A 144,179-nucleotide genomic window follows, 5' to 3' on the forward strand; every position below is an offset into this window, starting at 1 on the left:
ATAATGCTGGTTAGGATCTCTCTCTCTTTTTTAAAAAAGAAAAGAGACAATCCCTTCCAAAGTGAATTAAACCGCAAACTATGCCAATTTTGATTTCTAGCCTCGCCAGCCACCCTGCGCATTCATTTGGCTCCTGCTTGAAGGCCCTTCATTCTGATGTTTTGAGCCTCTTTTTATAGTCCCCAGCTTCCTTTTCACCTTCCTCCTCACAGTTTAACACAGATGTCTCGGCCCAGCTTATTGTTCCAATTGTCAGTAGTTTAAAAAGGCTCTGCAGTATTTTACTCTTTCCATTGTATCTCTGCTTCCCTGAGTGCTCTGCTCAACAGCGTATTACTTGTCTTGGCTGCGTTTTCTAAACCCATTTATCCCTCTCTCTCCTCTTTCTCTCTCTCTCTCCCCCTCCCCTTCTCCAGACACTTGTTCATCAGGGAGCTTAAATTGACTTCTCTCCCATTTTGTTTCCTTAACTAAAAATGCACCATTAAGGCTGATTGAAGTCTTTTGAAAACACTTCATGAAAAATGAAAGGGCCCGAAGAAATGAGGCTAGCCGTGTTTGCAAATACCTGTTTTTCAGACAAATTGGTGGGAAGAAATCTGAAAGAATCGGGAACTGAACAACGCCATTGATAGGTGTTTGTGCGCTCTCCTTATTCTCGCACAAATTGGAAAACCGGGTGTGAAAACATCATTTTCGGAAATGTGAAAAATTGGGGGGCACTCAGCAAGTTTCTTTAAATAAAAACAGATCAGCTTGGGGAGGAGGTGGAGGACAGCCCGAACAAATACTTATATTGTTTCTTTAAAACACACACACACACACACACACACACACACACACAACCCTGTGGCATTTAATAAAAACATGTATTCAGCATTTAAATATTACCCTTGTCTTATCATCAAGGTAAGTTTTGAAACAAGAGCAACACACAATTATCAGGTATTTGAATTTTCGCTAATATTTTCTCTTAAAAGCAAAATATTTCCATCTGGAGGAAATTGTGTAATGGGAAGTAATTTAGCACATACTGAATATATTAGTGGACTGTGGTTTTGGCTTACATTTGTTACAGTAAGAATTGTTACTTTGCTGTATGGACTGTGGCTGATATGTTATTATAGAAGTCACAAAGTTATAAGGAAATGTCTGAAATTGTTTATTTTGGATATTTTACCCCACCAGCACTATGGAACATGCCCTTTCCTGTGGAAAAGAGAACGATATTGCTTTTGCCTTTTTCGCAAGGGTGTGTTTTTCTCATTGTTCAGCTCTCCACATTCCACATTTGTAAAAATTAATCGGCATTTCAGTGCAAATTTCTCTTAATATAGACATTTGTGTGCAATTTCCCATTTTTTGTACATTTGTCAATCATGCATTGTTATGCATATTTTACTCTAGTACATACATCACTTGGATAGAGAAATTTGCAAAATTTGGAGAAGTGCAAGTTTCGAAGTATGACTGAGACTCAGTTTGCTTATTGTATTGTAAAGTAAAAAATGAGGCTGGTTTTGCCTTTCAATATGAACTGAATCGAATTTATCCTTTATCTGTACTTTTTGGTAGGGTTGACTTATATACTCAGGTTCTCTGATAAGACTGCATTTTTGTACCATTTAAAATGGTAGCTTGTTTGGCAGTTGGTTTTGGTTAAGAAGTGGGATATAAACATAGCATATAAATCCTCACATTTGGGGGATTTCTTGGCGAGCGCTTTAGATATTTTTACTGGCAAGTGCTAGCACTTTCTCTTTTCCTCTTGCCCTTAAAAAAATGCATCCTCGGCATCAGATATTAAACGTCAGCCTGTACCATAAATTGAAACAAATACATGTGATTGTAATCGTCTTGTAGATTTCTTAATTTGTGTGGGCTGTTGCATGCTTAAAACTAGTTTTCCTCCATCGAGTTTAAATGCAGTAATGTTCTTTAAAAATATAAAACGATTAAAAATAAAAATATTAGAATGCCTGAGAAACTGTGGTGTGAATCAAGCCTTATGAGGAGCGGTTGAAGGAGCTGGGTGTGCTTAGCCTGGAAAAGAGGAGGCTGAGAGGAGATATGAGAGCCATCGTCAAATATCTCAAGGGCTGTCACAGGGAGGAGGGAGCATGCTTGTTTTCTCCTGCTCTGGAGGGTAGGACTCGAACCCATGGCCTCAAGTTACAAGAAAGGAGATTCCGACTAAACATTTGGAAAAACATTCTGACAGTAAGAGCTGTTTGACAGTGGGACGGTCTCCCTTGGAAGGTGGTGGACTCTCCTTCCTTGGAGGTTTCCAAGCAGAGGTTGGGTGGCCATCTGTCATGGATGCTTTAGCTGAGATTCCTGCATTGCAGGGGGTTGGACTAGATGACCCTCAGGGTCCCTTCCAACTCTACAATTCTATGATTCTATGAATCAAGCTCCTTTAGAAATGCACACTTGGCTTTTGCCAGGGATGGAGGAAACAGCAATGTCAGTTTCTCGTTTTTCCAGTCATAAGTTTGCTTCTTCACATTTTCACATCAATGCACAATTTACCGTATTTTTTGCTCTATAAGACTCACTTTTTCCCTCCTAAAAAGTAAGGGGAAATGTGTGTGCGTCTTATGGCGCAAATGCAGGCTGCGCAGCTATCCCAGAAGCCAGAACAGCAAGAGGGATTGCTGCTTTCACTGCGCAGCGATCCCTCTTACTGTTCTGGCTTCTGAGATTCAGAATATTTTTTTTCTTGTTTTCCTCCTCCAAAAGCTAGGTGCGTCCTGTGGTCTGGTGCGTCTTATAGAGCGAAAAATACGGTATTTGTTTTTTTAAAAAGTTCTCTTGACAATTCATCAGCACTCCAGTGAGAATTTCGCCTAATACAGTGGTACCTCTGGATGCGAACGGGATCCGTTCTGGAGCCCTGTTTGCATCCTGAAGGGAACGCAACCCGCATCTGCACGTCTGCGCGGATCGCAATTCGCCGCGTCTGCTCATGCGCGTGGCGTCATTTTGAGCATCTGCGCATGCACGAGCGGCAAAACCCGGAAGCAACACATTCCATTACTTCTGGGTCGCCGTGGAGCGTAACCTGAAAATGCTCAACTTGAAGCACATTTAACCCAAGGTATGACTATAGCTATTTTTGCACACAATTTCTCCCAACACACACATTTTTGCAGATAATTTCCTCCAAATACAAGGCATTTTGGTATGTTATTTTCAATGATCTGTGGGTTTTTGTACACATTACCTGGCTGGAGAACAGCATTGCAAAATTCAGAGAATTGTGCCTATCAAAATGTGGCAGTTTCACATATTGCTTTGGAAAGTGTGAATCGGGGAGATTCACCTTTAAATGCAAACTGAATTGAATTTCTCCTGCATTTTCAAATGGGTCCTCAAGAGAAATGGGCAATAAATAATTATGCATTTGTGAAGCTAGGAAACAGAAAACCCTGACGGTGTCTTTCCTCCTTAATGCTCAAGGCAACCCATGCTTTTTGGTGCTCCAGATATGGGATCGCTGAAGAAGAGGAAAATCCATTTGTCAACCATCTGACACAAGAGAGAAGGAGGCTAATTCTGGTCAGCGGAGAGATTTGTAATGGAAATCTCTACCCGGCATATGGAAAAATGCCTCTTGCTGCAAAAGGAGGAAAATATCAGGAGGGATTATGCAGAGCTTAAAAGCATGCAAGTGCTTCCAACGGATGAATGATTAAATTGAAAATGGCAGCCAGTTCATGAAGAAGACTGACCTGGCTCTGTCTGCAAAACAAGGGACTGCATCAGAGGCTAGGCAAGGTTAGGTGGGCAGCTGGGTGGGCCTTTTTGGTGTTGGCCCCCTTTCCCTGTTCTTCTACAGGGAGGTGGCAACACTTCTCTCAGACAGAAAATGCAAGGCCTTCAGTGTAGTGTCAGTGGTCATAGCATTGGGTTTGGCTCAGGGAAACCTGGCTTCAAATCCCCAACTCCGCCTTGAAGCTCAGTAGCCTGACCTGGAAATAATCCAACAGGCCTTGGCATGTGCCTGTGGTCTGTTAAGATTAGAGAGTGCTCCCCTTACTAAAAAAGCAAATCACACTTACTCTATAGTAGAAGTTGCAGAGCGTGGAAGTTGACGTTTCAGCTGGGCCTTAAATGATAATTTTAGATTATATTTTAGTGACTATGTTTTAATTTATATATTTTTAAACTGTTGCTATATCTGTAGTGTCCCTGTTATACCTAATTGCAAATTCAAATGTATCCCTATCGTGTTTTATGACTTCCTTGATATTGTATGTGGGCTGGAACTGGTCTGTGACTGAAATAATAAATTCACATTTGTTGCGTCTTGCCAGAAGGAATGATTCCCTCCATCCCTCCACTTCCTGATCTGGGGTTTCTCCCGACCCCTGACCCCCAAGAGCCATTTGCACTGGGAGGCGATGGAGGAGAGCCCCCATTGCACAAGCAGAGGTCCTTGTGCAGAGATTCTGGGATGGCAATCCCGTCCAGTGCTATTTTCTAGAAAAAGAGGTGCCGGAACTCACCATGAACAGCTCCCCCATTCTCTTAGAATGGCAATGGCGTCCACCTGAGATGTGCCGGAACTGAGTTCCCCCGAGTTCCTGTTAGAAAAAAGCCCTGGTCCTGTCCATGAGGCAGACTGAAGCCATCACTTCGGGCAACGGAATCCAAGGGTCACCTCCCTTGGGCACCTCCACCTTCCTAAAAGCGATGAAAAGTTGCGGCAGCTTCTGGCGAGATCTTGCGAGAACCCTCATGCGACCTTCCCAGCACCCTGATAAGCAAAGCACTCTTCCTCACAAACCGGGGTCTCAGGAAAGGTTGTGCGAGAGCTCTGGAGGCCTGCATGTGAATTCTCAGGGCTCAAGACTGTACCTATGTGCAGAAAATGGGTTTGTACTGAGATTGTACTGACACACTGCCCAGTGGTGTTCACGGAAAGGGAGAGGATGTTAGATTTCTGTTATGCCACTGTGCAGTTTTTGGAGTCACAAGACTCTGTTGACATTCCAGACTGTTGGAAGTCTCACGGGAGACGGGAGACGGATGTGGAAGTTACTGGTTTCCTGTTTCTTTGTTCCTGTTGTTTCCTGTCTCTCACAGAGAGCAGACGCATATTCTTTTCTGTCCTGCGTCGTTAGAAATAAAAGTAACAATGTAGCACATATTTCTGGCTCTTCTGCTGCTGTTTGGGTACTCTGCGTAATGGGGAGCGTGCCTGAAGTCTCATTAAAGGCTTAGGTCGTTAATTACCGTCGGAGGAGAGCCTAGATGGATTCCGAAGATACGACGCGGAGGAGAGCCATTACAGCTCGGTCGTATGGAAGCTCCGACAGGCTCTTGCACAATCTCACCAGAAGCTGAGCAACCCCGGTAAGCAAGGCTTAGGTGTGCCAAGGGGACTCGTGTAGGGCAGCACTCTCCTGTTTCACCGCAGGTGGTGAAATGGAACTGGCCACCCTTGGATTCTGGGAAATGTCCATTCTTTCAGGGGTGGGACTAGAGCTCAGATGGTAGAGGCAGGCCACAGCAGAAGACCTGGCTTCCATTGACAGCATCTCCATAGCAAGTGATGGCAAAACTCCTTCTCTGCCCGAGACCCTCGAAAGCTTCTGCCAGCCAGAATACTGGGGCTAGGTGGACAGCTTGGTCTGACCTGGTATAAGCCAGGCTCCCATGTCTCTGACTCCATCCAATTCGCTGAAGACTGTGCAAATAACAACAGGCTCATTACTGGCGTGTCTTCTGCTGTAGGGTTTGCATAGCTGCCATGGCAGCAATGGTGACAAGTTGGCGCAAATGTCATTGCTGGCCTTTAAATCCCTAAATGGCCTCAGTCCAGTATATCTGAAGGAGCATCTCCACCCCCATATTTCTATCCGGACCCTGGGGTCCAGTGCTGAGGGCCCTCTGGAGGTTCCCTCACTGTGAAAAGCCAAGTTACAGGGAACCAGGCAGAGGGCCTTCTCGGTAGTGGTGCCCGCCCTGTGGAACGCCCTCCCACCAGATGTCAAAGAGAACAACTACCAGACTTTTAGAAGACATCTGAAGGCAGCCCTGTTTAGGGAAGCTTTTAACGTTTGATGCATTACGGTATTTTAATATTTTGTTTGAAGCCGCCCAGAGTGGCTGGGGAAGCCCAGCCAGATGGGCGGGGTATATATAAATTATTATTATTATTATTATTATTATTATTATTATTATTATTATTACAGCTGTGCATCAGCACAGTGTGCTTGCATTATTACCAACAGGGATGCAGGTGGTGCTGTGGTCTAAACCACTGAGCCTCTTGGGCTTGCCGATCGGAAGATTGGCAGTTCAAATCCCTATGACAGAGTGAGCTCCTGTTAGTTCTGTCCTAGCTCCTGCCAACCTAGCAAGTTGAAAGCACACTGGTGTGAGTAGATAAGTAGGTACCGCAGTGGCAGGAAGGTACACTGCATTTCCATGCACTGTGGTTTCCGTCATGGTGCTCCGTTGTGCCAGAAGCGGTTTAGTCATGCCGGCCACATGACCCGGAAAGTTCTCTGTGTGGACAATTGCTGGCTTCCTCAGGCTGAAGCGAGATGAGCACCGCACCCCATAGTTGCCTTTGAATGGACTTAGCCTTCTAGGGGTCCTTTACCTTCTACCTATTACGAACACAAACAAGCCATTGGCAATGCATGTAAGGTTGTTTCTGTAGGGTTGAGGCTTAACAAGACAGAGGTTTGCATAACAGACTCCTGGGTGAACCAGCGTCTCCCCAGATATCCATGTTGTGCAAATGACTCTAAACTGCATTTTACATGGGGCTGCCCTTGTAGACTGCTTGGAAATCAATGGCACAATTATTAGTTTCCAAAATATTTTTTGTTGCTGGTGGTGCACCAGGCCAGCATAGCTACCTCTCTGAAAGTTCTGGGTTCTGTCTACCCAAGTTCTACTCAAAGTAGAACCACTGAAATGACTGAACCTAACTTATTCATGTCCATCAATTTCACTGGTTCTACTCAAGAGTATGACTAATGTTTTCATCAATTTGTGGTTTTATTTTTCATAGACACACCGTGAAGTCTCTTGGATTGAAGAGTAGGCTACTAAGCAACAGAATAAATGAAAATAGGCTAGGAACTAAAATGGCAAAGGGAACTTTGGGGTTAAGGGATTCAAAGCGGCCATTAGCCACCTTGCCTGCTACTCTAGGGCTTATTGATTGCAAACATTAATTTTCCAAATTACAATTTCTGACTAGGGGTGGGGATCTGTTTCCCTTCCACCACCCCTCCCAGCTTTTGCAGAGAAACATGTACCTTCTTTCAATATTTACAGAAATGCTTAAAATAAAACAAATAGCCAGCTCAGCTTTTGTAGCTGGAGTCAGTCCGGACCCTGCCCTCCCAGGCCAGGTGGAAAAAGGTGTGCAAGGCTGGGAGCAGGTCTTCCAGGACTCACAACCAAGATGGTCTCCTGAACTCACCATTCAATAGTGAGTCCCATTGGGTTCACTGTGGCTTGCTCTTGGGTAAACGATAAAGGACTGCATGTTCAATTGAATGACAGATTTAGGTATGTGGCTAAAATCATCTCAATATTTTTTTACTGTTTGTAGTTTAAGGGAAACAAAAACAAAGATACAGAATTTTTCTTCTGGAAGGTTTTTAGCACAAAACAGCAGGTCATCCTCAACGCACTTGCTCAGCTGTGACAAAGTTGACTGAAACAGAATTTCTAGGGCTTTATTAGAATGACGCTTTACGGAAAAAGATTTGCTTTTCACGGCTGCATCTGGGAAAAAATCGGTCTGACCAGGAAGAACATTGCAAAGCTGAAATAACTAAAATCCATGAGTTGGCTTTTGTAAACTGGATATTAGGACAACTTTCTTTCAGCAAAGGGGGAGAGGAGAAGGGAACTTCCAAGCAACCAAAACAAATTAATTAAGCATTTAAGACCCTGGATTTTACAAATTGAAGCATTCCAACTCCCCTGTGAAAGCTCTTCTGTAATATTTTCTTTTTCTTTTTTAAATAGAATGCATGAAATATCTTCCAAGCCAAAACTGTCTTTATTATTTGAGGGAATGCAGAAAAGTGGGGCATTTGCCTTTAAGAGTTTCTCCCATTAATGGAAGGGAAAAGAGCAGTGAGATCAACAAGCAAAGTAGCTAAGTACACTGAGGTCATTTGAAAGCTATGAGTTCTATAGCAGCGGTACAAGACAAACCCGTCAGCTTCCATCCCATTAAACAAGCTATGAGCCATGTGTTAGGCACGGCGTGATTATGGGCAAATCTCGACCGAGCTACACCCAAGTGTCTGCTTCTCTATAAATTATTCAATTCCTTTTATGCAAATAATGTTTCAAGGAAGCAACGGGGATCTGAAAGGGCTGGGAGAGAAACATCAATTTAGAAGAATTAAAGACTGGGCGAAAGGTACAGCCTTTTTATAGGCCAAGGCTTCTGAAAACTCTGCAAAATCGGTACATTCTGAAAGGTTTGGAGCAGGACACAGGCGTGTACATGAAGTTACAGGTTTTGCTGTCCTTCTCTCCCTTTATCCAAGAGGAAACAAAGGATTGATGCCAGCAGACATCATCCTACTGGTTTTTGAAGACTGGGAGGAAGAGGTTTGTGTGTGTGTGTGTTTCTCACACACAAATGCACTGCTCTGTATCCAGAAAGTTCAGATAGATGGGCTTTCATTTGTGCCGGTGTGAAAAACAAACCGTACCCTTTTCTGAAAAAGTACATACACCATTCGAATTTCTGAAGAGGGAGGCATTGCAACAGCCACACACATATGGGAAAAAATGATAAATAGGACTTAAAACGAGAAAACAGACCCCAAACAGCAAGAGGATTTGAAACAAGAGCTCAAAGCAAGAGAGCCAGAACCGGACCAGGCAAACAGAGCTTCGCACACAAAATAATCACATCATCTGGGCTTGATCAGGAACTCACAGAGGAAGTATTCCCCCCCTGTATGTTCTTCCCTGTCACATCGTATCTGCAGATATTGCTTCGTTCTAAGTCCATACTTTCTGGAAATGGGAAAAACAACAATGAAGCAATGCGCAAGTGTGAATGCAGAGGTAGGGACTCGCGGGGAAGAATTGTGCCAGCGGCGTAGGTGCTTAACCCCTCCTGCAGCCGTCAGTTCTTTTCCAGCAGATGCACCCACCCTCCTCTACTCGACTTCTGATTTCAGAGTCCAGAAGAGAATGAGTCAACATGTAATATCCTCCACTTCCCTGCCAATTCCCTCCTGCAGTTATCCGGTATCTCTGATCCAAGGTTGGGGACCACATTTTCTCCTTGTGCTCAGCATCATGTTCCACTCTGAAGGCACTTTGGTATGACTTGTTTATTGAACGTTCATCCTGAATGGTTAGCAGGGAGGGTAGACAATACGGGCTACTTGATGAGGATTCATTCTGATTTCTGTGCGGGGAGGTTAGATGATGCTGCAGAGTGGTGCATGCTCTAGTTATCTCCCGCTTGGACTACTGCAATGCGCTCTATATGGGGCTACCTTTGAAGGTGATTTGGAAACTGCAGTTAATCCAGAATGTGGCAGCAAGACTGGTGACTGGGAGTAGCCGCCGAGACCATATAACACCGGTCCTGAAAGATCTTCATTGGCTCCCAGTATGTTTCCGAGCACAGTTCAAAGTGTTGGTGCTGACCTTTAAAGCCCTAAATGGCCTCGGTCCAGTATACCTGAAGGAGCGTCTCCACCCCCATCGTTCAGCTCGGACACTGAGATCCAGCGCTGAGGGCTTTCTGGCGGTTCCCTCACTGCGAGGAGTGAGGTTACAGGGAACCAGGCAGAGGGCCTTCTTGGTAGTGCTGCCTGCCCTGTGGAATGCCCTCCCAGCCAATGTCAAGGCAATAAGCAAATATTTTACTTTTAAAAGACAACTGAAGGTGGCCCTGTTTAGGGAAGTTTTTAATGTCTGACGCTGTATTGTTTTTAATATTTGGTTGGAAGCCGCCCAGAGTGGCTGGGGAAACCCAGCCAGATGGACGGGGTATAAATTATTATTATTATTATTATTATTATTATTATTATTACCCTGTACTATTTTTTTCTGGAAAAAGAGGTGCCAGAACTCACCATGAACACCTCCCTCATTCTCTCATAAGGGCGCCCACCTGAGAGGTACCGGAACTGAGTTCTGGCTGGGGGGGAAAGCCCTGGTTATCCTACACTTTTTCTGTGCATTTTCTCATTGAAATATATTTTCTCATTGAAATATAGAGTAGAGCCATCAGTTTCATGGCGTTTATTTCAGTTGTAATAAAAACAGCCAGTCATCAGGTGTGTCTCTGTGTGGGTGTGTCCCCCCCCCCCACAGGCCCAGGCTATATATCCTGTATCCATACCCTAAGTCACACCTGATAGGCTAGTTCAAACATCCCTTCTGTAGCCAGATTGGAAGACTCTTAACAGCCAATCATATTACTACATTCTAAAATCCTAGGATTTAAAGCTCCAGACATAAGAGTTTTTCTTGCTGGGAGAAGTCTGACCTTTTGGGACAGGAAGTTTGTTGTGCGAGAACTATAATCATGGGACCAGAGGGTACTGCATGCGTGGCATAAACGGTTGGGTGTTTTTGCACACAAAAACACATTTTTGTTTTCCCCTGGCTAGTAGGCTTCCTTGAAAAACAGTCTACCAAAAGGTCTTATTTAAGCATTATCTCTCCAAGTCAGAAGGGCTTTCCCCCCTCTATTGAATTTGGGTATAATAATTTCTCCCTTATTTTAGGCAAAGAAGATCAAACCTATAGATGGCATTCAGGGCTCTAGTAGAAAATAACCTCTGCAAGGAAGGTAAAGGTAAAGGGACCCCTGACCATTAGGTCCAGTCGTGACCGACTCTGGGGTTGCAGCGCTCATCTCGCTTTATAGGCCAAGGGAGCCGGCGTACTGCTTCCGGGTCATGTGGCCAGCATGACTAAGCCGCTTCTTGTGGCCAGCATGACCAGAGCAGCGTACGGAAACGCCGTTTACCTTCCAGCCAGAGCGATACCTATTGATCTACTTGCACTTTGATGTGCTTTCAAACTGCTTGGTTGGCAGGAGCAGGGACCGAGCAACGGGAGCTCACCCCGTCGTGGGGATTCAAACCGCCAACCTTCTGATTGGCAAGTCCTAGGCTCTGTGGTTTAACCCACAGTGCCGGCCGCGTCCCTTAAGGCTGACATACAGACATCTTTAATAAAATTATGACAAAAATGATTATGGCAGAATCATTCTGCCTTCTGCGTCCTGTTAAGCCTAAAATGAAGGCACTTCTGCACTGCAGTTTATTGCTGTCTCTGTGCTGACCACAATTGCTTTATTTTTTTTGCAGCATTCATGTGACATTATCCTCATCAAAATGCCATCTCATATTCCCACCCTACCCCATGTTTTAATCTGGATTTACTGTTTTTGTGAGGGTGGGTTGATTTTTTTCCCTTGTTGTTGTACAAAATGGATTTCCCACCAAAACTGTGAATTCCGATTAAATACGGAAATAATATGGGATGACATTTTGAGGAGGGCGCCTTCATTTGGGCAGTGCAATAAAATTCTCATGCACAGGAAAATGTCTGTGATAAAACTGCTGTGTGGAGCACCCCTAAAGATCAAAATTGTGAGCACCCCCCAACTTTAATAAGTAAGTGCCAAATGTCAGCAGCTTTTTGATGCCTTCTAATCTTGGAAAAGACAAAATAAGCCTACCGTAATAATTTCTAATTTGGAAAGAATATGTATCAAATCATACATTTTTTTAAAAAAATTGTTGCACCATTCAAATGGAGAATGCTGTTAGTAGTCTTTTAAAAGTGTGAAGGTTTGCACACTTTAATACGAAGGGAAGCGGGTGGCGCAGTGGGTTAAACCACAGAGCCTAGGGCTTGCCGATCAGAAGGTTGGCAGTTTGAATCCCTGCGACGGGGTGAGCTCCCGTTGCTCGGTCCCTGCTCCTGCCCACCTAGCAGTTCGAAAGCACATCAAAGTGCAAGTAGATAAATAGGCACCGCTCCGGTGGGAAGGTAAACGGCGTTCCTGTGCGCTGCTCTGGTTCGCCAGAAGTGGCTTAGTCATGCTGGCCACTTGACCCGGAAGCTGAACGCCGGCTCCCTCGGCCAGTAAAGCGAGATGAGCGCCGCAACCCCAGAGTCATCCGCGACTGGACCCAACGGTCAGGGGTCCCTTTACCTTGCTATTAAATAAGAAACATTTCAGCCACAGTGAGGAGAGGGCCGGTAAATGCCAGCCCCAGGGATCCCTGGCTGGATCGCAAACACTCCAGCAGTGGTCTTGGGTATGGCTGCACACAGCTTGAACATTTCCTGACGCACCAAGTCAGCTTGGCTGGTTGGTTTGCTCCCTCAAGGATGCTCTACCGACGTTTCCTTTTAAAAGAGCACCTCAACACTCAGCACCCATAGCCTCATGGGGGCCAGCAGCTCCAAAGAACCCAACGCAACCTCTAGCCCATCAGCAGTTGGGTAGTGCAGGGAAAGGCAACCATTGCTCTCTTCTCTTGATATTGCTGGACTAAAATTCCCATCATCCCTGACCACTGGGCCATGCTGGCTGGGGCTGATGTGAGATGGAGTCTATAATCTGGAGGGCTGCAGGTTCCCTGACCCAAAGACAGAGGGCCAGCTGGTTAATGGCCACAAAACGGGGCTCTTCAACCTGCCCCTCCCCCTATTTCAGATGGCCATTCACATTCCATACACTCTCCTACTACGTGCCAGTGCCATTTCCAATGTGGCAACCCCAAAATTTGCCAGCTTCTATGGTTCCACTGTGTTGCCATGCTGTGCCCCCCTTGTGAGGACTACCACACCTGATCCCCCCCCCCAAAAAATACATATATGCAAGGAACACCTTTCTTCAGTTCCACAGAAAGAGCACTTCTTGTTTTTCTTTTGCAGAATGCCAGAGGGTTTAAAGAGTTTGGGGGAAGTTATGCTTGGAGCTCAGTTGGCAGAGCATGACACTCTTAATCTCAGAGTTGTGGGTTTGAGCCCCACGTTGGGCAAAACATTCCTGCATTGCTTGGGGTTGGACTTAGAAGGCAGTCCTGTTTAGGGAAGCTTTTAATGTCTGATGTTTTATCGCTTTTTTATTATTATTTTCATTAATTCTGTTGGGAGCCACTCAGAGTGTCTGGGGAAACCCAGCCAAATGGGTAGGATATAAACAAATTATTTAGAAGAAGAGGAGGAGTTTGGATTTGATATCCCGCTTTATCACTACCCGAAGGAGTCTCAAAGCGGCTAACATTCTCCTTTCCCTTCCTCCCACACAACAAACACTCTGTGAGGTGAGTGGGGCTGAGAGACTTCAAAGAAGTGTGACTGGCCCAAGGTCACCCAGCAGCTGCATGTGGAGGAGCGGGGAATCGAACCCGGTTCCCCAGATTACGAGACTACCACTCTTAACCACTACACCACACTGGCTAATTTATTATTATTATTATTATTATTAGACCCTTGGGGTCCCTTCCAACTCTATTATCACCAACTCACATTTTCTGCTCTCCGATTATATTATTTTCATTCATCACTTGTTACAAGAACAGTCTCCCATATGAATTCCATATCCTGAGCCGACGTATTTTAGGAATGGATGTCAACTTCAATTTATTCCTTGCTGTTATCTTTTCTCCAAAGCTGCCCCTGCCAACAATGCTTCCATCAGAAAACCCTTATGCGACCATAACAGTTACATTTTGTACTCAACCCCAAGTCTAATTAAAATGGAACAACACCATAAGGTCAGGTTAACGGGACGAATGCTAGTACGGTTATCCATCCACAATCCGTCAACAGTTATGTATTAAATCTGGAATAAACATGAGCTCCCATGGAGCCTCATCTTTTCCACTGATAGCTAAGGCACACCCCTGATTTGCAGTACAACAGTGCTGAGGCTAAAACTACACGTTGTGTGGTTGTTTTCATAAAGGTATAAATTCCAAATCAGCCTGGGCAGAGGAGTGAAAGTGTCAGAGGAGCTGTTAAGTCTGTTTTCCTTCCTGTTGTTTGCCCGTCTCCTCAATATGCTTTTCCGGGGAGCGAAAATTTAGGGGAGAAAACATAGTTTCCAGTAGGGGGAAGCGTGGTGCAGAGGTAGCGCTCACCTGACCTCCTGACCACAGAGTCACTGCTGCTTATTGGGACGGAGAAGGGTCAAGCACCAGGGAGGTTGGCTCAGTGCAAACACACCAGCAGGAGCACAGGATTAGCTCTGCTGCTCTATCTGCACCACACTGACGTTCCTGCGACTTCTCTGTCTCTGGGTAAGCAGCAGCAATGCAGCTGTCGGGAGGTCAGGTGAGCATCACCACTCCCACCCAGCCACCGTCTGCTGCTGGTTATTTTCTGACACAGGTGGAAGAGGGAGAGGGAGGCGCTTTTGAGCAGACAATGAAAGAAAGGGAGAGGGTTAAGCAGCCCCTCTCCCTGCCATTCTTCCAGCTCTTAATGGCCTCCCCGAAGGCTGCTTTGCATTCTGGTTGTTGTTGGTTTTTTATGGACAGGACTGATTGCACTACCAATAGTCACATGTTAACTGGAGCCTAAGAGTCCCATTTGGTCCAGAGTATCCTACTCAGTCCTGGATCTGGGAAAAAAAAATCAGGCATGCTTCATCAACCTTAAGAAACTTAAATCAGTTCATTCATTTCAGTCTCTGATCGAAGATATAAAATGTGAAATTATGGAACAAATTCTCCTGGGGTGTAACTCAAATTGGGAATGCAAACATCTGGATACAAATGTAAATCAGTGTCAAAACTAGCGTTCGTTCCTCTTGCAGCTATTTACAATTTGTTCGATCCGAAAGTACAACTGCGCCGTTTCTGAAAGGAAAAGAAAGGAAGTCAAATGAGAAGGGTTATGTTAATTCAAAACAGGGATGCTACAGGAGTTTCTGTGACACAGGTGATGAACAGGTGATTTTATTTATTTATTTGGTACATACTATTTGGTACATCTTGTGTAACTGAAGGCAGTGTGTACAAGGCTCTCACCAGACCCACCTAAACCTCTTTAGCTTATGGAAGATGGTTATATTATGTGCCCTCCAATAAAAATAGGCAAATGTGTCTTTTTTTGGATTCTCTGTGTTTCTCATTTTCCTAACCTTAAACTCTGTTTTTCACATTTCCATAACAATCAGTGATTTAAAATGAAATCCTCATGAAAATTCACCAGCATTTTAGTGCAAACTTCTAATAATCACATTTTGGTATGCAGTTTTGTCTAATCTGCACATATAATATACAGAGCAATTACCCCTCATATATTTTTTACACACTGGTTGCTTGGAGAACTCCCATCACAAAATCTGGAGAAATGCAAATTTCAAGGGATAGTTGTTTGAGTTCACATATTGATTTGAGATAAATTAGATAATTTATCATTAAAACTCAAACAAAACTACATTTCTTCCCCATCACGAATCACAGACTATGTCCCAAGTTTCCAGAACTTATTGCTTACAAGATCATTCTTGCCATCTACCCATTCAATTTTTATTCTCCCATCTAAGCGACACAGCTTAACAACAACAGCAAAAATCAACGATGCCAAGGGCCGAATTAACTAAGAATTAACTTCATTCCTATCCCATTTCAGACAAGAACTGTTTTCTAATACACCATGCATGGAGGGGAAAAGGTGGAACCCAGAGCCACTTTTAGCATCTTGTATCAATGATCCGAGTGCAAAAATATGGAATTGACACAGTGCCAGATCAATTTGGTGGTTAGAGTGCCAGGCCGATCCAGTTTCAAATCGGCACTTAGCCATGGAGTTCATTGGGGCAACCTTTGGCTAGGTGGTAAACCTCACAGGGTTGTTGTGAGCCTAAAAGAGGAGGAAAAGAACCACACATATGACACTAAGCCCTTAGAGTAGGGCTTGACTGCAGCCCCCATCACCCCGGCCATTGACCAGGCCGACTGGGGTTGATGGGAGTGAGGTCCATTTAGCCCCCCACCCCATAAAATATTTGAGGCAGCTGCCCCCCCTCAAAGTTGATGGGCATTGCCATTCAGATGGTGTGCATGTGATTGTGGTCCTGTGATTATGTGGACTGTGGGATATCTGTCGTCCCCCATATTTTATTCAAGTTGGCACCCCTGGCCACACGTTAGGCAACCTTAACTTAGGAGGACAGACGGGATAAAACCACTAAAACCCAGGCAAAAAATGGAGAGCGATCGTTGGCTCTTTAGAAGTCTTCTTCCCCTGCTGCTACGTGTATTCTGTGTTTGGTCCTTTTTTTTCAGCCAGAGGAGTGACATAAGGGAGTCTGCAAAACGTAGCTTACACCAAGAGAAGGAGAAAGAGAAAGAGAGTGTGCTGAGTCATATACCTGCACTCTCCTTGCTGGTGTGGCAGGTTTACGTGGTTCGAGAGGGGCCGCTCTGTGGTGCCCCGTGGGCTGCAAGGTTGGCCGAGGCAGCTCTGACTTGCCTGATGGCGACCTCCGCATGGATGCTCCGAGGGTTACACACGCCCTGTGTGGCGTTCTTGGATTTCTTACCTGAAAGCGGAACTGAAAAATTTGCAATTTTCAAACTAGGGTTGCCATTGTTTTACACCAGAGGTCAGCAACCTAAGGCCCATGGGCTGGAAGCAGCCCATGAGGGTCGTTTAAGTGGCCCATGAGCTGCCCCTGAACCAAGCCGCCAGCTTGGCGAGTCCGTGCGCGCTGTGCTAAACCGGTGTGGCATGGCAGGGTGAAGGACTCGCTTCCACAGCTCCAGAAATCGCTTCTGCGCATGCCCAGATGCCAGAAATCGCATCTGCGTATGTCTGCGGTGCTGGAAATCACTTCTGCGCATGCCCAGACGCCAGAAATTGCATCTGCACATGTCCGCGGTGCTGGAAATCACTTCTGTGCATGGCCAGACGCCAGAAATCGCATCTGCACATGTCCGCGGTGCTGGAAATCACTTCTGCGCATGCCCAGATGCCAGAAATCGCATCTGCACATGTCCGCGGTGCTGGAAATCACTTCTGTGCATGGCCAGACGCCAGAAATAGCATCTGCACATGTCCGCGGTGCTGGAAATCACTTCTGCGCATGCCCAGATGCCAGAAATCGCATCTGCACATGTCCGCGGTGCTGGAAATCACTTCTGTGCATGGCCAGACGCCAGAAATAGCATCTGCACATGTCCGCGGTGCTGGAAATCACTTCTGCGCATGCCCAGACGCCAGAAATTGCATTTGCACATGTCCGCAGTGCCGGAAACCACTTCTGTTGGCGTCTGGGCATGCACAGAAGTGATTTCTGGTGCCGCGGACATGTGGAGATGCGATTTCCAGCATCGCACTGCACTGGCCCGGCCTACGGAGGATCTCTGCAGGAGTGATCCAGCCTGTGCCTGGTAATCCTTGCCGACCCCTGTTTTACACCAAGCGAGAGGAGTCAAGTTTATGAAAGGGAAAACAAGGCTGCAGGCAGCTAACTGAACCCGGCTGCTTCTTTGGGTGATTCTGCCTTTAGATAATGTTTGGCTCGGGACAGGTCCCTGGCGCTGGACCTCAACTTGACCTCGACATTGCAACGCATCGTTAAAACTGCAGAACTCCCTCCCACAGGAGGCTGGGATGGCCCCCAACTGGGATGGCTTTAAAAGGGGATTAGACAAATTTATGGTAAGGTAAATGTAAATGACCCCTGGACGGTTAGTCAAAGGCGGCTATGGGGTTGCGGCGCTCATCTCGCTTTCAGGCCGAGGGAGCCAGCGTTTGTCCACAGACAGCTTTCCGGGTCATGTGGCCAGCAGGACTAGACCGCTACAGGTGCAACAGAACACCGTGATGGAAACCAGAGCACACAGAAACACCATTTACCTTCCCACTGGAGTGGTACCTATTTATCTACTTGCACTGACATGCTTTCAAACTGCTAGGTTGGCAGGAGCTGGGACAGAGCAATGGGAGCTCACCCCGTCGTGGGGATTCGAACCGCCGACTTCCAATCAGCAAGCCCAAGAGGCTCAGTGGTTTAGACCACAGCGCCACCCGCGCCCCTACAAATTCATGGAGGAGAGGGCTATCGCTGGCCCTGATGGCTTTGCTCTGCCTCCACAGTTGGAGGCAGCAATGCTTCTGAATGCCAATTGCTGGAAACCGCAGGGAGAATTTTTCTTGTGTTCTAACCCTGCTTGAAGGATTCTGGTTATCTAGTGTGAAAACAGGATGCTGGACCTGATCCAGTCCATGGGCCTGATCCAGCAGGCTCTTTTCATGTTCTTAAGTTCACCTAGACTCCCCTTGACATTTCTGGGGGTGCTTATGTATTGGACTAGAGAACCTTTAGGGGACCCTGTTGTGCCATCTTCAACCAACCAAGTGGAAGACCTGAGACTTAACCCAGAGAAAAACAAAGAGCATCATGGCCCATTTACGCTCACCTTTGACGGACTCGCTCCCAACCAGCTCATCCACAGAATGAGGGACGATGAAGTCGCCCCCATATAAATAGTTGATACCCGCGTTCAGGTTCACGTTGGCTATCTTCAGGGGACAAGGCTTGGGGAAAGTAGTCTGCAGCACAGGGAATCCACAGTCTAGTGGAGAGTTGGCAAGAGGAAAAACCTACATGGTGAGACATCAGGGGTATTAGTAAGTCTCGTCTCTCAGGCTTGGAAATGCCGCAAAGATACAGGGAGGGAAAGTTACTTACCCCAACTACTATGGTCATGTGGCCCCCCCCCCCAAGTTAATCGGTCTACCCGGACACTGAGGTCCAGCGCTGAGGGCCTTTTGGTGGTTCCCTCGCTGCGAGAAGCCAAGTTACAGGGAACCAGGCAGAGGGCCTTCTCGGTAGTGGCACCCGCCCTGTGGAACGCCCTCCCAGCAGATGTCAAAGAGAAGACATCTGAGGGCAGCTCTGTTTAGGGAAGCTTTTAATGTTTGATGTATTACTGTATTTTAATATTTTGTTGGAAGCTGCGCAGAGTGGCTGCGGAAGCCCAGCCAGATGGGCAGAGTATAAATTATCATCATCATCATCATCCTCCCCTGGGCTAAAAAGGGTTCCTCAGTCCTGCTCTTATTTCAAAGCAGGACACATTTCCATTTGCCTTAGAAAAATATTCTACTATGTGCAAGACTGCCTTACAATTCAGAAGTTTCCTCCCAGTGTCCAGTCTGAGGCTGTGGCAATTTTATTTCTGCTGGTTAGCGCACTCGCCCATTTCCCCCAAGCTCTCAGTCCCAAGAGAATCTGCCTTGACTCCGTTTCCCTCCCTTTCACAATTCAATACAGTACAGTCTGCAAAACTACAATCCCCATCAGGCTTTGCTCCTTCCACCGCCAAGGGTCAAGGGCTACGCATTTGCCTCAGTGCCCTCTGTAAAAAAAATTTTTAAAATGCACTTCCCAGCATGTTTCTGCCTTTCCCTGTTCGATTTTCCTGCAAAGTTCAGTGGATTATGTTGGCTTTGCTTTAGCACAAGCTGAAGCCTAACTTAGTCATGCTCATTAATGTTAGTGGGCCTACTCTTGAGTAAAACAAGGTTGCATTGCCACTCCCCAAGTTTCTACCATGCTCTGCCTTTTTGTGAAAGATCACAGCGTGGAATTAAATGTCACACTACGACGAACATCCCACTTGCGCAAGCATTTTGGCTTGTCAGACGGAACAATTCCCCCTCTTCCCGCACTATGTGCTGTTTTGCAGGCTCCCCCAGTGTTAACAGAGAAATCTGAGGGCTCCCTTGGACAAAAAACAAGGACACCATCCAGGAATACCAGAGCAAAACAGCAGCCAGTAGGCTTGGCCTTTATTGAAGACTGTAGCGACAGGACTCCCACTTGCCACCAGGTGAAACAAGTTGGAAGTCCTGAACAAAAGGAGACCCCAACTTTTATTAGCTACTAATCCCCCAAGCTACACCCCTAGAACTACATCACAACTACATCATGACTACATCATTAACACATCACAAAAAGGAGGGGTTGAGGGAGGAGTTGTGGTGGTAACCTGAGTGTCTTGTCACCTGGCCGGTTCCACCTTTGCCCCCTCCCCATGAGTACTTTCCAGAGGACAAAGGGGAGTTTGCAGTTTCCTGCCCCCAGAGGGAAGAGCTGATCATTGTCCTTTGTCTCAGTCCGTGCTGAATCCACTCCCATATGCAAGTTCTTTGTGACCTTGATGGTCTTCTGTCTGGGACCATCACGGTTGGCATGCCAACTGGGTAGGGCTCCTGAGTACATCTTGGTACGCTTAAGGGATTATGGCTGCCCTGTATCAGACCTTCCCCCTTTGATAATCCTTCCTTCATGGAGCAAAATAAAAGTGGAACGGTGTAGATCCGATGTACGGTTGATTTTCTATGAATTTATAACAGAAACATTGCGTATGTCGTGTGTGAGTGTGTGTGTGTGTAGAGTTTGTACAAACTAAATGTTTTGGGGGGGTTTCTTTGGTGGGGAGGAAGGAGGACGAGGCCCCATTGTGCAAATGGAAGTTCTTATGCTGGGCTTTTGCTGATGGGCCTCTTAAATTGAATCCCACCTTTAGACTGTGACCAAAAGACCAATGAATTTTAAAATACCGTATTTTTTGCTCTATAAGACACACCAGACCACAAGACGCACCTAGTTTCAGGAGGAGGAAAACAAGAAAAGAAATATTCTGAATCTCAGAAGCCAGAACAGCAAGAGGGATCGCTGCGCAGTGAAAGCAGAAATCCCTCTTGCTGTTCTGGCTTCTGGGATAGCTGTGCAGCCTGCATTCGATCCATAAGACGCACACACATTTCCCCTTACTTTTTAGGAGGGAAAAAGTGAGTCTTATAGAGCAAAAAATACGGTAGTTAAACCTAGTTGAAATACAAACCCTAAAAAACGGGCAGGAGATTTGAGAACTGGTGCATCCCCCTCCCCCAGGTGAGCTCCCCCCAGGATTGCATAAAATTGGTTTGCAAATGAGCTGAGCTATATTTCCCCCCAAAGGAGGAAGTAGATTGGCTCATTTCTAAACGTCCTCCGCTAATATTTTCTGGGTGCAGCCTCTGCAAGTGGCAAAGCAAAGAGATGAATGAGATCCTTCTGAGCAGGAGGGGCCCTGTTGCATGCAGATGGGTGCTCCCTCCCCAGTCCTCTGCAGCTGTTTCCCTGCTAAGGGAAGCAACGGTGAGCCACAATTTTTTTCATGCTCCCCCTTTCCACTGAGCCAAGCATGACTGGGCACCTACATCTTGCTTCTGGCCCTGAGCCCAAGAAACTACAGATGCATCCCTTTCTGAAACTGCCGCCAGTTTACGTCGAATGTGTTTAACACCAGTGCTTCCTTCTCCGCCTTCAGCTGCAGGGTTTAAAATTCGTTTCCACTCTTGCCGATACCGTTTTTATGTGCTTCTTAATATTCCTAATCGGCCTCGGTCCAGTATATCTGAAGGAGCGTCTCCACCCCCATCTGTTCAGCCTGGACACTGAGGTCCAGCTCTGAGGGCCTTCTGGAGGTTCCCTCACTGCAAGAAGCTAAGTTACAGGGAACCAGGCAGAGGGCCTTCTCGGTAGTGGCGCCCTCCCTGTGGAATGCCCTCCCACCAGATGTCAAAGAGAACAACAACTACCAGACTTTTAGAAAACATCTGAAGGTAGCCCTGTTTAGGGAAGCTTTTAATGTTTGATGTATTACAGTATTTTTATATTTTTTTTGGAAGCCGCCCAGAGTGGCTGGGGAAGCCCAGCCAGATGGGCGGGGTATAATAATAATAATAATAATAATTATTATTATTATTATTATTATTATTATTATTATTATTATTATTATTTTATTATTATTCCACACAGAAGCACGGCCTGCCCATGACTCATAGAGGTAGGGCTGAAGGAATGAGGAAAGTACAACAGGCCCCACAGAATGAGGAGTGGGGGGGACGACCCGCCGTCTACAGAACCTTGGTTCCAGGAGCAGTTGTTGGGACTGGAATACAGTCACACCTTGGTTCGCTAACGGCTTAGTTGTCGAACAAATCGGCTCCCGGACGCCGCAAACCCAGAAGTGCTTCGGTTTGCGAACGTTTTTCGGAAGCCAAACGTCTGTTTCAGCTGTCAGCATTGTTTCTGGGGCCAATCAGAAGCCGTTGGATTTTGAATGGGCTTCGTTCTGGACTTCCAGAACGGATTGAGTTCGGGAACCAAGGTCCCACTATACCTGCTAGGACTTCAACCCAAAGCTTGAATTGGATATGCACTTGGCAGTATCCTGCAGGCAAGCAAAGCTTGCAGGAGGTGGAGCAAAAGACCGATATTCTTCCGCGTGACGTCACCACGTCCCGCCCGTTTTACCAGCCCATCTTTGCTTCTCCAAGGGATGCCATAAACTAGGGGTGTCTCCAACTTATAAAGGAGTCGGGCAGGCCTAGGAAATGCATTCGTCAGGGAAAGATGGCAATCAAGGCCTGCCGTACCATTGGATGGGCGGGGTATAAATAATAAATTATTATTATTATTATTATTATTATTATTGATTCAGTGGATTTTGGGAACAATCTATGCGTTATTTGGCTCATCATTATAGCGTTTTTACCCTCATGTAGGGGTTGGGATGGGGGCTAATGTTTTGGTTTTCCACTTCCATTCCCAAAATGTTTCCGAAGCACCTTGGGAGAAAACAAGGCACTAATTAAGATGCTTTCTCCCGTGCGAAATTCCCTGTGACATTTAACACCAAAAACGTACTTTTCAAAGAGAAACGACAGAAGATCTTGCTTCTCAACTTTCTAACAAGCACTTAGGAAAGAGCAGCTTTGATGTCGCGAAGGAAACCGAGAAATCGTTTGTTGTTCCACTTCGGTGGCCTAATGAGATAATGCCTCAGTTCTGTTCTAGCTAACGAGGCAGAGCATCTTCACTGAAGCTTTCTGAAAAACCCAGAAATCCCTCTCTCCTAAGAGAGGCGAGGCCTTAGCACTCTTTCGGCAGCTGCACTAATACGGCCATGTTTTTTATTTTTAAGTGATGTCCAACGTATGAAAAGCATAGGTCAGTTTGGAAATAAAGGCATTTACAACGTGCTGCAATCCGCTTCACAGCACTTAGAAGCCTTGTATACAAAGCACCACATCTTCAAGCAGCAAAACACACACACATGCACCAGTGTTCATTTTTGCAAGGCAACCCGCTGAGCTCTTGGCTCTACAAAGAGGCAGGCGCTGCTTCTGATACTGTAAACATGGCAAAGATGTCGCCTAATGTGTTTGTCAGACTGGGGCTTGGGGCATCATAAACGGAGCGAGCTTTCATGCAGACTAGAGCAGACTTCACCAACAGGGTGCCCTCCAGATGTTCTGGACTACAACTCCCATCAGCTCCAGCCAGATTTGGGAGTCGTGGTTGAAAACATTGAGGGAACCAGGTTGACGAAAGCTGGGCTAGAGACTGTGGGTGGACACCCCTAAATTACACCCCTAAAAGGCTACCAATAGCGTTGTAGTCAAAGGTAAAGGTAAAGGTACCCCTGCCCGTACGGGCCAGACTTGCCAGACTCTAGGGTTGTGCGCTCATCTCACTCTAGAGGCCGGGAGCCAGCGCTGTCCGCAGACACTTCCGGGTCACGTGGCCAGCGTGACAAGCTGCATCTGACGAGCCAGCGCAGCACACGGAACGCCGTTTACCTTCCCGCCAGTAAGCAGTCCCTATTTATCTACTTGCACCCGGGGGTGCTTTCGAACTGCTAGGTTGGCAGGCGCTGGGACCGAGCGACGGGAGCGCACCCCGCCGCGGGATTCGAACTGCAGACCTTTCGATCGGCAAGTCCTAGGCGCTGAGGCTTTTACCCACAGCGCCACCCGCGTCCCTTTGTAGTCAAATTACATATGGACAAACATGTATCACGGAATGGTACTCCTCCTACAAAGGAATTGCTAGAATCACAGAATTGTGGAGTTGGAAAGGACCCCAAAGCTTATCTAGTCCAATCCTGTGCAATGAAGGAAGAGGGGTGTAAGGCCATTAAGCACAGAGTCTAAAATAAGGGTGGGAGCCTGTGGTCTTGCAGGAGTCAATGGGCTCCAATTCCTACCAACCTCCAGCCAGCACAGTCAATGCACGGGGCTAACATGATGTGGGGTGTAGCTCAGACCATCACTGGTCTGAAATTAACTGCTTGCATATATACAGCTTCTTGTGTACACACACATGCACACCCATAGAAGCTCTGGAAGCACGTTGCAGCGTACTCAGGGACCGGCAGTGTAATTATATTGCATGCACTTCCTGACGCACGTATTGGAATCACAACAGCTTAAAAATCTGGTGTGGTCTTGTTTACATTACACAAGCATACAAACCTCCCGCAGGCAAGTGTGAGAATTTGACCTTACACTGAAAGCGGCAAGGAGAAGCTTGTACCGCAAATCGTTCAGTCTTACCTCTCAAAGCCTCACTCGATCGATCGCATAAACCAGTCCGCCATTCTCCTTCATCCCTCCTCTGCCATCCTCCTTCTTCCGAACCCCATCCTTTGCCCAGCCACTTTCAATCCATCCTCCCAAAATCTCTGCCAGAAGTCACTTCTTGGCTGTACCCATCTATATGTCAAGTAAGGTTGATGCATGGAAGTGAGAGCTGGACCATAAAGAAGGCTGATCGCCGAAGAACTGATGCTTTTGAATTATGGTGCTGGAGGAGACTCTTGAGAGTCCCATGGAGTGCAAGAAGATCAAACGCATCCATTCTTAAGGAAACCAGCCCTGAGTGCTCACTGGAAGGACAGATCGTGAAGCTGAGGCTCCAGTACTTTGGCCACCTCATGAGAAGAGAAGACTCCCTGGAAAAGACCCTGATGTTGGGAAAGATGGAGGGCACAAGGAGAAGAGGACGACAGAGGACGAGATGGTTAGACGGTGTTCTCGAAGCTACAAACATGAATCTGACCAAACTGCGGGTGGCAGTGGAAGACAGAAGTGCCTGGCGTGCTCTGGTCCATGGGGTCCGAAGAGTCGGACACGACTAAACGACAACAACAAGGTTGGTGGGGACTAATTTGACTGTCCCCCGATAATGAGGGCGGCAGCAGGGATGGTTCACCCAAAATAAAAAGTGAATCGCAAACGTACGTTCAATGTCGTTTGGTGCTGCAGGAAGGTGGTTTTTTAAAAAAAGAAATAAAGAGAGGAATGATCTGACTTTGCAAACCCCGTCAGAAAGTGTTATTTTGGTACTTTGGGTGCACAGGGATTATCGTTCCGGACAGGTAACAGGACCCGGGGGTGGGGTGGTATGTGCCACTTTGGGACTTGACAGTAGCTCAAGGTAGCTGTGCCACTGTGTGGATCTAAAGAGCCCTCGTTACTGAAGTGTCACGGATACCAGCACCCAAACATGGCTGCCCCTGAATGCGACTCAAAAACAGGCTGGATTTTTAAAGAGGAAAAGAAGACACCAAAGGCAATTTCTGAGCTGACAGAATCACACCTGCCTCGGTCCTCCCCAAAACGGTAAGAGGCCTAAGCAGATCTTAATTATAATAATTGTGCTTTACTTGCTGTTCTAGCAAATGGACTTCAGCCCTTGCCCTCTCTTCTGGAGTGACTGTTACTCCATCCAGCACCTGAAGGTTAGGTAAGTGGAATACCAGGAGCGGGCGGTGGCAAATCTTGCGGGACACCTGGGATGCGGAGAGAAAGGAGACAGGGGTGAAACCCAGGGGTTTAATCAAGCGCATCTTGCTCACATCCCTTCCAGAGTTTCAGGTTCAGGTTTAGGCCCTACAGTTAGCTAACAGATGTAACACAACACAGTGAAGACAGATGTAACACAACACACTGAAGACAGATGTAGCACAGTGAAGACAGATGTAACACAACACAGTGAAGACAGATGTAACAAACACAGTGAAGGCGGATGTAACACAACACAGTGAAGACAGATGTAACACAACACAGTGAAGACAGATGTAACACAACACACTGAAGACAGATGTAGCACAGTGAAGACAGATGTAACACAACACAGTGAAGGCAGATGTAACACAACACAGTGAAGGCGGATGTAACACAACACAGTGAAGGCAGATGTAACACAACACAGTGAAGACAGATCTAACACAACACAGTGAAGGCAGACGTAACACAACACAGTGAAGGCAGACGTAACACAACACAGTGAAGGCAGACGTAACACAGCACAGTGAAGACAGATGCAACAACACAGTGAAGGCAGATGTAACATACTTAACGGTAAGCACCCAAGGAGGGAAATCTTGCTTCTAATCTTGCCATATGCGCATGCATATGTCCAAGACAAACTCTGGATCTGCTTTCAGTCTTGTCCCACCGTCCCACCCATTGTGCTTTCTAAAAGGCATCATTTTAGAAGAGGCACATATACAATTGAATGACTACTGTCTTGCACTCAAAACATTTCCAGGCTTTCTCATGGATATATTTACTGTCAAATGGTATATATGACCTGTTTGGGGATACCAAAACGCACACAAAAAACACTGTACTTAACATCATGAAAATGAGTTCCGAATATTCCAGAATGAGATCATAGAATCACAGAACTGTAGAGTTGGAAGGGACCCCAAGGGTCATCTAGTCCAACCCCCTGCAATGCAGGTATCACAACTAAAACATGTCCGGCCTCGTTGCGAGCACTTCAGCCTTAAGGCAGCATCCTGCGAAGCACTTACTAAATAGATTGTGCATAGTTAATGAGATGAAGGTAAACCTCAGCTTTACTCACCGGATTTCCATATATCGAGAGCTCTCTAATGCATGGAAGACAATCGAGCTTTTCAAGTTCTGACAACTCCTGTCCCAAGATTAAAAGAGGTTGTATTCAAGAGCCATTGAAAGCTTTCCTGCGGAATGCAAGCACTGACAGTCTTATGCAGGAATCTTCATACAGCTTTGCTACGGACAGTGGCGTAGCGTGGGTTGTCAGCACCCGGGGCAAGGCAAGTAATTTGCGCCCCTTAACCCGGGGCAAAGCAAGTAATTTGCGCCCCCCCCGCTGCACTGTCCCTCCCCCAGATAGTCCCTCGCTCTCTCTCCGCACTGCACCGCACGCCTGGCACCCTCCCCTCCACAGTGGGCGGCGACCCGGCGGCTTGGATCGGATTCGCACAGCCAGCACTGCAGTGAGAGAGAGTGAGTGAGCCAGGTAGGGGCAGAGAGCTGTGAGTGCGAGCGCGCCCCCCCCCAGATGTTGCGCCCGGTGCGGCCGGCCCTCCCTGCACCCCCACGCTACGCCACTGGCTACGGAGCCCTTCAGGGATCACTTTGGGCAGGAATGGGGAGCCTGTGCCCCTCCAACTACTGAAGGACTGCAACTGCCATCAGCCCTAGCCAGCCTGGGGAATGGCCAGGGATGATGGGAGGAGTGGTCCAAAATCCAGAGGGCTGCAGATTTCCCAGTCGTATTCCAGTCTATTCAAATCACGACCCCTAATTCCCAGTTGACCATTTGTTGGCTCAATTGTTTCTTGACTGATCTCCCGCTTGGACTCCTGCAACGCGCTCTACGTAGGGCTACCTTTGAAGGTGACCCGGAAACTACAACTAATCCAGAATGCGGCAGCCAGACTGGTGACTGGGAGCAGCCACCAAGACCATATAACTGTCAGCATCGCCCTAGAGCCAGTGTTACCAACTGGACTCGTCCACCTTTGTCTTGACTGGGCTAGGCGTGCTGGATGGCACTTCCAGAGACCACCTTCCTCTGTAGAACAGGTCCAAGTGCCGTGGACTCACAACTCAGAGCTGTGAGCACCGCAAATCACTTCACCAAGATAACAGTCGTTGTGCAGCAGAAGTACAGCGGAGCATAAATACTCAGACGACAGTGCTGAAGAATATCTTCTTTATTCTCTAACAGCTACTGTTCTATACACTATATACAAATGGAGATTCTCAGTCTTTTCTACACACAGACTTGCTGACTCACTCACTTACTGGCTGACTCTCTCTCTCAGAGTCTCTATCTCACACACAGTGAGTCTCACTATCTCAGACTATCTCACACTGAGTGCTGGATTGGAACATGCAGATATAAGAACACGCCTCCTCCTCTCTGCAGAGTCAGGAGACTGATGAGGTGATTCTTGAGTATGGGAGGGGTGAAATCTCCTCATCCTCCCCCATTTCATCCGACCATTCCAAGAATCTTTAACATAACTGCAATTTACACATACACTCCAAAAGTTGTACTCTGCTTACAACCTTGGTTAACATATCTGCAGGTACCTCTCTCCCCCTTTTCTAAGACACTTTAACAATACCATTAAACAATCACTGTAACCACTCTGTGTCCATTAGGAAGGAGTTAAAACATAAACCTCAATCTGCAGTTTACACAAAATACACATTGTGAACACTCAAATGAATAAGCAGCTTCTAGAAAAATCTTCATACACATTTCTCTTTCTCACATGCAAATTGACATTGCTTATTTAGGCAGATTTGAACAAACCACTTTTTGTACTCAAACACATTCTCCTTCAATCCTGATCCTTTAAACATATTACACATAAACCACTTTAGGTCAGGTAAGGAAATAAACAAAGTGTTTTGTGCTATTACTCTCAGCACACTTTCTGCCTGGTTTAAAAACCACACCAGAGTTGCTCGTGACCGCAGTCTTGGCGAACTCTTTAGAAAACCTTTTCGGTGCTACACCCTTGGTTGTTCTCTCAGATCTGCGCAAAACTCTCTGATCCTCTTGTTCTGGTGCTTCCTCCTCTTTGGGAGAATGGGGAGCTAAAGTATATGAAGCTGCTAAGTCTGCATCTGCGTCAGACTCTTCTGAGGCTTTTGGGCTCTGATAATCTGTGCCACCATCCGAAACTACATTGGCACCAGAATTATCAATCACATCAGAACTTGCCTCTCTCTTAACTGTCTTTGCCCCTTTTGCACCATCATCACAAATGGGATGGCACTGAAAAACGCCAACTCTGTCCCATTGTGGATTGTCCTCAATACTCCTGGTCAGCCTGATGGTTTTCGTGTCTGTGATCAGGACACGATAAGACCCTTTCTCATATCCTAGGAAAACACCATGTTCTCCACGCTTGCTCAGTTTGTCACCCTGCGAGGTGTGCACCCAAACCTCGGATCCAAAAATTTTAAAATGCTTTACACATGGCTTCCTTCCGTGAAGCATCTCATATGGGGTGCAATTCACCGCGGATTGGTACCTCCTGTTGTACACGTGACAGAAAAACGAAAGAGCTTCGGCCCAATAGGGATTGGGCAGCCCCGAATCATGTAACAGTGTTCTAATTCCTTGCTGCAGGGTCTGGTTTACTCTCTCACATAAACCATTCTGCCAGGGTGATCTGGGCGTGGCCGTCCTATGCTCAATGCCCTGTTCAGAGAGAAAACTCTCAAACTCCTCTGAACAAAACTCACCTCCCCTGTCACTGAAAAGACAACGTACGTTCTCATTATGTACATTTCTGAGCCATTTACAAAATTGGCGAAACTTGGTAAAGGCTTCAGACTTTTTCTGCAGCATATAGACCCATACATATCTGGAATAGGAGTCTATCAAAACCATGAAAAATCTTGAATTGCCTCTAGAAGGCGCTAGAGGCCCCACTAAGTCTGCATGAATGACTTCGTATGGTTTCTTGGCCTCTCTCCCAGACTCTGTACCTTTGGGAGCTTGCCTTGCCTTACTCTCCGCACAAGAAACACATTTCATGTGGTAGGGACATTCTTTCAATTTCATACCCTGAACCATATCAGGCATTTTTGCCACAGCCTGGAAATTTAAATGAGCATAAACACGGTGGTAATAATGAATACATTGGTCATGCAACTTCTCATTCTTATCAACAGATAAATTGCAACACTCTTTCTTAGTTGCTTCTGCAGTACCTGTACCTGAAACAAAAGGCAATTGGTACAAACCATTAACACATTTTGCATACAGAATGAGCTTGCCATCTCGACGAATTTCACAGCGAGATTTAGCAAACACCACCTTAAACCCTTGACTCTCAAGCTGGGAAACACTTAACAAATTGTCCTCAATATCAGGCGCATACAGGACATTCTTAATTGTTGCATTCAGGCTCTTTAAGAACACAGTTCCCTTAGCCACACTCGTGAGAACAGTCCCATCTGCTTGATTGATTTCTTGCTCTTGCTTCTCAAGCTGAACAAAGAGATCCTTATCTTTGGCTACGTGGTTGGTACAGCCAGAGTCGACCACGAAGAAACTCCGCCCACGTTGATTGCAGCAGCGAGAGATCAAAGCCTTTGAAGTAGCAGGTGCTTGGGGGTTTCGTCCTCCTCCCCCTCTGCCTCTGAAGTTTCCCTTCTTCTTTGAAGTTTTCTTGCTGCACTGAAAACTCAAATGGCCTTGTGCTCCACACGAAAAGCACCGCTTCAACTTTAGTGCTTTAACAGCAGCAGTTTCACTTTCACTTTCCCCTGCTGGAGACTTAGGCACATTTTCAAGCACATTTTTAACAGCACCATTTCCCCGGCTTTCTCTAACAGCCTCTCTGCGATCCCACTCATTCAAGAGCACGCTAGACACATAATCTTCCGTTAGCCGGTCAGAAGGCATGGTAGAAATCTGGGCAGCTACTCCATCATAAGAATCATCTAGGCTATTTATCATGAGCATTGCAAACACAGCCTCTGAAATAGCCAGGTCTCGCTGAACAAGGTCCTGTCTGAGACGCTTTAACTCAGATAGATGGCTAGGCAAATCACCACCTTTTTCCAACTCAAGCCTGCACAGTTTCTTGAAGAAAATCACGCTGGAACCAGCATTCTGCCTCAAATGCATATCTCTCAGCTTATCCCAAACAGCTCGTGCAGTTTCTTGCCCCTCTAAATTAACCAGCAAGTGATCTGAAACACTCAATACAATTGTCCCTCGGGCTCTCATGTCTGCAGCATGCCACTCAGGCCATTCATCATCATCCTTATCGGGAGGGTCATCTTCTATCGTGTGAAATAGCTTTTCCCTCTGTAAAAGCGCTTTCATCTTCACTTGCCACACTGCATAAGTTTCAGGCGTCAGGAGAGGAAAAGACAGAGCCATCTGGCCAGAATGTGCACAGGCCATGTCTGCTATTACTTAGAGCAAGACACTTCCCTCGTGCAACACAGATAAAGCCTTGACTCCTTCAGCCACTCTCTCTCCCACTCAGAGCGCAATTAACAGGCAAACAGGGATGCTATCTTCTTTCTTTGGCAGTCAGCAACATACCTCCATAAATCAAGCAGCAGCAACAGCAACAGCGGCAGCTTGAACACTCTGCTTCAAAACAGCTCTGCTTCTGGGCACCACAAATCAGTCCAGCATGCAGCCTCCGTTCCGCCGTCCGGCAATCAGCAACAGAAACCTCTGGCAACTGGGACGACTGGGATGACTGGTACCACTGGAACAACACCTGGTCAGACGACTGGAACAACGACTGGGCCCATAACCGATGTCAGCATCGCCCTAGAGCCAGTGTTACCAACTGGACTCGTCCACCTTTGTCTTGACTGGGCTAGGCGAGCTGGATGGCACTTCCAGAGACCACCTTCCTCTGTAGAACAGGTCCAAGTGCCGTGGACTCACAACTCAGAGCTGTGAGCACCGCAAATCACTTCACCAAGATAACAGTCGTTGTGCAGCAGAAGTACAGCGGAGCATAAATACTCAGACGACAGTGCTGAAGAATATCTTCTTTATTCTCTAACAGCTACTGTTCTATACACTATATACAAATGGAGATTCTCAGTCTTTTCTACACACAGACTTGCTGACTCACTCACTTACTGGCTGACTCTCTCTCTCAGAGTCTCTATCTCACACACAGTGAGTCTCACTATCTCAGACTATCTCACACTGAGTGCTGGATTGGAACATGCAGATATAAGAACACGCCTCCTCCTCTCTGCAGAGTCAGGAGACTGATGAGGTGATTCTTGAGTATGGGAGGGGTGAAATCTCCTCAATAACACCGGTCTTGAAAGACCTACACTGGCTCCCAGTACGTTTCCGAGCACAATTCAAAGTGTTGGTGCTGACCTTTAAAGCCCTAAACGGCCTCCGTCTAGTATACCTGAAGGAGCGTCTCTACCCCCATCGTTCTGCCCGGACACTGAGGTCCAGCTCCGAGGACCTTCTGGCGGTTCCCTCGCTGCGAGAAGCCAAGTTACAGGGAACCAGGCAGAGGGCCTTCTCGGTAGTGGCACCCTCCCTGTGGAACGCCCTCCCACCAGATGTCAAAGAGAACAACAACTACCAGACTTTTAGAAGACATCTGAAGACAGCCCTGTTTAGGGAAGCTTTTAATGTTTGGTGTATTACTGTATTTTAATATTTTTTTTGGAAGCCGCCCAGAGTGGCGGGGGAAGCCCAGCCAGATGGGCGGAGTATAAATAATAAATTATTATTATTATTATTATTATTATTATTATTATTATTATCCTAAGAGATAGCAGCACAAGATCCATTGCAATTAGGGATGGGGCAGAAATGTATTCCAGTCCCCCTTCAAAGGCAAGCCTACCTAAATCGCCCTTCCCAAAACAGTGAGTCAATCGAAACACAACCATCCTTTCAAATCTGCACTTCTCCAGATTTTTGCAGTTCTCCAGCCAAGCTTACCAAATAAAATGCATATACCAAGGTAAAGTATGCAATCAAATGCTCACATAATGCATTGCATTAGGGAGAATTCATTTGCAAAAAAGCTGTGTTCTAGCCAAAGCTGCATACAAATATGTGATCATTAGGAGGAATTTGCTGATGAATCTTCAAGAGGGTTTTTTAAAACAAGAAGTTGCAAACTGGTGCGGAAATTGAAAAACCGCACTTTGGAAAAACGGGAAATGGAGAGAAACCAAAATGGATAGATTTTCTCTTTCCTAACAGCAAAAGACAAGCTGAGTGCAGAATTCAGCACTGGAACCTTCTGCATCCAGCCCTTCCCCAAGTTGGTGCCCCCCAGCTGTTTTAGACTGCAGCTCCTACACATCTGGAGGGCACCAGATTGGGGGAGGCTTGCTCCGCTCTCTCCCACCAGATCCACTGTACCTGAATTCTATTGAGGCCAAGGAAAAGCTTCTGCAGCTTCACCAAGCAATGCAAATTGTTCAGTTCCCTCAGGCGGTTCTCCTCCAGGTGGAGCGCCACCAGGGAGCTCTGCTTAGCAAACGAATTCTCATGGATTGCTTTGAGTCGGTTATGATCCAGCACCAATTCCTGTAGAAGCTGCAGGCCGTCAAGCCCCTCGATCTGGCTGATCTCGTTGCCTGCAGTGGCAAGAGCAAAGGATGTGGGGTGTAACAAAAGCAGTCAAGTACAACACTTCCTGTTTGCCCAGAGCGGACACACAGGGGGATGTTACTCCAGCCAGGAGGACTTCCTGTCACACCTGGTCTCCCCCTGCTTGTGACCAGGTAGATGGGCGTGACCCTGTGAGACCCTGTAAAAAGGGACAGTCACGCAGCCATCCTCCTCTTGCTCTGTTGACTTCTTCAACTCTTGATGCTGTTGATGTATTTTGCTGTCTGCTGGCTCTCAGCCAGCAGCACATGGGCTCATATCCCTACATGGGATGAACCCACTCTCTTTCCTGTAACTACAAGCTAAAACCTGCCTTCAGGGAACCTACTGTGAACTGAATGTAAGTAAACTTCTTGTTATACTTTTAAAGAAGACTGTTGTGTCTTTGTTCTTTTGAAGAGGGAACAAAGGGGATTTACCAGGATCAAACCCAATCTGGACAAGCCAGATTGGATTGCTTAAGTTAAAATTTACCTACGAAAGAGGACTTTGTATTTGTATTTAGTTTGTTTTTTATTGTAATGTATTATGAAAAGTCTTAATAAAACCTTATAAAATACAACAGACACAGAAACACACCTATGCACAGTGCTATTTTTCTAGAAAAAGAGGTGCCGGAACTCACTACGGACCCTTGTTCTCTTATATTGGCAATGGCGCCTACCTGAGAGGTGCTGGAACTGAGTTCTGGTGAGTTGTGGCTGGAAAAAAGCCCTGTATATATACACACACAGGCACACACAAAACCCCACAGATCAACTGGTCTACCTCTGGCCTTGTCTAGAAGTCTGCAGTGGCTTCTGGGAAGCGAATGGGTAACATTTAGTTGGGGATTATATATACTACAAGCTGAGTCTGCAATCAAATGTTGCTGTGCTCCAACTCAGGGTTCCAGCCCACCCCCCAGATGTCCTTACAGACCTCTCTTCCATCTCCCCTCCCCCCCAAAACGGTATCATATGAACACGTGATAATGACTGTTTATACTACTGTTGTTACTTACCCTGTAGGAACAGAAACTTCAGGTTTTTTAGCCTGCTAATCTGCAGCGAGGCCAAACTGGCAATCCCATTGTAGCCCAGATGGAGAACTTCTAAGCTTTCCATGATCGGGGGCAAGCTTTCATTGGCTCCCACGTCCCTGAAACAACAAGGGGACCATGTCAGGGGACAGAGCTCAGCCGCTAACTGCCAAGAAAGAAATTTACATACAGCTTCCCCCCACCCCAACGCACAGAGTTTTGCTAAAGCTTTGAAGCAGGGCTGGGCGAGGACACCATGCTGCTGTTAAAACAGCAGCGCTGGAACCCCCACTATGGACTTCGGGCATTAACATGGAAATCCACTCTTCCCCCAGCAAAATGCCTGACACGAGGAAAAGTGGAACAGCTGGAAACCGCTGTTTGCTTCTATTTAGTAAAAGTTTCATGACGACCCCTTGGCAACAGCCCTTTGCTGCCAGGGCAAAGTGGAGCAAGACATCAGAATGCAATACTTCTGCCGCTCTGCATAGGAAAAGTCAGGGATCGGCCAAATGGAGGTTACTTCTGAGGTTTTGGCGCACTTCCTTTTTATGGGTCTGGCATGCCAGGTTATCCTGCCAACCTAGCACTTCGAAAGCACATCAAAGTGCAAGTAGATAAATAGGTACCACTCCGGCGGGAAGGTAAACGGCGTTTCCGTGCGCCGCTCTGGTTTGCCAGAAGCGGCTTAGTCATGCTGGCCACAGGACCCGGAAGCTGTACGTCGGCTCCCTTGGCCAATATAGCAAGATAAGCGCCGCAACCCCAGAGTCAGCCACAACTGGACCTAATGGTCAGGACTCCCTTTACCGTTACCTATGCCAGGTTAAGTTAACTGAGGTCTAGCGCCGAGGGCCTTCTGGCGGTTCCCTCGCTGCGAGAAGCCAAGTTACAGGGAACCAGGCAGAGAGCCTTCTCGGTAGTGGCGTCTGCCCTGTGGAACGCCCTCCCACCAGATGTCAAAGAGAACAACAACTACCAGACTTTTAGAAGACATCTGAAGGCAGCCCTGTTTAGGGAAGCTTTTAATGTTTAATAGGTTATTGTATTTTAGTGTTTTGTTGGAAGCCGCCCAGAGTGGCTGGGGAAACCCAGCCATATGGGCGGAGTATAAATAATAAATTATTAATTATTATTATTATTATTATTATTACACAGCAGCGCACCCAGGGGGGTGTTCCTGGGTGCATTATCAGCAGGAAGCTACTTGCTCTCTGCCAAGTTGTGGCAAGAGACTATGAGGTTCCAGGAACTCACCCAGGGTTTTTGTTCCTTTGGGGAACTGAAGATGTAGCAGGGACTATCATAGCTTTAAGAAATACGGGTTATTCACCCATTTACACCTTCAGTCTGAATGGAAGGAGTCCAAATCACGCCCCTTAAGAGGTGCCACCCGAGGCGGCTGCCTCATCCTGCCTCGTGGGCGGACTGTCTGTGCTCTAAAGCACAAAGAGCAAACACTTCCGATGGCCATTGCTATGAGAATACTCATACACAGAAGAGGCCTGAGATGATTACTGAAAGCAGGCTGAAAGGGAGGACTTAATTGCCTTAAGAAGGAAAGGTTGTACTGATACCCCGCGAATCAGACAGTGGAATTAAGCAGTTTTTAATTAACTAAAGGGTTCAAGGACTTAATACCCCGACTGATAAGCCTGATTAAGGTCTTTCGGAGATATCAGACCTGCAAAACCCACGCATATCTTTTGCCAGATGTTTCTGAGAAAAGCACAAAAGCCTCACTGTACACCTGGACCAAACTGACCGAGGAGGAGGCTGGACAAAGCAGTCTGATTTTCATAGATTAAGCAGATATAAGGGGCTCACGCGTCTGGAACAAAAGGCCGAGATGCAAGGGAGATACCATTTGTTTTCTCTTCGTGCCTCCGCCAGGAACTTGTCCACAGTATCTCAAGGCCTTCGTTTACCAGTCTGGGTCGTTCACACACCAGTTCCACTCCTCTGCACCCCCATCAGAATGTGCCCCAGAAAAGCCTCCAAATGGAGCTGTTGACTAGGGGGACCCAGGGTGTCTGACTTAGGAAGCAGGAGCCCCCACTGCAAATGCATAGAAATGGTTCTCCCTCCAGACACCAACCTCCCAAAGCGGAAGCATCATCCCTCTGGGTTTCACAAAGCAACGGTGCTTCTAGATCGGCATCAGAACACCCATCCATCTTCAGCAGCTCCTGCTGGACTTATCTACGCCATACCTGTTTCCTTTAGAAGACCCTTGCTGTCCGTAGCCGCTGGATGTCACTTTCTGGTACAGCAGCTGCCTGTTGGTTAAGTGATTTGAAACCTTCTGCCTGGGAAGGATCGACTCGATGTGATTGTAGTTGAGGCAGAGGACCTGCATAAAAAAATTGAGTCGGAGGATATCAGGTGAATTCAGTTTGGCCATGTAAAAAGGACCCATAATTGACCCTCTGCATTGGGTTGGATGACCCCTGGCATCTCTTTCAACTCTATAATTTTCTATGATTCTATGACCTAGGATGGGGCAAGTAGCGCAAACAGGGAATAAAGACAGATCCACAGTTCTGACCTGCTTAGTCCTAGGATGCTGTGGACTGGTTAGATGCAGAAGAATGGTGAGAGTGACCAGCTTGGGAACTCCCAAGGGAAGAAGGCTCAGAACAAGGGGAGTGGTGGTGGGGCAACGATGAGGGGGCAGAGGGAGAAGGTCTCGCAGAACCAGAAGAGGCAGGAAAAGGGCGGAGAAGAGACATGCAGGCACAGTCTCCAATTGCTTGGGGGAAATCATGGAGTGGAGGGGACTTGGTAAAGGTAAAGGACTCCTGGACGGTTAAGTCCAGTTGAATTTGACTATAGGGTGTGGCCCTCATCTCCACTTTCAGGCTGAGGGAGCTGGCATTTGTCCACAGACAGAAGCCAGAGCACACAGAAATGCCGTTTATCTTTCTGCCGCAGTGGTACCTATTTATCTATTCACGCTGGTATGCTCTTGAACTGCTAGATTGGCAGGAGCTGGGACAAAGCAACGGGAGCTCACTCTGTTGCATGGATTCGAAGTGCTGACCTTCCGATCAGCAAGCTCAAGAGGCTCAGTGTTTTAGACCACAGTGCCACCCGCATCCCTACAGAGGGGACTTAGGCAGCTGTGAGGAGGTGGGAACCTTCCGTCTCAAGAGCTGCTTCATTAAGCCTGACACATTTTGGCTAATAAAGAGTTAACTTGCACAGTGTGATTTACTGCTGCCTCACTCCTGACAGCAGCCTTTTGAGCCGGGATGGGAAACCTGTGGCCCTCTGTATCCAGCTCCCATCATCACTGACCACTGGTCCAGGCTGGCTGGAGCTGACGGGACTTGGGAATCCAAGAACATTTGCAGGGCTGCAGGTTTCCCATCCCTTCTCTAGAACTTCTGAGGCTACTACCCCTGGCTGCTACTATCCTTGACATTGCAAAGCAATGTATGGACTTCACAGCATTCACCCTTATAATAATCTGTGGAGGAGGAGAGAAAGAAGACTGAGACGGAGGCCTGAAAACTGGGGCATAGTTGTAGTAAATGGTAATATTTTATTTTTTTTAAAGTAAGTCTGAAATAGCCCTCGCACACCCACACCAGGGCCATCTATATCTGCACTCTATTCCCTGCGAACGAGAGGGGAAGAATAGGAAGCTTAAATGACTCACCTTGATGTTAGGGAGGTAGACCAGACCACTGAAAGAGGTGAGGTTGTTGTTCTGCAGATTCACGCTGGTGATGTTCTTAAACTGGTCTGCTGGCGCAAGATCCACCATTCTGAGTCAGACAAAGGAAAGAAAGAAAGAAGACATTTAGAGAGGGGCAGATGGTAAATAAAACTTGATGCTGTTTCCCGCCCTGAGGCATGCTCTAAGGAAACATCTACAGAGCTTTTCTTTCCCTTTTCAAAGCAAATGGAAAACATTTTGGGAATTATAGGGACAGAACTACTTAAATCGTATAGAAATTTATTTATGTGTGCTACTACAACAGCAAGAATGTTACTCGTCCCAAAATGGAAAGAAGCAGAAGTCCCAACAAAGGAAAAATGGATACAAAAACTTATGGAATATGCAGAAATGGTGAAACCAAAGAATAAGAAATCAAGATAACAAACTTTTTATAAAAGAATGGAAATGGTTTATTTAATATTTACAGATAAACTGCAAACAGATAAAAACATTAGCAGGATTATTGTAATAACCTGCAGTTTTAGCAAGGAGTATAATATTTAAAGTAGATAAACAAGTGAGCAAATTAAATGAGTTTGGATATGCCGAAGATATAAAAAACAATAATAACTTTAAGGAACCGCAGAAAGAGGGGGAAGGAAGTCAGGTTTTGAAATGTTAAAATGACTGTAAAATTAAGGAACCTGAAAAGCATAAATAAAAATTAAAAGAGAGAGACAGAGAAAGAAAACAATGATCTAGGAACATAGGAAGCCTCCTTACTCCAGGTCAGACCAATTGGTCCAGCTAGCTCCATATTGTCTTCTCTGACCGCCAGCAGCAGCAGCCACCGCTCTCCAGAATCTCAGACAGAGGCTTTCCATATCTTCTACTCATTATCTATTTAACTGGAGATGGTGGCGATGGAACCTGGTACCTTCTGTGTGCCAAGGCTGTGCTCTGTCGTTGAGCTACCCTCCCTCTCCAGGCATGCAAGCAGTGGTGTAGCAAGGTCAGGTGGTACCCGGTACGAAAAATTTCTTGTCACCCTCCCCCACATTGAATTTTTAAATATATTTTTTTGCCTGCAAAAAATGGTTTGACTTTTTTTCATTTTTGGGGGGGGGGGGGAGACAGAGTTGTTGAGCTTTTTTTTTTGCAGAGATCGCATGCATGCCTTGCGACGAGGAATCTACCTGCCGCCCTACAGGGCAGAGTCTACCTGACACCCAGGGCAGACCACACCCACCTTGCTCCGCCTCTGCATACAAGTCCAGCTTAGACCAGTCCCAACCACCGCATGTTTCATACACACACAAATAAAGGCACCAGCCCTTTCATTAAAAGCAGCCAGTCCCCAAAATCCTGCTGGAATAAGGAGGTCTTCTTCACATACCAGTGGAAGGACAGCAAGGAGGGAGCCGGGCTGGCTTCTCTAGGGAGCTTCCCATCCCTAGCCAGGCATGGTGGGAGCTGTACTTTTTAAAGGGATTCAGGGACAATTAGGGGTAAGCGCCGATGTGCGGTTTTAGGAACTCTGCTGACAAACAGAGCTGGGCAGCTGCCCGCAGTCCTTGTCACTCGTGTTAAAAATATTACTGACCTGATCATGGAGGCCGTCCAATTTAATTCTTGCATTTTGCTGAAGTTGGAATGGCCCAGTCTTTCCGCAACCATATCCGCATTAAGTTTGCCCCCAAATAAATCTTTAGCGTTTTCAGTTTCAGATGCTTCCTGCATTGAGGACATTAATTTATTTATTTTTAACTGAGAGCCGAAATGAAGGTTAGAAGATTGAAGCTGGATGTTGGAAGATTCAGGACATAGGTAAGAATAAAGTCGTTATTTGCAGAGCGTACACAGCACATCTGTGTTCCGCTCTTCCTCCTGGGCCGTGTTCAGAAAGTGGTGTTGGGGGGTGAGTGTTCAGACCCCTGGCTCTCACTTGTGGGGTGCCTCAGGGTTCTGTCCTCTCCCCCATGCTATTCAACATCTACATGAAGCCGCGGGAGAGATCATCAGGGGGTTTGCGCTGGGTGTCCATCAATATGCGGATTATACCCAGCTCTACCTCTCAAATCAGAACCAGTGAAGGCGGTGAAGGTCCTGTGTGAGTGTCTGGAGGCGGTTGGAGGATGGATGGTGGCTAACAGATTGAGGTTGAATCCTGACAAGACAGAAGTACTGTTTTTGGGGGACAGGAGGCGGGCAGATGTGGAGGACTCCCTGGTTCTGAATGGGATAACTGCCCCTGAAGGACCAGGTGCGCAGCCTGGGAGTCATTTTGGACTCACAGCTGTCCATGGAGGCGCAGGTCAATTCTGTGTCCAAGGCAGCTGTCTACCAGCTCCACATGGTACACAGAATGAGACCCTACCTGCCCGCGGACTGTCTCGCCAGTGGTGCATGCTCTAGTTATCTCTTGCTTGGACTACTGCAATGCACTCTACACATTTGAAGGTGACCCGGAAACTACAACTAATCCAGAATGTGGCAGCTAGACTGGTGACTGAGAGTGGCCGCCGAAACCACATAACAGCGGTCTTGAAAGACCTACATTGGCTCCCAGTACGTTTCTGAGCACAATTCAAAGTGTTGGTGCTGATCTTGAAAGCCCTAAACGGCCTCGGTCAGTATATCTGAAGGAGCGTCTCCACCCCCATCGCTCAGCCCGGCCACTGAGGTCCAGTGCCAAGGGCCTTCTGGCGGTTCCCTCACTGCGAGAAGCTCAACAATTTTGGGGGTGTCCTGGTTTTTCCTTTTTGAAATATGGCAACCCTACATTCACCCCAAGGTCCCAATATTCAAGACAATATTCAACAAAGCACAATATTCGACACTGACTCTGTATTCTCTGCTTGGGGCTGGCTGCCTTCCTTGCTTATAAGACATAAAAGTTTTATACATATCCTTTATGTAGAAAAGGAGCTCACCACTGCAGTGCCGTCCAAGGCTTTCAGAGATGGGATATGGAAAATTACAAAGAGGCGGTAGTTATCCTGCTTCCAGACGATCAGGTTTCCATACATGTCCAGGATGACCAGATTGTTTAGACCCTGGAAAAGGAGGCTGGTGTTATCAAGCATCTGGTTCTCCCACTTTCCACCTTTCCACTGTGTGAACACTACTAGTAAGGAGTTGGATGCTCCAAGCTTAGACCACATGGCTTAAGAAAGCCATCTTTGTGTTTCTATACAATTTAGAAACTAAGTCTTACTGCCTGTGTTTTCTTACTGCCGTATGGAAAAGCACATGAATCTGACCTTTGAAGAGTCTGTAAGTAAACCACTTTTAACCTACCAAACGTGTGATTTCTTTCTACGTTAAGGGAAGTAAGGGGAACTTTGGAAGCAACTTAGAAGGGGATATCTTTATTGTTGTAACAGCTTATATTTCCAAGCATTACTTTGCTGTATACTTTGTGATTTTAAATCTCTACTGGGGCTCTCTCACCAAAGAGCACTGGCCCCAAACCTGGATCTACCCATCCAGAGAATTCTATTTTTATAGCACTACCATATTTTATATTTAACCAAATACCAAAAACAAGAATTTCAAAGAATAGCTGTGTTTCCATTTGAGGGGTAACAGACTCAGTGGTTCACAATCCCTTCTCTTTGGCATGACGCTACACACTCACAAGAGTTTCATTTAGGTAGGTAGCCGTGTTGGTCTGACGGAGTCGAAATATATTAAAAAATTGTCCAGTAGCACCTTAGAGACCAACTCAGTTTGTTATTGGTATAAGCTTTCACGTGCATGCACACTTTTTGAGATACAGTGGTGCCTCGCAAGACGAAAAGAATCTGTTCCGCGAGTCTCTTCGTCTAGCGGTTTTTTCGTCTTGCGAAGCAACCCTATTAGCGGATTAGCAGATTAGCGCTATTAGCGGTTTAGCGGCTATTAGCGGCTATTAAAGGCTTAAGGGATTAGCGGATTAGCTGCTAAAAGGCAATTAGCAGCTTAGTGCCTTAGAAAAAGGGGGTGGGAGCAGAAAAAAAATCGCAGGAACTCGCAAGACATTTTCGTCTTGCGAAGCAAGCCCATAGGAAATTTGTTTTGCGAAGCACCTCCAAAACGGAAAACCCTTTCGTGTAGCGGGTTTTCCGTCTTGCGAGGCATTCGTCTTGCGGGGCACCACTGTACACTGAAACAGAAGTCACCAGACCATTATACAGTGGTACCTCGGGTTACGTACGCTTCAGGTTACATATGCTTCAGGTTACAGACTCCGCTAACCCAGAAATAGTGCTTCAGGTTAAGAACTTTGCTTCAGGATGTGAGCAGAAATTGTGCTCCGGCGGTGTGGCAGCAGCAGGAGGCCCCATTAGCTAAAGTGGTGCTTCAGGTTAAGAACAATTTCAGGTTAAGTACGGACTTCCAGAACAAATTAAGTACTTAACCTGAGGTACCACTGTATATAGTGGGAGGGTGGGGTGGGGTTTTTCTCAGGAGGGTAGTAGGAGATGGGTGATTGACTTTCATTCACGCTTTTAAAGTGGCAGTGTCCCCCCCTTTACCTTCAGCTGATATATTTCTTGGTTGGAGGAAACGTAGTTGTTGCTTATGTAGAGTTCAATGAGCGCATAGGCTTTTTGCAAGCCCGCCAACGAAGTGATCCGGTTGTTCTCCAGAGAGAGATAATGGAGGTGAGACAAGTTATCAAAAACATTCCTCTCCAGGCTGGTGAGGTGATTATTGTTGGCGCTCAACCTCATGAGTTTGCAGAGCTTTGAAATGCCTGGGGAAGGGGAAGAAAGAACGTTTCTGGCGAGAGCTGTGACACAAGGGAACGAGCTTTCTCCGTGGCTGCTTCCATATTGTGGAACTCCCTCCCTTAACAACAACAACAACAACAACAACAACAACAACAACAACAACAACAGTGATGAAGGCCAAGTCCTTCCTGTTCAGACAGGTCTTTGAAAACTGAAGTGCTGATCACCGGGCTACCGTCAAGGCGAACTATCTTAACTGCTGGTTCTAAATGAAAGGGTAAAGGGGACCCCTGACCATTAGGTCCAGTCGTGACCGACTCTGGGGTTGTGGCTCTCATCTCGCTTTATTGGCCAAGGGAGCCAGCGTACAGCTTCCGGGTCATGTGGCCAGCAGGACTAAGCCGCTTCTGGCAAACCAGAGCAGCGCACGGAAACACCATTTACCTTCCCGCCGGAGCGGTACCTATTTATCTACTTGCACTTTGGAGTGCTTTCTTTTTTAAAAAAAAACAATAATAATTTTTATTAACAGGCCAATCACATCACATTATCCGAATCACATTAGTTCCAAATTAGACAGCCGAATTTTAAATTTTGTTGGGGGTACCCATACATCAAGCTCCGGACGAGTGCAAACATGACTTATATTGCTGCATTAATTAAACAGTTCTATCCAGTTCAATCCAGATAGTCCTTTATTACTTTCTTCATCTTCTTGTTGTTATTGTATATTCCTTTCTTTGCAATCTCTGATAATTTTCACAAGCAGATTGGAAACAGACATGCTCTGTGCGGGTTTTGTACTCTCCAAAGATCATATCGCTCAGGGACAGCCGCTGTTCCTCGCTTCCATAAAAAAAAAAATAATAATCTTTGGTCTGTCCTTTACTTTTCTCAGGATATCAGGAGGCTCTGTGAGGTCAAAATTACATTCTAGCAATCCTTCTCATTCCAATGGTCCTGATTCTCCTCCCCCTGTCCTTCTTTCTCCGGCAAGCCTGTCTTGGCAAGACGCCATTTTTTGACTGCGTCATAGAATTTTCCTCCGTTCTCATTGTTTACCAATCCTTTCTTTAGCTATAATCCATCCCACACAGTTTTTAACTTCCTGCTTGTGATTAGTAAAACGCAATGATCTTGTTTCTTTCTGGGGTGAAGGGTTATTAATATCACATAGTACAAAGAAAAAAGATTCCCCCCCCCTTCATTCCAAACATACAGTCTCTTAATGGTGATTCATCAGAAGATTGACTTATCCGTCTGTCACTCCCGGTCACAGAGATCCATTAATCAGCAGTCTTATCTCTCGAGCATTACTTGATGTATGTGCTTCAGCTTCATTCCAATCATGTTTCCAATTATAATTCCGAGCTGAAGCTAACCAGCACGCGCTGATTGGAATCGGCGTCAGGAAGAGCTGACCGCATCGAGGGCTTGTGCCAAGTGACCGGCACCCCCAGACCTCGGATCTGGGGGTGCATTGTGGACACCGCTGGCAAGGCAGCCCCCCCATCTCCTTGGGGGGGTAGGAAGACTGCATACTTCCCATAGCAGCCTCTTAATTACCTCGTATGGGTCAGAGAGATGTTACTGTCGGCCATCTTCCAATGTGCCACCTGGTGGCCCCCCGCACTTTGGAGTGCTTTCAAACTGCTAGGTTGGCAGGAGCAGGGACCGAGCAACGGGAGCTCACCCCGTCGCGGGGATTCAAACCGCCGACCTTCTGATCGGCAAGTCCTAGGCTCTGTGGTTTAACCCACAGCACCATCCACAACAACAACAGTTCAGACAGGTCTTTGAAAACCGAAGTGCCGATCACCGGGCTTCCGTCAAGGCGAACTATTTTAACTGCTGGTTCTAAATGTATTTTGGTGTATTTTAACTCTTCCCAGAAATGTGGAGTCAGAAGGTGTCCCATGAGTCATCTAGACCAACCCCCTGCAAGGCAAGAATCTCAACTAACCAGAAATATTGCTCTTAACCAGTTTTTCACTATTACTTTGCATTTGAGAACAATGTTTTGTAGACATTAGAAGCCACCTTGAATCCTGGCTTGGGGAAAAGGCAGTACAGCTCTACCTCAGAAGCCGAACGCCTTGCGGGATTAACCTTTTGGCTCCCGAATGCCGCAAACCCAGAAGTGATTGTTCCGGTTGGCGAATGTTCTTTGGAAACTAAACGTCTGTCATGGCTTCTGTGGCTTTCGATTGGCTGCAGGAGCTTCTGTGCATAGATAGAGTGCTTCTGTGCATGCGCGTGGCACGATACAGCGCTTCTGCACACACGCGGGGCGAAACCTGGAAGTATACACTTGTGGGTTTGCTGCCTCTGTATCCTAAAAAACACAACCAGAGACTGACGTAACAAGAGGTACGACTGTACTGTTAAAACGGAAAGGGGTCAAACCATCGCAAGAGGTGCTGAAATTTTGGGAGGCTGGATAGTTGCAATGGAATGGTCTTGGTTGTGGGGTGCACATTTTTATTCTTATTTATATATGATTATTACTTTGACAAAGTAAAATAATAATAGTAATAATAATGATGATGGTGATGTATGGAAGTGAGAGCTGGATCATAAAGAAGGCTGATTACCGAAGAATTGATGCTTTTGAATTCTGGTGCTGGAGGAGACTCTTGAGAGTCCCATGGACTGCAAGAAGATCAAACCTCTCCATTCTGAAGAAAATCAGCCCTGAGGGCTCACTGGAAGGACAGATCCTGAAGCTGAGGCTCCAAGACTTTGGCCACCTCATGAGAAGAGACGACTCCCTGGAAAAGACCCTGATGTTGGGAAAGATGGAGGGCACAAGGAGAAGGGGACGACAGAGGACGAGATGGTTGGACAGTGTTCTCGAAGCTACCAGCATGAGTTTGACCAAACTGCGGTGGCAGTGGAAGACAGGAGTGCCTGGCGTGCTCTGGTCCAGGGGGTCACGAAGAGTCGGACACGACTAAACGACTAAACAACAACAACAATAATAAACAACCAACTGTTGTTAAGACACTTCATTCCAAATCTGCGAGAAAGAGACAGAGGATGGTGACGGGTGGCTGTCCTGCCCACGCTGTAACATAAATCCTGGCTACACCCATGGACCCAGAAACAATTCAGAAGCCAGTGCCATCGAGTATCAAGGGCCCTGAACTGAAAGCTGCCCTTTCCAAGGCGGACGATCATGTGACGCCCTTCTCCTCCAGGAAATGGCAAAGCTCTTGCAAAAGCTGCCGCTGTGCAGAAGTGCTCCTGGCCCCGGCCTCCTCCCTGGGAGCAGAGCCAAGTCCAGGAACGCCCAAAGCTGTGGCTATTCGGAATGGAGCATGCAAAATACCTTACCCTCGAGGGTTGTGATGCAGTTTCCATCTACTGTGAGCTCCTCCAGATTTTGGCAAGTATCCAGCCCTTCTATTTTAGTGAGGTTGTTGTTGCTAAAGGATGCCCACCGCAAATTCTCCAGTTTGTCCAAGCCACTGATTCTGCTGAGATGTTGCCCATCAAGGTCTAACACCGTGATCTGTTAGGGCAGAGGGAGGGGGGGAGGAGAAAACACAATCATAACTGTATAATTCTGCTGAATAAATGAATTCGAGATTCTAGGTATGAGAATCATCAGTGCGCATGATGTTTGGTACACAGCCTATCCTACCCTGAACGACAGACAGGAGCATATTTTATCTCGTTGAATTTCACTGAGTCTTTTCTTCTTGTATAAAGCGACTAACAACTGTAATAAATAATAATACAGTGGTACCTCTGGTTGCAAACGGGATCCGTTCCAGAGGCCTGTCCGCAACATGAGCAGAACGCAACCCGCATCTGCGCAGCTGCGGGTCGTGATTCGTCACTTCTGCGCATGTGCATATCGTCATTTTGCGCGTCTGCGCATGCGGCGAAACCCAGAAGTAACCCTTTCCGGTACTTCTGGGTCGCCGTGGGACGCAACCTGAAAACACTCAACCTGAAGCAAACGCAACACAAGGTATGACTGTAATGACAATAATCATCACTATTTCTATAGTTCAGTTTCTGTGAATGTGTTTGCACATTGGGTGCTGCATTTAATGTACAGAGGCTAATACCTGCCTAAATTTCGACTGATCGCCAACACTTTAAAATTTCTTATTGACGCTTTAAAAAAGGATAAACCATAAAACGCAGTGCTGCTATGCTGATTTATATCTCATTACTTGCTTTCATCCTCACAATAATGTGGGAATCTAGCTTCCCAGGATTCCCATTTTACAGAGGTGGAGACTGAGGCAGTGAGACAACGGCTTTCAAAAGATTCTCCTGTGGACAGGTAACTGAGGTGTGTTATGGACCCATCTCTCTGAAACCCAGTAACTACCTCCCCGAGAACCCCCAGAGGTTTCTCTTTTCGCCTCTTGTTGCAATGCATAGATGTTTTCACCAAAAATTGCGTCCTTCCCCCGATACGAATCACCTTTGGCACCGATGTCACACAGTGTAATGTTGACACCATGGGCTGAAACGTCCGCCTCTCTTGGCAGCCTCTGTGAATGTGCTTCCCTTAATGTACAAAGAGCAGAACGCTATGCTCATCTGCCCAAATGTGTTCTCCTCTAGCTATGCTGTGCGCCGCGCAACAAATCGAACTGACAGAGGAGCTTTTAACCTTTTCTACATGGCAAATTAACATGATTCTGGATGATGGGCCGCAACACAGACTGTGACAGGTCGGGGTGCCTGAGGATCTCCCTGGACTGCCTTGTCCAATGGCCTTATTTTGTGGAACGGACTATGAATGGTGGGTGGTCATTGAGGAGGGAGAATGAGAACTGTGCCCCCGTGCGCTATGCTGAAAGGAGCTGGACCCGAGGTTTGTCCAGAGAGCTTGGGAAATGGTTGCCTATCAGTCAGCTTGATGGACCGTTAGCCTGACTGGTCAGAGGAAGGCAGCTCCATTATAACCACAAACTGCTTCCTCTGAGATGGAGCCACGGAAGGGATTTTGGAACAGTCTGCTTTTATCTTATCTGTCAAACGCAAACTTTTCCGTTCCACCTGCTTCGTTCCAAAAAATCATCCCCAGTGCCCCCTACCCTTATTCAGAATAGCTGTTTCCACGAGCCACTAAGGTAAGATAATGACCCAATAAAATTCCAAAAAAAATAGCAGCTAATTGCACACTTATTTAATTAAAGCTAGTTTATTTACCGTATTTTTCGCTCCGTAGGACGCACATTTTTCTTCCTAAAAAGTAAGGGGAAATTTGAGTGCGTCTTATGGAATGAATGGCGCTGCACAGAGAGGGAGAGCTGCGCAGCACCCCTTCAGTGAAGTGGGAGGAGGAACAGAGCCCCTTCTGTTCCTCCTCCTACTTCGCTGAAGGGGCGCTGCGCAGTTCTCCCTCTATGCGCAGCGCCTGTCCTGGAAGCCAGAGGAGGAACAGAAGGGTCTCCTTCTGTTCCTTCTGCAGCTTGGCTGAAGGGGCGCTGCGCAGTTCTCCCTCTCTGAGAGGGAGAACTGTGCAGCGCCCCTTCAGTGACGCACCTGTCCTGGCTTCTGCCTTAGCCCCGCGCAGCCTCTTATGGGCAGGGGGAGCCTTCATCCCGCTGCCCTGAAGAGGCTTGGCGCGGTTATCCCAGAAGCCAGAACAGCCAGAGGCTATCCCAGAAGCCAGATCCCTCTTGCTGTTCTGGCTTCTGGGATTCAGAATAATTTTTTCTTGTTTTCCTCCTCCCAAAACTAGGTGCGCCTTATGGTCTGGTGCGTCTTTTGGAGCGAAAAATACAGTAATTCAACAAAACTTTATGAATTTCATACAGTGATGCCAGCCTTCCAAAGGCTGACAGTTGTCTACACCTCCAGCAGCCCCCTTGCCTCTAGCACCCCCCTAAATCATCCTACTGACCCCCCCCCGGGGGGCAGTACTGCCCACTTTAGGAGCCACAGCGTTAAAGAGACCCTGCTATCTTTTTCTCCTACGGAGTGGAGGGGAATCTGGTTCTAAGAGGCTTCTGCGGGAAAGTCCTTTAGAGTTAGAGAATGGCAATGGGGGTGGCACAGAAGGCCCCAGAAATGGTGGACCCGCTCACAAAATTTCAGGAGATCTGACTTTACGAGCACGTAGTATTTGATAAGGTTTTCCCTTTACCCGAGAAGGCCAGTTGTTCTGAAACACGTCCACTCTGTTCTTGCTAATCTGGGTCAGGATCACAGCCTGAGGAAGGATACTCAGTATGCGAAGCCTTTCTTGGTCCGTCCGAGAATTCTCCACCAGAGACGCCTGGAGGAACGAAACCACCAAAATGAAGGCAAGCAGCAGACAAACGCGCAGTTTCGTAACCCAATCGAATCACCTTTGGAGACATTTTTAAAGCAAATGTGTGAGTGGGGATTTCTCCCCCTCTCCCAACCTTGCTAGAGCAGGCTCGTTTTGCTCATTTCTGGGTAGGCCAAGCATACTTTCGGCTTTCTATAGAAGAGTTTGGATTTGATATCCCGCTTCATCACTACCCGAAGGAGTCTCAAAGCGGCTAACATTCTCCTTTCCCTTCCTCCCTCACAACAAACACTCTGTGAGGTGAGTGGGGCTGAGAGACTTCAGAGAAGTGTGACTAGCCCAAGGTCACCCAGCAGCTGCATGTGGAGGAGCGGGGAAGCGAACCCGGTTCACCAGATTACGAGTCCACCGCTCTTAACCACTACACCACACTGGCTTTCCAGTGTGTAAAGCTTGCAAGGTGGATGAAGAAAATCACTGGTGGAGAGACCATCAGCTTAACAGAAAATCAGCTCTGCCTACCTCAAGGGTGGGGAACCTGTGGCTCTCCCAGCTGTCACTGGACTGCAACTCCCATCATCCCTCGCTATTGGCCCATGCTGGCTGGGACTGATGGGAGATGGGGTCCAATAGCACGCGGAGGCTTCCCAACCCAACCAAATTGACCATTGTTCTGACTTCTCCCCCATTCTGTTTATGGACCCTCTAAAACAAAAAGCTGTTCCTGCTGTCTGTGGGTCTGCAGCTCAGAGTATGGGGTGGTTGTGGAAATCTTGGTGGACATACGTACAGGACCCAAATGGATCTCCTGTTGCATATCCTTCGCCCATCCCCTCTTGGGAATGCCCACAAAACAAAGTCTGGTCAGAACTGAGTAGACACTTCCAGACTTAACGCTAAATCCTGGCAAATGAGCCGCCCTAGCCGCTAGAGGGCCTTGAAAATTTGTGTCCCGGGCTTCTTCGACTCGTCTACCCATGTACTGTCTGAAACTCAAAGGGCACATGCGTCATCAGGCGTGAAATATATTGGCATTATTTCCAGTTCTGCTACCCCACTCAGGGCCGTCTTCACCCGGGGGTGCAAGGGGTGTGGGGCACCCAGGCGCCGAATTGGGGGGGGGCAGGCTCCTGCCGCTGAAGCCGCCTAAGCTCTTAACTATCTACCTGTTATGAAATAATAAATAATTTTGATGAAGCTAGAAAAACAAAATACATATATATCTAGGTATTACTGAAATGTATACCTACTGTTTCACTAAAGGACTTTCGACTTTGTGCACTCATTTACCAAACATGTGCCGTGCCAGCGGCGGCGCCTGTCATTCACAACGGCGCCGTGCACGTGGAATTTGGGGGTGCTGGGCAGATCTTTGCACCCCGGCGGTGCATATGCTAAAGACAGCGCTGACCCCACTACACCTTGCTTCCCTCCCTCCAAAGGTTTGCCCATGAGGAGATGCCCCACTCGGGCCGTGAACTCTTCGTTGCCGCTGCCTTAAATGAGCAAACAAACCCAGGCTGTCTAACCTGCGTGATTTTCGAGTCTGCCATGAACTGGATGGCAGCTGCCGCCTCATCCTCAGTGATCAGAAGTCCATCGAGGTGGGTCAGAGCCCTCAGCTGGCCAATCACACTCAAGCGTATGGAGGCTGGCTGGGGGGGGGGTGAGAGAAAAACAAGAGTGGGATAACCTTGGACAGAAGCATTCAGTGGTGTGGGATGTATCTTCACTGAAGCAGTCGAGTACAACAGTTTCCTGTTGCCTAGAGTGGACACACAGGGGAATGTGGCTCCAGACAGGGAGGACTTCCTGTCATACCTGTTCTGGAGCCACCTCTCCTTGTGTTTGACCAGGTAGGTGGGCATGACCCTAGCTGACTCTGTAAAAGGGCTAGCCATGCCGCCATCTCCCCTTTTTCCATTTTCTCCTTTCAAGCTTCTCTCTATGTGATGGCCTGGGAATCGGATTCAGAGACTGAACCTGAGGAATCCCAGCCTGCACAGGAGTCCCCGCCTCCAGGACCGGCTGAGCCGGGGCTGGGGCATGAGCCTGAAGGGCCCTCACCTGTGCCGGATCCTCAGGAGCAGACACCAGCTGAATCTGCTCTGGCTCCGGAGATGATCAAGGACCCATTGCCTGCAGGTGCTCCACTCTCAGCCCCGTCAGGGGAAGGTGAGGTTGCCTCTGGGTCCGGTAACCCTCCAGCCTCTCCTGAGCTGCAGAGGCTCAGGGCAGAGAGGCGGAGGGAACTAAGTTCCCGCAGGAGGAGTGCTCGCCTCCAGGCCAGGAGAGGAGAGTCACCTGTGGACCAGGGCCGCCCTATGCTTCAGAGGAGATAAAAGCCAGCCAGCCCAGTCCCAGGTTGCGGGAGCAACATTGTTGGCAACCTGTTCCTTCCAGCACCCTGCCCTGCTCTTCTGCCAGAGTTCCTGACCTCACCCAACTCCCTGCCCTGGACCCCACTTCAGCCTTGACGGACAGCCCCCATAATACACCCTCAACCTCGGACTGGACTCGGACCATGCCGCACAATAACCCCCCGGGACCAGCACACTCTTGGACCTCCTCTTCTGGCTCTTAGCCAGCACAAGGCTCATCCTTACAGAGGATGGAAGCCACAAGGAAGAAAGTCTGAGGCCCTTGCTCAGACTTCTTTCCTCTACAAACGTAACTGTAACCACAAGATAAAGCCTGCCTTCACAGCACTGCTGTGAACTGAATGTAAGCAAACTTTACTCTTGCTTTTAAAGAAGACTGTCGTGTTATTATCTTAAGAGGGAAATAAAAGGGGAAACTTACCTGGAACAAGCCAGACTGGACAAGCCAGATTGGATTGCTTAATTTAAAGGATTCTAATGAATCCATCAACTTGCTTCCAGCAATCTGCAAGGGAATGTGCTCTGCTGCTTGCTCGCTAGCGTGAGTGAGTGAGGAGGGATAATATTTAATCAATGTATCCTCTCCTGCTTGCCTCAGCATTCCCAAAGTGCAAGTTATCCCAGGCCCTGAATTGGTCACCTTCCATGGACAGCTTAAGAACATTTGTGTTTACCGAGGCGTAGGGATGGAGGAAATATATGACACAGTTTGCATTTTATTGCTTTTAGTTCTTTTATTAGTTCTTATTTATATTTTGCTGTTTATTCCTCTTTGGCCCATCTTATTGAGAAAGCAACGTATAAACGATTGAGGGTGCAATGAGATTAAGGGCCACTATCTGAACGATAATCTTGGTCATTTGATTGCCCTTTTTACCCATTGCTGTCTTTTTATTTGTATATATTGCTTGTTTTATGTTGCTATGGCCGTTGGCTAATACGAATAAAGTGTCTCCTAATCTTAACGTATAAACGAGGCAACTGAATGGACAGCAAATGAAAGGAACAGTAAATGAAATTCAGCACGGCCTTCTCTAACGCACTAACAATAATAATAATAATAATAATAATAATAATAATTAATAATAATAAATTTATTATTTATACCCCACCCATCTGGCTAGGTTTCCCCAGCCACTCTGGATGGCTTCCAACAAAACACTAAAATACAATAACCTATTAAACATTAAAAGCTTCCCTAAACAGGGCTGCCTTCAGATGTCAACTAAAAGTCTGGTAGTTGTTGTTCTCTTTGACATCTGGTGGGTGGGCATTCCACAGGGCGGGTGCCACCACCGAGAAGGCCCTCTGCCTGGTTCCCTGTAACTTGGCTTCTCTCAGCGAGGGAACCACCAGAAGGCCCTCAGCGCTGGACCTCAGTGTCCGGGAAGAACGATGGGGGTGAAGATGCAGGAGAGAAAAGTAACTTCCGCAACAGCATCATATCCAACACAGAAGTAGCTGCAGGATGTGGGGAACCTCTGGCAACATCTGCAGGCCAGAGGCTCCCCATCGCTGCCGTCCTATGACAGCACTCACAGCAGAAACAGGGAATTGTCCTAGTAGCATTAACAAAGACCAGTGCTAATGGGGCTTACTTGAAAGGCAGCACTGAAGTAAACAAAGATCCCATTCTTGTGTTTTTTTGTTTTTTGTTTCGTTACAAGTTCAGGAGATCTACCTTATGCCAGGGGTTATGACGGATATCGAGACTGAGCACCATGGGGGTATGTTTCCGTAAGACGCCAATTTCCTCCCCGGCCTTCTTCAGCTGGTTCCAGCTCAAGTCCAAATACTTCAGTTTGTTTAGGCCTCTGATGCCCTCCAGGGTGATCACGTGGTTATGGCTGGCGTCAAAATATTCCAGGTTCGGCTGCAGCGGAAGTAAGAAGTGCGAGGATGACTTGAAAAGCAAGCAGCTAAGAAACTAATTCGTTTGCAGAACAATGGGCATGGTATTACGATTGTATTCGGTGGTTTGACAGTGGAACTGTCTGTCAGTTTGCATTTCTTGATGCAGAAAGTATTGATCTGATGTGTAGAGATCTTTCCTATTCTACTCAATTCAAGAGGGTTCTGGAAGCTTCTCTGTGTGAAAGAAGCAAGCAGAAGGTTCATGATGTTTGGGTTATTCCTTCAGAGAAGCTGAGTACAGCTGGCTTAAACTGGTTCTGTCATCTCTTCTGTCAAGGTCATGGAGACTATAATAATGCCAGAAGGAGCCCTGGTTTCACTTTCTCTTTCTATCTCTTTTCCTTCTGGTGTGGTGTTCTGCACATAGCATGCTTAGTGTTAAGGTTTAGCCTTATAATAAGTTATTGCAAGTTTAAGTTAAGTCTACTGCACCTGGATTTTTTATGGACAGGGCCAATCCTGAATGTATTGGATTTGTGACCATTGTGCTCATTTGCCTTCAGCAGCAGTAAAGCTTTGCTGGATGAAATATTAATTGCCTCTGGTCTATTTCTTGAGAATCCTGCAACAGGTTTAAGTTTTTATTCTGCTAACTATACATCAGAGTTCTGCTCTGGATCAATATTGAGTAGAATTTCATGCCACGGTCTCCCTCGGAAAGTGGTAGACTCTCTTTCCTTGGAGGATTTTAAGCAGAGGTTGGATGGCCATCTGCCAGGGATGCTTGAGCTGAGATTCCTGCATTGCAGGGGGTTGGACTAGATGACCACTGGGGGTCCCTTCCAACTCTTCAATTCTACGATCTATGAAGTCACATCAAAGGTTTTAAGCAGATAATTATTATATCCAATGATGTCCAAAGACTTTGCGTTTCCCCATGAAAAGCTCCCTTCACTCCAGGGCTTTTTCACTTTGTGCCTTAAATTTAATTTTTACGAACATACCCACTCGAATGAGCTGCGTTACTCTTACCAAGTGGTAAACGTCATCTAAACAGGTGAATTCGTTAAAACTAATGATGAGTTTGCGAAGGCCGGTGAGCTTGGAGATGTCTCGGAGTTTGCTCAGCCTGTTTCCATGCAGATTCAGAATCTACGTTGAAAGAGAAGAGGGGATTGAATGTTCTTCTGGATGCAAGGCAGCTGCTACGGTGCCACTGAGCCACAACAACATCTGGAGGTTATCAGATTGGGACTGAAAATTTTATTATGGGGTTGGGCTTCTGCATTGCTCCCCTGCATTGGTCCTTTTGCTTTCTTAAAAAAAGGAAAAGGAAAAGGAAAAACCCAAGCTCTGCCCCTTTTCAATATAATTGGGACAGTTCCATGTTTAGTCACATCTGGCCCTAAAAGCCTTGCTGGAAAAACTCTCCCCTCTTCCCCATTGCAATGGAGAGGCAGTGTGGCCTAGTGGCTAGAGTGGAAGGCTAGGAGTTCATATCCCCACTAAGCTCGCTGGATGACCATGGCTAGTCACTATACCTTGGCGTAACCTACCTCCCAGGGATGTTGAGGATAAAATGGAGGCTGGGGGGGCACGGAGATCCACACTTGCTTGTTTGAGGAAATGTGAGATATAAATGCAATAATACATTAAAAGATGATGAAGCTACATGCTCTCTTCTCCTTCACTGCCAGGTGCGGTTCTTCAATCTGACTCCCTACCACCATGCACCTGTGAAATCCAGACCTGTCTAGAGAGGTGCAAGGAGACTGTGGTGGTTTTTTAATTTATTGCTCTTATTCCTTATTGAAGGGGGGGAAAGAATTTTGTACCCAGTATAAAATTAGAAGTGCACAAGGTAAAAAAATAAAGACGTGCAAAGACACACTCGTGTAAAAAAAAAGAGACACATACATACAAATTTATAAGCTTACAAGGTGTATACCGTATTTTTCACTCTATAAGACGCACTTTTTCCCTCTTAAAAAGTAAGGGGAAATGTGTGTGCGTCTTACGGGGCGAATGCAGGATGCACAGCTATCCCAGAAGCCAGAACGGCAAGAGGGATCGTTGCGCAGCGAAAGCAGCGATCCCTCTTGCCGTTCTGACTTCTGGGATAGCCGCACCAGGCCTCTTCAGGGCAACGGGAGGAACATGCCCCCTGCCCTGAAGAGGCTTGGCATGGCTATCCCAGAAGCCAGAACGGCAAGAAGGATCGCTGCTTTTGCTACGCAGTGATCCCTCTTGCTGTTCTGACCGCTTCGCTGGAGAGGCGCTGCGCAGAGAGGGAGAGAATATTGTTTTTCTTGTTCTCCTCTAAAACTAGGTGCGTCTTATGGTTAGGTACGTCTTATAGAGCGAAAAATACGGTAAGTGGTGTGGCAAGGCAAAAAAACAAGTCCCCCCAACTTCAGGGAATGGGAAGAGTTTGCAGTCTCCTTTGGAAACAGCACTGTGTCGCTTCGATTATGCAAGACCACCGTGTAACAGAACCTGCTCACCATTATCTGACTGTAGATGTTGGCCTTGGCTACCGCCAGCACCGTCTTTTCATCCAGGCAAACGATTTTGGGCTTGGGCTTAATGATCGGCTTCATGCTTAGAACTTCGTCGTCGCGTTGCAAATCCCGAGAAAGCACAAATCCAGCCGAGTTTCTCCTTCCTTCCTCCCCGGTCACATTGCTGAGCGACGAGAACAGAGGCTCCACTTTGACCTAGGCAGAAGACCCAGAGCTTTCTCTTTTTGCCACAGCTTGTTACTGTGTTTCCTTTGTTTAACTAAACAGATATATAAACAAGCTAAGCGAGAGTCATAAAGATGCTTCGGTGCAACACTCAGCATGGGGGGTGGGGGGAAGCCTGTGATTCTCCAGGCGTCGTTGGACTATAGCTTTCATCATCCAACATCTGGAGGGCCAAAGGCTCCCAGCTCCTGACTTAGGAGGACCAGAAAATACAGAAAAAGCGCCTGGATCTGCTCCTCACTGGATCTGACCCTTTGCTAATTAGCTTGGGGTCCAACCGCTGAAGTGGGGGTGAGCCCCTTTAATTAAAGGCAGAGCTTGCTAATTGAGAAAGATGTAGCCATGCATAGGTGGTGCAATGAGTGTGTGCTATCCGTTAGAATTCCTGCTCCGTGATTGCAGTCATGGGATTTTTGTCTTTCACGTGACGGTATGTGTTTTGACCCCACAGAGTGGGAAGTGACGGAGACAGGATGTTTGTGTTACCATGTTCTGTGAAGTGGGACTATTGTCCTTTGTTCTTTTTCTCTTTGCTGTCTGATGCTAGAGAGAGAGGGAGCCATGTTGCAGTGCTCCGTGTGTGTTTATATGAAAATAAAGTAGATTAGCCAAAATGCTGAGTTGCTGAGGTCTGTTATGCGAACTGCGCAAACTCTGCGGATCCCTAAGTGTGCCAGTGTCGGTTTGCATTGGTCGCTGTGATGTTCGAGCTGAAGAAAGCTTATGAAGCTCCTGAACGTTCGACCAGGAGGCAGGGAACATGCCAGTCGGGCATGTGTCTCTGCCAGGGTCCTACTCAAGTGTAGGCTGAACTCCTGACACTATCTGTCCATTTCAGTTTCGTAGACTTGGAAGGTACCCCCAGTGATCATTTAGTCCAACCCCTTGCAATGCAGGGAATCTCGACTCAAGGATCCCTGACAGATGGCCATCCAACCTCTGCTTAACAACCTCCAAGGGAGGAGAGTCCACCACCTTCTGAAGGAGCCTGATCCACGACCAAACACCTCTTACTGTGGTGTGGCGTACATTTCCGTCGTGCGGCCCCTTTAATTGCAGGGGCAAGCTGCCAAGCCTGTACCACAGCTAGAATTGCCACTGTTGCAGTGGCAGCAGCGGCAACAGCAAGCAATGCATCCCTCGTGGGACAGATCTGCTGCCCCGTAGATGCTAGCGCCTGAGGCAGCCAGGTTACCTTGCCTCATGAATGGGCCGGCCCTGACTAAATGGCTGCAGCTTCTCAGGATGCATGATAACTCTGTAGGTAAAAGTTTAAAATGGTAAAGGACCCCTGGGCAGTTAAGTCCAGTCCAAGGTGACTATGGGGAGTGGCGCTCATCTCGCATCAGGCCGAGGGAGCCTGTGTTTGTCCACAGACAGCTTTCCGGGTCATGTGGCCAGCAGGACTAAACTGCTTCTGATGCAACGGGACACTGTGATGGAAACCAGAGCACACAGAAACACAGTTTACCTTCCCACTGGAGTGGTACCTATTTATCTACTTGCACTGACATGCTTTCAAACTGCTAGGTTGGCAGGAGCTGGGACACAGCAATGGGAGCTCACCCCGTCGTGGGGATTCGAACCGCTGACTTCCAATCAGCAAGCCCAAGAGGCTCAGTGGTTTAGACCACAGCGCCACCCATGTCCCTACAAATTCATGGAGGAGAGGACTATGGGGAGTGGCGCTCATCTCGCATCAGGCCGAGGGAGCCTGTGTTTGTCCACAGACAGCTTTCCGGGTCATGTGGCCAGCAGGACTAAACTGCTTCTGATGCAACGGGACACCATGATGGATGTCAGAGTGCACGGAAATGCCATTTCCCTTCCCGCCGCAGTGGTACCTATTTATCTACTTGCACTGGTGTGCTTTTGAACTGCTAGGTTGGCAGGAGCTGGGACAGAGCAACGGGAGAGCACCCCGTGGCAGGGATTTGAACCGCCGACTTCTGATCGGCAAGCCCGGGCACATTTGCAAAGGGGATCTTGACACTAGCCCCTATGAACGCATTGCTAGGGAGCAGGAAGCGCGTACCAACGTGATGTACTCAAACTCCACGATGTACTCGGGCAGAACCAGTTCGTGATCAAACACAAACCACTCGCACTGTCGCAGGTTGCAGTCGCAGTTCTTGTAGTCCAGGGAAGAGCAGACTTCTGAAGCTGAAAGGCAAGAACAGGAATGGCGGATTCTCTTACAGATTCCCCACCCCTCCGGTTACTGAAGTTTAGAAATTGTAAGAACAGGAGACATTCCCAGAAGGAAAATAAGAAAGAGAGGAGAGAAGGAGAGCCCGCAGGATCAGGCCAATGGCCCACCTTGTCCAGCATCCTCTTCTCACAGTGGCCAACCAGGTGCCCAGGGGAAACCCAGAAGGAAAGATCCTGAGCACAAGACCAAGACTATCCTGTGGTTTCCAGCTGCCTCCAGCTCCACCATAGCTAGAAGCCATCAGTAGACCTCTGCCCCGCACAACAGCAGAGGTTTGGGACCAGAGTTTTTCTCCACTTAGAATCATAGAATCACAGAGTTGGAAGAGCCCACAAGGGCCATCGAGTCCAACCCCCTGCCAAGCAGGAAACACCATCAGAGCACTCCTGACATATGGTTGTCAAGCCTCTGCTTAAAGACCTCCAAAGAAGGAGACTCCACCACACTCCTTGGCAGCAAATTCCACTGTCGAACAGCTCTTACTGTCAGGAAGTTCTTCCTAATGTTTAGGTGGAATCTTCTTTCTTGTAGTTTGGATCCATTGCTCCGTGTCCGCTTCTCTGGAGCAGCAGAAAACAACCTTTCTCCCTCCTCTATGTGACATCCTTTTATATATTTGAATGAGCTTAGATGAGCTGCCTCCCTGGGTGGACAGACCCTATCTGCCCCTGCACAGCATGTGCAGAAACCAGCTTCTCATTGTTTATTAGATTGATATGCCGCCCTTCGTTGTAAGATCTCAGGACGGTTCACCGAATAAAAGACAGGATGAAAATGAGGAAGTCGTTAAAAACAAAGCAACAGCAAACAAACCTATGGTCATGTAAATCATCCTCAATAAACACACGAGAAGTAACCGACTGTGTTCTTAGATAAATATGATATACAGTGGTACCTCGGGTACATATGCTTCAGGTTACAGACTCCGCTAACCCAGAAATAGTACCTCGAGTTAAGAACTTTGCTTTAGGATGAGAACAGAAATTGTGCAGCAGCAGCACAGCGGCAGTGGGAGGCCCCATTAGCTAAAGTGGTGCTTCAGGTTAAGAACGGACCTCCGGAACGAATTACGTTCTTAACCCGAGGTACCACTGTAACTCATAAAGTTCAACAACCAAACAAAGCAGGAGACCCAGTGGATCAGATCATTTTCTAGTCAGTTCATGCATAAGGTCTACCCGTGTAATGGTGTCTATTCCACCTGTCTGTTCATAAAGTCCAAACAATCCACATGAAAGGTTGTTACAGTTCCACAAAATCCTTTCACAGAGTCTAAGACAAGGATTTCCAGAATATTTTCCTTGTTTTGCCATCCTGGGCTTCTTCAGTAGTTAAAGAACTAAGTGTGATTATACCCCCCTTTTTGCCAAACGACGCACTAAGTCACTAAAAGATAAATTGGTGCATATGGATTTAAAACCAACACCCATACAACGTACGTTGTCTGGTCCTCCACGTCTTTAAATGTGGGCACTGTAACTCCTGCAAATATGCTCTGCAGGTAAAAGAGTTTAACAACAAAGAAGGTTTTAAGTTCTGGGAAGACACAAGATTTACCCACCCGGGAAGAATGGCAGATGAAGCTGATGGACTACATGGAAATGGCAGAAATGACTGGCAGAATCCGAGAAAGAGGGAAAGGATTTGCTGAATTAGCTAAGTTGAACTAGAATACAAAAAAAGGAAGGTGTGAGGAAGTCGAGGAAACAAGTAAATGAAAGATAAAGATATGGAAATTGGATGTGTTTTTAAATGTTTTTGTTTTTTCTTGTTGTCTTGATGTATTGTTTTTTTTCTATTTTTGATGTACTGTTTGTTAATTTTTTTTTGTTTTTCTCTCTCTCATATTCTTTCTTTTTTCTTCTGTGATTATAAAACTACCAATAAATATTATTATTAAAAAAAAAAGGTTTTAAGTTCTGATCTGATCCATTGGGTCTTCTGCTTTGCTTGGTTGTTGAACTTTATGAGTTACTTCTGTTGAAATTTGAGACAATAAAAAGTATACCTTATTTATTAAGAACACAGCCGGTTACAACTTGTTAAAAACAAAGCAGCAAAAACAGTAACCTTCCCACCTCCCCTCCTGCAGAAACATTTAGAAAGGCTGTAGAGCGTTAATCAGTCAAAGGCCTGGTTGAAGAGTAACGTTTCCACCTGGCGCCTAAAGGTGTATAATGAAGGTGCCAGGCGAGTCTCCCTGGGGAGAGCATCCCACAAATGGGGAGCCACTGCGGAGAAGGCCCTGTCTCACGTTGCCCTTTGCAGCCTGTCTTTGCATGCAGGGCAAGCCCCTAACTCACTGAGGATTTAAGACCAATCGAAGCCATTTCCTGGGGTGTGGCTGCTGCCGCATGCTGACAGCTTCTGGGAGCTGAGTGCAGGGCAGAGACCAAAGATGGAAAAACTACACAACATGTCTCCCACCAGAGGTACTACCCCTCCCTTAACACCCCCCAAACCCCATCCCACGTATGCTTTCGAGAAAAATAGAATCGTAGAGTCCAGTCCAACCCCCTGCAATACAGCTGCCCCGTGTGGGGATCGAACCTGCAACCTTGGCAACATCAGCACCATGCTCTAGGCAACCTAGCTATCCAGGCTGCCCCAGGAGGGTCAGCACTTGTCACAAGAGCCCTGCTGGAACAGGACAAAGGCCCATCTAGTCCAGCAATTCGTTCTAAATAAGGTTACCAGACGTCCCAGTTTCCCGGGGACAGTCCCCAGATTTACAAATCAGTCCCCTGGCAAAATCCTCTCTTTCCTACTGAAGTTGACAAGTGTCCCTGGATTCATTGAAAAAAATCTGGTAACCTCATTCTAATATTCACCAGCCAAATGCCCATGGGAAGCGTGCAAGGGAAGCCCTTTTGCCCCGCTTGGGATTCCCTGTGGCTCATATTCAGAGGCATATCTCCTCCGACAGTGGAGGCAGAACGTCGCCACCATCGCTGTGAGCCACCCATCCCAAGCACAGATGTGGCGCTTACTTCCATCTTCCCGCTTTCTCTGTACTAGGCCAGATCACGGCTTTTGGAGCACCCCAAAGCAGAAAAAGAATGCAAAGGTTTCAAATAAATGCAGAGGCTTCATGTGTGAGGCTGGATCTCCCTCTAGTGGCTACTCGCTGCCTTGCTATTTTCTTCCGGTAGCAGTAAAGGCAAAGGTAAAGATAAAGGGACCCCTGACCATTAGGTCCAGTCGTGACCGACTCTGGGGTTGCGGTGCTCACCTCGCTTTATTGGCCGAGGGAGCCGGCGTACAGCTTCCAGGTCATGTGGCCAACAGGACTAAGCCGCTTCTGGCGAACCAGAGCAGCGCACGGAAATGCCATTTCCCTTCCTGCCGGAGCGGTACCTATTTATCTACTTGCACTTTTTGGCGTGCTTTCGAACTGCTAGGTTGGCAGGAGCAGGGACCAAGCAATGGGAGCTCACCCTGTCACAGGGATTCAAACCGCCAACCTTCTGATCGGCAAGTCCTAGACTCTGTGGTTTAACCTACAGCGCCACCCACGTCCCATCCGGTAGCAGTGGGTGAGTGGAAATATCTGCTCTCTCCTGAGCTTTTTCTAGGCACTCTCTCGCCCTCTGCACCAGAGTCCTCGGACAAATGGAGACTTCCATTTTTTACGGGGTGTGGGTGGGTGTCCAAATAGCTTACAAAGAAGAAGAATAAGAAGAGTTTGGATTTGATATCCCGCCTTTCACTCCCCTTCAGGAGTCTCAAAGCGGCTAACAATCTCCTTTCCCTTCCTCCCCCACAACAAACACTCTGTGAGGTGAGTGGGGCTGAGAGACTTCACAGAAGTGTGACTGGCCCAAGGTCACCCAGCAGCTGCATGTGGAGGAGCGGGGAAGCGAACCCAGTTCCCTAGATTACATGACTACCGCTCTTAACCACTACACCACACTGGCTCTCAAATGACTTAGAATAAATTGGGACGTATCTGAAACAGACTGAATGGTCAAAACACATCTATAGCCGGTCGTTCTGAAAGAACTGCGAATCACAGAATTGTAGAGTGGGAAGGGACACAAAGGGTCATCTGGTCCAACCCCTGCAATGCAAGAATCTCAGCTAAATAACCTCTGACAGATTACCACACACCTGGTTTACTGGTAGTACATGCAAAAAGGACCACAAGCTTAACATGAGTCAACAGTGTGATGCAGCAGCAAAAAAGCTAATGCTATTCTAGGCTGCATCCATGGAAGTCTAGTGTCCAGATCAAGGGAAGTCATAAAAGGTAAAGGTAAAGGTACCCCTGCCCGTACGGGCCAGTCGTGTCCGACTCTAGGGTTGCGCGCTCATCTCGGTCAAGAGGCCGGGGGCCAGCGCTGTCCGGAGACACTTCCGGGTCACGTGGCCAGCGTGACTAAGCAGCATCTGGCGTGCCAGCACCAGCCCCGCACACGGAAACGCCGTTTACCTTCCCGCTATAAAGCGGTACCTATTTAGCTACTTGCACTTAGGGGTGCTTTCGAACTGCTAGGTGGGCAGGAGCTGGGACCGAACGACGGGAGCTCACCCCGCCGCAGGGATTTGAACTGCCGACCTTGCGATCAGCAAGTCCTAGGCACTGAGGTTTTACCCACAGCGCCACCCGCGTCCCAGGGAAGTCATAGCAACACTTTATTCTGCCTTGGTCAGACCACACCTAGAACACTGTGTCCAATTCAGGGAACCCCAATTTAAGAAGGATGTTGACAAGCTGGAACGTGTGCAGAGGACGGCAGCCAAGATGATCCATGGTCTGGAAACCAAGCCTGATGAGGAACGGTTGAAGGAGCTGGGTATGTTTAGCCTGGAAAAGAGGAGGCTAAGAGGAGATACGACAGCCATCTTCAAATGTCTCAAGGGCTGTCACATGCAAGATGGAGCAAGCTTGTTTTCTCCTGCTCTGGAGGGTAGGATCCAAACCAATGGATTCAAGTTATAAGAAAGGAATAACTTTCTGAAGGTAAGAGCTGTTCGCCAGTGGAAAGGACTCCTTCTGGTGGTGGTGGATTCTCCTTCCTTGTGTGGGAATGTTCAGGGATGCAGGAGGATATATTGTCTGATTATATCCTTTTCCAACTTGTGTTAACAAGTTCCACAATTTAGCAGAATAACATCCCCCTTTTTAAACTTGCAGCGGATGCGTTTGCTCAGGCTTGCTAAAGCCTCTATAATAACTGTTCTGTTATCTTCCCCTTATTCCCTCATAAAAAATAAGGCACAACACAGTCTTCTACAAAAGTATAAAAAGAGTTTACTCACATATCATTCTCTTCACAATAGGATCCCAGAAGGCAGTCTTAGCTTAGAAAAGTAGCATACACTTGGAAACTATCCCTTAAGAAGACAGTGCCTTTGTCCTCTCTTGGCTGGAAGCCAAGAGGGCATCTTTGGCTAAGCAGATGTTGCTTCTTCGATGCATGTGGTAAAAAAAAGAGAGATGGCTGCCCTGCCCTGTGCTTTTGTTGTTACCTGCACAGGTGAGGCCACGCCCACCTCTAGTCACATGCAGAGGAAGTCTGTCCCAGCCCAGAAGGAAACAGGAAGTTTACCTGCTGGCTGGGCAAACATTCCTCCCCATGTGTAAACATGTTCACTCTAGGAATGTTGTACTTGACTGCTCTTGTGTTTCACCTCCCACACCTTGGAGGTTTTAAAATAGAGGTTGGGTAGCTATCTGCCCTGGATGGTTTGGTTGAGATTCCTGCATTGCAGCGGGTTGGGCTTGATGACCCCTGAGGGTCCCTTAATCCTATGATCTCCTTACTTGTACTACTGTGCATTGTCCTTTCCTTTATGTTTGGTTGTTGGGGTACATCACACCTAGGTGGTTATATATTGTTGATTCCATATAAGGACCCGAGACATCACCTTGCCAACAAAGGTCTGTATAGTTAAAGCTATGGTTTTCCCAGTAGTGATGTATGGAAGTGAGAGCTGGACCATAAAGAAGGCTGATTGCCGAAGAATTGGTGCTTTTGAATTATGGTGCTGGAGGAGACTCTTGAGATTCCCATGGACTGCAAGAAGATCAAACGCATCCATTCTTAAGGAAATCAGCTCTGAGTGCTCACTAGAAGGACAGATCGTGAAGCTGAGGCTCCAATACTTTGGCCACCTCATGAGAATAGAAGACTCCCTGTAAAAGACCCTGATGCTGGGAAAGATGGAGGGCACAAGGAGAAGGGGAGGACAGAGGACGAGATGGTTAGACAGTGTTCTCAAAGCTACCAGCATGAGTCTGACCAAACTGCGGGAGGCAGTGGAAGACAGGAGTGCCTGGCGTGCTGTGGTCCATGGGGTCACGAAGAGTCAGACACGACTAAACGACTAAACAATAAATTGGGTACTGTTACATTTTTTAAAATAATAAAAATCCCAGGATCAAATTTCCCCAATGAAATCCCAGGAGTATGATATGACCAACTCCAGTTGGAGACACTAGCTTACACTTGGGTTTCTCTTGCTGGTCCACAGCCCCACTGCTGTCTGTACTACAGGGGATGTTCTGGGAGGACTTGCCAGACCTGTAGACGGAATTGATGTTGGGATAGCTGGCCTGGACGACTGGCTCTCCGTCGTGAGCCGGGGCGCTGTGTCCGAGGAAGACTTTTGCAACGATGAGTTTGCCTGAGAAAGGAGAAGAGAAGAGAACGTCTCACTTACAAGAACACAAGGCATCAAAACCCCAGAGGAGAGTCCCAAACGATGGAAGCAAAATTAACCAAGCCGCAAACAGAATGGGTGGCCAATTTTTCCCAGATCTGCCCACTCATTAAGGACATAATCAGAGGTCATTCCCCTGGGTGCCATCCAAACAGAGGTGAAGTGGGTGTCAATATTTTCCTTTGGAGGCGCCCCGACTCGCTGTCCTACAAAATGCCAAATTTCCCCCCTTGCAGAACACATTTTTGCATGTTGTTCTCACTAGCGTGTGTATTTTTGGTGTACGTTAAAAATAAATAAATAAATAAGTGATTTGCCCACCACTCTGAAAGCCTTTTCAGCTGAACAAGAGGAATAAAAATGGCTTATATAAATAGCTAACTAACTGAATATAAAAGGTAAAGGGACCCCTGACCATTAGGTCCAGTCGTGACCGACTCTGGGTTTGCGGCGCTCATCTCGCTTAACTGGCCAAGGGAGCTGGCGTACAGCTTCCGGGTCCTGTGGCCAGCATGACTAAGCCACTCCTGGCAAACCAGAGCAGCGCACGGAAACGCCGTTTACCTTCCTGCCGGAGCGGTACCTATTTATCTACTTGCACTTTGAGGTGCTTTCGAACTGCTAGGTTGGCAGGAGCAGGGACTGAGCAACAGGAGCTCACTCCGTCGCGGGGATTCGAACCGCCGACCTTCTGATCGGCAAGTCCTAGGCTCTGTGGTTTAACTCACAGTGCCACCCGCGTCAAATAAATAATATAACCATTTTTGCATTCATTCGTTGGAAAACTGCATAGCAGCCTTTGATGGATGTATGGATTTTGAAACAGATTTTGAAGCATTGGTATGAGAAGGGTGAATTTGGTATAATCATAGAATCGCAGAAGTTGGGTCTCTTGACGATCATCCAGTCCACCCCCTGCAATGCAGGACTATGCAGGGATCGAACCTGCAACCTTGGGCATGATCAGCACCATGCTCTAACCAGCTGAGCTACAGGTCTGCATAAAAAATCCCCAGACTGAATGAATTTCTTCTTTGTCTCCAGTGCAAGCTGCTTTCCTCTCTGACAGTTCCTCACTTTGTCACAGCAATATTATTTGGCTTCCAGTCTCATCTACGACTGGTCTGCCCCACAGAGGACCTTAAGGTCCATGAATAATCATAGAGGTCCAGGGCCCTAAGGAAGTCAGATTATCCTCCACCAGGGACAGGACCTTCTCAGTGATGACTCCCACCTGGTGGAATGCTCTGTCCCATGAGACCAGGGCCCTGCAGGATTTAACTTCCTTCCGCAGGGCCTGTAAGACAGAGCTATTCCACCTGGCTTTCAATTTGAACTTAGCCTCATCTTTTATTCCCCTTCCTTCCCTCCCCCTCCCCTTTTTATGAAGATTACCCACTCTGCGATCCCACAGCTAATTCTCCCCTGGTCTCCTCGCTGGCCCAAAAAGGACTAATTTAGCCAGCTAGCCCTGGGGATTATCTAATGTTTTTTGGATGCATTTTCCCCCTAAATTGATTTTTGAATTTATGGTTATTCACGTTTTATGCTGTTTTTTGTTGCATCAATTAAGTATTTTAAATTTGTTGTTTGCTGCCCTGAGCCTGGTTTTCTGAACTGGGAAGGGCGGGATATAAATAAATGTATTATTATTATTAGGGACGCGGGTGGCGCTGTGGGTAAAACCTCAGTGCCTAGGACTTGCCGATCGTATGGTCGGCGGTTCAAATCCCTGCGGCGGGGTGAGCTCCCGTCGTTCAGTCCCAGCTCCTGCCCACCTAGCAGTTCAAAAGCACTCTTAAGTGCAAGTAGATAAATAGGGACCGCTTTATAGCGGGAAGGTAAACGACGTTTCCGTGTGCTGCGTTGGTGCTGGCTCGCCAGCTGCAGCTTCGTCACGCTGGCCACGTGACCCGGAAGTGTCTTCGGACGGTGCCGGCTCACGACCTCTAGAGCGAGATGAGCACGCAACCCTAGAGTCGGACACGACTGGCCTGTACGGGCAGGGGTACCTTATCTTTATTATTATTATTGCGAACACCCCCACTTCCACTAGCAGAAAGCATGGCCTTAAAACTTCACATCTTGCTGGACCACCCAGCTAGCACCCAAGGCTCTGTCCCTCTCGTCACAACCCGCTGCATTTATTGCAAGGCCTCTGCGGCTTTTCCTGCTGAAAAGGCTTTTTTTATGTGACTAGGGCTCTAAAAAGTATTCATGGGTGCTTAGAGCAACCTCTCTATATTTACCACGCCTGAATGTATCCTCGGAGTCCCCCTTGCTTCTGGCTTCCTTTTGCAAATATTCAATTCTTGGGCATTCGCAGATACTGAGACTGTTGGATAGCTGGACCCCTCCTTCGCTTCCAGGCTGCAAAGAGGAACAAAGCAAGCCTGAGTAGGCAGATCAGACTGACCCTTAAATGCTCTCCCAACATTTATTTATTTTTTAATAATATTTTATTGAGTTTTACAATAAACATAACACAACAAAAAAGAAAAACACAAAACAACATATAACAGAGAAATAGCATATAAACACAAAACAACAACAACATATGAAAGAAAAAAGTAAAAACAGTTTTTGTCTCATTATAATCTTGGCATTAACTTGTGTCACCAACCTCCCCAGCCCTTCCTTCTCTGTATTCCAGATCTTATATTCTGTCAGTAAATTCCTTCCCTCTGTCTTAATTTAATTTCATCATAATTTTAATATCTTAATATAATTGCATTTCTGTATATCATAAAATATTAATCTTTCTTAATCTTTAATTTTTTTTACTAATAACCTTTTACATTCGATCTGGTGTCATCAAACATTCATTATCTTATAGTGTTTCTGTAAATAGTCTTTAAACTTCCTCCAATCTTCCTTCATGCTCTCCCAACATTTAACTACAACAAACCCCTTCCTTCGTATGGAAAGCTGCCATGCTAAGCAAAACATTTCCAGCTCAGCTCTCCCTTATCTCTGTTGGCTATTTTTCTGAGTCATGCAGAGTGACGAAGCGGTTTCATCCTTGAAGAAGATGAAGTAGACTCCACACTCAAGACTTTGAAGACAACTCTTTGCTTGCAGGATGGCAACCATTGCAAGCAGTATCGTTGTTGTTGTTGTTTAGCCGTTTAGTCGTGTCCGACTCTTCGTGACCCCATGGACCAGAGCACGCCAGGCACTTCTGTCTTCCACTGCCACCCGCAGTTTGGTCAGACTCATGCTCCCTCAGCTCCTCCTTCACTTTTCTTGCCTCTTATGAAATGGCTCGAAGCATTATGCAAATCTGCGTGTCATCTAAAAACACAACTAACCACCGAGCATTAAAAACTTTCCTATACAGGGCTTCCTTCAGATGTCTTCTAAAAGTCAGATAGTTGTTTATTTCCTTGACATCTGATGGGAGCACGTTCCACAGGGTGTGTGCCACTACCGAGAAGGCCCTCTGCCTGGTTCCCTGTAACTTCGCTTCTCACAATGAGGGAACCACCAGGAGACCCTCGGAGCTGGACCTCAGTGTACTGGGCTGGATGATGCGGGTGGAGATGCTTCTTCAGGTTGTTGTTGTTTAGTTGTGTCCGACTCTTCGTGACCCCATGGACCAGAGCACACCAGGCACTCCTGTCTTCCACTGCCTCCCGCAGTTTGGTCAAACTCATGCTGGTAGCTTCGAGAACACTGTCCAACCATCTCGTCCTCTGTCGTCCCTTTCTCCTTGTGCCCTCCATCTTTCCCAACATCAGGGTCTTTTCCAGGGAGTTTTCTCTTCTCATGAGGTGGCCAAAGTATTGGAGCCTCAGCTTCAGGATCTGTCTTTCCAGTGAGCACTGAGGGCCGATTTCCTTCAGAATGGATGGGTTTGATCTTCTTGCAGTCCATGGGACTCTCAAGAGTCTCCTCCAGCACCATAATTCAAAAGCATCAATTCTTCGGCAATCAGCCTTCTTTATGATCCAGCAGTATCATACATATGTACTAAGTCCAGTGCAATGCATTTCACTCTCTTGAGCCCAAAAGAGGGTCTTCTTGCTTCTAAAACTCCACTGAAGCAATCCATAAATTGTAGCTTGTCTGTCCTCTCCAACTCCTCTGGGTGGCGGGTTCTTGGAGTCTCCACAGTCGGAAAAACAATGGCAAGTCCCAACCTTCCTACCACTGACTAAGACACAGACATGCTCACTTTTAAAAGGGAGTTAACAAAGGCAATGATTCAGCGTTACTGTGACCTTAAACTGGAGTCCCACAATTTTGCAGCCGTTACACTCCATTCCATTGCATAGGTTTTCTTTCCCCCCGGTACAATTTATTCTTTATAAAATGCATTTTCTACAAATACAGTACAAGTACTAACAGCATTCTAGAAAATGAGAACATCAGGCTGGGCCAGCCCAGGACACTTTGCCACTTCAGGCGAGACAGAAAATGCCAGCCCCCTGTCACGGCTGCTGCCTTCGCTTGAGGAGGCAGGAGTGCCAGGGGGCGTCCAAGAGTGAAGGAGACAGATACACTGGCAGTGATTGGCGGCAGAGGAGGCTGGATCTGCTGCCTGGGGCAACCACCTCACCTCGCCTCCTGAGTAGGCCAGCGTTGACTTCAGTGGAGGCACTGGCAGAGGAAGAGGAGTGCAGGGGGAGCCCCCCGCCCCCGGCAGCGCAATACCGGTGGGGTGCCATTGTGGCTGCCCCCCTGCCCACACTGAGTGCCATGCCCCCGGGACACGCACCAGCCCCACCCTGCCTGCTCTCCGCACCCCCGGTGCCGGAGCATGAAGCTCCACCACTGAGTGGAGGCATTTTGTTTCTTTTTTCCCTAAGAAATAAAAAGTAGACTTCAATCCTAAGGCTCCCTCGCACGATGAAGTGGTACAGTCTGTAGAAGGCTGTACTATGGAACTTTTCTGAAGATGAAGACGCTAATTCAGACCAAACGCTCTGAAGCCAGAGAGACACAAGAGGTCTCCATTTAAACTTCCGGTTACCAAGAAGACCAAACTTTAATAAAGAATGGGGAAAGAACTATAATTTGTCTTGGAGACCACTGTAAGCAGATGCCAACCTTAGCAGGATTGCAATAACGCTTGTAATGAAGCAAGCACTATGGAGACAGTGATGTTATATAAAATATAGATTATTGGGAAAAATGTAGCAGAAAAGGTTTAATTAAAAGGACACATGGAGGGGAGGTGGGAAGTCCAGAGATTCAGAGGAATCTGTAAATGTGGATGTGAATGGGCGGGGAATAAATAATAAGTTGCTGCTGCTGTTGCTGTTATATACTTGTAAAATCAAATAAAAACTATTTAAAAAAATTAAAATAAAATAAACTTCCGGTTACCTTTTTTACTTCCTGGAAGCCGTCCTCTAGGATTTGAACCAACTGCTGTTTCTTCAAGGGTACGTCTGGGGGAGATACATAGAAGAGATATTCCAGCATCTTCCTGTAGTTTCTAGATTGGGAAGGTGGGAATAAGAGGGGGGGGGAGAACACCTCTAGTACTGGGCACAAGAATGCTCAGGGGCGTTAAATGTCTTGGGGTACCGGGCACACCACACAAGTTTGCCTATGATTTGCATATAAAATGAATGCTTTCGGGAAATTAACAAAGAAGGTGGATAGTGTCCCAGCAGCATTGCACTTGCAACCAACATACAGTGGTGCCTCACAAGACAAAAAGAATCCGTTCCGCGAGTCTCTTCGTCTTGCGAAGCAACTCTATTAGCGGATTAGTGGATTAGCGCTATTAGCGGATTAGCTGCTAACAGTGGCGTAGCGTGGGGGGTGCAGGGGGGGCCGGCCGCACCGGGCGCAACATCTGGGGGTTAGGGTTAGGGGGCGCAAATCCACGGGTTAGGGGGCGCAAATTACTTGCCTTGCCCCGGGTGCTGACAACCCACGCTACGCCACTGGCTGCTAAAAGGCTATTAGCAGCTTAATGCCTTAGAAAAAGGGGGTGGGGAGCGAAAAAAATCGCAAGAATCGCAAGACATTTTCGTCTTGCGAAGCAAGCCCATAGAGAAATTCGTCCTGCGAAGCGCATTGAAAAACGGAAAACCCTTTCGTCTAGCGGGTTTTCCGTCTTGCGAGGCATTCGTCTTGCGGGGCACCACTGTACTTTTTGAAAACAAGGTTTTAAAAGAGAGGGGCAAAGAGGCATGAGATGTGGAGCTTGCTGCTAAAGCGCCTGCTCATGAGACAACCTCCCCCAGTCTCCTGTCTCCAGCTGTGGTCTAAACCACTGAGCCTCTTGCCGATCGGAAGGTTGGCGGTTCGAATCCCCGCGATGGGGTGAGCTCCCGTTGCTTGGTCCCAGCTCCTGCCAACCTAGCAGTTCAGAAGCACACCAGTGCAAGTAGATAAATAGGTACCGCTGTGGCGGGAAGGTAACCGGTGTTTCCATGTGCTCTGGTTTCCTTCGCGGTGTCTTGTTGCGCCAGCAGCGGCTTAGTCATGCTGGCCACATGACCCAGAAAAGCTGTCTGCTGACAGATGCCGGCTCCCTTGGCTTGAGAAGTGAGATGAGTGCCGCAACCCCATAGTCGCCTTTGACTGGACTTAACCGGACAGGTTACTTTACCTTTAACTTTACCTACCCTCTCCCTTGTTTGTCCCCAGCTTCTGGTACTCAAAGGGTTATTGCATCTGAAGCTGGAGATGCCGCCAGCTAAATTACCATGGCCAATAGTGGCTGGCGAAACACTACTCATCTTGTGGGAGTACCGTGGTTTGTTGAAACCCGACATGTGACAAAGCATTAACACTGTGGGTGTTCATCCACCCCACTCACACATGAAAACAAAGACCACAACAGCCAACGACAAATGAATAAGCACACCCTAGGCCAACCCCAACCTCTCTCACCACCAAAGGAACACAAGTGAACAGCAAAGAACCTGCACAAGCAACGCTGACACGAAACCCCACAAATATTAAGTAAAATAGAAACATCGCCACTCTTTCCTCCTTTTCTTCCTAATGTCTCAACAAATGAAACTGATTTGTAAAAATGTTACATGGGGAAAAAACACGAGAGAGAGACACTGCACACACTTTTGTAGAAGAAGAGGAAGAAGAGTTTGGATTTGATATCCCGCCTTTCACTCCCCTTCAGGAGTCTCAAAGTGGCTAACATTCTCCTTTCCCTTCCTCCCCCACAACAAACACTCTGTGAGGTGAGTGGGGCTGAGAGACTTCAGAGAAGTGTGACTGGCCCAAGGTCACCCAGCAGCTGCAGGTGGAGGAGCGGGGAAGCAAACCCGGTTCACCAGATTACGAGTCCAGCGCTCTTAACCACTACACCACCACTGGCTCTTGTAAATCAAGAAAATCTGTAATAATAAAAATAGTAAAAGCAAAACACTGTGGGTGTTTATAAAGAAAAACAGCTTTGACAAGGGACTGTTTTGAGCAGGAAATTTGCATGCGGGGCTATTACTCCTTTCCCTGCTAACCAGGTTTCTCTGTAGCCAAAGGATGCAGACCAACTTTGAACTCCGGTTTTAAAACTCTGGTTATAACAAGGGCACCTCACCTTTGGCCAGAATTTGCTATCCTGCTGTCTTACTCATCTATAATTAAAAGGAAAAGGAAAACGCACTTACAAGAACTCATTTAAATCTTCTTTGTCCAGAAAGTGTTGGAACTTCTCTTCAAATTTCAGCCTCAGAATCCGGTTGTGCACCCGAATGACGCGGTTCACTTTCACTCCTGTGATGCCATGGGTTTTGAAGTCCAAGGCGCAAAATCGGGATAGAATCAATTCATAGCAGGAATTAAACCTGTGTTTAAGAAAACAGAGGACTTTGAGGCTGTTGACGGCCGAGGTATGTGCATCAATTGTGCACTGTAATACAATTTTTTTAAAATGTCAGTTTGTATGTCAGTGGGTGGCAAAACAGAAGAAAGACTTGTGCACAATAAGCCAATTGCGACGGAAGAGAAAATACTGGATGAAATTGCAAATTAACGTTGGAACAGATTGAGACACGTTAGTGAATGGTTTTGATGACTGAATTATGCGTTGTTTTGTGATGTGCTGTAATTGTGCTGCATTTTGATGTATCTTAATTTATTTTTATAGATTTCTGATTGTCGTTTTAAGAAGCTTTGTAGGAAGCCACTTCACAAGCAGAAATAAAAATGAACAAATTAAGAATGTGGGCTTTGTGGTTCATTCTGTCTATTCCTCCCATCTGTAGCAGAATTGTTTTTGAGTGTTTCTAGATGTTTAAATTACTTTATCTTCTCTGTGTGTACTTAGAGACTTCTGTGGAAATATGAAGAGGTGTAAGAATTAAACTTTCAAAAATACATATCAAGGTTTCAAAATACAGTATCTCAAAACAGCTGTACCAGGCATCGCTGGGGGAGCCCTCTTCAAAACGGGTGTTTCCCACTGTTTCCAGTTCAGTCAGCAAAAACTGCACAGCCAAACTACTGGCTTTCTTCTTCTTCTTGACTTCTCCCTGATACACGGCTTCAACTCTGCAACAAAAAGAGCAGGATCTGTCTTGGTTGGAAGGACCAATAAATACCAGCTGGTCCTAAAAGATCTACATTGGCTCCTGGTAAATTTCTGAGAACCATTCAAAGTGTTGGTGCTGACCTTTAAAGCCCTAAATGGCTTTGGCCCTGTATACCTGAAGGAGCTTTTGAATTATGGTGCTGGAGGAGACTCTTGAGAGTCCCATGGACTGCAAGAAGATCAAACCTATCCATTCTGAAGGAAATCAGCCCTGAGGGCTCAATGAAGAACAGATCCTGAAGTTGAGGCTCCAATACTTTGGCCACCTCATGAGAAGAGAAAACTCCCTGGAAAAGACCCTGATGTTGGGAAAGATGGAGGGCACAAGGAGAAGGGGACGACAGAGGACGAGATGGTTGGACAGTGTTCTCGAAGCTACCAGCATGAGTTTGACCAAACTGCGGGAGGCAGTGGAAGACAGGAGTGCCTGGCGTGCTCTGGTCCATGGGGTCATGAAGAGTCGGACACAACTAAACAACAACAACCTGAAGGAGCGTCTCCACCCGCATCATCCAGCCCAGTACACTGAGGTCCAGCTCCGAGGGTCTTCTGGTGGTTCCCTGATTGTGAGAAGCGAAGTTACAGGGAACCAGGCAGAGGGCCTTCTCGGTAGTGGCACACGCCCTGTGGAACGCGCTCCCATCAGATGTCAAGGAAATAAACAACTATCTGACTTTTAGAAGACATCTGAAGGGAGCCCTGTATAGGAAAGTTTTTAATACTCGGTGGTTAGTTGTGTTTTTAGATGACACGCAGATTTGCATAATGCTTGGAGCCATTTCATAAGAGGCAAGAAAAGTGAAGGAGGAGCTGAGGGAGGATTGAGGAGGAAGAGAAACCCCACCGTGCATTTCACCCCAGGTGTGGGCAGTGAGCACAAGACCTCCAAACCCAAAGCCTACTCAAACAGCCCTTGAACATTTCCTGAAACGCACGTACTCCTCTAGCTTTTTGCTCCAGAAATTCACTCTTCTTTTGAGGGCCTCCAGTTTATGCAGAAACCACTGCTCAAGGCTCGATTCCTCTGAGGCCTCATCCGGACTCTCAGCTTCCTCGTCGGATTTTTCGCAGCCTAAGTTTTGGCTCGAAATAGCTTTGCTCGCCTGTATCTTGCCAGAGGCCTGCAGTTCCACCAGTTCACGTTCCAGCTGTTGGAAAAGGAAACGATGAAAAGAAGTACATGAAAACGCTGCAGTCTTTAGGGCTGCACTATGCTTTATGCTTTAAGGACGCGGGTGGTGCTGTGGGTTAAACCACAGAGCCTAGGACTTGCTGATCAGAAGGTTGGCGGTTCAAATCCCCACGACGGGGTGAGCTCCCGTTGCTCGGTCCCTGCTCCTGCCAACCTAGCAGTTTGAAAGCACATCAAAGTGCAAGTAGATAAATAGGTACCGCTCTGGCGGGAAGGTAAACGGCATTTCCGTGCGCTGTTCTGGTTCGCCAGAAGCGGCTTAGTCACGCTGGCCACATGACCCGGAAGCTGGACACCGGCTCCCTCGGCCAATAAAGCGAGATGAGCGCCACAACCCCAGAGTTGGTCACGACTGGACCTAATGGTCAGGGGTCCCTTTACCTTTATGCTTTACGTTAAGCATGTCCTTTATTTTATTTTATTTAAAACCATACAAAGCACTGAACACTTCAGTGTTTGCTTGTTTTCTTTCAGAAGCAGCAACTGCACATTGGCTCAACCCAGTTTGGGAGCGAAACACACATCTCCACAAAATTATCCCATTGAAAAGTCTGCTCTTCCTTTCTCTCTGAAACAAGCAGTACCTTTGAGAACAAATAGCAAATTGGAGGTGGGGGGGAGGAGAGGAGAGATCTGTGGGGGAAAGTGTTGGAAGGAAAGAGTAAACATTGCCTCCTTCTTGCACTGTTGTTTTCTTCTGGATTGGGGCCCCCGCTGGCTGGTTTTTCCCAGAACTATCAGGTGACCAATGCTAAGCACGCTTCTTTTAAAAAAGAAAGTGTGCTTATCATAATATGCAGTTTGGCCTTTGATTTCCCAAGCCCAAAGACTGAGCAGCTTTCAGAAGAACCACAAAGCCCATCTCTTTGAGATGGCCTTCATATTGGAGAAAAGGTGGGGAAATTTCAGGGGAGTGGCTCAAATGTTCATTCTAGGGTGGGTGGGTGATGCTTTTGTTCAGCCCCCCTAACAACTAGGCCGGAACTGACAGGGCCAGAGCCAATTGGAGACAAAATCTGTGCTCACACTCCTATTTACTGTGCAATCAACTGCATTGCCAGTGCCGGGTTTTCAATCTCACAATCTCACAACATGACCCAAAACTTTGTAGATACAGTCATACCTCGGGTTACAGATGCTTCAGGTTGCGCATTTTCGGGGTATGAACGCGCTGAGTACCAGAACAAGTTACTTCCAGGTTTCGGCGCTCGCACATGCGCAGAACCACTAAATCACGCTTTGCGCATGCACAGAAACGCCGAATTGCAACCCATGCATGCACAGACGCGGCACTGCGGGTTGTGAAAGTGCCTCCCGCACGGATCTCGTTCACAACCCAAGTGTCCATTGTACTGTTGGATACTGGTTTCTCAAACCAGTGTCACACCACTTGGGAGTCCTCAAATTTATAACCAGCCCAAACAGCTTTGCACAGGTTAAAGGCAGCCCCTGCTCTGTCACTTCTCCCTGGGGTGCACACAAACAGAAACTTAACTGAAGCCATGCTGACCTGAACGGGGGTGGGGGGAGGTCTGTGAAATGCATGGCTGGGGTGCGGGGGGGGGGGAGACCCCTGCCCTCTAAGGCGGCAATGTGAGCACACCTAAAATCCAAGCTCACGGCAACTAAAACCGCCAGTCCCAGAAGCAGGGCCCAACCCAAACGCCCTTGGCTGACGCTGCCAAGGGCCGTGCTTACGTTCTTGATGTTGTAGCTGAAATGTTTTATGCGGTCTTCCGGAAGCTTCTGCAGCTTGTGCTTCCTCTCTTTTAGCTTCTCGAGTTCCTCATTAAGCTGCCGCTGGGCGCTCTTGATGCGCATGTTGTAGAACATGACCTTTTTCATCACCATGGTCTTTGAAAGATGAAAGGGAGGGAACAGTCATTGCGCAATGTCACAAAAACCACCCATGGCAACCAAGATAATAAATAATAAAAATGAAAATAAAATAATTTATTTAGACCTCGCCCATCTTGCTGGGTTTCTCCAGTCACTCTGGGTGGCTTCCAACAGAATATCAAAATACAATAGTCTATTAAACATTAAAAGCTTCCCTAAACAGGGCTGCCTTCAGGTGTCTTCTAAAAGTCTGGTAGCCACAAGGCCCTCGGCGCTGGTCTTCATGGTCCAGACAGAACAATGGGGGTGGAGACACTCCTTCAGGTATACAGGACCAAGGCCGTTTAGGGCTTTAAAGGACAGCATTATTAATTTATTATTTATACCCCGCCCATCTGGCTGAGTTTCCCCAGCCACTCTGGGCAGCTCTCAATCGAGTGTTAAAAACAATACATCATTAGATATTAAAAACTTCCCTAAACAGGGCTGCCTTCAGATGTCTTTTAAAAATAAGATAGCTGCTTATTTCCTTCACATCTGATGGGATGGTGTTCCACAGGGCGGGCGCCACTACCGAGAAGGCCCTCTGTCTGGTTCCCTGTAACCTCACTTCTCGCAATGAGGGAACTGCCAGAAGGCCCTCGGCGCTGGACCTCAGTGTCCGGGCTGAACGATGGGGGTGGAGACGCTCCTTCAGGTATACAGGACCAAGGCCATTATTACTTCCAGATGTGGCAGGCTAGCCCAGCTGTGTTTGAAGTCCCTCCAGCTCATTTTGGTTAGAAGAAGAGGAGGAGGAGTTTGGATTTGATATCCCGCTTTATCACTACCCTAAGGAGTCTCAAAGCGGCTAACATTCTCCTTTTCCTTCCTTCCAACAAACACTCTGTGAGGTGAGTGGGGCTGAGAGACTTCAAGAAGTGTGACTAGCCCAAGGTCACTCAGCAGCTGCATGTGGAGGAGCGGAGACGCGAACCCGATTCACCAGATTACGAGTCCACCGCTCTTAACCACTATACCACACTGGTCCTGGAGCTCCACCTCAAAATCCTGCTCTGATGCCACTGGTCATACTGGAAGAGCTGAATTTTAGAAGGCCTATTGTTGTGAATCAAAGCAAACTCCCCCCTCCCCAAATCACACAGATGTATTACTGCCGGACATGCCAACCAGGTGATCCTAATAAAGACACGAGGGAGTCTCCACTGACCTCTGCCAGCTCCTTGATTTGTTTGGAAGATACATCGTACGTGTCGAGCCTCTGGAGCTGAGGGATGTGATACAGGACGTGCGTCGCGTAATTGCAAAGAAGGCAAACCGGATTGGGGTCGTACTGGGGGTCGTTCAGGCAGAGATCGACTAAACGAGGCAGCCTGGCCAAATTGGTGACTTCCTGTTGAGAAAAGCGGGGACAAGAAGATTGTATGCCTCCTAGCGCATCCCATATTCTGGGCGAGATCCAAGCGCGCCGACTCACTCGCACGACAGAAATCTGCTTCTCACGCCATCTCACGCTTCCAGCCCCATAAAATCTGCTCAGTGGTGGTGGGGTGCCTAGGGCGTCGCAGGAGGGAAAAGAAGTCTTTGCATTTTGTCAAAATGAGTTGGATCTCGTCCCCTGCGTTTTATCTGCCAGAGAAATCTTGAAGGGGAAAGAGGATTGGGAGGGGGGGATGGACTTCAGCATCAAGGTGGATAAAAATAAATGTTTTTTTTAAAAAAATAAATCAATAAAATTAGATTTTTTAAATTTTAAATTGGATTTTTAAAATAAAATGCTTCTGGAGGAAAAGGTCCTGACACAGAGGTCCAGCACCGAGGGCCTTCTGATGGTTCCCTCCCTGCAAGAAGCCAAGTTACAGGGAACCAGGCAGAGGGCCTTCTCGGTGGTGGCGCCTGCCCTGTGGAACACCCTCCCACCAGATGTCAAAGAAATAAACAATGATCTGACATTTAGAAGACATCTGAAGGCAGCCCTGTTTAGGGAGGTTTGTAATGGCTGATGTTTTAATGTATTTTTTATTTCTTGTTGGAAACCGCCCAGAATGGCTGGGGAAACCCAGCCAGATGGGTGGGGTATAAGTAATAAATTATTTTATTATTATTATTATTATTGTCAGGGAATTATTATTATTATTATTATTATTATTATTATTATTATTACTGGCATCCATCTGTCTCGAGAGACAATGGAGTACAGTGGTGCCTCGCAAGACGAAATTAATTCGTTCTGCGAGTCTCTTCGTCTAGCGGTTTTTTCGTCTTGCGAAGCAACCCTATTAGCGGCTTAGCGGATTAGCGCTATTAGCGGCTATTAAAGGCTTAAGGGATTAGCGGATTACCTGCTAAAAGGCTATTAGCGGTTTAGCGCCTTAGAAAAAGGGGGTGGGGAGCGGAAAAAAACCTCAAGACTCGCAAGACATTTTCGTCTTGCGAAGCAAGCCCATAGGGAAATTCGTCCTGCGAAGCGCATCGAAAAACGGTAAACCCTTTCGTCTAGCGGGTTTTCCGTCTTGCGAGGCATTCGTCTTGCGGGGTACCACTGTACATCTCCAGGGGTGAAGTCAAACCTCTGCATTAGCAGCAGCGAAGTGTCACACCCTGGACACATGCCTGGGAAGTGTATGGAGGTCCTGGGCTACTCAGGTGACAAGGCCCTCCCTCTTGGCCTGGCTGAGGTGGTCCAAAGGAAAGCAGAGCAAGATATTTGACACCCACCTTGGCTGCAGAAGTACAAGGCGTCTTGGGGACTCCACTCTGGATTTGCATATGTTTACGTTTTAGCCCTATCTTCTCTCGAAGGTGTCTCACAAGGCAGCGGCATTTTAGGATCAGAGTTTCTCTTCTCCTAGATGGGCTCCCTTCCCAGGTGGACGAGCCCCACCTGCCCCCCACTTCCCTCTACAGCACATGCAGAAACTGCCTTCTTGACTGATGGACTCGCTATTGGTCTTGTCTGCTCAATCCGCCTGAGCCTGTCTTCACATGTAGGGGAAGCCCCTAGCTCACCGAGGGTTTGAGACCCATCAGCTCCCCTCACCTTGGTTAGGCAGCCAGTAGGAGACATTTCCTGGGGTGTGGTTGCCATCGCATGCTGACAGCTTCTAGGAGCCACAGGTGATACCTCAGGGCAGGGTATGAATGAATTTTATTAAAGTGGTACCCCGCAAGACGAATGCCTCGGAAAACGAAAAACTCGCTAGACAAAAGGGTTTTTCATTTTCTGAGGTGATTTGCAAGACGGATTTTCCAAAGGGCTTGCTTCGCTAGACAAAACGGCCCTGCCTCTCCTGCCATGGCGACAGTCACTGCACGCACGCACGCTCGCTTCCCCACTCCTCCGGCTCCCTCCCACCTTCCGGCTGACGGCCGACCTTCCGGCTGCCTCGCGCCGCTGCCCACCCCCCTCGCACGCTCCCCTCAGAGAGCCGTTGCCGCCAGCAGCCAGCGTTGCAGCCGGAGTCGCGCTCCTGAGCCCCGCTGCCCTCCAGCAGCCGCGTCGCGCGGTGTCCACAAGGCGCGGGTGAGTCCGAGGTACCGGCTGTGGCAGCTGCCCTGCTTCTCCCCGCCCCTCCCTGCCTTTGTTAGTGTTTAAATGCAGTGGTGCTTTGCAAAAAGAAAGAACTCGCGGAACGAATTAATTTCGTCTTGCGAGGCACCACTGTATTACGGTCACAGACCAGTTCCAGCTCACTTACAATATCAGGAAAATCATAAAACACAACAGGAATACATTGAATTGTAATTGGGTATAACAGAGACAATTCAGATATAGCAGCATATATTAAATCTTGATCACTAAAATATAACCTAAAATTGTCATTTAAAACTTTAATCATTTTGGTAGTACAGCTTGTTCCCTAAGTTTTATGGAGTGCAGGGTAGTTTTATAGTGGCCGTGGCAAACTTAATATTAGCAACCTTGATGGTACCCGATTGCCTTTAAATGTTTTTAGGTACTCAAAATATTTGTAGATTTATTTTTTTTATGGCTAAAATATCTTTTGATTTTAGTTTAAATTTTATTTTTTTAGTTTAAATTTTATTTTTTAGTTTAAATCTTATTTTTTAGTTTAAATTTTATTTTTTTAGTTTAAATTTTATTTTTTAGTTTAAATCTTATTTTTTAGTTTAAATTTTATTTTTTAAACATGTTGATGTTTGCTGCCCTGGGCTCTTTCGGGAGGAAGGGGAGGGACAGAAATGCCATACATGCAGTACATAAATAAACAAAGTAAGTAGGCAGGGTTTTAGCCTGAGCACCATGAGCCCTGGCAGCCAGAATCCAGCACAGACCTTAAAGGATGATATTCGGTTGCCAGACAGATTTAATTTTTCTATATTTGCACTGGGATCCAAGCGATATCCTAAAAAAGAAGAAGAGGAAAATCACGTGTGACAGGGATTGTTCCTGTTCCTGCAATCTCTTCCTAGCTGCATTCCAAGGACTCTCAGCCAATTGTGATATGGGCAGATTGACACCATCCATTTAAAGCACATGCCACACCAATGGCTTCCCCCAAAGAATCCTGGGAATTGTAGTCTGTCAAGGATGCTGGGCACTGTAGCTTCGTGAGCATGGAACTACAGTCCCCAGGATTCTTTGGGAGAAGAGAGGCACTTTAGCTGTAGGGTGTGGATCTGCCTTACGGAAAGGCCTGTGCCGATGCACTGGAACAATACCTATCGTATTGGCCTGAATATAAGCTGCACTTTTTTCCAAATTCGGGCCCTGAAAAGTTAAAGTGCTGCTTATATTTGCAACCTTATTGCATGACCTTACTGCGCGGCTCTCCACTTGCCAAGGAAGCAGCCTGGGAGCGTGTGGCAGTGGCGCACCGCCTGCCCGCTGCTCCCAAGCCTCCCCTTCTGGGCTGGGACAGACTTCCTCTGCATGTGACTTCCAGCCAAGAGAGGACAAAGAGACTGTCTTCTTAAGAGATAGATTACAAGTGTATTTTACTTCATTAAGCTAAGTCTGCCTTCTGGGATCTGATTGTGAACAGAATGTAAACTCTTTTTATTTATACTTTTGTAAAAGACTGTGTCGTCTCTTCTATTTTATGAGGGAATAAGGGGGAAATACCAGAATAGTTATTATAGAGGCTTTAGCGAGCCTGAGCAAATGCTGCCGTTGCAAAGCTTAAAATAAAGGGGAATGTGTTACTCTGCTGAAATTGGGGGACTTGTTAACACAAGTTGCATAAGGATATAATCAGACAATATATCTTCTCTTGCATCCCTGAACATTCCCACAGGAACCTTGCCCCACAAAGAAAGGCACATGCACTCCATCTTTAGTCTTAGCATCAAATGTCAGTGCAGAAACTACTGAGTGGGCTTTGGAGAGTCCCCAGTCTCTTCTAGCCTTTGCTTCAATCACTCTAGAGCACAGCAGTTTTCCTCTTCTCCCCCAGTATCATTTAGAAAACTGCCCACGTCCCCTCCCCAAGACTTGTCCTCTATACTTTCAGCTGTGCAGATACGTGTCTCAACATTTTAAAAGCATCACCTACCAATCTTGCCAATTAAATTCCCCGCGAGATTGAGATCCTTCAACTTCTGCAGCGTGCTCAGCCCCTGTAAACATTTGTAAGGAACAGACTTCAGGGTCACGGAATACCTCAAAGCTTTAATAAATGTAGGGTTGTTCCTGCCGGGTGGCAGTGCTGATCACAGAATGATGAGGTTTTTAATCAATCAAGTTTAGTTCTTCGGACATGACATGTGCCAACTTACGTTAGCAGAACAAACGCTTTTGGAAATGTTAAGATCAAACTGCACATCTAATATGCTGTGATAAATACATTCTGTGGCACTTCGGAAACTAGCAATTGGGCTCCAGCCCAGAAACGCTTATCGATAACAAATCTCTTAAGTCTTTACGGTGCCACATAACTCTTTGATAACAACTTTCAGAGGGAAAACAAAGAGTTTAGGTGGTTCTCTACCTCTTCACTAGTGCTCAACAATCTTGGGCAGTTTCTTGGGCTTAAATTTGGTCTAATGGCTTTCCTTAAAAGATTCCTGGGTGTGAGAATCCTCAGTTATAGGCCCATAGTCTGCCCCTGCTACTGAACCACAGTTCACTGGGTTCTCTGGAAAGACAGAATGCCAATTTTAAAAAAATCAGCTGAACGGCACAATCGTATATATGTCTACCCAGAAGCAAAGGTAAAGGACCCCTGGATGGTTAAGTCCAGTCAAAGGCGACTATGCGGTTGCAGCGCTCATCTTGCTTTCAGGCCGAGGGAGCCGGTGTTTGTCCACAGACAGCTTTCTGGGTCCTGTGGCCAGCAGGACTAAACCGCTTCTGGTGCAACGGAACACCAAGACCAGAGCAGCGCACGGAAACACCGTTTACCTTCCCGCCAGAGCAGTACCTATTTATCTACTTGCACTTTTGGTGTGCTTTCAAACTGCTAGGTTTACAGGAGCTGGGACCAAGAAACGGGAGCTCACCCCGTCACAGGGATTCAAACCGCCGACCTTCTGATTGGCAAGCCCAAGAGGCTCAGTGGTTTCAACTGTTCTGTGTCTAGCCAAGATATGCAGGGACCATATGCAGCTGTCACATGCTTTGCTCAGCAAGTTCCAGATCATTTAGCACATCTACAATTGAAATTAAGCTTCTCAACACTACCTGGGCAAACAGGACACAGGAGATGAATGTTGGCTGGGCCATCCCTGTACTAATGAATTTAATTTATTGGATTTATATCCCTTCTTTTCGTCCAAGGAGCTCAAGATGGTGTGCATTAGTGCTGGGTGATTTCTCAATATATCGTCCAAAACCGGTTTGAAGTCCATATCATGATATTAGTTTCATAATTTTTGACCTGGAAATATATGGTGTGGGCAGGTCGGTAGGTGTGCTATGCAATTATCACAATGTGGGGGAAACTGTGAAGCCAACCAAAGCCTCTACAGAGCTCCATCCTTATATCAGACATTGTGATTTATCAGTATATCATAATGTTTAGCTGGTGATCTATCGCGAAGTTGAAAAGCACGTATAGCCCAGCCCTGCTCTTTGCCTTTATGTACCGTATTTTTTGCTCTATAGGACGCACTTTTTCCCCTCCAAAAATTAAGGGGAAGTGTGTTCGTCCTATAGAGCGAATGCAGGCTCCTTAGCTTCAGCGATAGCAACGCAAAGCCTCCGAAGCGCAGAGGGAGCGAGGCGAGTTTCTGCTGCGCTCCGGAGGCTTCGCATTGCTTTCGCTGAAGCCAGGAGAGCAAGACTCTCCTGGCTTCAGCAGAGAGGGAGAGCTGTGCAGAACCCCTTCAGCCAAGCGGGAGGAGAAGTGGAAGGGGCTCCGTTTCTCCTGCTGCTTTGCTGAAGGGGCGCTGAGCAGAGAGGGGGAGATTTTTTTTCCCTTGTTCTCCTCCTCTACAACAAGGTGCGTCCTATGGTCTGGTGCATTCCATAGAGCGAAAAATATGGTAATTCCATCCTTATTTCAGACATTGTGATATATCGATATATCATGATGTTCAGCTGGTGATATATTGTGATGTTGAAAGCCAGGTATCACCCGCCTTATGAGGAACGGCTAAGGGAGCTGGGCATGTTTAGCCTGGAGAAGAGGAGGTTAAGGGGTGATATGATAGCCATGTTCAAATATATGAAAGGATGTCACATAGAGGAGGGAGAAAGGTTGTTTTCTGCTGCTCCAGAGAAGCGGACACGGAGCAATGGATCCAAGCTACAAGAAAGAAGATTCCACCTAAACATTAGGAAGAACTTCCTGACAGTAAGAGCTGTTCGACAGTGGAATTTGCTGCCAAGGAGTGTGGTGGAGTCTCCTTCTTTGGAGGTCTTTAAGCAGAGGCTTGACAACCATATGTCAGGAGTGCTCTGATGGTGGTTCCAGCTTGGCAGGGGGTTGGACTCGATGGCCCTTGTGGTCTCTTCCAACTCTATGATTCTATGATTCTAGTGTGCGGGGTTCCCTCCTTCCTCATTTAATCCTTACAACCCTGTGAGGTAGGACTAGAGGCAGTGACTGGCCCAAGGTCACTCAGTGAGCTTCACAGCCAAGTGGGGATTTGAACACTGGTCTCCCTGGTCCAGACTCTAAATATTCCACTGCACTGGCTCTCAAGGACACCTGTTCGAAGGTGCTTGTGGCATCACTGTGATAACATGCACAAATTGTCTTGCCCCAACCAGAAGAGTCAGACAGGAATGAATGGCCAAAACAAACAAAGAAAACCCCAGGCTCACCTCTATTTCTCTAATCTGGTTCCCATTAAGCCAAACAACTTCCAGCTTTGTTAGCTTCTCCAGATTCTCAATAGTTGAAATCATGTTGCAATAGAGGTAAAGCTTTTGCAACAAAGCACATCTTTGCAAGCCATCGATCTTCTGAAAAGAAGGGAGCGTGCGTCAGTTTTAAGCACCAGCCGAAAAAGGGAGAAAAGTGCGCGCTTGAGTAAAATTACCTTGTCTGGGGAAATCCCGCCAATTGCAGGCCCACAAAAGATGTTCCAGCCAGCCAATCGGACGTGCTCTTTTCCAGGAAGCTCAGTTCCCTTACCCCTTTCACCCCCTCAGCCCACCCCCTGCACACACTCCTGGACTTCAAAATGAGAGGAAAGCCAGTTGGTCAAGGGTGCATCCACCCTTCCTTGCCCACTGGAAAATAAAAGGCTAAAATAAAAGCCTATTAAGCCCACTTACTGTCAAGCAGCATTCGGCCACCCATAGCTCTTTAAGTACCAGGCAGTACTGCAGGTCAGAAATCTCTTGGATGGCCTGTCTGACGAGAACCAGCCTCGTTAAATTGGGGAAATGCGACAGGCCTACTATTCTGGGGTAGCCAGAGAAAAACATCTCCAGGCTCCTCACTGAAGATCCCTCTAGGTCAATTCTGTCATAAGACAGTCCATTACAGGTACACTGGAAGAAAAGAGAGAGAGACAACCACTGTTTTTGACCTCCTTCTTGATGAGAAGGAGAAGTCAAGCACATGCCAAAATGTGTCATTGATGTCATTGGCTATGTTTAATAATAATAATAATAATAATAATAATAATAATAATTTTTATTTATACCCCGCCCTCCCCAGCCAGAACCAGGCTCAGGGCAGCTAACACCAATAAAATTACAATAAAACATAATAGAAAAAGAAAAAACAGTTAAAATACGGGTTAAGATACAATTTTAAATGTGGATGTCAAGGAGATAAAGAACCATACAACTTTTAGAAGACATCTGAAGGCAGCCCTGTATCAGGAAGTTTTAGTTTGAGCCAAAAGGGCACTTCTCATGTTTCTTAGACAAAGGTCAAACTACCCTGGACCTCAATCACATTCAGAAAAGAAACACAGTCAAATAAAATACGATCAACTATACAATCAATTACAATAATAAATCAAAGAGTTACCAGCTCTTTAACTATTTCATCGGAAGGAATCTGGTTTTGATTATCACTTTGGATCATCTTCTGAGCATTGCAGCTTAATGGTCATAGCACAGGATCTAGACAAGAGAACAGCAAAATAATTATCTGCTGAGAAACCAGACACATAAATGTCAGAATAAATGAGAAAGACAGTGTTCAACAATGTTAACTTCCAGAGCCATCACCTTGATAGGCCCACATGAAACAGGCTACAGAACCAAGAGAAAAATTATGTATTTTAGGTTTGGGAATGCCTGTTTCCTTAGATAACACAAAAGTGGGGATAAGGGGGAGAATCTCCCCTTCCCTCCTGTCCCATCCAATTTTGCGCCAGTTCATGTGTTCTCAGCTCCAGTTTCAGATCCTGTGATTCAAAGACAGCGGGGAATCAGTGTGGCAGAATAACTGGGAGGGGAACGGAACGGTTGCGGCTCAAACTTCCACAAGTCCTGTGGTTCTGCTTCACCCGAGTGCACATGGGGCATGATCTCCAGGCATCCTACAAGTGTCAGAGAGGACCAAGCAGCTACCTTTCTACATGCAGGGAGCTCTGTTCACGTGGAGAGTTCATAGAATCATAGAGTTGGAAGAGACCACAAGGGCCATCGAGTCCAACCCCCTGCCAAGCAGGAAACACCACCAGAGCACTCCTGACATATGGTTGTCAAGCCTCTGCTTAAAGACCTCCAAAGAAGGAGACTCCACCACACTCCTTGGCAGCAAATTCCACTGTCAAACAGCTCTTACTGTCAGGAAGTTCTTCCTAATGTTTAGGTGGAATCTTCTTTCTTGTAGTTTGGATCCATTGCTCCGTGTCCGCTTCTCTGGAGCAGCAGAAAACAACCTTTCTCCCTCCTCTATGTGACATCCTTTTATATATTTGACCATGGCTATCATATCACCCCTTAACCTCCTCTTCTCCAGGCTGAACATGCCCAGCTCCCTTAGCCGTTCCTCATAAGGCATCGTTTCCAGGCCTTTGACCATTTTGGTTGCCCTCCTCTGGACACGTTCCAGTTTGTCAGTGTCCTTCTTGACCTGTGGTGCCCAGAACTGGACACAGTACTCCAGGTGAGGTCTGACCAGAGCAGAATACAGTGGCACTATTACTTCCCTTGATCTAGATGCTATACTCCTATTGATGCAGCCCAGAATTGCATTGGCTTTTTTAGCTGCCGCGTCACACTGTTGGCTCATGTCAAGTTTGTGGTCAACCAAGACTCCTAGATCCTTTTCACATGTACTGCTCTCAAGCCAGGTGTCACCCATCTTGCATTTGTGCCTCTCATTTTTTTTTTGCCCAAGTTGATTCCCAGCTTTCCCATTCCCGGGGTGGTGAAGGTGGTATAGGGCGAGGATGGGGAGCAGAAGGACCATGTAGTATATATTGCCACACCACTCCTATTTACATCTGGAGAGAGGAGCCTCTGGGGCAGAGGAAGCTGGGCCTGCTTCCTGCAAGCACCAAACAGATGAACCATTTCCACTGAATCTCCTGGTATTTCTACATTTAGTTGGGCCACTCAAATTGGATCAGGCAAAGGTAGGAGGGGGCAGTGCTAACCTTTCTGTCCTATTCTATTTCCTCTGTCTAAGGTCACATATGCACCATACATTTAAAGCACATGGCTCCCCCCTCCATTTTTTTAAATATTAAGCCGCATAAACAATAGTTAAAATAAATGGATACGCAGGACTCCATAGCAACCCCCAATCTCTGGAATTCTTCACCTCAGAAAATGTACCTGTCTCTTCCATTGCTGGATTTTGATGATCAAACATTTTCATACAGTTTTTCCCATTAACTAGGCTATTATGTGTATCCTCCTCACTGTTAAATATTTATATGTGTGTGCGCATAGATGGAGATTTTGGTCATTTGCTTTGTGTTTTACTGTTTTATCATTATATTCCAAGTATTCACAACTTTGGGGACCATGGGGAACAAAAAGCAACATAAGAATAAATAAAGATTTAATGAAAACCAGGAGCGAATTCAAACACAGGGAGTTGGACTAGATTACCCTTGGGCTCCCTTTCAGTTCCACAATTCTCTGACTCTAAGGTGTCAGACATACCTCTTTGGGGAGGGACTTGCACAGTTTAGGAGCTGCCACAGAGAAGGCCCTATATTTCCTTCCAGTTTGCTTCCAGTGGATTCGAAGATCCTGTGACACACATAGTACAGCGCCCAAGGATGTGAGATGCAAAATTCCTCACTGAAATGCCCTACACAAAATCACCTGGTGACCTCAGGCACACAACTATTTTCCCTTGCCCCCCCCCCAACAAAGAAATCTGCAATACAGAAACAACAGTGACACACCCAAAAGGCTGTATGTTCTCACTATTATTAATAATGCTAAAATTTGCAGTATATGGCAAACCTGGGAAGAACTTTAAAACAACAATATTCCAAAAGAACTCCCATTAAACAATCCAAAACAAAGGAGCATTCCTTAACAATATATTATGATTCCACACTTACAATCACTGACACAGGTCACAATCTCCATTCATTCCGTCCCCTTCCGCCTCCTTCCAGCCACCTCAAACCTGAGGGTTTTGTTTTATGTTTTATAAGGCCATTACAAATTCTTTTAAGCAGCAAACTAAATCCCATCTTGGCTGCGAATCCTGAAAAACCTGCTCCCTGCCTTGTGTACTTTTTGATGTGGGTTTTTCTCTTTTTGTACCTTTATTTTTAAATCTGTTGCGATTTACGTGGAAATGGTTCCATTTGGTTGCGTGCTTTTTGATGTGTTTTCTTCATTGTTTATTACTACTTACTTTTGTATTTATGTAAAGCTTTTTGCGCCGTGTAAGCCACCTTGAGCACGGTTGCAACCACGGAAAAGGCAGCAAGAGAAATAAAATGAGATATGGACGCAGGTGTGGAAATCTGGTTTCAGGGGACACTAAAAAAAACAAACCTCCCCCCCCCCAAAGTGCAGCAAAAATGTCCACCTTCTTTTCTACAACAGCTGCAATCCTAACCCCACTTACCCAGGAGTAACCTCCACTGAAATCAATAGGGCTTGCCTCCGAGTAGACATTTTAAAGTTTGTTTTACTGATTTATTACATCTGTACGCTGCCCTTCATCGGAAGTTCAAAACACATAAAGAAAACAGAAAAAATGCAGCGCAGCAAAAGCAAAACAAGCCAGTAAACCCACGTGCTGAAGCACCTCAGTTTTTGTGTGTGTTTTTTAAAAAAGAAACAGTGGGCTAAAGCTGGGTAACTAATCCGGGGTAAGAGACTTCATGCATGCTCTCCTAAGTTGTGTGGAGAAGCAACCCCTCTTTGCATAGGGCAAGGAAGAGGATGTACAACGCAGCTACCCCATGGGAAGGGGAAATAGAAAGAGGGTAACAGCGAGGTCAGTCCCTTCCCTCTCTCGGGCGGGGTGCCAGATATGGGGGAGGAAGGAGGCGCAAGGCAGTTGCCTAGCAACGGCAGGTAACCCACTCCTCCTCCCTGGCGGCCGCTCAACCTACCTGGAGCCCAGAGAGATGCTGGCTGAAGCCAGGCCGGGCTGTGTATCGTGAGCGGGCCCTACCGTCGCCTAGGCAACGCTCCTCCTCTCTCCCCGCCCGCTGCCTAGCAGCAGCCAACCAGCGTCGGCAGGCAGGCAGGGGCGTGTGTGGCGTCACAGGGTTCCACGCACAGACTGGAAGGAATGAATGGAGCGGCGGGGAGGAGCTTCCATTCAACCTCGCTCGCCCGAAAGGGCGCGGTCATACCTGAGTCCGATGCGACAGGTGTTCCGGGGCGGGTGGGTTTGAAGGTCTGGAGCAGGTTCATTAGGAAGGAAAGGCAGGCAGGTTGCAATGGGGGTTGTTTGTTTCGTGTTTTGCTCACGGGTAAAATAAAAATTATTATTTACGATAGCATACGATAATTTTTGTTGTCATTGTCCCATACAGAAGAGCGAAATTGAAAAAATCTACACCATACATTCGAAAACCAACAAGCCTGCTATCCCAGCCTGGTTAGCCCCCTAAAAACTCTGATACCCCATAATTAAATACAATATACTCCCATAGAGACTACCTTATACTGTGTTTAAAACCAAAATCGCATTTGGATAGAAACTGTTTCTGAGGCGGCTAGTCCTAGTCTTTATAAACCTGTACCTTCTTCCAGGTACAGGGTAGATTTGATCCAAGGTAGTCTTTACAACCCTGGACAACATTGTTTTTTCCCTGACCGTGCAGCTCCCAAACCACACACACAGACCATAAGTTAATACACTCTCAACAGTACAATGGTAAAATGCCATCAACAGGTCCTTTGAGAGATTATTTTTCCAGAGGATTCTCAAAGTATAACCTCTGCTGTGCTCTTTTCATCAGGTCTCTGCTGTTTTCTCCCCAGGTTGGGTCATCTCTCAACTCCATTCCCAGAAATTGAAATACTGAGACCTGTTCCACACACTTTCCCTCAATAATAAGTGGCTGAATATTCAATTTACATTTCCTAAAGTCCACAATAATCTCTCTTGTTTTCTTTAAGTTAAGGAGTAAGTTGTTTTTCCTGCACCACTCCCCCAACTGCTCAACTTCCTTCCTACAGGCCGCCTCCCCCCTCCAGCTGTGATTAAACCAACCACCGTTGTATCATCTGCAAACTTAATGATCTTATTTAGTATATTTTTATTTGTTTATACATCATCTCAAGGCGGCTTCTAGACAAAAGCAAGACTCGCTAAAAACAGCCATAAAAAAACCAAAAAACAAATACTTGGGCTTGCCGATTGGAAGGTTGGCGGTTCGAATAGCTGTGACAGGGTGAGCTCCCGTTGCTCGGTCCCAGCTCCTGCCAACCTACCAGTTTGAAAGCACGTCAAAGTGCAAGTAGATAAATAGGTACCGCTCTGGCGGGAAGGTAAACGGTGTTTCCGTGCGCTGCTCTGGTTCGCCAGAAGTGGCTTAGTCATGCTGGCCACATGACCCGGAAAAACTGTCTGCGGTCAAACGCCGGCTCCCTCGGCCAGTAAAGCGAGTTGAGCGCTGCAACCCCAGAATTATCTGCGACTGGACTTAACTGTCAGGGGTCCTTTAACTTTTTTTACATTGATAAAATCTCAGGCAGCCTCTGGCAATCCCCCCCCCCCATTTTATTTTAGTTGCATGAAATTGGTTGTTAAGAATAAACCACAAAACTCTAAAGTTTGTAAACTCTAAAGTTTACAAAGAGGATAAAGTGATAAGAACAGAAGCCAGCAGTGGCAGCCTTCCCCAGTCTTGCACCTTGCATACTGCCTCTGACAGTCACTGACAGCCTTACTCTCCTCCATGAATTTGTGGCATCCTCTTTTACAGGTGTCCAGGTTGGTGCTCATCACTGCCTGCCATGGGAGCAAATTCCATTGTTAAAATACTTCTTCACACAGCACACAATTAATTCTGTCTGTCCTGAATCTTGCAACATCCTGCTTCATGAGATGACCCTGAATTGCAGCACAGTGGTACCTTGGTTCTCGAACGCCAGTGTGGTGTAGTGGTTAAGAGCAATAGTCTCGTAATCTGGGGAACCGGGTTCGCGTCTCCGCTCCTCCACATGCAGCTGCTGGGTGACCTTGGGCTAGTCACACTTCTCTGAAGTCTCTCAGCCCCACTCACCTCACAGAGTGTTTGTTGTGGGGGAGGAAGGGAAAGGAGAATGTTAGCCGCTTTGAGACTCCTTACCTTAAAAGGAGTGAAAGGCGGGATATCAAATCCAAACTCTTCTTCTTCTTCTTCTTCTACTCAAAGAACTTGGAACTTGGAACCCAGAAGTGTTACGAACTTTTTTCGGAAGCCGAACATGCTCCGTTTTGAGTGTTATGCTTCCGATTTGAGTGCCACACTTTCGTTTCGAGTGATATGCTGACACTTCCATTTTGAATGTTACGCTGAGGTCTGTCTGTTTTTGCTATTTATTTTGCATTTTTGTTTTTGCAGCTTTTTTGTTTTGTTCTTGTGACTGTGTGGAACCCAGTTCAGCTACTGATTGATTGATTGTGTGACTGCAGTACATTGTTTATTGTTTTCATTTGATGGATCAGTGGTCTCATTAGATAGTAAAATTCATGTTAAATTGCTGCTTTAGGGGTTGTTTTTAAACGTCTGGAATGGATTAATCCATGTTGCCTTAATTTCTATGGGAAAGCGTGCCTTGGTTTCGGAACGCTTTGGTTTTGGAATAGACTTCCAGAATGGATTGAGAGTCAAGGTACCACTGTATTATGAAGAAGCAAAATGTCTCTCTACCCACTTTATTCACCCCACCCACCATCTTACACACCTCTGTCATGTCCCCTTTTATACATCTCCCCCCCCCAATTAAATGGTCCCAATTGCTGTGACCTTTCCTCACTTCATCCCCTTGATCGATTTTGGTTGCCCTTTCCTGAATCTTTTCAAACTCTACAATATCCATTCTGAGGCAAGTTCTGGTCAGTTAGGTGTGAGCATGTCCTGCTTAAGTCCATAAGGTTTACTCTGAGTAAGTGTGCATGGGTTTGGGCTGGTGGGAGTTGCTTTCCAAAATATCTGGAGGGCACTAGCTTGGGGAAATCCGCTCAGGCAAAAGGACATGCTCATCAGGAGTTCTTCCTCCCTTCAGATGTGAAAAGCGAAGCTAACCCGCACATTGCCTGGCAGTACTTCGACACATCGCCAGATGTCACTGTTAGTCACACATTGCATCTCCCGTCCATTTCCGTGATCTGCCTTGCAAGTTCCTCTATCCCTTATTAGTAAATCCTTTATTGTGCTGGTACTAAATTTGTTGTTGTTGTTTAGTCGTTTAGTCGTGTCTGACTCTTCGTGACCCCCTGGACCAGAGCACGCCAGGCACTCCTGTCTTCCACTGCCTCCCGCAGTTTGGTCAAACTCATGCTGGTAGCTTCGAGAACACTGTCCAACCATCTCGTCCTCTGTCGTCCCCTTCTCCTTGTGCCCTCCATCTTTCCCAACATCAGGGTCTTTTCCAGGGAGTCCTCTTTTCTCATGAGGTGGCCAAAGTCTTGGAGCCTCAGCTTCAGGATCTGTCCTTCCAGTGAGCACTCAGGGCTGATTTCCTTCAGAATGGAAAGGTTTGATCTTCTTGCAGTCCATGGAACTCTCAAGAATCTCCTCTAGCACCATAATTCAAAAGCATCAATTCTTCAGCCACCAGCCTTCTTTATGGTCCAGCTCTCACTTCCATACATCACTAAGCATAGCTTTTACTATACAGACCTTTGTTGGCAAGGTGATGTCTCTGCTTTTTAAGATGCTGTCTAGTAAATTAGAGGTGCACAATCAATGCTTTGCCTTAGCATGCACTGTTCATGTGCTCCCAGCCATAAAATCATAGGGTTCGAAGGGACCCCAAAGGCCATCTAGTCCAACTCCCTGCAATGCAAGAATCTCAGCTAACATAGCGACAGATGGCCATTCAACTTCTGCCTAAAAGCCTCCAAGGAAGGAGAGTCCACAACCTCCCATGGTAGATCATTCCACTCTGTTACTATGTTATTATAATTCCAATGTTCAACTTTATTATCCCACTGCTCCACACTTTTACTATATTATAACAAATTAATAATAGCATCCTTTTTTGTGTCACACAGGGCCCCAGAATGGGGCTAGATCACATAGGTGCCAACTCTCTAGGGGTCGAGGTCCCTTCGCCCCCCCAATAGAATATTTGAGGGGACTGCCCCCACCCCAAGCTGATGGGCATTGCCATTCAAATAGTGTGCGTGCACTGTGTCATGTGATCAATTGTGCTTACTCCCCCCCCCCCGGCAATATTTTATTCAAGTTAGCACCCTGCTAGATCAAGAGCATGGGTAGGCAAACTTAAGACCCAATCACCTTCTAAATCCGGTCCGCGGATGGTCCAGGAATCAGCGTGTTTTTACATGAGTAGAGGAGGAGGAGGAGGAGGAGTTTGGATTTGATATCCCGCTTTATCACTACCCAAAGGAGTCTCAAAGCGGCTAACATTCTCCTTTCCCTTCCTCCCCCACAAAAACACTCTGTGAGGTGAGTGGGGCTGAGAGACTTCAGAGAAGTGTGACTGGCCCAAGGTCACCCAGCAGCTGCATGTGGAGGAGCGGGGAAGCGAACCCAGTTCCCCAGATTACGAGTCCACCGCTCTTAACCACTACACCACACTGGCTCTCGAATGTGTCCTTTTATTGAAAATGCATCTCTGGGTTATTTATGGGGCCTGCCTGGTGTTTTTACATGAGCAGAATGTGTGCTTTTATTTAAAATGCATCTCTGGGTTATTTGTGGGGCCTGCCTGGTGTTTTTACATGAGCAGAATGTGTCCTTTTATTTAAAATGTTTCTCTGGGTTATTTGTGGGGCATAGGAATTTGTTCATATTTTTTTTCCAAAATATAGTCCAGTCCCCCACAAGGTCTGAGGGACAGTGGACTGGCCCCCTGCTGAAAAAGATTGCTGACCCCTGATCAAGAGCATTGTGGGCAATTAAAAGATCCAGCCACCTACTGCTGAGCAAGGGGGAAAAGACCAGCTTTTAAGGTGAAGTGATGGCAGCCAAAGCAATGAGATCCTCAGAGTTGCCCAGGATTCCAAGAACTGGTGTTGTCCCTGGGCAGGAGCATCATTCCTCACCCCTATGTGAGAAGCTACACCTCCCAATACTCCCTCTCCTATGCAGCTGTTAAAGGTATAGAGGGCCTGTCCACTTTGCATATGGTCATTCCTGGGGCATCACTGTGCTAGCATCGTTCTGGCCTGGGGCTGATGGGAGTTGAGGTCCAAAATAAGTGGAGGGCACCAGGTTGGCAAAGGTTGGTGCAGATGAACGAGACAATGGTGGGAATCAACATGTTCCATACAGTTTAGGCTTACCCGTTTCAGGGGGGTGGACTAGATGGCCCTTGGGATCCTTTCCAATGCTACAATTCTTTTAAAATTTATTTTAAACGAAATTTTATTAAAACTTTTTCATAACACCATATGATAAAAGAGACTGATCTTAATAAAAACAGAGAATGAAGCAGAAAAGAAAACACCAAGAGGAAAGGAAATAAATAGAAAATAAAAGTAAAAGGGATTTCTGATTTTTCCATTTGTCGGCTGCGTAAAAGAAATTATTCAAAATATTCGCTCTAGAATGACACCCAACTGTTTTACTTTTTGTTAGGCAATATTTTCCCAAATAGATTAATTCGTTTTCCTTTTTACACAAAAAGTCCAAATGAGGTTACAATTGTATGATTCTATGGTGCATCCCATCTTGGGCAAAGATAATTTGGGGTTAGTTTTCTTAATACTGTACTATTTTATCTCAGAATTGTTTTCTGCAGCTAGCTAAAAAAACCTATGATAAAGTAAAATACAGAAATTCTGCTATATATCCTTTGAAACCCTTTCATGTATTCAGGGGGTAAGTGCACCACACCTTGGGGAACAGTGCCGCAACGGATTAGCCCAAACCGAAAAGATCGCTCAGATTTTATGGGGCTCTTAGAATAAATCAAGGTGCAAATCAACCACTGACTTTGCTTCTTTGGCCTGTTGTTGTTGTTTAGTTGTTTAGTCGTGTCCGACTCTTCGTGACCCCATGGACCAGAGCATGCCAGGCACTCCTGTCTTCCACTGCCTCCCACAGTTGGGTCAAACTCATGTTCATAGCTTCGAGAACACTGTCCAACCATCTCGTCCTCTGTCGTCCCCTTCTCCTTGTGCCCTCCATCTTTCCCAACATCAGGGTCTTTTCCAGGGAGTCTTCTCTTCTCATGAGGTGGCCAAAGTATTGGAGCCTCAGCTTCACGATCTGTCCTTCCAGTGAGCACTCAGGGCTGATTTCCTTCAGAATGGATAGGTTGGATCTTCTTGCAGTCCATGGGACTCTCAAGAGTCTCCTCCAGCACCAGAATTCAAAAGCATCAATTCTTTGGCGATCAGCCTTCTTGATGGTCCAGCTCTCACTTCCATACATCACTACTGGGAAAACCATAGCTTAAACTATACGGACCTTTGTTGGCAAGGTGATGTCTCTACTTTTTAAGATGCTGTCTAGGTTCGTCATTGCTTTCCTCCCAAGAAGCAGCCTGCTGTTAAGAGCATACAAATCTTAAAACACAGCTCAGAAACAGTGGCACACTGTCAGAAGAAAACAGCAGTAAGACCATTTTAAAAGAGAGTGAGCCCTGACAGCATTATTAATGCCTGCTTCCATCAATGGAAGATGCTGCATCCATTAAGTTGCACTCTGCATTAGTCCTGGGAAGAAGCAAGCTCATCACTGTAATTTAGTTTGGGTCTCCATTTCAGGGATGCTACCAGTGCAGCTGTTTCAAAACAAGACTTATGTTGATCCCAAATGACCACTGCATTTTGGTTTTATTGAATTTTTTATTAAATATTTCAACACAGTAATTTTAACAAAAATACATGATCCACATTGTCCCCCCCTCCATTTTTTCCCTCCCCCCCCTAAACAGGAAACCCACCCTCACCCCCAGACTTCCCTCAGCTCCTTTCTCTGGTTTCTCAACACATCTTTCTGTCTGGATATTGTAAAATTGTAAAGATCCTCAAATTATCTATCTATTACAATAAAGAGTTTGTGAATCATTATTCAAAACCTGCTAAAGAGTCCAATTCATGTTGTTGCTTCTTAAAATCACAGTTATCCTTGTCACGTAGTTTGTGTGTCACTTTTGCCAATTCCGCATAGTCCATCAGTTTTTCTTGCCATAGTTCTTTCGTCAGGATTTCCTCATTCTTCCATCCTTGTGCTATTAAGACTCTTGCCGCCGTTGTCGCGTACATTAAAATATTTCTTAATTTCTTTGGCAGTTCTTTTCCCACAATCCCTAATAAGAAAGCTTTGGGCTTTTTCCATAAATGTTAAATGAAACACTTTCTTTAACTCATTATATATCATTTCCCAGAACATTTTAATTTTATTACAATCCCCCCAAAAATGACCACTGCATTTTGAACCAGTTGAAGTTTCTGGGTTGTCTTCAAGGGCAGCCCCATGCAGAGCGCATTGCAATAACCCAGTTCAGTGACCCATGCACTCCCTTTTTGCCCTGCACAGCTGACCACAGGAACAAACTGCAAACTCTCTTGCTTCTTGGCATAGATATTCAGGTCCTATGAGCCAGTGCACTGGCTGCAAAAAGGTTAACTTTGTAAGCCACTTAGAGTTTGAGGTTTTTTTTTAATTTTGTCTATACATTGATTAAACAAATTAAAAGGGTCAAGGTAAGGAGGCCAGGGCAGCTTCCCTTAAAAATGCACCGCTTGGAAAATATTTGGGCTTTCTTATTTCCTCCCTGTTCAGAGTTCCCTTTGGCAGGTCTCAATTTCTTTTGAAGATGAAACAATAAGAGGCTGCCTAGTGTGGGACTCTGCAATCAGGTTTCTCAGACGAAACAGGATCTTAATTGACTTGTCTGTGCAGGGAAGAAAGATCCAGCTATAACCAGGCCCCTTGGAGCGGCTTTCTTCCTGCTATCATGGTATCCACTAACACCGTTTACGGTAAAAGGTTGCTGCAAGATGGTTGCAGAGTGGTCTGCAGAATTGATTGCTTTTTGGCTGGGCTACAAAATCGGTACATAGTGGGGGAACGAAGGAGGCAGATGGAATAGGAAGTTCAGGAGATGGAATGGAAAATTTGCCCAGAGTGACATTTTGAAACAGTCGGGCTGGGAGACTATTTATCCAGAGACTTCTGTGCCCCTCTGATTTATCACGCGGGTTACACCGCAGGGAACCTGTTGCTCTCCAGATGTTGTCGAACCCCATCTCCCAATAGCCCCGCCAAGCATGGCTGATGGTCAGGGATGATGGGAGTTGGAGTTCAGCAATATCTGGAGGGCCACAGGTTCCACAGCTCTGCCTTAAGTAATTCAAAACAAATGTGGTGGTTCCTCAACAGCCAAAATAGCCAAGTACATTCGCAAATATTCTGTTTCCAGCACCAGCCTAGGCATTCCTCTGTCATTTATTTGCAACATCTAATATTGAAAGTTATACTGCCTCTGTATATGGATGTTCCATGTAGCTACTCATTGTTAATAGTTCTTGACAACCCTATCCTCCACAAATGTGTTGAATCCATTTTAGAAGCCACCTTAGCTGGTGGCCAAATAATTTTGAGAGGTTAAAAAAAAGTTTGATTGGGCTAAAGAAACTTATCAGAGCAGTTTTTCTCATCCCCAAAGAGTTCCATTTGCTGTGCTCTCATCTTGTTCATCATCATTTTCTCACTTCTTATTGGAGCCTAAGGCTAGGGTTGCCAAATTTCAAAAAGTAAAAATCTGGACACAAAACTTGTTAAGCCGGGACGCTGTTTACGAGGGCCCTACCAAAGCACTGTATAAAATGCTCCGATCGCTGCCAGGATATCTGATCAGTTACCGTAATTAGGCTTCCTAGAGGAGACTTGCCTAGCAAAGACATGATGGCCAAAAACTTTGATGGCTTTTAAAGAAAAGTCAAATTCATGAAAGATAAGGCCATCAGTAGCTACTAGCATAGCTGTCCCTTTTTTTAAGGGAAACTCCCTTATTCTGAATAGGATTCCTCGCAAGAACAGGGAAAAGTTGACAGCTGTGGCTACTAGCTGTTGTCTTCTCCTGCTCTGGAGGTTAGGATTCGAAACAATTGTCACGGCTAAAATGGCCGCTGTTTCTTTAATACGAATAAAGCTGGGTCAGCATGACTCAGCGGTCTGCACCAAGTTGTGTATATAAGTGAGAAATGTTAGTTTGTGCTGAGGCTGGTGTTTGGGTTGGTTGGTTGGTTAGTGCTGGTGTGTATAGTTATTCAGTCGTGTTTTGCACAAAAACTTTTAAGAATAAAACTCTGCAAGGATATTCTTGTGGACTCTTTTGTGCCAACAAGGGTCTGAGGACCAGGCTGAGGAGACAAAGGGAGGTCAGAACCCTTTCCTTCTTTTTTTTGCTTTTTACAAACACTGACAACAATGGCTTCAAGTTACAAGAAAGGAAATTCTGACTAAACATCAGGAAGAACTTTCTGACAGTAAGAACTGTTTGTGAGTGGAATGGACACACTTGCGATGTTGTGGATTCTCCTTCCTTGGAGATTTTAAAGTGGAGGTTGGGTGTCCATCTGTCCAGGATGCTCTGGCTGAAATTCCTGCATTGCAGGGGGTTGGACTAGATAACTCTTGAGGGTCCCTTCCGACTCTGCAATTTTACGATTCTATGATTCTCCCAGATTGCTCATCATTCCCTCCTAGCTCCTTTTCCCTTTCTGCCCTCTTGGGTGGAATCTACACACATGAAACGCTGTGAAAATGCTTAAAAAAAAAAAAAAGTTTTGAAAAATACATTGAATTTGGCATAGCTCACTGTCGCCATCTAGTGTCATGTTTGTATATTGTACTCCCCAACACATTTAAAGCATTTTATTTGCAACTGTATAGCTGAGTCCTTGGTCACTTACTATTATGCAGCTTCTCGGGTACCAGTCTGAGCTTCGAGAAACACACAGAGCTGGGACAGAGTGCCACTCTCGCAACTTCCTCCTTCTCCTCTTCAAGGAAGTGAAAAAGTTAACCAACCTCAGCACCCCTTGACAAATGGGGAAAGCAAGCCTAGAGATGGGCTCAGAGGTTCTCTCAGGAATTCGGAGCAGCCTTGGCCTACTCTGCCATCCAGACAACTTAGATGACCTTACCTGTTTTAGAACAGGGCAATGTGACTTTGAAGCAGCTATTTGATGACCTACCTTACGGGAAGCAATAGAAACAGCCACCCCCGTTCTCTTAAAATAACTTGAGAAGGAGCTAACATAGCACAATGCCAAACTCTTATTAAATAAATGATCTCCAGTCTGGGACATTCATCCCCTTGCAGTAGGATACGCAATCTAATCCCAAACAAGAGGACATGAGATCAGGATGATTGGTATAAATGGCTTAATTATTTGTTGCCGTTTGTTTTGGCTGGCTGAGGCGCCAAACCATATTGTACTGCCAGAATGTTGGTTTTGCCACCAGTTCTGTGAGTGGGAGTAGTATCCGGACAATCTCACATCTAGGTCCAATTCACATCCTTTTTGTTTTTTGGAATGTGAATTCTACGTAAAGGGAACAGTAGCCAAAATGACCAGACAAGTGTGCAATAGGCTTGGCATTCATGTGGCAGCCAAAGCAAAAATCCAGGCAACAATGTTGTTGTTTTTCTGGAGAACAACTCCCTCATCTGAACAAACATGAATTGATTTTTTTTTTTAAAGGAAAATTTCACAAGCTGCTGCCCAGATTGCTTTTCCACCAACCAACCCCTCCCCACCCCCTTCTGCTCTTTGCATCACGAAGTCTCCCTCCATCTGCATTGCTTCAAAAGCAAATCACCATCATTATTTCATCTGCATGCTGCTTTCACATAGTTAAACTCGTTCAACATGCTCAGCAAAATGACACTATGTGCTCTAACTCTTTCAAAAATAAAACAAAACGTCAATGAACAACAAATGAATGAAAACACCTCAGTAAATGTATAATAAACATTGCAAGTCAAAAGAAGGTCTTATAATAAAAATGCAAAAATATAATCCTAATAATAGCAAAAAAGAATGCATCTTCAAAACTGAATCTTGACTCCAACAAAACTCCTAAACAACACCCCACCCCAATAGTCTCTAGATATCCAGAGCAGGAGGTCTGAATCTCAGGGGCATAGTGTGGGGAGTGGGGGTGGCCCCAGGTACACAATATTGAGGGGGGGATGTTGGTGCAAAAACTGAGTCCTGTTTATACAGAAATTCTCTGCACCCTTCCTATAATTCTGAAGGAAAAGGTGACCAATCCACTTTAAATTCTTCAATTGCAATGCTTCAGCAGCCAGTCATTTCTTCACGAGGAGTGTTGATTCCTTTATTGGAAAGGGAACCTGACACTATCTACTCAGATGTAAGTCCCACTGTATTCAATGGAGCTTACTCACAGGTAACTGGGTAAAGACTGGGAAGCCTTACACTGCAATCCTAAGCATTTTTACTCAGAAGCAAGTCCTGCTGAGTTCAGTATGATTTATTCTCTGGTATGTTCCTGACCATTCTCACAGTTTCCATTATATTCTTATTCTGATTATAGCCTGCCTTCCCCCCCCCCCTGACAGGGATTCAAGGAAGATTACAGCTAAAATCTTATTTCATTCCATTTATCTGTGGAAGGTGTTGTACATGATCCCTTCCCTCACACATTTTTCCCCTTTACCTATGATGTAGGTTAAGCAGAGAGGTTGCAATTGGCTCAATGTGTCCCAATTTTCATCTGAGAAATGTTGAAGGGTATGTTCCATTGCTGCAAGAAGTAAAGTTACAGGGAACAAGGCAGAGGGCCTTCTCAGCAGCGGCGTCCTCTACGTAGAACATCCTCCCATCAGATGTCAAGGAGATTAAGAACTACACAACTTTTAGAAGACATCTGACAGCAGCCCTGCATCGGGAAGTTTTGAATGTTTGATGTTTTATTATGGTTTTATATTTTGCTGGAAGCTGCCAAGAGCGGCTGGGGAAACCCAGCCAAATGGGCGGGGTATAAATATAACAACAACAAGAGAAGCGGACACGGAACAATGGATCCAAACTACAAGAAAGAAGATTCCACCTAAACATTAGGAAGAACTTCCTGACAGTAAGAGCTGTTCGACAGTGGAATTTGCTGCCAAGGAGTGTGGTGGCGTCTCCTTCTTTGATGAGTTTGGATTTGATATCCCGCCTTTCACTCCCTTTAAGGAGTCTCAAAGCGGCTAACATTCTCCTTTCCCATCCTCCCCCACAACAAACACTCTGTGAGGTGAGTGGGGCTGAGAGACTTCAGAGAAGTGCGACTGGCCCAAGGTCACCCAGCAGCTGCATGTGGAGGAGCGGAGATGCGAACCCGGTTCCCCAGATTACGAGACTACCGCTCTTAACCACTACACCACACTGGCTCTCACTGGATCTCTTTGGAGGTCTTTAAGCAGAGGCTTGACAACCATATGTCAGGAGTGGTCTGATGGTGGTTCCTGCTTGGCAGGGGGTTGGACTCGATGGCCCTTGTGGTCTCTTCCAACCCTATGATTCTATGATTCTACAACAACAACAACAATGTAAGGCAGCTTCCTTCAACAGAGCGCGCCACTTCCTTCTACAGCTCTTCCCCCAAGAAACAGCAGTGAAAGTGAGTCGATGCAGAACACCAGCATCAGAATTAGACCATAGCACAATGGAAGAGCACATGTTTAGCATGCAGAATGTTGCAGGTTCAATCCTGGACACCTCCAGGCAGGGCTAGGAAAGACCCCTTCTAAAATTTGCATAGCTACCAAATCAGTATATTGAGCTAAGTGGAACAATGGTCAGCATAAGACCACTTCTTTCAGTTTTGGGGCAGGTGTTCCTGTATACCTTTTAAACATTTCCAGAAAAGACTATTTGGAAAGTATGCTCTGTCTGGTTTGACCATTATCTCTGGAGACAATGGAGGAGAATGCCTTCGGCGGTGAAGTCAAACTGTTGGAAGGTTGCAGCACCTGCTGTGGTTGTAGAGACTGATGCGGGAGAGACATGTTTTGTTGCAGGTGGGGCAGATGAATCTATCTGCAACTAAGATGGAAACGAGTGCCAGACTTGTGCTGTATTCCACTACTGTTCCGGAATTGGTTTTCACATCGCTTAAATATAACACAGAACTTAACAGCTGGGGGAAGTAATGAAAATGCAAAAATCTGCCCTGTGCATGCCGCCTACAATGGAATAAACCCGCCTCTAACACGCTACTATTGCCTCAATAAAGTGTTGTTGAACACCCAAGCAAATAAGCATAAGAACCACCCAAGAAGCGTCTGCTAGATCCGGCCAACGGCCCATCTAGCAGTCCAGCACCCTGTTTCCCCAGATGCCCCCACTGGGAAACCAGAAGGCTGGATTACAGCGCGAGACCACCTCTGCCCAACTGTGGTTTCAAAAAACGCGCATCCAGGGGAGCATTGCTGCCTCTTCCAACCGTGGGGGCAGTGCACACCCCCCCCCACCATAAACTGGGCGCTCCCACCTCCTTGCAACTTGCCAGTCCTCTTTTAAGGACACCCAAGTTTGGTGGCCATCACTGCCCGGATCTGGAGGCACCCCTTTTCCTTTGCGCGCGCGCGTGCGTGAGCCTTTTTCCCGGCCTCCTCCTTGCCTTCCTGTTCCTCCATTTTCCTCCTTTAACTCGTCGCAGGTGTTGCTCAGGGAGTGGAAGCAGTTAAAGGGGCCAGGCAGGCAGGCAAGGCTGCTTCCCCCCTCCAGCCGCCCTGTGATATGCCAACCACAGGGTGACGCAAAGGCTGGCAGACTCCAGCTCCACAAGCCATTTGCACCTGCGTAAGAGGCGCAAGCGGAGCTCCTCGCGCTGCAGCCGCCCCGAGAGAGGCTCCCCGCGGCCGCCGCCCTTTCTCCCTCCTGCTGCCGTCGCCTCCTTTCCTCGCCCATCCTCCGACCCACGGAGAGAGCCCAGCCGGGATGTCTTCGCCGCCGGGTCGCCCCAGCTCCTCCGGGGAGCACTGGGTTGGCGACGGCGCCGAGGACGAGAGCGCGGCCGCCGGAGCTCCTCCGGCGAGGCGCGGCGATGGGGAAGGCGCAGGGGCAGCGGCGTTCGGCTTCTCCAAGGAACCCCCGCCCGTTTCCATGGCGACTGCATCCACAGGTAAAAAGGAAAGGCGAGGTACCCAAAGATGCTCCACAAAGGGCCTTCGCCACGTTGCGGCGCGCCTCTCGCGGCAGCTCTGGCCGCCCGGAGGTGGTCCTGGCCGGATTCCTGGGGGGCTTCAAGGGCGGTGGGAAATCAAGGCCGTTGGAGATGGAAAAGGGACCAGGCTTCCTTCCAAAGTTCCACAAGGCACTTTGGGGTTCATCCTTATATGCGCTCTTTGGCCTGTTCTGTGGAGTTTACGTGCGGAGCTATGGGGGAGCATTTCAGCCGGAAATGTAATGGGTACCATTTGTTTTCTCACCCCCCCATCCTTCATACACACACCCTCGACTGTATGTAAATCCTCTGGCCAGGCAGAAGTCATTGCCCAGACCTTGGGGTCAGCTTGCATCATAATCTTCCCCTTAGTGTGTCTCTCTCTAATAAATTCCAGCGTCCATCCTTGATTAATTTTCCTGTGAGGCTGGTTGAAGAGGGCCTTTGGGGCACTCTCTTCTCCCTTGGGGTGGTAGCACATCTGGTTTTAAATGCTCTTCGATGCTCTGCAATGTTTTTCGATGCTCTTAATTTTAAAAAAACATGTTTCCATTTTAGTTGTTGCTATTTTCTTGGAGCCCTTTTGGAGGAAGAGGAAGATAGAAAACTAACAAAATGAAATAAACATTGGTTTGCATTTACAGTAGATGCAGCCAGTACTTTCACTTTCAACGAGCTAATCCCCCACTCCCTTTTGGGGGGGGGGTAGGTTGGAGATAGTTATTTTCAGGACTCTCTCTGTGTGTGCCCACACTGTTTGTGGAATTGAAGAGGCTTCAGCTTCTGAGATAATAGTTTTGGGGGCGGGTGGAGGTTGGAAAGAAAGGATTTTTCCATCCCTTCATCTCCTGTGACTGAAGAGGTTGCCTGCTCTACTTTTAATTCCCACCTGCCAAGGAACAGATCTGTGTCCCCGTTATGCAATCTTGCAGTATTAAACTTGTGTGGAACAAGTTTGGGAGTGGGAGTGGATGGGGGAAAAGATGGGTTCCAGTTATGCAACAGGACACCCAGTTGCTGTCTGTAGCAGGAGCAGCTGCATTGTTGCTGGGCTGGGCTCCCCTCCCTCTCTGATCTCCTGGGTTTCCTCCTGCACAAACTGCCCTGTGCAGGATACTGTCCAGGGTTATTTGCTGCTTGCTGTGCTGTATGTGTGTGTGTGGTGCAGGCTCAACACATTATTTTTGAACAGTTCCCACCACCACCACACACATTGACTTTGCCGTGTCTGCTCTTTTGTTGTGAAATAGAACCTAAATGCCTTTGCGTCGACACGGGTAAATGTTCAGCCTTTTGCGTAGGCTTTGAACCAAAATGCAAGCTGCCAAACCAACCTGCTTTTCTGTGTGCCATGGATTCAGAATTAATGATGTTTTTGTTTTCAGACCTTTTCACTGGTAAAAAAAATGGCTTTGCGTGGAAAAAGAAAGGCAAATGTTGAGGAATACACGGTGCATGTGTGAGTGCAAAAGGGGGAGGATGGATTTCCCTGATGGTTATAATTTCAACGGGGGATACACCCCCCCCCCACTCGCAAGAAATCTGCTGCGTTGTCCCTTGTGGCAAGAAAGCTGAGCCAGTCTCAAGGGACAGACATTCTCAGGAACAAAGAAGAGGAGTTTTTCTAATGCAACCATCCATTTCTACTATGTTTTTTTTTAAAAAACTAATCTATTGCCTAATTTAAAAATGAGTGCATTCACCCATTTCATTCAAACTTTCTAAAAGGATTACAGGAAATCAGTAGTTAAACAAGGCTGGGAAGGGGGCACTGGAAAGAGATTTCTTTTACATTTCTTTTGGAATCCTCTCCAAAGCTCCCCCCCTTTTTTTTAAAGAATGAAAAGCAACGCCTTTACTTTTATGCCGGCTAAATCTGGAACCCTGAGAAGAAAGAGGCAGAGCTGGTGATTTTTCTGATGCGGCTTGGACTAGAGTTCAAAAGAGCTGACAAAAGCATAATGGCTTGATTGTTCGTTGTGTTGGTTTCTTATTTGATAACGAGCGGGGTGGGGGGGGAGGTGCTTGTGGGAGATGGGGATAGGGATATTATTTCCCAAATGCAGCAGTACCCAGTATCATTTTGCATCTGAAAACACATATCCCATCTTTCCCATTTGCTTGAAAATAAGTACCAATGAAACCGGCAAGGTCTACCTTAGAATCAGGGTGTTGTGTTGTTCTACTCCCACCCCTCTCTTATTGATTCGGCAGATGGGCACTCCTGTTGCTTCCTGTCGCTGGAGGAAGTGCTTGTGTTTACCTTTCCTTTAGTCCATGAAATAAATGGCCTTTTTCTTTGCAGTGTTTCGCATGCAGCCAGTAGTATCATATTTTGAACTTTTGGGGCTTTGAAAATGGACTGGGTCTGCTGTTCACTAAGTGATCCGCTGCGTCCCTTACTCACGTGCGTGACTGAATCCCCAAGCAGTGTATGTGTACAGACACCACAAAGCATGTTTATTGGGAAGTAAGCCCCGCAGACTTCAACGATGCTTGCTTTCCAGTTCAAGGTTGCAGCCTTAGTAAAATAGATTATTTCACTGGGGGGTAGGGAGAACAGAGAGAATCAGCGGAGCTGACTGTCACAAGAACTTACTTTGTGTAACATAGCAGATAGAATGGACTGCGCTGCCTGTATGTTTTGCATGCTTTCATTTTGGCTTTTCTGCTGATATTTAGCATTGGTATAAAGTGGGCTGGGTACATGAAATGCTTAGCATCAAAGATTCAGGCCCCTGGTGCACCTGCATGAGGGTGTATCCGAAATTGGCATCCCCTGGGATGCCGGATCTCCTTCATGCCTGCTGTAGCATCTAGGAGCACTCCCTGTGGGCATGCAACATCATCATTATTATGCGGGTGGTTCTGTGTGGTTGTTTGCTGCTTACAGAGGTCAAGGAACTCTTGTTGTGAAATTCTCACTGTTGCTATTAGGCTGCATCCAACTAAGTCATATTCAAAAGTAGACCCATTGAAATCAGTGGACTGAAGTTAGTCATGACTTGGGTACAACTCAGCATCAGTTGTAATAATAATAATAATAGTCATCATCATCATTTATTATTTGTACCCCGCCCATCTGGCTGGGTTTCCCCAGCCACTCAGGGCGGCTTCCAACAAAGATGAAAAATACACTAAAATGTCACATATTAAAAACTTCCCTGAACAGGGCTGCCCAGATGTCTTCTGAATGTCAGGTAGTTGTTTATCTCTTTGACATCTGATGGGAGGGCGTTCCACAGGGCGGGCGCCACTACCGAGAAGGCCCTCTGCGATTTATATGCTGCTTGATGCCCAAGTAGACTTCTAAGTGGTCTTCAAAGTACAGTGGTACCTCGGGTTAAGAACTTAATTCGTTCCGGAGGTCCGTTCTTAACCTGAAACTGTTCTTAACCTGAAGCACCGCTTTAGCTAATGGGGCCTCCCGCTGCCACCACCACACAATTCCTGTTCTCATCCTGAAGCAAAGTTCTTAACCCAAGGTACTATTTCAGGGTTAGCGGAGTCTGTAACCTGAAGCGTCTGTAACCCGAGGTACCACTGTAATAGATTTGTTAGTCTTTAAGGCACCACAAGATTCTTCCTTGTTGCAAGGCAGAACATTTTAAGGCTGCAGTCCTGGGAGTGAGTCCCATTGAATTCAGTGGGGCTTACTTCTGAGTAGGTATGTATGGGATTCCACTGTACGGTTACTTGATGGACTCTGGGGCTCTCCCTTCCTGGGGTTCTGTACCTTTTAAACCAGACAGTCTTTCAGATAGAAGACACTGTCAAATATCCTGAAAGCCCTCCTGTGCAACCTTGCAGGAAGCCAGCGACTGATACTAAATTTGCATAAATCAGCACATGCAATTCGGTATATGCACTGTTTCAATTTTGCCAGGGTGTGTATTTACCGAAATTCATTAGGAGTAAAATGGGTTTATGTGAGGATGGGGAACAGCAGTCACTGCAGTGTTAGACTCGCCCCCCCCCCCACACATTTATTCTGCTCCTATCCTGAGCTCTGTGACGGGCATTGCATCGCAAACCAGAGGGAACATTTGATTTAATGCGTAGGCACTTAAATATTTCAGTCGAGAATCTGAGCTGTGAAAAGTCGGGAGAGTTCACACCTGTTCCTTCCGTATGGCCCGTTGCAAAAATGGTTAAGAGTGCATCTCATCCTAACAGCCGTCTAATTTAAACGGACAGCAAAACATCGCGGCTTTTGTCTGATTCCTGGCCCCTTTCTCAGAGAGTGGCAGTTCGGCTTGCCAAAAATTATTGTTAATAATAATATAATGAAATTGTTTTTTTGTTTGGTGGGAAGGCGAAGAATAAGAAGCAGTCTGAGGCAGATCCAGTAAATTCATGAAGATTATTCACCAGCAAGAGCGATGCTGGAGTGTGTTCTCTGTGTTCATGCCACTCAGCACGCCATCTGGACCTAGGTTCTGTTATTTATTTTTATACAGGGATGGTTAAAAACAATGTTGCCATAAATATTAATGCTGTTCCCTGGAATTCATTTCCTGGCGCAAATTCATAAGGACTTCCAGTGTCTCTGGACTGACACATCCAAGGCTTTTCACAACCTTCTTGGTTTCTGAACAGCAACAGAACTTTATTCAGCGTTTTGCAACTTTTATAACAGGCAGCAAAGAACACCTTCCTGGCCTCAAAACAACAACAACAATTTTCTTATTTATATGCCCCCCATCTGACTGGATTGGTTCAGCCACTCTGGGCGGCTGCCAGCAAAATATAAAAAACATAGTGAAACATCACACATTAAAAATTTCCCCATACAGGTCTACCTTCAGATGTCTTCTAAAAGTCAGGTAGTTTATTTCCTTGACATCTGGTGGGAGGGCGTTCCACAGGGAGGGTGCCACCACCAATAAGGCCCTCTGCCTGGTTCCTTGACTTCACTTCTCGAGGGTAGGGAACCACCAGAAGGCCCTCAGTGCCCGTTATTGCGAAATGTTGTTGTTGTTGATGATGATATATTTAATTTATATACTGCCTATACTGCCTTCTTTCTTGTAGTTTGGATCCATTGCTCCGTGTCCGCTTCTCTGGAGCAGCAGAAAACCACCTTTCTCCCTCCTCTATGTGACATCCTTTTATATATTTGACCATGGCTATCATATCACCCCTTAACATCCTCTTCTCCAGGCTGAACATGCCCAGCTCCCTTAGCCGTTCCTCATAAGGCATCGTTTCCAGGCCTTTGACCATTTTGGTTGCCCTCCTCTGGACACGTTCCAGTTTGTCAGTGTCCTTCTTGAACTGTGGTGCCCAGAACTGGACACAGTACTCCAGGTGAGGTCTGACCAGAGCAGAATACAGTGGCACTATTACTTCCCTTGATCTAGATGCTATACTCCATTTTGGAGAGATTTTGATTATTGAGCGGTACAGTCATATCTTATGTTACGTTTGTTTCATGTTACGTTTTTTCATGTTGCGTCCCGTGGCAACCCGGAAGTACCGGAAAGGGTTACTTCCGGGTTTCGCCGCTCACGCATGCGCAGATGTGCAAAATGACGTCACGCGCATGTGCAGATATGGCGCTTCAGGTTGCGGACTTTTCATGATGCGAACGGGCCTCCGGAACGGATCCCGTTTTCAACCAGAGGTACCACTGTATATAAATCCTGCTAAATAAATAAATAGTGCCGGAAACCAGTCTAGTTAACAATTTTAGCGGTTACAGTATGTTGTTTTAAGTGCTCTGGTTTTCATTGTTCTTATCTGTTGCATTTTATCTTAAGCCTCTCTTTCAGAGACTTCCCACCCATAGGGTGACTTACAGACATAAGAAATACTATTAACTAAAATAATAATTTTGACCCCTGTTGTAGGAAATCCCACGAGTCCTGCTCCTGGCTGTAGAAATACAACGAGGCTTAAAATGGCAAGGAAAGCTTAGGAACCAAGAAGACAAAGACTTTAATAAAGAATGGGATTTTTTAAAATAACTTATCTAGGAGACCACTGTTGGCAGATGAAACCATTAGCAGGATTCTAATAACATTTGTAATGTAGCAAATACCATGGGCAATATGGAGAGAGATATAATACGGATTATGAAACAATATGCAATTGAAAAGGTTGACAATAGGACCCACGGAAGGGAGGGTGGGAAGTCTCGAGATTCATAGAAATCTCTAAATGGGGATATGCATTTTGTATTGTTATAATTCTACACTTGTAAAATCAAATAAAAATTATTCCCGAAAGAAATAAAATGCTTAATTGAATAACCAGCCATATCTTACCTGTTGCAACATGCAAAACCCGAAACGTCCGCCTCCCTCAGCTTATTGAGAAGGTTTTGCTGTGCTCAACTGTGCAACCCAGGGCATGTTTACTCAAAAGTAAGCTCCGCTGAATTCAGTGGGGCTTCCTTCCAACTTGGCATACGCAGGACTTTAGAAAGCCCAGGGCTGTCGTGTTAGTGATGCTCTGGGCATGCAAACCGCTGTAGACAATCTCCATGGGGACTTAAGCTATAGTTTGTGTTCCCTCCCACCCCCGGCCCATGTAGGAAGGCTTAATTTATCATTTTACAACAATACAGTTATTATCCACAGCCCCTCCAGAGATTCCTTAATCCTGGCTCAACAGCAAGCTGCTGTGTCAGCGGCAACTCTATAAAATTCAGTACGGCAAAGGAAGGTGCCGTAGAACGTTGACTTTCTGTGCAGAAATTTCCAGGTTCAAACCCTGTCATTGCCAAACAGTGCTGGAAAATCCTCTGCCCTGAAGCCCTAAAGTCCCTCTCCCGGTTGGCGTTGGCAGTATGGAACTAGATAATTATTTCTTAAAATGGTATATCCCTCCCCCCTTCTCCGTAGAGCTCAGGACAGTTCAAAGCACACACCGTATTTTTCGCTGTATAAGACGCACCAGACCACAAGACGCACCTAGTTTTTGGAGGAGGAAAACAAGAACAAAAATATTCTGAATCTCAGAAGCCAGAACAGCAAGAGGGATCGCTGTGCAGCGAAAGCATCGATCCCTCTTGCTGTTCTGGCTTCTGGGATAGCTGTGCAGCCTGCATTCGCTCCATAAGACACACACACATTTCCCCTTTTTAGGAGGGAAAAAGTGAGTCTTATAGAGCAAAAAATACGGTAATTATTTTTTTTAAAAATACATTTATTTACCGTGTTTTCCACCAAGAAGCTGAAGGTGGTGTTGTACATGATTTTTCTCCTCCCTTGTTCATCCTTGGGCTAAGAGATGGCAGCTGGTCCAAGGTCACCCACTGAGCTTCATGGCTGAGTAGGGATTTGAACCCTGGTCTCCCAGGTCGTTGTCCAACACTCAGTCCATTAGGCCAGTGTTCCCCAACCTTGGGCCTCCAGCTGTTTTTGGACTACAACTCCCATCATCCCTCGCTAGCAAGACCAGTGGTCAAGGATGATGGGAATTGTAGTCCAAAAACAGCTGGAGGCCCAAGGTTGGGGAACACTGCATTAGGCCATACCGGCTCTCATAAAAATACAAAGTAAAAGCACAAAAAACGTAATTTTATAGAAATTTATTTATGTATGCTACTACAGCAGCAAGAATGCTGCTTGCCCCAAAGTGGAAAGATGCAGAAGTCCCGGTAAAGGAAGAATGGCTACAAAAACTTCTGGAACATGCAGAAATGGCAAAACCTACCAGAAGAATAAGAAATCAGGATAACAAACTTTTTATAAAACAATAGAAATAGTTTATTGAATATTTACAGGTAAATTGCACACAGATAAAAACATTAGCAGGATTATTGTAACAACCTGCAGTTTCATAATAGTATATATTTAAAGTAGATACTTAAATGAATTTGGATATGCAGAAGGTATTAAATAATAACTTTAAGGAACCGCAGAAAGGGGGGGGGGAGGAAGTCAAACTTTGAAATGTTAAATTGATTGTAAATGTATAAACTTGGAAAATATAAATAAAAGCTTTTAAAAAGACACAAAAGGACAGTGGAACCTTGGTTCTCAAACTTAATCCATTCTGGGAAGTCCGTTCGACTCGCGGAACTGTTCGAAAACCAAGGCACGGCTTCCGATTGGCTGCAGGGACTTCCTGCACTCAAGTGGAAGCCACATCCAAAAACATTCACAAACCAGAACACTCACTTCCGGGTTTGCAGCGTTGGGGAGCCGATTTGTTCAAGAACCAAGCCGTTCGACTACCAAGGTACATAGTAAAATAGATGGAGTGATGGCATTCCTTGATTCCTGGGCTCCCACGAAAGAGCTTCCTATTAAACCGCAGAAATAATAGGATTATTTATCTTTTTTTGGTAACTTCATTTTGCATCATGCTGTGTGGTCTAATCTAACTTGAGCAGTGTCCAATATTCTAGCAATGGGCGGGTAGGTTTGGGTTGAATACAAGGTGAATATGAATATATCATGTTTAGGGAAGTTTTTAATCGGGCACCCCCAAACTCAGCCCTCCAGATGTTTTGGGACTACAATTCCCATCATCTCTGACCACTGGTCCTGTTAGCTAGGGATGATGGGAGTTGTAGTCCCAGAACATCTGGAGGGCCAAGTTTGGGGACGCCTGTTTTTAATGTTTGAATTTTTATCGTGTTTCTAGCGTTCCGTTGAAATGTTCCGCTCAGAGTGGGCGGGGTAGAAATTAATAATAATAATAATAATAATAATAATAAATAATTGCTGTAGTTTTCCATGTATAAGACTAGGTTTTCCCCCTAAAAAATATTGTCAAAAATTGGGGGCATCTTATACACTGATACATCTCCCCCCATTTTCTTAAATCTGAGTCTTCAAAAATAGGGGAGTGTCTTATACATGGGGGCATCTTATAGATGGAAAAATACAGTATATAGCATTGGGGGTAGTGCAGGGGGCAGGGAGAGGGAGAGAGCGATAGTGAAGAATTTCAAGTTTTGATTCCAGGGTTCGCATGAGATGCAGCAGTTACCAGGGGAGACAACAGGACGCGTTTCCAGGAGCAGCTTTTTTCATCTTTTAAAGGCTTGAAAGCAACATCTATTCCCACCCTCCACCCCGCAGACTAAACATAGCCACGCTGTTTGGTTTTTTGGCATACTGCTTGCTTGTTGCTGCAAATGAGTTTAGTCGTTTTCCTTTAGGGAGGGTGACACAGAAGGAAATGGGTTTGGTTTCTGCCTTCCGTACTCCACCTGCTGCTCTCCAAATCTTTGGACCACAATTCAAATCCGGTTGCAGCACAATCGCAGCAGAGAAGGAATTGCTCCCAGCCTTTGGTTTTATGTGGGGAGGGTTGCTACTCACGGCAGCAAAGGATGCACAGGCAGATGTAGGGAGACCGGCAGGCACCTTGCGAAGCTGAATTAACAATTCCCTGTTATCCAGGTCAGCAGCCCCAGTCCCCTTGTCTGCCAAGATTATCTGCCAGGATAATCTTTGCAGCGCCTCTGTGCAGGGGTGGGAGGAAAGAGGCACTGTGGGGGTCAAAGCACACAGAGGAATAATTGCATCCTCAGCCTGCAGCTGTAGCCATCAAGTTTGGGAGGCGGACCTCCTGAGTAGAGGAATCGGAAGCAAAGCAGGGTGGGATACATGGATCTTTTAATATTTGCACAGAATTTTAAAAGGTGCATCTTCTCCCCTGACATATGTCAAGCTGCACCTGCAGAAATGCACCACTGTTAAGTACGCAGAATGCTTTTCCATCCAATTATAATATACGTGGATTGTTAGTATCTTGATAGATCTGCCGATCATCAATGAAACACTGGGGGGTGGTTTGTTTTTGTGTAACATGAATGAACACTGTGGTCATCACCCTGTCTTTCCTTCTCTCTTTGCACTGAGTGCTCTAATGTTATATTCTCCTTTCATAGAAACTGTGGTTTGCCATTACACCCGAAATCAGTAAACTGTGGTTTGTGTGAGTTATAGAAACCTGGATTGTAGACCAGGGTCTGTTCTACATTAAGCTTTATTTTACTGCTATTATCACTTCTTACCTCTTACAACAGACATTGCACTCACCCATACTTAACGTTGCTGCTTCTACTTTCATAGAAACCATGGTTTGCCATTACATCTGACATCAACAAGCTGGTTTGTGTGAAATGCCACCCTTTCCCCAACCTTCCTCTACCCCACCTTTGACAGTGGATCTGTGGGAAGGGAGTTTAATCCTCCGATTTATTGACTCAATGGACATATTAATGATGGCCATATTAACTGCTGTTTCTCGGATGCTTCTTCTCAGTGTGCGCTTGTGCACCTACCCAGCAGCTGACATGCTCGCCCGATAGTAGATGGCGCGCGGGGGGGGGATGAGGCATGAGGCATGTGGGTGTAATCTTCGACACCTCCCTTTCCCTGGAGGCGCAGATTGCAGCTACAACAAAAGCGGCATTTTTCCATCTCCACCAAGCTAAGCAGTTGGCTCCTTACCTCTCTCACCCTGACCTAGCCACAGTGATCCACGCGACGATCACCTCCAGACTGGATTATTGGAACTCGCTCTACGTGGGGCTGCCCTTGAGACTGACCCAGAAACTCCAGCGGGTGCAGAATGCCGCAGCGAGACTCCTTACGGGGTCCTCGCTGCGAGATCACATTCACCCGGTGCTATACCAGCTGCACTGGCTCCCGGTGGAGTACAGGATCAGGTTTAAGGTGCTGGTTTTAACCTTTAAAGCCCTATACGGCCTAGGACCCTCGTACCTACGGGACCGCCTCTCCTGGTATGCCCCACAGAGAAACTTACGGTCTTCAAATAAAAACATCTTGAAGGTCCCAGGCCACAGAGAAGTTAGGCTGGCCTCAACTAGAGCCAGGGCTTTTTCGGCCGTGGCTCCGATCTGGTGGAACACTCTGTCTCAAGAGACCAGGGCCCTGCGGGACTTGACATCTTTCCGCAGGGCCTGCAAGACAGAACTGTTCCACCAGGCCTTTGGCCAGGGCACAGCCTGACTCCCTCCCTCGGCAATCTTCGCAGAGCTCTGGCCCAATGGTTGCCAGTGGCTTGAATTAATTAATTTTATAAGGAATGATTTTAGAGTGTTGTTTGTGCTGTACTTTTGTACTGTTTTATTGTTGTTAGCCGCCCTGAGCCTGGCTTCGGCTGGGGAGGGCGGGATATAAATAAAATTTATTATTATTATTAAAAGCCATCAGAGGTGGCAGCTGATACACGGGGGAAGATCAGCAATGTCACAGGACATGTGGAATGGCACTTGGAAAGATACCCAGCTTCCTGTGCCTTTACTTGCAGAAGTGAGCTAGATGCATCGGCAGTCTGACCCAGTATGACAATAGGTTTCCAATGGGCTGCTCCAGATTCATGGTGGTTTTCTGTGTGTGGTTGTATTCTGCAACGTGTTGCTGATGCAAGAAATGGTGGAGTTATGCTGGATTATCCACAACCATTCCACTTTATTTGTCGTTCTGCAACGCTTCTCCAGTTTTACAGCACCGTTGCCATCTGGAGAGGAACTCTTGCGCACCAGAAGTGGGACAAATCCCCTCCTCCAAACGTGGGTTGCATGGAAAGTTACAGGATTTCAACAAGAAGTTCTGGGGTGTGTACCAGTTGGACACCAAGCTGTATGCCTCCCTTGGGACCTTGTGGACTCTCCTTCCTTGGAGGTTTTGAAGCAGAGGTTGGATGGCCATCTGTCATGGATGCTTTAGCTGAGGTTCATCTGCATTGCAGGGGGTTGGACTAAATGACCCTCAGGGTCTTGTGAGCACCAGGTAAAGGTCTTTCTTTTCACCCAAACATTTTAAATAGCTCACATAGTCTGATCCTCTCAGTTTGTAAATACGAGAGGCTTTGAGATTGCTGTGATTCTTGTTTACCTTGTATTTAGGTTGGGTTTCGATTTTGTGGCCCGTTCTGCATTTTAATTTGTTGTTGATACCAGTTTATTATAAGCTGCTCAGAGGACTTTGTGTCACGGGCTGGCGTGTGGATCTAGCTAATAAATAAATAAAGCAATACAATATTGCTTATGTATGCCACAGCCCAGAATAGGGATGCAAACTCCAATGAGCTCCCATGAGTATATTGCCCTTCTGTGCGAGATTTCATTCACCGCAGCTCATCAGACTTCTCCAATTGCCTTAAAATGTTTTAATGGAGACTTAATGTTATCTTGTTTTGCTTTCTTCCGAGCTTGTAAAACCAAACAGCTCATGAAAATGTGAGATACTAAGAAATAATACCCAGCATTATCTCTCCCCCCCCCCTTTCTAGAGCTAACAGCCCCATAGAAGTTATTTTTAGTATCTGCTCCAGTAAATAACTCTGCTTTATTTGATCAGGTATATTTACCCAATAGTGCTGTTCCATGTACAGTAATGAACTGACAGGCATGTGGATAAAACATAGGTTGCCTCTGTTACCAGCCCATTGGGCATCATACAACATCAAAGGGATAAACCATCCCTTTGCTGTTGTGGTTTAAAATGTAGCGTGAATACTTAAAACTCTCCAGATAAGAACACAAGAGGATCTGCCTAATTTCAGCAGTGCAGACTTGTCTTTCTAGCCTGATGATAGGAAATCTGTGGTTTTCCTGCAGTTGTTGTCGGACTACATATCCCATCGGGATATGGTCAGGGGTCCCTTTACCTTTTTACATATCCCATCAGCTCCTGCCATTGCAGCCAGTGATCAGGGATGATGGGAACTGTAGTACATCAGTGTCTGACTGGAGGGACACAGGTTCCTTATCCCCTGTGTAGACAACACTCAGCTAGATGGATCAGTGGTCTAGCTTGGTCAAACCTTGGTTCGCGAACGGCTCCATTTTTAAACGTTTCGGCTCCCGAACACTGAAAACCCAGAAGTACATGCTGCGGTTTTCAAACATTTTTTCGGAAGCCGAATAATGTCTGACGCGGCTTCCGCTTGAGTGCAGAAAGCTCTTGCAGCCAATCGGAAGCCGTGCCTCGTTTGTTGAATGTTTTGGAAACCGAACGGGCTTCCGGAACGGATTACGTTCGACAACCGAGGTTCGACTGTATAAAGTAGCGACTGTGTTTGTATGTTAAGACTTTCCTGCCCAAACCGCCTCTTTTGTATACAGTGGTACCTCGGGCTACATACACTTCAAGTTACATACGCTTCAGGTTACAGACTCTGCTAACCCAGGAATATTACCTTGGGTTAAGAACTTTGCTTCAGGATGAGAACAGAAATCGTGCTCCAGCGGCAGCAGGAGGCCCCATTAGCTAAAGTGGTGCTTCAGGTTAAGAACGGACCTCTGGAACGAATTAAGTACGTAACCAGAGGTACCAATCCAAGGTTGACAAGCCTTGTTTTACAATGCATCACACACACACACACACACACACACACACACACACACACCCTCTGCCATAAGCATGGGATTTCTCTCTGTGTGTTTTGTTTCTAAGCAAGGTTCCTGTCATTGGACACTAAGAGTGAATGAAGCCATTAGGTGTTTCCAACATGGCGGATGCTTGGCGCATTAGACGTGACAGAAAAGTTCCCAATAAAAAAAAAAAGGGGGGGGGAAATGTCACACATTGTTTTTTGCCACTAATTTGACCTGGCTGTCAGGGCAGTGGGAGGTAGGCTATTTCAACCCTGGGGCAGGGCTTTCCCCCCCAGCTGGAACTTTCTGGAACTCAGTTCTCTCAGGTGTGCGCCATTCTAAGAGAACAAGGGAGGCGTACAATGTGAGCACCTCTTTTCCTAGAAAAATAGCACTGCATTGGGGGATGCGTGTGGGCCCAGATTAGGATTATGTCTATACCAGTATTTCCAGAATAAGAAATGTGCCAGGGCAATGCTTTGGCCTGACTGTCCCTCGGGCTAACCCATTGTTGTTATTTATTGAATTTGTTAGTACGTTTCCGAGCACAATTCAAAGTGTTGGTGCTGACCTTTAAAGCCCTAAACGGCCTCGGTCCAGTATACCAGAAGGAGAGTCTCCACCCCCACTGAGGTCCAGCACCGAGGGCCTTCTGGTGGTTCCCTTGCTGCGAGAAGCCAAGTTACAGGGAACCAGGCAGAGGGCCTTCTCGGTAGTGGCACCCGCCCTGTGGAACGCCCTTCCACCAGATGTCAAAGAGAACAACAACTACCAGACTTTTAGAAGACATCTGAAGGCAGCCCTGTTTAGGGAAGCTTTTAATGTTTGATGTATCACAGTATTTTAATATTCTTTTGGAAGCTGCCCAGAGTGGCTGGGGAAACCCAGCCAGATGGGCGGGGTATAAATAATAAATTATTGTTATTATTATTATTATTATTATTATTACCTTGCTCAGGACAACCCAAAGCAACTTACAAAGAAAGAAAGAAAGAGAAAGGCAATCTTTTCCCTACTCCTCACATGGCTGCATTAAAACCAAGGTGGGGAAATTAATTCATGAAGAACATCTCACCCACTTCTAAAGCACCACACACATGGGTTTGTTGTTGTTGTTTAGTCGTTTAGTCGTGTCCGACTCTTTGTGACCCCACAGAGCAGAGCACGCCAGGCACTCCTGTCTTCCACTGCCTCCCGCAGTTTGGTCAAACTCATGCTGGCAGCTTCGAGAACACTGTCCAACCACCTCGTCCTCTGTCGTTTCCTTCTCCTTGTGCTCTCCATCTTTCCCAACGTCAGGGTAGTTAAAGGATAAAGGCCTAGTTTTATAGAGTCAAGTTTTTGCCTGGCCCCTGACCTACCAGGGAGTGGAAGAGTGTGAATGCCATCCTGTGATGTAGATAGATAGATAGAAGATAGATAGATAATGCAGTCATAGTGTGGGAGCACTCACAATGTGCCCTCTATGTTGTGGCTGTGTACACAGTTTCATTTATGTCCTTACAGCAGGAATAGGGAACCATTTCATCCTAGCAGCCCAGATCTTTACCTACCCTGACCCCACAGGCCAGTTTTGACCCACAGGGATTCCTGTCCGGGAACACTCTGGCAAAGCTGCACCAAGCACAATTGAAGTCCCTGCTCAAAAACTGTGCCACCAGCTCATCACCCAGTTGACATTAGATGATTGATGGGTGAGTGTGGGTTTTTTGGACCCCCTGGCAGAGTGCTCTGAAACCACTTACAACCATTCTTGAACTTTGGCGCCCCTCCTCTTGCGACAGAAACCGACCAACACGCACGTCTAATGTTAAGCTCTGGAGGTGATATTCCTCAGACGGCAGCCTCTCGGACGAGATTGGCCTTCTCAGCTCTGCTGTGGGGCTCTCAGCATAGTGACAAAGCTGTTGCTCGGGAAGCAATGAAGCTCTCATCAATCACAATTCTGTGTCTGGTGTTGCAGCACGTTGCTGTGCTGGTGAGGCAGCCCCATCTGAGCTGTGTGTGCACCGATGCTCGCAAGATGTTGACTGCTGCGATTCAGTATTGCCATTTTCACTTCAGCTGCCAAGAAGCGAAGAGAGGTCAAGTCCAAGGGCAACAGAATTGAGTCCAAGGTTGGCAAAGGGCAGAGCTTCTTGTTCCAAATCACATTAGGAAACTGCAACTAATCCAGAATGCTGCACTTATACTGTTGACTGGGAGTGGCCACTGGGACCATGTTACACTGGTCCTAAAGGATCTTCACTTGCTCCCAGTACATTTCCGAGCACAATTCAGAATGTTGGTGCTGACCTTTAAAGCCCTAAATGGCCTTGGCTTCTCTACTCCCATCATTTAGCCCGGATACTGAGGTCCAGACCCAAGGGTCTTCTGGCGGTTCCCTCACTGCAAGAAGTGAGGTTACAGGGAACCAGGCAGAGAGCCTTCTCAGTAGTGACACCCTCTCTGTAGAACTACAGTGGTTCCTCGGGTTACATACGCTTCAGGTTACCGACTCCGCTAACCCAGAAATAGTGCTTCAGGTTAAGAACTTTGCTTCAGGGTGAGAACAGAAATCATGCGGCGGCAGCACGTCAGCAGCAGGAGGCCCCATTAGCTAAAGTGGTGCTTCAGGTTAAGAACAATTTCAGGTTAAGTACGGACCTCTGGAATGAATTAAGTACTTAACCTGAGGTACCACTGTACACAACTTCTAGAAGACATCTGAAGGCAGCGGCTGTATCGGGAAGTTTTTAATGTTTGACGTTTTATGATATTTTTTATATTCTGCTGGAAGCCACCCATAGTGACTGGGGAAACCCCAGCCAGATGAGTGGGATATAAATAATAAAATTATTACTATTTAATAGCTATTATTATTATTTATTCTTATTAAGAGGGAAGGGGGGTTATTGGGTTGTTCTTGTTTTTATTTTTATTATGTGTTTCGTGTTTTCATATTGTGATTTTATATTGAGAACTGCCCTGAAACCTGCGGGTATAGGGCAGCGGGTACAAATTATTATTATAATAATAATAATAATAATAATAATAGTTATTATTATTATTAATAAGTTGCCACCAGCAATGGCCGCCATGTGTCACGTTCCTCCATTCTCTCCAGATGTTGGATTTCGGCTCCAGTAATCTCTGACCATTGGTCATGCTGACTGGGGCTGATGGGACGACATCTAGAAGACACCAGCGCTCTCCTCAGCAGAGCAGTTTAAAGACGTGGCGGGAGGAACAAAAGCTTGTTTCTCTTCGCTGGTGTGAGGGACCAACCGCGACGGCGGTTTCATTCAGCGGTATATTGCTGGTGAAACCACCGTGGCTCCTCTGAGTCCCTTTGCCTCCAGCACCCGGTTGCAGCTTGTTTCTCGATATATCTCCCAGGCCTATCAGGAATGATGGGAGTTGTCGTCTAGTAAAATCTGGAGGCCACAATATTGGGAAACATCAGTGCAGGGATTGGGGAAGAGGGGATGGAGATATTATGGGTAAATAAAATGAGAGTCTGTCGCTATTATCCAGAATTCTTCAGGAAATATTTTAAAAATTAGTTAGCTTGTTAATTAATGTATTTGTTTCAACCAGAGATAATTTTCCACAAAAGGATAATTGCAAATCAAGCAAGGGATTAAAACATGCACGAATTAATCTTAATGTTAATAAAAAACATTAATAACATTAATGTTAATAAAAAGCAAAACACTTTCCTGACTGCTTATACCAGGTCCAATATGGGCAGTGGTATTTTTCCTAAAAAAATTTTTTTGCACAAGCCACTGCTATGGCATCGGTAACCGATTTTTTTCCACATCAGCCTAGATCCTTGGAAAGTCTGTAAGCTATTACGAAACTCTCTCCCCTGTGGTCCCTCAACATAGCCAGCTGTTTTCATACTAATCAGCTTTAAGATGCTAAGCAGTTGGGGTGAGATAATGTGGAATGGTGGGGAAGGGTCTGTTACGTTGGGCTTATAAATCCTATCATGGACAATCAGGGTAAATAAAACTGATACCCCATTGCTCTCTGGCGGAATATAATTGCTATCCAAAATTAGCTAGGGAAGTAGATAGATTGATTGATAGGTTTATGTGTATATATATATGGGAGCCGTATCTGTATCTATATCATCTATATCTGTATCTGGACATTGTTGTTTTTGTCCTTAATAGGTCCTTGGAAGTATTCCCCCCTTGCTAATCCTATTGATTTACTCTTCACTAAATATAATCTGCAGCCTTGTTTATTTGCTCAAAATAGAATTCTTCTGAGCATCAGCGTCCCCCGAGGAATACAGAACGAAAGTGGGGAGGAGGGAGAGTCCATATTAATCATAAATAAAACATAAAACATAATGTTTAGCATTGTAATAGGGAAATCACATAAATGTTTAAGGAGGATGTTTGCAGGATCCTCGGCAATGGAATACTGACTAGGGTTTGTTTTTTTTCAAAAAATTAAAAGTTCAGTGTTACCGTATTTTTCTCTCTATAGGACGCACTTTTCCCCTTTCAAAAATGAAGGGGAAATGTGTGCGCATACTATGGAGCGAAGAAGCCATAGCCCCTCGACCCTCTCCCAGCTGGAGAGGTGACGCGCAGCTATGGCAGGAGCCTCTTTAGCCGTGCGCCACCTCTTCAGCTGGGAGAGCGTGTGCGGGGCTAAAGAAGCCATAGCCCTGTGACCCTCTCCCAGCTGGAGAAGTGACGTGTGACTATGGCAGCAGCCTCTCCGCTGTGCCTTTCCACTGCTCTCTGACCTGCTCTTTGGGGCTGGTGGTGGGCTTCCCCCCGCCAGCCCCAAAGAGCAGGTCAAAAGGAACCTGAAGCCTGGAGAGCAAGAGGGGTCGGTGTGCACTGACCCCTCTCGCTCTCCAGGCTTCCAAGGTAGCCGCCTGAACGCACCTTAAACGGCACCTTGTTTTAGAGTGGGAAAAGAAGAGGGGGGAAATTCTCCCTCTCTCTGCGCAGCGCCTCCTGCCGCTTCACTGAAGGGGCGCTGGGCAGAGAGGGGGAGAATTTTTTTTTCTTGTTCTCCCCCCTCTAAAACAAGGTGCGTCCTATTGTCCGGTGCATCCTATGGTGCGAAAAATACGGTGCGTTTCACAATGGGGTGTTCTCTCCTCTAACACCCCTCTCCAAAATTCCAGAGCACCCTTGCTTTGGAGTATCCTGGTGGGCCTTTTGTTCTCAGAACCTCTATCATTGCAGGATCCTTCTACGGGCTCCTCCTACCTTCTTGTGCTCTGGATGGTTCCTTCTCTTCCCCTCTTCTGCTTTGATCAGGCCACACATGAAATACTGTGTCCAGTTCTGGGCACCACAATTTAAGGAGGATATTGACAAGCTGGAATGTGTGCAGAGGAGGGCAGCCAAGAAGACCAAGAGCCTGAAAACCAATCCTGATGAGGAACGGTTGATGGAGTTGGGGGTGTTTAGCCAGGAAAAGAGAGACTGAGAGGAGATCTGATAGACATCTTCAAATACCTTAAGAGCTGCCACCAGAAGGATGGAGCACGCTTGTTTTCTTCTGCTCTGCAGGCCAGGACTCGAACCAATGGATTCAAGTTACAAGGAAGGAGATTCTGACTAAATATCAGGGAAAACTTCTTGAGCTGTTTGACAGTGGAACAGACTCCCTCGGAAGGCGGTGGACTCTCTCTCCTTCCTTGGGAGGTTTTTAAGCAGAAATCGGATGGTTATCTGTCGTGGAAGCTGCAGCTGAGATTCCTGCAGTGCAGGAGGTGGAATAGATGACTCTTGGTATTGTTGTAAACAAAAATTGCCCTTTTCCCTTATGGGGTATCCTGGAGTCCATATAGAGTCCTTACATAGGTTCCCTATTGGTAGGAGAGAATAACAGAGGCCAACCAGAGAATATTGAGAAGCAAAGCAGCTAGTGAACTTGATCTTTATTGATCTGTTGCAACAGGGTGCTCCCCTCACCCGCAGGAAAGGAGGAGGACCCAGAAAAATGGTGTGCAAGGCCTTATAAAGACTTTTAAAATTTCCATCCTGTAGATCAAGACCACCCCCAGAAACATCATACATACATCACAGAAGGGGTGTAACCTAAGACCACCCCTAGATACATCACACCTACATCACAGAAAAGGCGGTCTAAAACAGAAATTTGAATATTGTTTTTCTCCTGTTGTTGTTTATCTCCTGTCTGGCAGGTTACTTGATTGGATTGCCTGGGGAGCCTGGCCATTCTTTTGTAGGGATAAATACTTATTTCCTGGGCCAGGTCACAGGTTCACACCCTATTCATATCTTAAATGTGTCATTAAGACAGGATTTGTGAGGAAAGAGACAATGGGGTTGCTTTCCCACTTTGACCTTGCAGAGAAAACATTTGGTCAGTTTAGGAATCAAAATGGTTCCAGGTTGGCCTTCCTGTGCTGATCTATGTATGTGCTTGGTTGGTACGCTTGTGAACATTACCATATATCTAAGATCATAAGACCATAAGACTTGCTGATCGCATGGTCGGCGGTTCGAATCCCCGCGGCGGGGTGCGCTCCCGTCGTTCGGTCCCAGCGCCTGCCAACTTAGCAGTTCGAAAGCACCCCCGGGTGCAAGTAGATAAATAGTGACCACTTACTAGCGGGAAGGTAAACAGCGTTTTCGTGTGCTGCGCTGGCTCGCCAGACAGCTTGTCACGCTGGCCACGTGACCTGGAAGTGTCTGTGGACAGCGCTGGCTCCCGGCCTCTAGAGTGAGATGAGCGCACAACCCTAGAGTCTGGCAAGACTGGCCCAAACGGGCAGGGGTACCTTTACCTTTACCTTTTAAGACCATAATATTCCTATCACAGTATCCCTTCCAACTCTACAATTCTTTGATTCTCCTATGAGGGGAGTGAAGGAGTTGCACGGTTTGGAAAAGAAGCAGTCCCCGTTCTCATTTGTCCTGCCTGACTCTGCTTCCTCCCCCAGCTGAGATCCCTGTTAAATAAAAACCTAGGCTAAAAGAGCAGATGTGCTCTGCCACCAGTGCCTCCTCTTCTCCCAGTAGGACCGAGGGAAGCAGCACTGGTCAGCCCTAGCAACAGCGCTTCGCGGAGGCTATTATTATGCCCCAAACATAGGAAACCGTCTCATGCCAGCTCAGACTAATTGCTCAGCTATCCCGGTACAGTCTGCTCTGTCTGACAGCCTCTCTGCAGGGTTTCAGGCAGAGATTAATCGTTTGCATTACTCGCCACCCGAGATGTTTTAAATGGGAGATGCCAGGGAACGAACTTTAGGACATTTCGCATGCAAATCATGCCCTCCGCCGCTGAGCGGCTGCCTCTCCCGCCTCCTTGAGTATCTGAAAAAGCGCCAGCGCTGTCTTAGAGAATGTGGAAGGGTTATTTAATTGATTAATCAGTGCATCAGTAAATAAATCCCAGAGATAAATGGTGCTTTGGAATCAGTTCCCGTAAGTTGCAGTGGCGACAGGGACAAATTCGTGGGGGAGTGGCTACTAGCCATGATGGCTATCTTCTGGCCCCCACCCCCGTCAGAGGCTGAATGTCCCACTATACCGCTTACTGGGGATCTCTTAAGTGGAGACAGTACTGTGGCATTCACAAACAAGATGAATTTTAACAGGGAGAAATGTAAAGTATTGCACTTGGGCAAAAAAAATGAGAGGACAAATACAAGATGGGTGACACCTGGCTTGAGAGCAGTACATGTGAAAAGGATCTAGGAGTCTTGGTTGACCACAAACTTGACATGAGCCAACAGTGTGACGCGGCAGCTGAAAAAGCCAATGCAATTCTGGGCTGCATCAATAGGAGTATAGCATCTAGATCAAGGGAAGTAATAGTGCCACTGTATTCTGCTCTGGTCAGACCTCACCTGGAGTACTGTGTCCAGTTCTGGGCACCACAGTTCAAGAAGGACACTGACAAACTGGAACGTGTCCAGAGGAGGGCAACCAAAATGGTCAAAGGCCTGGAAACGATGCCTTATGAGGAACGGCTAAGGGAGCTGGGCATGTTTAGCCTGGAGAAGAGGAGGTTAAGGGGTGATAGGATAGCCATGTTCAAATATATAAAAGGATGTCACATAGAGGAGGGAGAAAGGTTGTTTTCTGCTGCTCCAGAGAAGCGGACACGGAGCAAATGCAAGATCACTTCCAACCTCCTGCATTTTCCAGCAACTGGGATTCAGGCGGGTCCTGCCTCCACATGGGGATACAAGTCTCCATCAGGACTAGTAGCTTTGGATAGCTCAGTTTGCTAGAGCGTGATGCTGATAATGCCAAGGGTGTAGGTTCAATCCCTGGGCAGGCTCATATTCCTGCATTGCAAGGCGTTGGCTCTCAGGATCCCTCCCAACTATGAATTGGTCTATTTTTCTTCTAAGGGCATCCAAGCTGGTGGCCATCGCTGGCTCTGGTAGGAGCCGGGAGACAACCCTACCTGTTGCTCGATCATATTTTTTATTTATTGCATCCAAGGAGCTCAAGGGGTGTGTGCATGGTTCTCCCCCCTCCCCATTTAATCCCTAAAACAAACAACAACCTTGTGAAGGTAGGGTTAGGCTGAGAGGCAGCCACTGGCCTGAGGCCACCCAGTGATCTGCTTGGCCGAGGGGGGGATTCGAACCCTGATCTCCCGATCCCTAGCCCAATAGTCTAACCACTGTGCCACACTGGCTCTCATGTATATCCAAATATGCATGCTGCTGTTTCTTCTCTGATATCAGTGTACTGGAAGAAGCAAAGATCACCAGTGTTGAAGCAATGGTTCTTCAACATCAACTTTGTTGAACTGGTCATGCTGCTCAGATGCCTGATCATAGAATCATAGAGTTGGAAGAGACCACAAGGGCCATCGAGTCCAACCCCCTGCCAAGCAGGAAACACCATCAGAGCACTCCTGACATATGGTTGTCAAGCCTCTGCTTAAAGACCTCCAAAGAAGGAGACTCCACCACACTCCTTGGCAGCAAATTCCACTGTCGAGCAGCTCTTACTGTCAGGAAGTACTTCCTAATATTTAGGTGGAATCTTCTTTCTTGTAGTTTGGATCCATTGCTCCGTGTCCGCTTCTCTGGAGCAGCAGAAAACAACCTTTCTCCCTCCTCTATGTGACATCCTTTTATATATTTGAACATGGCTATCATATCACCCCTTAACCTCCTCTTCATCGTCTTCCAAAGCAACTGCTCTGATCTTAAAAATGGAAAGCGTAATGCTGGTGTAATGAAAGCGTAATGCTTTAAACAAAAGAGGTTTAAAGACTGTCTCAAGGCAAATATTGAAAAAAGTAGTCTAAACACTGACAACTGGGAAACAGTGGCCTGCGAGCACTCCAACTGGAGAACAGCCTTTACCAAGGTGTCATGGACTTTGAAGACACGTGAACTCAGGATGCAAGGGAGAAAGGTGCTAGGAGGAAGGCATGCTTGGCAAATCCACACCGTGATCAACTTCCGCCCGGAAACCTATGTCCCCTCTATGGAAGGACGTATGGATCCAGAACTGGCCTCCACAGTCACTTTATGGACTCACTGTTAAAACCGGCTACGAGTGATCGCCAAAGAAGAAGAAGAATGTGTCCCTGTCTGGCTGTCTCTTTTCAAGCAGAGAGCAAAACCTTAAAAAAAACCCAAAACCAAAACAAACTCTTTGTGCTTTATTTGGCTCGAAGGCACGGCAAGCAGAGCAGGCTTCGCTGCGTCCTGTATATCATTTCACAGAGTTCTGGCAGCCGCCATCCTCCCTGACCTGCCACACGCGGCGATTAATCTGCATCTGACCTTTCTTTTAATCTGCAAATTGGGAATCTGTTCCACGCAGCCCTTCATTATGAAACAAAATAATAAAAAATAATAAGATGAGAGCCAGCTCACCCCCCACCCCCCGTCTGCACAATAATCTCACTAGCTTGCTGGGAAGGGAGGTGAAAGCGTGGAACCAGGCTGGCATTCGGAGAGGAGAGGAGCCGGGGGGAAACCATGGCCGTGCTCAATTCTACATATGAACCCCTTTTAGCTGTCTGGTTGTTTATAAAACTCCTAGCACCCGTCTTCCTTCCAAAGGAGCTCAAGGCAACCAACACCCAAGGATGGAGGGGACGTAGTTGTTGTTGTTTAGTCATTTAGTCATGTCCGATTCTTCGTGACCCCCTGGACCAGAGCACACCAGGCACTCCTGTCTTCCACTGCCTCCCGCAGTTTGGTCAAACTCATGCTGGTAGCTTCGAGAACACTGTCCAACCATCTCTGTCGTCCCCTTCTCCTTGCGCCCTCCATCTTTCCCAACATCAGGGTCTTTTCCAGGGAGTCTTCTCTTCTCATGAGGTGGCCAAAGTATTGGAGCCTCAGCTTCAGGATCTGTCCTTCCAGTGAGCACTCAGGGCTGATTTCCTTCAGAATGGAGAGGTTTGATCTTCTTGCAGCCCATGGGAGTCTCAAGAGTCTCCTCCAGCACCATAATTCAAAAGCATCCATTCTTCAGCGATCAGCCTTCTTTATGGTCCAGCTCTCACTTCCATACATCACTACTGGGAAAACCATGGCTTTAACTATACGGACCAAAAGGCAACCAACACCCAAGGAGGGAGGGTACGTAGGATAGGGTTGCCATATTTCAAAAACTGAAAATCCAGACAAAGTTGAAGTTCTAAAGCTATTTTTAAGGAAATTCACCAAAAAATTGACACTTCCAACATGGGTTGCCATATGCCTGGGTTTCCCCGGACATTGTTACTGGTTTTTGGAAATTCCACCTGACGAATTAATCCCGGACGTATGGCAGCCCTACCATAGATAGCTCAGTGTTAGGGCATCTGCTTTGCATTCAGAAGGCCCCCGATTCCTGTATTTCAGAGGGTTGGACTAATTGACCTTTGGGGATCCCCTCCAGTTCTACAGTTCTGTGACTCTAACCCCTGGCATTTCCAGATAGGGCTAGGAAAGACTCCCTTTTCTGAAACCTTGGAGAGCCCCTGACTCCACATAAATGATCGCTCCCTCTATCTGTATATTCCTGGTTAAACGATACAATCAAAAATAAATTTAAGGGAATATTTAGAACATTTAAAAAACACAATTATAACATAAGAACATCTCAAAACATGGCAGATCAATCCAGACCCCTCTCCCCACATGCTGAGGGGCAGGTTTGCAGAAACTTGCAGCAGACCAGAGCTAAGGAAAGTGTTGATTGGCTAGCACCAATCATGTACTGCAAAAATTTGGCATGCACGTCTTCTCAGGGCAGGGAGGGTGATCCTGAACTCTTACGTGCAAGGTGGAATGGATTCCCTTGCATGGCAATGGACTCTCCTTCCTTGCAGGTTTTTAAGCAGCGATTGGATGGCCGTCTGTCATGGATGCTTTAGCTGAGTTTCCTGCATTTCATGGGGTTGTACCTTCTCCTGGAGTGAATTGCCTTTTTTTGTTTTGTTATTTGCCCGAACCACAGTTTATTCATTTATTTAAACCCCTTTTTCTGTAAAATCCCGCTCTTAAAAAAAGTATCCGAAAGAGGCTTTCAGATGCCAGCAGTAGGACAGTCTCTGCCCCCAGGCGTGCAGTTCAAAAAGACATGGCACAAAAGGAAGAAAGGTTTGGAGGGAAACAAACTCGCACACTGCTCCTTAATTAAACAGTCCTTGTAATGGCCAGCTGGAATGGAAAGATTTTGAGGAGAGGAGGAGCCAGAAACCACTATTTTCCTAGCATACTCTGAATTGATGTCAGGCACTGCATTATTATTATTATTATTATTATTATTATTATTATTATTATTATTACCCCGCCCACCTGGCTGGGTTTCCCCAGCCATTCTGGGCGGCCCCAACAGAATATTAAAAACACAATAAAACATCAAACATTAAAAACTTCCCAAAGCAGGGCTAATGCCAATCTGCTCTGTGCTTAAACTGCGTTTCCTAAGCAGCTTCCGAACTGTGGATGTAAAATTTTGGTTGGTTTGGGAAGCCGGTCAGCCATCCCAAAGGGGAGTGTCGTTTCTGACACATCCCTTAACTGCCCTAAGGTGAGAGTGGGGGAATTCGAACTCTCTCCAGGGAAAAGAGGTACTGCGGGGAACGGACGTGCAGTCTTGCGGCTCGCTCCTGTGCTCTGAACCGAGCTTAAAGGAGACACATTAGGTCTGCCACAGCCCATATACTCCAGAGACAGATTTGCCAGAGCGGCGTCGTTGTGAACCTGCGTTTCTCAAAGCATATTCTCCAGTCTGAACACAAGAGATACCAGAGGAAGCAAAAAGGCAAAAACAGAAGCCTGGTGCATGAGTGGATGTTCTGCAGGAACGGAGAAAATTAAGTTTATTGGTCTGTCTGGGGGCGGGAGGCCGGAATGTGCGCATTCTGTTGCCAGGAGAGCACTTTTCTGTAGGTGAAGGTTCAGTGAAGTGTGGGCTCCATTTACCCGTCAGAAGAGATCAGCTTGACAGAGCGATCAAGGAAAGTTGGAGGGATGACACGGTCTTGCCAGCCAGTTGCCGTTATAGCTTGTGCAATATTTATGCCCCTATTCCTGTAAGAGGCAAGGCTTCTTATTGTTTTCTTCTCATTTTTCGTACGTCAGTGGGAATAGATATACTCCTCTTTTATATTGGCTCTCAATCTGTTCCCTTTTATAGCTGGAGGTTTCCTTATTGTTGCCCGAATAAAAACAGCTGACACCTCGGCGCAAAGTTATATGCCTTTTTAAATGCACCAGGACAAAATAGCCGTCCTTGGGGAATTGCAAAAGGGTGACAGGAGAAGGGTGTGTTGGAATCTCTCCGTGCAGCCCTGAATCACGCTCTTTCTGCTGTCGAAGTTGGTGGCTTCATCAAACAAGCCCATTTTTTATTACACTTTTTAAACAGCAAGAATCTAGGCCTCAGGAATGAGGAGGAAACTCGGGGGGGGGGGGGGACAACAACTCCCAACAGCTAACCAGTTTCTGATAAGGATTTAGGACCAAATATGTACAAGGATAAGGGACACGGGTGGCGCTGTGGGTTAAACCACAGAGCCTAGGACTTGCTGATCAGAAGGTCGCTGGTTCGAATCCCTGCGACGGGGTCAGCTCCCGTTGCTCGGTCCCTGCTCCTGCCAACCTAGCTGTTCGAAAGCACGTCAAAGTGCAAGTAGATAAATAGGTACCGCTCCGGCGGGAAGCTAAACGGCGTTTCTGTGCGCTGCTCTGGTTCGCCAGAAGCGGCTTAGTCATGCTGGCCCCATGACCCGGAAGCTGTACGCCGGCTCCCTCGGCCCATAGAGTGAGATAAGCGCCGCAACCCCAGAGTCGGCCACGACTGGACCTAATGGTCAGGGGTCCCTTTACCTTTGTACAAGGATGAAATTGACTTTGGGGGTTTTTTTGCCCAATTTTGATGCCCCAAACCTGCTCCTATCAAAGCAATTTCAGGAAGGGGTGGTGGTGGTTAAAGCTGCCTAAAGCAGTGAGGAATCATAGAATTGTAGAGTTGCAAGGGACCTGTGAGGGTCATCTAGTCCAACCCCCTGTGAGGCAGGAATCTCAACTAAAACCATCCAGGACAGATGGAAGAAGAAGACAAATGGAATGTAGAAAGTCCAGAGGTAGAGAAAGGAGATTATACTGCACCATTCAAATATGTCAGCAATAAAATTTTAGGATCACAGACCAATTTTAGTCTTTTTAGGGTTTTATTAGGGATGAAAGGATCTCTCAGGTTTGGTTTTTCTCTGTTAGTTGCTTTTCCAACCTTAGATTCAGTTCTCCAGCCTTTCCACAGCAATTTGCACCAAGGAAAAATCCTCATGAAAATTTAGTGTGATTTTCCCCCATCCCCCGATAAATACATTTTTGTATACAATTTTGACATTTCCCCCAAGCACTTTTCCTGTATATGATGCAGTTTTGTGTGTTAATTTTACCAATGCATGCCTATTTTAATACAGACTTTCTGCACACTCTTTGATTTGAGAACTGCACTGCAAACGTTGAGAGAGATGGGAATTCTCAAGGATAATTCTGTTTTGGTTTAAAAAAATGCAGATTAGGAAGTTCCTTATTAAAATGCAAACAAAATGGAATTTCTTCTCCAATAATATATGCTGTTGCAGGTGTACCAGCAATGATTAAACCCTTCTTCTTCCTGTTCACATTTCCAACACTCATCCTCAATATTTCCATAGATACTGGATATTTGATTTAGGGATAATATTAAAAGAATTTCACCTCACCACTGAGAAATATGTATTTTTTTGTTGTTGTTAATCTATGTATCTGTCTCTGTTTGGGTGTGTGTACATGTTATACGTTACTCTGGTGGAAATATGTAGGGGAGAATCTGTGGGTTAGGGGAAACCTGCCATTTCTCATTTTCTAGTGCTCTTCTTCAGCCACCTTTTCGTTAACATCAAAAAGGAGAAATATGTTGGGAGTAGGAACCAATATTTCTTACGGGTTGTGGATAAGAAACCAGTAATTGCAAAAGATGAAGGAATTCCTCTTTTATATGCCAGCAGCAGATAGATTGGTCTACTGGAAAACCAGCAAATTAGCGAAAGAAAGGTCAATAAAAGGATGAGACGCTCATCCTGTTTAAGAAAATGTTTTAAAGAAAGGTGTGGAAAAGTAATTTATTTGAAGAGAGGTGGGAATGGTTTAGCTGTTACTGAGATTCCAGTTGTGGTTTTAAGCAAAGGCGTTTTTTCTTTTCTTTAATATTGTTGGCATCTCTCTGTCTCGCGACACAATGGAGTACATTTTTCTGCATGTTTTGGGCAGGGCTGTCTTAAGGATATTGATTGACCGGAACCAGGGTGGATAAAAATCTTTTTCTTTTTTAAATAATTTTTATTAACCGGCCAATCAAATCAAATTAAATCACATTACATAAATTCCAAATTACAAAGCCGAATTTTAAATTTTGTTGGGGGGACCCATATTTCAAGATCTGAAGGGGGATTCTGATCATCTTCTTGGTACCGCGTTAATGTCCAAATCAGTCCAAACAGAGCTCATAATTCTATCCAGTCTTATCTTGCTGTTTCCACATCACATCTTGTTCATATATTTTCTCTTTTTTCTTTATGATCTCTTCTGATAGTCTCCTTAAGCCGATAAACACCAATAATAATCCTGTGTGAATTTTTCCGTTCTTCCAATCCTCAAATCGAGATGGTTTCCATATATCATCGCCTTCATAGATAACATCGCTCTTTCCATCGTTAATCTCGTAAAACTGTCGCTCTTAAGTCCCTCTGAGGAGTTTCACCCACAATATAAAAACAGCTCTATTTCTCTATTTCTCCTCCCAGACTCAAGACCTCCGACAGAACTTCCCAATATGGTGACTGCATTTTTAACTGCGTCATTCCAAAGTCCTTATACATTCCACACTCTTCTTAAAACATGCTTTGGTTCGAAAGTTTATCTCCACACAGCCTTAAATCCACAGCTTAAGTCCTTAAAACGACATTTCTGACTTGTGAGGGGAGGGGATTCTTGTTTAATCACATAAGGAAAGAAAGGAAAGTTTTTTCCCCCCTCCCCCATCAGTCATTTGTCATACCGAGTCTTTGCGTATCTTCTCATAATCTATGCTTGTTCCTCCGACTCGTCTTGTTTTATCTCTTCTGTTAGCAGTCTTTACTCCCCCTCCTTCCTTGAAATATGTGCATTCCTTCATCCAAATTGTTTCTTTTGAAGTTCTTGCAACTAGTGGCGTGGGTCAGGAACAGCGTCCAGGAGAGCCGAAATCCCACAGGAGGGCTTTGTGCCTAGTGCCCCCATCCCCACAAATTTGGGGGTGGTATAGGGCACAGCAGGCAAAGCAGTCCCCCCCACCATCCTTGGGGGGGGGGGTAGGGAGGCTAATTACTCCCATCATTGCCTCCAAATTACCTCGTGTGGGTCGGAGAGATGTTATTGTCAGCCATCTTCTGATGCGCAGGGTGGATAAAAATCAATGTGTTTTTTTAAAAAATAAATAAATAAAATAATTGATTTTTTTTATTTAAATCAGATTTTTTTATTTAAATGCTTTTGGAGGAAATATCTTTCTAAAGATAGTTTTCTATTTAGGTTACATTATAGTCCAAAGGCTATTCATCAGGAAATAAGGATTTGTTTTAAGTTTTTCATGTGTGCTAAAAGTCAGTCTAAGTTTTTTTTAAAAAAAACAACAACAACGTTTAACCACATCAGTTAACAAACATGGATACATATGCTATAATGTTGGCAGCTTCCAACAAAATATTTAAATACCGTAATACATCAGACATTAAAAGCTTCCCTAAACAGGGCTGCCCTCAGATGTCTTCTAAAAGTCTGGTAGTTATTTTTCTCTTTGACATCTGGTGGGAGGGCGTTCCACAGGGCGGGTGCCACTACCGAGAAGGCCCTCTGCCTGGTTTCCTGTAACTTGGCTTCTCACAGCGAGGGAACCGCCAGAAGGCCCTCAGCGTTGGACCTCAGTGTCCGGGCAGAATGATGGGGGTGGAGACGCTCCTTCAGGTATCCTGGGCTGAGGCCATTTAGGGCTTTAAAGGTCAACACCAACACTTTGAATTGTGCTCGGAAACATACTGGGAGCCAGTGTAGGTCTTTCAAGACCGGTGTTATGTGGCAAGGATGCTTCATTTGAGATTCCTGCATTGTAGGAGGTTTGGCTACGATTCTTGAGACGGGAACGCATATTTCTCTGGTTTGTGCTCATCTGTGGATTCTGCATGGCAGGTGATGTATAAATAGCTCCAAAGGGGCTGGAAACTCATGTGTTCTTTTCAGAGCATAAAACTGAGTCACTTGAAAGCCACCTACCATAGGATACTTAAAAGAGCCTCTTAATTACCACGAGCCCAAAATTCATCACTAAGAGGGAGGCAGGGCTTTCAGGCGTTGAGCTGGTTTCAAATGGCGGAACGGCAAGGGTGCAGCGACAGAGAGGCTTTTCCCTTCTCCTTCTGGGGCAGGGAGAAGAGGGGATCCGCGATGGAGTAGTTCGATTCCTGCAAATATATTCACACTCAGCACGTACCGACTTTGCTTGCCTTCGCAGAAGAACGAAGGGCATAAAATAGTAATTAGGCTTGTGTGCATTTACGTGGCACAACTCTCCGTTGCTCAGAGAGTGGTCCATGTATGAAGCTGAGAGAGGGTGTGTCCCCCCCGCCTCCGGCTGCCTAATGTGCTTCTGTGCAAGATGGGACTTGGGGGGGGGGGTCTCCCAGGATTTCCTTGGTTGGGGCTGCCATCAGTATGCTGATGACACCCAACTCTATATGTTGATGGATGGCCATCCTGATTCGGGGTCCTCGCTGCGGGATCACATTCACCCGGTGCTATACCAGCTTTAGTGGCTCCCGGTGGAGTACAGGATCAGGTTTAAGGTGCTGGTTTTAACCTTTAAAGCCCTATACGGCCTAGGACCCTCGTACCTAGGGGACCGCCTCTCCTGGTATGTCCCACGGAAGACCTTACGGGCTTCAAACAAAAACATCTTGGAGGTCCTGGGCCACAGAGAGGTTAGGCTGGCCTCAACTAGAGCCAGGACTTTTTTGGCTGTGGCTCCGATCTGGTGGAACGCTCTATCACAAGCGACTAGGGCTCTGCGGGACTTGACATCTTTCCGCAGGGCCTGCAAGACAGAGCTGTTCCACCAGACCCCTTCCTTCGGTAATCCTCACAGAACTCTAGCCCAATGGTTGCCATTAATTTGATTTTGAACGGATTTTAAAGTGAATTGATTTTAGAATGCTGTGTTACTTTTATTGTTGTTAGCCGCTCTGAGCCTGGCTTCGGCTGGGGAGGGCGGGATATAAATAAAATTTTATTGTTTTATTATTATTATCTATTGTGCATTTGTAATGGTTTGTGCTAATGATTTACACCACCACATTTTCAGTAGGCCTCAAACGGGACATTGTTTATAGAGTACTCTATACCCAGTGATGCACTTACTTTGCACTCGAAACTGGGCTTTTAGTGTTGCAGCTCCAGCCCCCTGGAATGCATTGCCAGCCAAAATTAGGCGGGTGTCCCCAGGCTCCCTACTGAAGACGTTTTTCCCTGAAGTGTGACTCTGCCATTTATGAAATATAATTGTAGAGTTGGAAGGCAACCAAGGGTTATCTAGTCCAATGCAGGAATCACAGCTCAGGAATCGCATCCAAACTCCTGTTTACAACCTCCAATGAAGGAGAGTCCACTACTTTCTGGTTTGTTTCTAGAGCTATATTTTATCTTGTACTTTGATTGTCTCCAGCTGTGAAGTGGCTTACAACTTGGTAGGATAAATAATCTACTGTATATTTTGGGAAGTTTGATGGTTTGCCTGTCCTCTCTGCATTTAGACGCTGCTTAATTTACATGATGGTTCCCTAGACGAGGTAGCAGCTTTTTGTGTGTGTCCAAGTTTGAATACAGCTGGCTGCTGTTTCGAATCAAGGCAGAGGGCTGAACTTTTCAAAACCGCCCTGATTTTAACCAGATTTTAAGATACCGTAGGCAAAGTCTGCTTGACGACTCCTGAGATGAAGGATCAGGTTTTCTTCTGTGTTCAGATACAATTGGATGCTATTTTGAATCCAGGAGGTGGGCTGAACCTTTTCAAAACAGCAGTGATATTAACCACTGGTTCCAAAGCTGCTCCGGTTTTCGGGTTTCTTCCCAAGCATTCCCAGGCACTTTCCACTGGTCAATAAATAAATGCGTGTTTATGGTGCGTCAGGGTACAGTATTGGGTTCCCCACCTCTGGTTTAAAATGTGTGCGAAGGGGGATATACAAAGCATCGTTCAAGGAGAAATAACTATAATGGACTCTGGTAGGGAGAGAGCCCTTTATCGCTGCATCCCACTGTCATTTTTGCTGGCGTGCCCAAAGCTTTATGGTTTGAATTCCAAGACTCGTCTCCCACTCGGAATCGTGATTCCCATGTCTTGTTAGCACCTGATCCTGGTGGAGCGAGCAGGCAAGAAAATAAAGGAATATATAAATGAGGGAAATCACAGAACGGCCCATTTGAAGCAACAGCAGCACTGCTGCCCAAAGGCCTTTGCTGGGGATTATTTGTTGCACATCTATTTTAGCTACATAATCACTCTTTGCAATGTGGGCTCTTAAATGATTAATTATAGTGGGGAGGGAGGGGAGAGAGATTTGGGAAAAGAGACGACTCCGCTGAAGTCTGTTTGCTCAGCGAACCGCCGTGTGTTTTATTAGGCAATGGCTGCCTGCTCTGCCAGCCCTTTGCTTTTCTGGGAGGCGGGCAGGCGGTGAAATTTGCTATGCAGAAGAGAAAGGTGGGGATGGGGGAAATAGCTTCTTACCCCTGTTATGAAACAACAATGCAATACAATTAACAGCAAAAAGCAGTGGATTTCAAACTTGAGAGAGATCCTGTTCATTACTGGGGGACCTTGGGGCAGTCTCAATGTGGCCTGCTTCAGAGGGTTCATGGCACCCTAGAATCGTTGGAAAGGGACCCAAGGGTCATCTAGTCCAACCCTCTAAATGCAAATTATCTCAACCCAAGCATCCCTGACAGGTGGCCATCCAACCTCTGCTTAAAAACCTCCCAAGGAAGGATGGTGCACCACCTCCTATGGGAGTCTGTTCCACCGCCGAACAGCTCTTACTGTCAGACAATTCTTCCTTGCAGCCTGAAATGCCACGGCACACGAGGGAAAGCGGGCAGGGAAGGAAGAGGAAGAATCAAAACTCAGCCACCAGTTTCTAAACAGTTCCTATAATGACCAGCTGGCCCAGCTAAGGGGCAGGAACACAAAACCAGACAGTAAAATTGTAATGAGTTAGAAACAAGTTAAAAGCAGAGAGAGAGAGAGAGAGAGAGAGCGCTTTGATTGTGACTGTTATGGGATGCGTGTGAGCTCTTAATTGCCTGCCTAGGCCTGGCAGAACCGAAATGCTTTCAGCAGGTGTTAAAAAGCTTTGAGATTATACAATAATAATAACTAGGGATCCATTGCAGGCGTGAGTGCAGATCTCCCATGTGCTGCCTTTCAACTAGAGCTGCTTTTTTCGGCGCATATACATGGTCAACTGATTTGGAGTGCTCCAGTACCTTCTCTCGGAACGATTTAAGTCATGTTTCCCATTAAGTTATGTTGTATGTAAAAAAAACTTGCACATTGTTCTCTTGAAACCTTGCGTTTTCAGTGCTCCTAAATGCTTAGCTTATTTTTTTATGGTGGTGAAAAAGTTCCCCTTTCATGCTCACTGAGCGACTCTAGGATTCAGGAGACAGGGAACTCTGCTGAGGAAAGGGGTCATCTTATTTTTATTCTTTGGTGATCACTCGTAGGCGAGTAAGATTGTCTTCCATGAACATGGTCTGTCCGTAAGTGACTGTGGAGGCCAATTCTGGATCCACACGTCCTTCCACAGTGGGGACATAGGTTTCCGGGCGGGAGTTGATCACGGTGAGGGTTTGCCAAGCGTGCCTTCCTATTAGCACATTTCTCCCTTTCGTCCTGAGTTTGAGCGTCTTCAAAGCCCATGACACCTTTGGTCAAGGCTGTTCTCCAATTGCTTGCAGGCCAGTGTTTCCCAGTTGTCGGTGTTTATACAACATTTTTAAAGATTTGCCTTGAGAGTGTCTTTAAACCTCTTTTGTTGTCTACAGTCAAACCTTGGTTGTCGAACATAATCCGTTCCGGAAGCCCGTTTGGCTTCCGAAATGTTTGACAACCAATTGGTTGCAAGAGCTTCTTGCACTCAGGCAGAAGCCGCGTCAGACGTTTGGCTTCCGAAAAACGTTCAAAAACCGGAGCATTTACTTCCGGGTTTTTGGCGTTCGGGAGCCAAAACGTTTGAAAACAGAGCTGTTCCAGAACCGAGGTTTGATTGTGCCAGTATTTCACTTTCCATTCTTAAGTTGGAAAATGTCAATCACTTTTCCTACCTGGGCAGTTATATTTCCACAAGGGCTGACATCCATGCCGAAATCCAGCGTCGTCTAAGGAAAAGGTAACAGGACTTTGACTCCTGCGACCCCAGACCACTACCTTTTTGGCTGGATGCAACCAGTGCAAATGTAAATAATCCCTTCCTTGTTCTTTGTTTGGGATTACCTTTTCCTTCTAATGCTTTACAATTCTTCTGTGGGTTTTTGCCCGGGAGGCTAGAACCTGCACAGAACCTCGTGGCAGATTGCAGAGCCACGCCAGCGCTAAGGGCTTCCCTTTTCCCTTGGCTTCCTCCGAGACGCCTCTTGCAAAAGCTGAGTGAGCAGCAGGCCCTCATTACGGCAAGGCACATTTTTGACAACACAGCAATAGCCCCCAGTGCTTGCAAGAAGGCGCTCATTAAAACAGTATGGGATTGAGTCAGTTAGGAGCATGGGATTGAGTCAGCAGGCATTAACAGGAGGTTGTTAACAATTCCGATTTGGAAAATAATCATTTAGCACGGAAGTTTGCAATCAAATCTGATACTTAAGTATGGTGGGGTTTGTTAAACATCCAGCAGGCTATCTGTTTACATAGACAGCTTCTAGGGGCTCTGATGTACTGATCTCCTGCAGATGAAAGAAATAGCGTCCAGAATGTGTGTCTGTATTTTATCAAAGAACTGCAGTATGAAGGTTGTTGCCACCCTGTACCCTGGGATAATGGGGGGCACGGGTGGCGCTGTGGGTTAAACCAAGGAGCCCAGGACTTGCTGATCAGAAGGTCGGTGGTTTGAATCCCCGCGACAGGGTGAGCTCCTGTTGCTCGGTCCCTGCTCCTGCCAACCTAGCAGTTCGAAAGCACGTCAAAGTGCAAGTAGATAAATAGGTACCACTCCGGTGGGAAGGTAAACGGCGTTTCCGTGCGCTGCTCTGGTTTGCCAGAAGCGGCTTAGTCATGCTGGCCACATGACCCGGAAGCTGTATGCTGGCTCCCTCAGCCAATAAAGCAAGATGAGTGCCGCAACCCCAGAGTCGGTCACAACCGGACCTAATGGTCAGGGGTCCCTTTACCTTTTTACCCTGGGATAAAGGCCCACTGGGATTTGATTCTGTCTATGGGGCTGCATTGCCATTTAATCAATTGTCCATCAGAGCAAGGGGTAAAAACTACTGATCAATGAAAAAGATGCCCCCAGTTAATGGGGTACCATATTTTGTTTAAAAGGAAGTTGCAGAATGATTTCCAAAAGCCTGTTGGCAGCAGAGCAAGCTGGAAAGTGTGCAGAGGAGGGCAACCAAGATGATCAAGGGCCTGGAAGCCAGGCCTGATGAGGAACGGTTGAGGGAATCGGGTTTGTTTCCCTGCTGGAGGAAGAGAGGAGCAAATTGGGAGAGCTCGAGTTTGTGTACAGACTAATTTGCTTACCTGTTTCTTATGGTTTAGTGCCGCATTCCAACCTGGCCAACGCTTTTGAAAAAGCATTTGATTTTGTTGCGGGGAAACTGTAAAAGTCTCTATTATCTCCAAAGGGAACGGAATGCCTTTTCTGCAATCACCTGCTGCAACACACCCGTGCATCATTTAAAAACACTTTTATTCATGTGAAAAGTTTACTGAATAGGTTAATATTCTAATCAGCTCAGCTTTCTTTAGCTGGTTGAGAGCCATATATACCGTATATAATCTTGCAACCAGCTAGCGATGATCGCCTGTGGTGAGTAATAGTCGCCACCAGGCAGGTAGCTTCTACAAGAGCCGCTTCGTTTTTTGCTTTTCTATGTGCCATGATTAAAGTAACGCCGTAGCCTGCGTTCCTCAAATACTAATGCTTTGTGCAGTTGTGTATTTATTCAGAGGATTTTCATCCTGCCTTTCAATCGATGATCCTCAAGGTGGCTTACAGTAACTTGTGACCAGTCGGTCTCTCCCACACATGCGTGAGCCCCAAATCCACACACAGCCTAGTAGCCCCACCGGAGGAAGCCGTTGCGATGTCCTCCCAAAGTTGTTGAACTGAAACTCCCATCAGCCCCTGCCAGAATGGCCAGGGATCAGGGGCGATGAGAATTGTTCCGATCCAGCAGGGGCAGTGAGATCCTCCGACCATTGCACAATGGATGGTCGGTGTTTATTATCCTTCAAGGCTCAAAAGTATACAGGTGAAACTCGAAAAATTAGAATATTGTGGAAAAGTTCATTTATTTCAGTAATTCAACTTAAAAGGTGAAATTAATATATGAGATAGACAAATGACATGCAAAGCGAGATATGTCAAGCCTTTATTTGTTATAATTGTGATGATCATGGTGTACAGCTGATGAAAACCCCAAATTAACAATCTCAGAAAATTAGAATATTAAATGAAATCAACAAAACAAGGATGGCAAATAGAGCAGTATTGGACCTCTGAGAAGTAGAAGCATGCATATGTACTCAGTACTTGGTTTGGGCCCCTTTTGCACCAATTACTGCCTCAATGTGGCATGGATGCTATCAACCTGTGGCACTGCTGAGGTGTTATGGAAGATCAGGAAGCTTCAATAGCAGCCTTCAGCTCTTCTGCATTGCTCGGACTCATGTCTCTCATCTTTCTCTTGGCAATGCCCCATAGATTCTCTATGGGGTTCAGGTCAGGCGAGTTTGCTGGCCAATCAAGCACAGTAATCCCATGGGCATTGAACCAGGTTTTGGTACTTTTGGCAGTGTGGGCAGGTACCAAAGTCCTTCTGGAAAATGAAGTCAGCATCCCCATAAAGCTCGTCTGTGGACGGAAGCATGAAGCGCTCCAAAATCTGCTGATAGACAGCTGTGTTGACCCTGGACTTAATGAAGCACAGTGGACCAACACCAGCTGATGGCATGGCTCCCCAAATCAACACAGACTGTGGAAACTTCACACTGGACTTCAAGCATCTGGCATTGTGTGCCTCCCCATTCTTCCCCCAGACTCTGGGTCCTTGGTTTCCAAATGAGATGCAAAAGCTGCTCTCGTCAGAAAAGAGATTATAACAAATAAAGGCTTGACCTATCTCGCTTTGCATGTCATGAGTCTATCTCATATATTAGTTTCACCTTTTAAGTTGAATTACTGAAATAAATGAACTTTCCCCCGATATACAAATTTTTCGAGTTTCACCTGTAAGTTCCTTAGGGACCATAAGGACTTGCAATACCTGCTTCCGTTATCCCAGACATCAGTGCTTGTGCGAAAAGCCCTGTTGGTTTGTTATTTTGAAATCCTCCTGCCCACTTTGGACAGCCCTGCCATTGCTGGTTGACACAGGGAGCTTTTTCCTTCACCCCAGCCCCCTGGAATGCTGCTTTCCTTTGTGCAGATGAATTGCAGCGACGCAGCTTGCAAATAAGCCAGCGATGATGTGGGGAGCTTGGCAGGCTGCAGCGCCAGGGAAAATGCAGAGTCGATGTTTGCTGTGCAACTTTCTCCTCCCACCTGTGGGTGCTGTTTGGAGAGAGGCTCTTTTCGGCGTCTGCGTGGGGATGCTGTTGCCATCTGAACGGGAGGCCTGGCGAAACAGAGACAAAGAGGAGCGCTAGCAGAGGCGGGAACTAGACTGTGTCCGGGGTGGGGAGGGGAGATGTGCTCTTAAAATTATTGTTGGCAGGGAGACTCTTTGGCCAGCGAGTTGCTTCCATGCAGATTAACAAGCAATACATTACGGGGGGGGGGGAGGGAGGGAGGGAGGGAGGGAGGGACCTTTGAAGCTGAGAGGGCAACTTTTTGGTTTCCCAAGGGTTTCCTGCCGCGCTGTCTGCTGTTCAGCACAATCCTTGTAATCCCCCAGCCAAGACGAAGAGCTGCCTTTGTGCCGAACTGAGCAGCGTCAAATCACATCCCAGCACAGAATGTCGCCCTTGGATATTGGGTTTTGAGTGTCACAGATAAGGGGGTGTGCGTGAATAAATATTTTCAGCAATGTATGTATTTGTATGCACAGTTGAGACATTTTTGTATACAGTGGTCATTTGGAGAACAGCATCATTACAAATTTCAGAGAAATTCGGATCACAGTTTTCCAGTTTGTGGAGAAGTAGCCTGAACTAGGTAGTTTCTCAAATGCAAAGAAAATCACAATAATACAGCGGTACCTCAGGTTACAGACGCTTCAGGTTACAGACTCTGCTAACCCAGAAATATTACCTCGGGTTAAGAACTTTGCTTCAGGATGAGAACAGAAATTGGGCAGCGGCGGCAGCGGGATGCTCCGTTAGTTAAAGTGGCGCTTCAGGTTAAGAACGATTTCAGGTTAAGAACAGACCTCCAGAACGAATTAAGTTCTTAACCCGAGGTACCACTGTAAACTGTATTATGCCCAATAGAAAAGTAAATCAAATTCTGCGCCCATCCCTACCAGGAATTATGATAAGCCTCATCCTTATGATCTAAAATGGATTATTTCCTGACTGAAGGAAATTTATTAGCCAGTGGACAGGCTTCATTCATTTTCAGATGAAGCAGGGTGGCAAACTCTTGGTCCCACGCAATGATTTGAAACCCAGAGATAGATAGACTTCTGACTGCAGCACAGAAGCTGCATCTGCTCACTTAGAAATGAACCTCCCTGAGCTTCCTGCTTTATTAATCATAAAATGGCTTGGGAAGCCTCTTTGCAAACACTCTGCGTACCTTTTCCTCCTCGGGCACTCAGTTCACGTTCATTTATCCTTGGCACCGTGCTGGTAAAAACACTTAATTCATGGCCATATTTGCCTCCCTTTGCTTTGAAGCTCAAAGAGCATGTCGTTTAATCAATAAATGAGAAAATGGAGAAGAGGTGGGAGAGGAGAGATCAGGCGTTATTTCCAGTTGGGACCCGTGGTCTTGATCCCGTGCCTATTCGCAGTTGAGGTGTGTGCGTCTGTGTGTTCCTCAGGCAGGATGAGGGAGAGGGAAGGGTTGTAGCCGCAAGCTGCACCTGAAGCAGCAATATGCGGGTGTCCTGCTCTTGAACATGGATGTTCCATTCAGGTGTCATGGCTAACAACTATTGCTAGCCCTCTCCTCCATGAATCTGCAGAGTCCTCTTTAGGCGCGAGTGATCATGCTCTTCTGAAGTTTACTATACAGCGGAAAGGAGCAGCCAAGCATACTAGGACTCAATTTCTTGACTTTAAGAAAGCCGACTTCATAAAACTTAGGGAAGTGCTGGGTGAGATCCCATGGACAGTAATACTAAAAGGAAAGGGAGTTCATGATGGCTGGGAGTTTGTTAAGAGGGAGATAGTAAAAGCACAACTTCAGGCAATACCAATGAGACAGAAACATGGAAGGTGCCTAAAGAAGCCAGGGTGGCTATCTAAAGAACTTCTAACTGAGTTAAGATTAAAAAAGGATGTGTACAAAAAATGGAAAAGGGGGGAAACCACCAAAGAGGAATTCAAACAAATAGCCAGACACAAAGTCAGAAAAGCTAAGGCACAGAATGAACTCAGGCTTGCTAGAGAGGTTAAAAGCAACAAAAAAGGCTTTTATGGGTATGTTCGTAGCAAAAGGAAGAACAAAGAAACAGTGGGGTCACTCAGGAGAAGATGGTGAAATGCAAACAGGGGACACAGAAAGGGCTGAACTCCTCAATGCCTTCTTTGCCTCAGTCTTCTCCGATAAAGAAAACAATGCCCGACCTGAAGAATTTGGAGCAAATGATTCAGCAGAGAAAACACAGCCCAGAATAACTAAGGAGATAGTACAAGAATACTTGGCTAGTTTAGATGTATTCAAGTCTCCAGGGCCAGATGAACTGCATCCAAGAGTATTAAAAGAACTGGCAGATGTGATCTCAGAACCACTGGCAGTCATCTTTGAGAATTCCTGGAGAACAGGCGAAGTCCCGGCAGACTGGAGGAGGGCAAATGTTGTCCCTATTTTCAAAAAGGGGAAAAGAGAGGACCCAAATAATTATCGCCCAGTTAGTCTGACATCAATACCAGGGAAGATTCTGGAGCAGATCATTAAGCAAACAGTCTGTGAGCACCTAGAAAGGAATGCTGTGATCACCAATAGTCAGCATGGATTTCTGAAAAATAAGTCATGTCAGACTAACCTGATCTCGTTTTATGACAGAATTACAAGACTGGTAGATGAAGGGAACGCAGTGGATGTGGCCTACCTTGATTTCAGCAAGGCATTTGACAAGGTGCCCCATGATATTCTTGTAAAGAAGCTGGTAAAATGCGGTCTTGACTATGCTACCACTCAGTGGATTTGTAACTGGCTGACTGACCGGACCCAAAGGGTGCTCATCAATGGTTCCTCTTCATCCTGGAGAAGAGTGACTAGTGGGGTGCCACAGGGTTCTGTCTTGGGCCCGGTCTTATTCAACATCTTTATCAACGACTTGGAGGATGGACTCAAGGGCATCCTGATCAAATTTGCAGATGACACCAAACTGGGAGGGGTGGCTAACACCCCAGAGGACAGGATCACACTTCAAAACGACCTTGACAGATTAGAGAACTGGGCCAAAACAAGATGAATTTTAACAGGGAGAAATGTAAAGTATTGCACTTGGGCAAAAAAAATGAGAGG

The 144,179-nt window shown here is 46.4% G+C and overlaps 2 protein-coding genes across 7 annotated transcripts in view; one reads left to right on the plus strand and one right to left on the minus strand.

The window, feature by feature from the left end:
• Positions 1-14,645: 14,645 nt before the first annotated feature.
• On the minus strand, positions 14,646-89,327 carry LRRC9 (leucine rich repeat containing 9). 4 transcript variants are annotated; one of them, XM_083433622.1, is made up of 34 exons: positions 89,249-89,306; positions 87,828-87,917; positions 85,732-85,826; positions 85,026-85,244; positions 84,570-84,710; positions 81,856-81,919; positions 80,636-80,706; positions 77,550-77,732; positions 76,199-76,354; positions 74,248-74,456; positions 73,137-73,268; positions 72,386-72,562; positions 70,122-70,233; positions 67,040-67,160; positions 64,575-64,754; positions 57,948-58,075; positions 55,670-55,882; positions 54,198-54,317; positions 52,993-53,184; positions 50,460-50,585; positions 48,802-48,933; positions 46,020-46,197; positions 42,486-42,706; positions 40,899-41,021; positions 39,569-39,699; positions 37,963-38,071; positions 36,512-36,651; positions 34,281-34,417; positions 33,026-33,243; positions 26,717-26,785; positions 25,509-25,634; positions 18,423-18,606; positions 16,376-16,552; positions 14,646-14,849 (listed from the first exon to the last, which is right to left on the minus strand). In XM_083433622.1, the coding sequence occupies exons 3-33, from the start codon at positions 85,786-85,788 to the stop codon at positions 16,398-16,400; spliced, it is 4,524 nt and encodes a 1,507-aa protein (XP_083289748.1). In that variant the 5' UTR covers positions 85,789-85,826; positions 87,828-87,917; positions 89,249-89,306; the 3' UTR covers positions 14,646-14,849; positions 16,376-16,397. The 4 variants fall into 4 exon arrangements, with proteins under 4 accessions (XP_083289748.1, XP_083289749.1, XP_083289751.1 ...); XM_083433623.1 differs by having other exon boundaries at positions 16,370-16,552; XM_083433625.1 differs by lacking the exon at positions 87,828-87,917 and having other exon boundaries at positions 16,370-16,552; positions 89,249-89,327.
• A 13,595-nt stretch (positions 89,328-102,922) lies between these two features.
• RTN1 (reticulon 1) overlaps positions 102,923-144,179 on the plus strand; it is a 133,060-nt gene continuing 91,803 nt past the window's right edge. For 2 of the 3 annotated variants that reach the window (XR_014510163.1, XM_083436018.1), the window contains exon 1: positions 102,931-103,423. Coding sequence is in view for 2 of the 3 variants with exons in the window: in XM_083436018.1 (XP_083292144.1) it covers positions 103,240-103,423 (184 nt within the window). In the remaining variant the exon portion in view is untranslated. Of the gene's footprint in view, positions 103,424-144,179 lie in introns of all 3 variants that reach the window. The other variant, XM_083436017.1, reaches the window with a different exon arrangement.

Source organism: Podarcis tiliguerta (genome assembly GCF_965153285.1).
Source record: "Podarcis tiliguerta genome assembly, chromosome: 1".
Taxonomy (NCBI): domain Eukaryota; kingdom Metazoa; phylum Chordata; class Lepidosauria; order Squamata; family Lacertidae; genus Podarcis; species Podarcis tiliguerta.

What these genes read in the sequence shown, in the direction of transcription:
- LRRC9 (XM_083433625.1), bottom strand. Translation starts at nt 85,788, where the DNA reads ATGATCCAAAGTGATAATCAAAACCAGATTCCTTCCGATGAAATAGTT. An exon ending in GGCTCCCCCAGCGATGCCTG is followed by an intron (nt 72,563 to 73,136) that starts GTACAGCTGTTT and finishes TCTTAAACACAG; the next exon opens with GTTTAATTCCTGCTATGAAT. An exon ending in TTGGCCTCAATAGAATTCAG is followed by an intron (nt 26,786 to 33,025) that starts GTACAGTGGATC and finishes ATCTTGGGACAG; the next exon opens with GAGTTGTCAGAACTTGAAAA.